Genomic DNA, 144,179 nt, shown 5'->3' with positions numbered 1-144,179 from the left:
TATGAGTATATGAAAAAATGGTTAAAAAATTAATTCTGCGTTTTTGCGCACAACACTCCGTAAGTAGTTGTAGTACTGCCACACCAATCTCGTATAAATATTGATTTTCTTCTCTAACGACACTTTCTTTGCGCTAGAGTATATATACATATTAGGGTGTCCCAAAAAAAAACAAATATATTTTTTTTTAAAGTCTTATGGGCTCAAAAGTTACTTTATATTATAAAAAAAAAAACCCTCACTGAATTTCAGCCAGATATCTTTAAAATTGAGCTATCACAGAGGGGGGTCCCCTTTCCCATTAAAATACACGCGGAAATTTTTCATCTTAGTTTTTCGTTGATAAGACTATAAAAAAAGTTTTAAATGTTTGAATTTTTTTTTTAAATTCCGCCTAGTATAATTTCGTAGGAAATTAAATTCTCTACAAGAAAGTGCTGATGTATTATGTACGTCAAACGAACTGGGAAAAAGTTACGGGGCTTCAAAGATCAACAAAAATTTTGTTTTATTATTTTTCCTTTTTATTCTATCAAAAATTTTTTTTTCAAATTTTGACAAGCACGTTCTTGTAGGAAATTCAATTTTCTACAAAAAGTATCTGATATCTTACATACGTCAAACGAATGAGAAAAACGTTACAGGTCTCTAAATGTCAACGAAAAATGAAGTTCACTTTTCGTTGACATTTAGAGACCTGTAACTTTTTTCTTATTCATTTGACGAACATAAGGTATCAGATAATTTTTACAGAAAATTAAATTTCCTACAAGAACGTGCTTGTCAAAATTTGAAAAACAAATTTTTGGATAGAATAGAAATGAAAAATAATAAAAAAAAATTGAACACTGAAGAAACTAAATTTTTGCTGACCTTTGAAGCTCCGTAAGTTCTTCCCAGTTCGTTTGACGTACATAATGCTTCAGCACTTTTTTCTAGAGAATTTAATTTCCTACGAAATTGTACTAAGTGGAATTTAGAAACAAAAATTTTTTCAGTCTTGATAACGAAAAACTAAAATGAAAAATTTCCGCGTGTATTTTAAATGGGACCCTTTTGTAATAGCTCAATTTTAAAGATATCTGGCTGAAATTTGGTGAGGATTTTTTTTATAATATAAAGTAACTTTTGAGCCCATAGGACGTTGATAAAAAAAATTTTTGTTTTTTTTGGGATACCCTAATACATATATACATATATATATATATATATATATATATATATATATATATATATATATATAAACATGATAATTTTTAAATATTTATTTTAATAAATTTTGCCCGCATTCAATCAATGATTTAGTCCTCTGATTAAAAAAAAGCGATTCAAAATGATTCAAAACGATTTAATTTTAATACTATGTAGATATACATTCATCATTGAGTAAATCGTTTTGTTTAATCAGGGTCTTATTAAAATACTAATACAATCATTCACAACTAAAAATATCATACATTTAAGATTAATACAAAATAAAATTAGTCGGGAAATTACACATTATCTAATTTCAGCTTCATGCTAGAACTAGCAAGTGTTATGATGAGGAAAGAAGCATTGAAGAAGACACTAAGGTCAATGCTACTGATGCTTGCAGATTATCATCACTCTGCGACTGGTCTATCAAACAAAATACATGGATGAATCAGCAAATAGGTTTTTCTGATCAACACAGTATATCTAGAAATCACAATGTAATCAAGTAAAAATAAATTCTCATCAATTAAAAATTATTTTATTAAATAATTAAATTGTCTTTAGGAAATGGCTAGTACAGTAAATTCTTCGAGAAGCGGATGCTCGAAAGATATGCAGGGACACAATCGTCTTGGAGCCAAAGTAGATGTAGTTTATAGTCTTTTAGGAATGCTCGGCAGCACTGAAGGACGTAATGATATGAGTGCAACTCTGTTAGCCATGAGCAACTCTATTGAAAGCTGCCTTGTTATGAGACAATCTGGGTGTTTACCACTTTTAATTCAACTCATTCATACACCTGGACAGGATCAGGAGATCCGTGAACGAGCTTCTCGAGCATTGCATAATGTAATACTCGCACGAAGTGATGAAAAGATTGGAAGGCGTGAAGTACGAGTGTTAAGGCTTCTTGAACAAATTAGAGATTACTGTCAAATGTTAAGAACTTGTTTAGAAACAGAGAGACCTCCAGATGACCTTGAAAGACATCCAGGTCCGACAATAGCAGCGTTAATGAAACTTTCTTTTGATGAAGCTCATCGGCATGCTATGTGTCAACTTGGTGGATTACACGCAGTTGCAGAACTCATCGAAATGGATCATGCGGCGCACGGAAGTGATTCGAATGATCAAAGTTGTATTACTCTTCGTAGATATGCAGGAATGGCTCTAACAAATTTGACATTCGGTGATGGCAACAACAAAGCATTGTTATGTTCTTTTAGAGAATTTATGAAAGCGTTGGTATCTCAGCTTCGTAGTTTAAGTGATGATTTACGCCAAGTAACTGCTAGTGTTCTACGGAATTTATCATGGCGTGCTGACAGCAGTAGTAAACAGATACTCAGAGAAGTGGGCGCAGTAACTGGGCTTATGAAAGCTTCAATGGAAGGAAGAAAAGAGTCAACTCTAAAATCAATTCTTTCAGCTTTATGGAATTTATCCGCTCATTGTAGCACAAACAAAGTAGATATTTGTGCTGTAGAAGGTGCTTTAGCGTTTCTTGTAGATATGCTAAGTTATAAAGCACCATCGAAGACATTATCAATTGTCGAAAATGCTGGTGGTATTTTGCGTAATGTATCGAGCCATATTGCTGTTCGAGAAGATTATCGAGCTATCATAAGAGAGCGAGGTTGTTTGCAAGTTCTTTTGCGACAATTACGATCACCTAGTTTGACGGTAGTAAGTAATGCCTGTGGAGCGCTTTGGAACCTTTCAGCAAGATGCCCATATGATCAAAGACTTTTATGGGATCTTGGAGCTGTACCAATGCTACGAAGCCTTGTTCACTCTAAACACAAAATGATATCAATGGGTTCATCTGCTGCTCTGAAAAATCTTCTTAGTGCTAGACCATGTAGTAGTAATCTTGTACACTTTGATTCTACTGCAAGAGGTCTCGGCTTACCGTCTCTTCCTTCACTTGTTGCAAGAAGACAACGAGCATTAGAACAAGAAATTGATCAAAGCCTTTCAGAAACGTGCGATAATATTGAACCTAGTAGTTCACCTACGAATAAAGATGAAAAATTTTCTTTCAAAGTTGAACCTAATTTTATTGACGTTACCTTTCTAACAAGGACTTATCACAACAATCAGCCTGAAGCTTCAAAAAATTATAACCAAGTGTCACGTAGTGAAAGTAGAGAATCTGTACGTTCAATTACAAGTACACACTCAGATACTGTTTTTGAAAAAGTTCACAGACATGTATCTAATGGATTCGCGTTATCTGATTTGCAACAGAAACATCAGTCATCATCTTTACATTCTACAATCAATTCGAACTCTCCAGATACTATCGAGCTTCATAATAAAACAACTCAATTGGAAAAAAAATATACTCTATGTTATAAAAATCCAATTACTGAAAGACTTGGAGTTTCTGAAGCTGATATTAATCATGGTAATTTAAAAACAACAACCTCCACTATATCATGGGCTACGGCAGCAAGTCATGAATCCACATTTTCTCTTTTACAATCAACAATTGAAAGCAAAGTGTCACCAACTGATTCTGTAAAATCAACAACTAGTAAAACTTCTAATGATTATAATTTTCCTAAAAAGCTAGAAGTTTCGGAATCTTGTTCACAAATCAACTATAAACATCCAACAGTAACTGCTCCAATAAGTCCTGCAAATTTCAATGAATCTGGAAATTTTATTGAACCATCTATCTCACCTGTGTCAAATGGAAGAGATCCTTTTGGTGATTACGCAGAAACTGATTTAGATGAGCCTACAAATTATAGCTTACGATATGCTGAACGTAATTCTGATGATGAAAAATCAACCGCTGAATTTTTTACAGGAAATGAACAGGACGTTGAAGATACTGTAAAAACTTACTATACTGAAGGTACCCCTCGTGGAACTTCGTTAAGTTCATCTCGAACGGCATCACAGTCGGATTTACAATATGATAGCCGAATAAAATTATTGCCGGAAAAGCTTTTGTTAAGTAAAACTAAAAATGTTGATAATCAAGTTCAATACTTGTTTCGAGCTTCAGTTAACAAAGCCGAGGGCAGTAATGTTCTTTTGACAGAAAGTACTGTTATATCTTCCTGTGAAAATTTTAATAAATCACATTCTGATAATGATAAAAAATCACAAGAAGTTTCAAACCAAAATTATTCATATAATCATACTAAAGAAATAAATAGAGCAGAAAAATCATCAAATATAACCAATATTCTTACACAAAATTATAATCCTAAAATTGGTAATGAATCGAAAATAATCAATGATGTACAGTTGAAAGAACGTGAATTAAAAGCAATAAAAAAACAAAATGTCATCACAGAATCAGAGAGCTTAAACGGCTCTATTGCAAGTGACGGGGATGATGATGACGATGATGATTTACTAGCAGCTTGTATTCATATTGGTATGCAAAATAATAGACATATACAATCAGTCCGAAGAAATAGTTTGGAGAAAACGCTACAGCGCGATAGTACTTTAATTCGTTATCAAACGACTTCTGCATTAGATCAAGTTGAAACTATTGAAGCTACTAATACTAATGAGAAGCCATTGCAATCAGATAAAACTAATTATAATAAAATTAGTTTGTCTAATACGGATGTATCTAAAGAAACATCAAATATATTCACCTCATCAGATGAAAATAGTGGAAACATTGAACAGCATGAAAAAATTTACGTTTTAGAAAAAAAAATAAATCAATCGATTCCTTTTTATAGTATGAGTTCCGATAACATGCAGTCTTATGATTCTATTGAAAGGCCTGAGCAGAGATTAACAGAGCTATGCCCCAAAAATAAAACATCAATCAATGAGCAAGTTTCATGTGATAAAACGAATTTGTCTACTAACGAATTAGCTTCTGCTCTGATCACTGTCAATAAATTGAATGACAGATCATCAGTTTCGCGCGAGGTCAATAGTAAAGAAAATCATAAATCTAGTAAACATTCCAAAGACGAAATTAATACTGAAAACTTATCTAAACATCAGGAAGAAGAAGAATATCGAAGACAACGGGATCCAGATGCAATGATTGCATCTTTGGATCGTCTGACTGCAACTCTTGTTCAACAAACAGAAGCAATGCGAGAAAAAGATTCATTCATTATGAAGCAAAGTATTCAAAGTGATATATGGAATGAAGATTCCCCTAATGATTTATCATTTCCTTCTATAAGCATAAGTATTCCACTAGTTGCATCAAGTAATAGTGACTTTATTCAAGAAGACTGTACTACTTTGCTTCAGACTCTTTCTGAAGATGCAGAAATTGAGCAATCAAGTATGACAACATCACGGATAATTGAACTGGAAGCTTTCAAGTTAGCCGAAGTAGTGAGTAACGAGTTTAATACTAGAAGCCAAGCATCATATGGTCTTGATGATATTAAACCTCCATCTGTAATGAATAGCTTAGTTTCTTTGACTACTAGTTTTGTAGTGCCGGAAAATGTGATTAATCGTTCTAATCAAGACGAATGTAATTCAATGTCGCTTCCACTCACGTTTTTAAAGCCTCGAATATCAGATCTACAGAGCAAAAAAATATCTCTTCCTGTTGGAGTAGTTGCTAAACGAGCCCTGGCTCAGGAATATAATCATACGGAAAGTTTAGAGAGTCTCTTAAATGATAGCAATATTGTGAACGTTTCACAATTGGAAAATGTTAAACCACCTTCAATAATGGACGAGCTTCTAGATAATGGAGACATGGAGAATAGTATTATGAGTGTTGCAAGTATTATATCCGAAATAGCTGACTCAAAAGATCAAGACTCGAACAACTTAATAGTAAATAATTCGAAAATGACGACTTGTAATCAATTAATTTCGGGAACAAAGCATGCTGGAAATAATGCAAATAATAGTCTTAGTGAATTTCTCGACAATATAAATCCACCATCTCTATTGAATGAAATTAACGATATTGATGATACTACTTTGGACGCAAATGCAGACACTTTGTGTAGTGATACTCTCTGTATTGAATATGAATTTAATCCAAATGAATTACATTCACTTTTAGTCAATAAATGTGAAGATATGGATGAAAATGATACTGATGAAGCTGCTACTCCAATTCCAACTGAATATAGCTGTAGCAGTACTGAATCAACACCGAAAAGACAAGTCAAGAAAAATAACTTGACACCAAAGCAAAAAAGACAATTAGCCAAAGAAAGATATAAGACGTATACAATAGCTACAGAGTTAATAAAAAAAGATTATAATCAAGAGCAATCAGATTTGCAAACCAGTAATTCTCGTAGAGTTTCACAGCTGTCTAGACTTACTCCTAAGCAACGTCGACAGGAAGATCCAACAAGATTTCAAACTCAAGTTCTCGATAATCCCTTTTCATCTTCAACCTCTGCAATTCCAACGTTTCAATATGCAGATGGATCGAAAAAATTAAAAAAAAATCAATTAGTTGATAAAAAATATCAAATAAAAACATCAGATAATCATACTTCAACGAATGATACGCAATTTATATTGGAAAAAAATGCAAACATCACTCTTCATTCTTTGAAAAAAACAAATAAATTTGATAAAACTCTGCCAATTTGTGAGGCGAGTTTAGCTAACACTGACTCTGAAACTGAAATAAATTTTCAAGTTCATATAGCTAATGGTATGAGCAATACAAATGTTACTAAAAAATTATTGACTAGCTCACAAGAAAACAATCAGCAAATTTTACCATTAAAGAAAAATGATTCTGATATGGAAGATGATTTAAAAGAACAACGTGACCAAAAAGTCAATAATTTAGATATAAGTGAATCCGATAATAACGAAAATGAATTTTCACCAACAGATGAACTACCTAGAAAGCCACGTATTGTTAAACCTTCTAATAGAGATACCCGTGGGGATTTAGATATAGAAAAATCCGAACCAGTTAGTCCAAAAGGGATTAGAGGAAGAAGAAAGGCATTATATTCAAATCCAAATACTAGAAAAACTACGCCACAGTCGTCCCCGATAAAACAGATTAATATCAGTGGAATCCCCATAGGTCGTAGCAATACATCTCCCATCGTTCGAAATACTAGGGCTACAACACTTCGACAAAATACATATAACTCAGATAGTAATGATCAATTAAAATTGGGCACTTCTCAGAAAATACCATTAACAAAAAATATTACATTGTCCAAAAGAAGTTCAATACCGCAAAGAAAAGTTACTGTTATTACTTCTAAATCAATCAAGCGTCATAGTAATCCACCTGAATCCATATTAAGTGGTCGTAAAGACCAAGATGAAGTGCCAAAACCTCTTGAAAGACAGGTTACATTTACTAAAGATGAACCAGAGATTGAAAATGCGCCTACAGTAGTTATTGCATCTCCTTCTAAATCAAAAATAGCAAAACCTACTCGCAATTTAAAAACTTCTGTAAAAAATACTCAAACATGTCAACAAACTAAACAAACTCAGTGTGTAAGTGCAGAAAAAATTGTAGGTTCAAAACTTTCAACAACAGTTATAAATAAACGGTATTCAGGAACGGAAATTTGTAAAAATCCATTGGAAAATACTAATGCTCTTATACCAAATATTAAAAAACCAACAAACATTGAGCAACGATTGCATGATAATACAAGTATTGCTGTTCCAAACTTGGCAGAAAAGTCGGACAAAAAATTAGCTAGAGAAGCAGCAAGTAAAATTGCAAGTTTGTGGAAGAAAGTAGAAAAAAATAAAAATAAACAGCAGTCACAAAAACCAGACACACGTCAGTGGATTAATGCAGCGTCAAATTCAACTGACACAGAAAAAATTATTAATCACTTGTCGTCTCAACGATTATTTCGGAGCTCAACGTTTGAAGGAGTGCCAAAAGAGGCTGATATTTCCAAAGGTAAAATAAGGAAACCGTCTATACACACTAGTGGCACACCACATAAGCCAATTTATCGTAATTCTCTTGATTTAAGTGGTATAAATGCCACGTCCGAAGTATCTAGTAAAATACCTCTCAAATTTACAGATTCAAAACCTAATGAAAAAATGATTTCAACTATTGTTCTGAGAAAACAAGAAATAAGTAATTTATCAGACAGTGACCCAACAAAACGATTATCTCGACTTGGATCTTTTATAACAGTTGATTCCATAGAAAGTCAAAATACGATTTGTACTGAGCAAACAACCGCTACACTATCTTCTGCAGTTGCATTACCTCTTAACCACACTTCAAATCAAGAAACATTGTCAAAAATAACAAATAAAAGAAGTGAACACATAGATTTAACTTATGTTGTCACCACCTGAACGTGAATTACGACTGTGTAAAGTAAATCTTTAGCTTTTGAATGAAGTGAATTTTATTATTTCATTTTATATTGAACTAGTCGTAATATTTTTTTGCCTAAAATAAGTTTTTTTTACATTATTTTGTTTTAAAAATTAAATTATTATTTTTTTTATAGAATAATTGGTTAAATAAACCTGAAAATATTTTATTATAATTTATATGTTTTTACAAAAGATTTAGTTATTCTCCTATGAATTGAGTATACGATAAAATGTTAATGTTATATTTATTATTTTTCAATGTAAATAATTATCTTGGATAATGAAAATACGAAAAATCAATTTAAATCATTTTATATGTGATATGTGTCTCATATGCATACTTCTGATGCATATTAAAAACTGGATAAATATTTAGTCTGCTCTATTTGTTATAAAAAAAACTATCAGCAAATTATGATTAATTTTTATTACTTTTTTAAGACTGATGCAAGAAAAGTTATCGAAGAATAGTGTCGCCAATTAAATACAATATTATGAGTACATTTATAAATAAGAATTTAGATAAATATTAGACACGTTTTCAAAACTGCTTAGTAGGTAAACATAGAACAAAAAAAACACTATAATCCTTCATTTCTAGTCTACGATTAAATTTAATCAGAATAATCTATTTTGAGTCTATACAGATGATACAAACAAATTACAATATAATATCGAGAAAAAAATTATAATTTACTCTACGGCTATCAGTTTATAATTTTTAACAATACATTTACGCTAACATTACATTCAATATTTATGTAACTCAGGTAATCAAGAAATAATAAACCCAGTTCAATAATTTTTTTAATTTATTTTGTACTTGAATTTTTGTTAAATATTTACTTTTGGTACTATTATTTCTGTGTACTGAAATATATGCAATGTTTATACTTACTTTATTATTCTTGACAATGAGTTCGTTGGAATTCATCTTTCTTATTTGTATAATAATCTTATTTTCTTGGATTTATAAGCTATTTTTATGTAAATTACCCAATAAATTTTTGAATCGATGAATTTTTTTTTCTTAAATATGAAATTATAATTCAGTAGCGTAAACGCTTATACCATTTTAGTTAATTGTATGTGTGTAACTTTTAAAAGAATAAAATTCTCACCAACCATTTTTACAGGCAGCGTAATGAGTTAATGCTAGTGATAATTTTAGATTCATAGTTAAAAAAAAAATAACGAATAAAAAAGTTGAACAATTATTACATCGAATTGAATATAAAAATTAGTTTTTAATGTCACTTTTCTAGTTTTAGTCATTATAATCATTATTTTTTATCACTGAGGATATTCATACAAATTAATTGATTTGTCTTCTGAGACGGAAACAACAAGGTTATTTTTTTCAGGATGATATTTTACTGCCCAAACCTAAAAAGTAATAAATGTTGAAATTAATTAATTTTTAAAATAAGCAAAAAAATTTATACTCACTTGATCACTATGTTCATTAAATGTATGTAAACATTGACGTTGTGCTAATTCCCAAATTTTAACTGTATGATCAGAACTACTTGAAGCAAATTTTTGACCATCAGGACCAAAAGCTACACCAAGAACCCAAGATGCATGTCCTGATAACGTTCCAGCTACATTTGCATCTTTTCTGCTCAACAGACCGCATGTTTCAAATATTTATTACAATAACACTTATAAATAAAAAAAAAATATTACTTACACGTCGTAAAGTTTCATATGTCCATCATCAGAGGCTGTTAAGAGTAATTGTGAATCCGGAGAAAAGCAGAGCGATCGAATAGGCATTGCATGACCTAAATATTACATCAGAAAAACCAATGTAGTTTTCATAAGTGTATAAATAATGAAAAAAATCGTAGTTCCATTTATTTTACCTTCTAAAGTTCTTAAAACTTTTCCATATGCAACATCAAAAATATTGATTATTCCATCAATGGCACCACTAGCGATATATTTTCCATCAGGACTCTAGAACCAAATTTTTATCTTATTTAGTAATATTTTTCGTTACATACTATACCGGATTATAACTTATAGAGATATAGGGCCAGTTATTCAATTTGAGATTTTTTGGTAATCCGGGACTGAATCATTCTTACTAGAATGTGTATTATAATTATATAGATACACTAGTAAAATTGATTTAATCCCGGATTTAAATAATCTCGGATTAAAAAACCGGCCCATAGTGTTAATAATATTTCAAGTAGATAATTGGTCATCAACTCACATAGGCTACACTCAAAGTGAATTTCCCTCCTCTTGTATCTAATGATTGTTCTTGTTTACCACTCTCTGTTCCATACATGTGAATTTTACCAGCATGACTTCCTGATACTATAAACTTATCGTCAGGTGAAAATACAACAGTCCAAATATCAACCGGGCCAACTTCAATACTAGAAATTTTATCTCCTGATTCTAAATCCCACAATCTTAAACTTGAATCTAGGGAACTTGATGCACACTCTGATGATTTGATATTGTAATGGTTATTTATTGTTATTGAATTGTTTTTTAACGCAAAATTATACAAATACTAACTTGTGCCATCGGAACTTATAGCAACGGATACAACTCCAAGTGAATGGCCGGATAATTTATGTTTTAATTTCAAGCTACCATCTTTTTGTTCCCAAACCTTTACTAAATCATCAACTGAACCAGTGACAACATATTCTGTTGTTTCTTCAGCAGTCGACTGAATTGAATCTCTGAAAAATTATCAATGATTATGAAATTCGTTTTTTTTTTTTTAATTTACGGTGAATTAAAAATTTTTCAATGAAATAAGTATCAATATACACTACTTATCGAAACGTCGTGGTGAACTTATTATTTAGTATTGTAAAATAAAAAAAAAATATTAAATATAAAATACCCTTGGCAGATCCAATTTACTGTAATATGCGGTATAGATCTACGGTAATACGGCGAATTCACCATAATATAGATAAACGCTTACCATAAAACTATGGTACACCCATCGTAATATACCGAAAACCCACCGTAATATACCGAAAACCCACCGTACTTTGCGGTAATCCACCATATGTTACTATGATCGCTATAATTTAGAATGGATTACTATAATTTTCCGTACACTTCAGTAACTTGGATTCGTTAGGGTCAAGTCCTTGAGCTTATTTTGATGCACCACAAAAGTTATGGAACGATAGAACGTGAAGGAAATAGCCAAAAATTATAAGGCATTCAAGATAAAATCAATGAAAAGTTATGAAACGTTTGCATACATCCACACACACACGCTCTAACATAATTCTAAAAATAATCACAATAGCTTCACAAGACCTCAGTTGACTTCTGATGAAAATTAGGTTTTCGAAAATCACACTGAAAACAACGTTCTCATTTTTTTTTTAATTTTTAATTTTTCAGCAGAAAGTTAAAAATTCGATTTCCAAATAATTATGAGTTTGTTTGAAAGTGACTCATACTTTTATAATAACAGGTCTGTGGATCCGTTTTTACCGAAGTTACAAAATGCAGAAGTGACGGGATGCATTTTGGAAATTGTATATTTTGTGTCTTATGTTTTTTCTAGCTTCGATTATTAGTACGTGTGAATTTTGCAACTTCAGTAAAAACGGATGCGTAAGTAATATTACTTATGATGAGTTTCTAGTTATTTATGCCCAAACTTTTCTTTCAAAAAAAAATCTAAACGCAATACAAAGCTCGAGCTTCGATGCAATGAACAATAATCTAGCAATCTAACGTTGTTATTTTTTAAAAATTTTCTTTTGTTCAAGAAAATCTGGACAAAATTTATTTTCATTTACTGAGACAATGCAACAAGAATAGTGTTGTCCATCCATTTGAGTTTCAAAGAGAAAAAAGTGAAACTTCTCTTTACGCACGAAGAGATCTGAAGGTTTTGCCTGCAAGCCTAAGAAGGCTAGAAAAGTTTTGATTTTGTAAAATATTAGTGTTTCAATGAAAATAACAATAATAAAGGTTGTTAGAGTAAAAAAAAAAAAAAAAAAATTTACTAATATGTCAAATTAAAAATGAAATGATATCGCGCAATTATGAAAGATGTCGTTCAAGTGTGAAATTGATTTTAAAAATAAATGATTTAATAATTTGTAAGATGCATGTGATGACTGTGACCACTTGCATTATTTGTGTTCAGTTTATAAAAAAACTATTTTTGACTGATGTGCATAGATAATCTAAGGTGTCTAGTTAGCAACAACTACATGCTGAAGTACACAATTACAAGTAAAATTTAAGCTATTTATTATCAATATTGCAATTATACTCAAGGAAGTAAAATGAATAAAATGTTACCGTGAATCTTCGTCTGTGCGGGCATCTTTTTTCTTCTTTGGTCGACCCCAAGCACAAGTCCAAATACTATCTTCATGGGCATTTTCAGTTTTATGTATTAAAGAATACTGCAATAATACAAAATACATAATCCATTAATTAACATTATTTAATATAAAAACATTCAATGAAAAACGTACATAACCCACAATTTGATTTTTAATTCATGCATATTGAATAACACGGTACGTACCATAGTTATGATATTATTTAATGTAAATCAACTTGATGAGTAAACAATATGAATCTTTTTGCATAATCATCAAAGATATTATAAATTAAATCCTCAAATGTTTATATGAAAAAGCCGGTCAAAAAATTTGTTATCATTGAGACGGTATTCGACATGGGCGCTTTCAAAGTTACTAGTCTAGTAACCTTGGGCGCTTTGATCGCTGTAACCATCTTATAGCATTTTATCATATGATATATATATATATATATATATATATATATATATATATATATATATATATATATATATATATCTTTACACATGATGTACCCAAATAGAAACTTTGACTTCGAATTGTCATCAGTTTGAAAATTCTACTTGACCGAAATCTGTGGACCGCAAATTGCCAAGAAAAGTTAAAGAGCAAAATTTGCGGTGAACTTTCCGTCAATTGACATTGTCTGTTGCACTTTCATATTCCCTAATAGCCACTTTGCATTGAAATAGACAGTAATTTGACATTGAAATCGCTTGAAATTTTCTGCCCGAATGTGCAGACAATTTGACAGCAAAAGTTGGAAAGAAAAACTTACGGTTAACTTTTGCTCAATTTAGAGGTACTATCGCCGTCATTAATCTTCACCCTTTTTTGAAAACACTGTGAAATAAACTTCCCTGATAGCCACCTTAACCACAAGTTAACTTCAAGCTACTGCCTTATTCTGAAGCCAATTTAACGGCAAGTGTTGGAGAGCAAACAGTTGCGGTTAAGTTGACAGTAAATTGTCTGTAACTTGAATTCAATTTGACTACTTTTGATTACTGTCAGACAATGACGTTAAGTTAATTGAAAGTTTCTCTTCAAATTGACGGCGAGTTTATCTGTCAAATTACATTCAGATGACGGCAGTAGATTTGCATCAACTTATTTGCAAGTATTATCAAGCCGAGGCTTACCAGAAACTTGTCTTTGAGTTAGCCGAAAATGTTTCACTGCAGAACTTGCTGAGCAATTATTTTTAAAGTGTGGCTATCAGGGTACTTGGGTGCAAGTTGATGCAAATCTACTCCCGTCAAATGAATGTAATTTGACAGATAAACTCGCCGTCAATTTGAAGAGAAACTTTCAATCAACTTAACGTCATTGTCTGACAGTAATCAAAAGTAGTCAAATTGAATTCAAGTTACCGGCAATCTACTGTCAACTTAACCGCAACTGTTTGCTCTCCAACACTTGCCGTTAAATTGGCTTCAGAATACGGCAGTAGATTGAAGTTAACTTGCGATTAAGGTAGCTGTCAGGGTAACTATTTGCAGTTACATGTAAATCGAGTGTATGTATTGTGACATCCGGCCACGTTGAAAACCTTGTAGCTGATAACTTTATGCAAACGTTGACACTTCAGTGACAATTTTTATAGGTGTAGTAAAATTCATTTCGTAATTGAACAAGTAGAATTCTGATCATATATAATTATTAAATTGTCAAATGTATTATCTGTAAAATATTTCCGTAACATTATGCAATAATGAATTTTCTACCAAAGTTGATTTCAATAATTTTATTATTTTCATTAGTTTTATTTGTGGGCAGTGTAGAATTAACTTTTGAACTGCCAGATAATGCCAAAGAATGTTTCTATCAAGAGATAGAAAAAAACACTTCAGCTACTCTTGAATTTCAAGTAGGTAAATTTAACTTGCCCTGATTAAGAAAAATTATTCAATCTATGCTAAGTGTATATCTATGTATCAGTCGATCCGGTTTTTTAAATCTTTCCAAATTGGTTGAGTCATTTCAAATAATTTTTCTCAATCAGAGTGTATTTCATAATTTTATATTAAATGAATAAATCAATCAATTTTGAAATTTATCGTTCAATATTATCAATTACTTAAATAAAACCATGTACCAATGTTCAGTTATCAACTCAAATACTTATTATCTAATTTTGTAGGTAGTGACTGGTGGCCAATATGATATTGATGTTATTTTAGAAGCCCCAAATAAAGAAATTATTTATCGTCAAGTTAAAACACAGTTTGATTCTCACACATTTAATGCTCAAATGACAGGAGAATACAAAGCTTGTTTCAGTAATGAATTTTCTACATTTTCACACAAGTTAGTCTATATGGATTTTCAAGTCGGAGATGAATTTGCTGTTCCCGGGTTGGAAGAGCATGTTACAGCAATGACTCAGGTTTGTTTAAATCCGTTTAAAAAACGTTATTTATGAATAATTCGGACGGAACTACTAGTTTTGGACACAAATTATTTTGATAAGATGATTCATACCATATGTAGACACATCATAAATGGTGGACTGTTCAAAACGCGTATTTTTACCCTACTAACATTTTTTTTTTCACATTGAACTTGTTGGAATTTCAGATGGAGTCTTCGGGTCAAGAAATACATAAGAATTTAGTTCGCATTGTGGACTATCAAACTTCTCATAGATTACGAGAAGCGCAAGGACGTAAACGAGCAGAAGATTTGAATGAAAGAGTTCTTTGGTGGTCAATTATGGAAACAGGTGCGATTCTGATAACTACTATCGGACAAGTTTTAGTGCTAAAAAACTTTTTTACTGATCGTAAACCATACCAGCGATTGTAGTAGAATCTGCCACTTTTATTTTATTAAACTATAAATTGCGATTATAATTGCGTACTATAATTGGTTCAAACAAAACATAAGTTTTTAAATTTTCATATCTTTTTTGTAGTCGTAGCTGTGTTATTAAGTTAAATGTAATTATTATTGAAATATAAATTTCCAATTAAATTTCTTCACAAATATTATTTTCATCGATATTTTTCTTCAGAATTTTATAATATAAAGAATAATGCAGAATTACACTCTTAAAATAATTGTGTAAGAAATGATTCGAATTATGAATAAATTGCATCCGGCGAATAGAAATAATTCTATGTGTGCTATATTCTCACTTTTCAATTTTTCATCAAGGCATTTTATCTTATCTATTATTTTCTCATATAGTATAATTAATTGGTCTAAAAGGACACTATTGTTGAGAGGAAATGATGGCGAATGAGAATTTTACGTTTATTTACTTTGATATTTTAGCTAAACCCAAGTAACACATGCTTGAGCGAAATTCTGGTGCCAGTGCCTCGAGCAAAATCTCTAGTCACTAGTGTCTTTTCCTATGCATGGGTCTTGCGCAAGATCATGTAGCAAGAAATCGTCATCAAGACTTGGGCATGACTTGCTCAAGGCATTGTACATAAGAATATTGAAGACTAGCTGCGAACCCCGCTTTACTGAGTTATTTTTTGTTGGTGCATTTATTTATGTATTAAATTTTTTGGACTGCTCTGAAAATTTCGAAAATGATCTGAAAAATTCTAAAATATTCGAATGTCAAACATCACTTCAAGTTAATTCTGATCGTTCTAAAATATTTTTCGATCAGGTTGTTCCGATTATTTTCGTGTAATTTATGAATTTAAAACATATTTTTTAAATTTTTATAATGTTTTAAAATTTTTTACAACAATCCAGAGCATCCCACACCGATGAAATAATTTTTAAGTAATTTAATGTATTTACATATATATTCGAATTTTCTAGAATGTATCTGATTTCCAGAACCTTGCAAAACATTCATGACTGATTAGAATCATTTTCATGAGATTTGAATCAACTAATTATAATTTGGCCCTGATTAAAAATATTGATTGAAAATAAATGAGAAGCGGTCACTCCATGCAAACTGTATATCTATATATACAAACAAAAAAATTGAAATCAATTGAAATTATCACAGTCCGCTTCGAGCTGTCGTGAGAGACGGACGTGTTAGAATAATTTATAGCTTTACTGTTAAAGTTGTGATAGTTCATAGTGCAATTGAATAAACTAAGGTTTTGACTGTGCAGTGCTAGTGGTCTTAAGTCCCAGATCACAGTGTTTAAGCGATGCCAGAAAACAGTGATGGATCCCCAGAGGACATGGACCTCGAGAATGACCTCGCAAATTCAGCAATCAGTGATAGTATCACGAGTGAACACACCACAGAAACGCAAAACCCAAACGTAAAAAAAATCATGCTAACCCTGAAGCAAACAGCGGGACAGGGAAGCGCACCCGCGTGGCAGGTCGTCGCTCGCGGCACCAAACGTCTACGAAAACACGTTAGCGAGAGTGAGTCTCAAGAATTCGCAAACAGCAACAGATTCAACGTCCTAAACCAAGAAGAAGAAAACAGCAATACACAAAACAAAGAAAAAGAAAAAGAAATAAGCAAGAGAGAGCCAAAACCTCCTCCTATCTTTATCCCTGATGTAAATTCCATAGAGGATTTAATAGCAGTGCTCAACCAAGTAGTTAATACTGAGGATTATCGCTATAAAGCTATTGATAGTAATGGACAACTTAAGATAATGGCCAGCAATGCAGACGCATACAGAAAAATTGTACACTCTTTGGATAATGCAAATGCCTCTTATCACACATATCAACTCAAACAACAAAGATCTTATAGAGTCGTGATTAGGTCACTTCATTCATCCACTCCCACAGACCTAATAAAGGAAGAAATCGAGAAAAAAGGACACATTGTTCGAGGAGTAAGCAATATAAGAAGCAGCAAAACAAAAACCCCACTACCACTATTCTTCCTGGACCTAGAGCCTAGCCACAATAATAAAGATATTTATAATATTGATCTACTCATCAACGCAAAAGTGCAAATTGAGCCACCTCGTAAGAAAAACGAGGTGGTACAATGCACTAGATGCCAAAGATACGGACACACAAAGACATACTGCCGTCGACAACACAGATGTGTCAAATGTGGGCAAGAGCACAACACAAAACAGTGTACAAAAACAAAAGATACCCCAGCAATATGTGTGCTGTGCGAGGGAAACCATACAGCAAACTACAAAGGATGTCCAGTCTATAAGGATATTATTGATAAGAAAGAAGCTAACACCCAAAGATCGCACCGGCATAGAACTAGGTCGGACAACGTACCAAACACAAACGCCCCACGGTACACAACCCCCATCAGCAGAAGCATACAAAATACTGAGGCCGCAGGAGACCTAACAACCAGCTATGCACGTGCACTAAGTCCAAGTGCAATTGCTAACGCAAGACACAGCAACTACAACCAAAACAATAACAACGCAACAGAAAATCCCAACAATAATAACAATGCAGATATTATTCTCATTCTAGAAAAATCATTTAATGAATTCAAAGAAGTTATACGCCAACAGAATGTACTCTTAAATAATATGCTAACCCTACTGACGACAGTAGTACAAAGCCTACCTCCTCGCAATGTTTAATTTCTACCACATAGCACTCTGGAATGCCAACGGGCTAGCGAATCACAGGCAGGAACTAACCACCTACCTATATGCGAATAAAATAGACATTATGCTCGTTTCAGAAACACACTTCACCAGCCACAATTATCTCCAAATACCCAACTTTATCATCTACGACACCAAGCATCCTGACGGTACTGCCCATGGAGGCACAGCAATAATAATCAAAAAGACCATCAGACACCATGAACTCAACAAGTTTGAAGCAGATTACCTACAAGCCACATCTATAGAAATTGAAGACCTCAATCACGGTCCAATAGTAATAGCGGCAGTATACTGCCCACCCAAACACAAAATCAAGCAAAATCAATTCAGCGACTTCCTAAACTCTCTTGGCATTAAATTCATTGCAGGTGGAGATTATAACGCAAAAAACATTCACTGGGGATCGAGACTAGACACCACTAGAGGCAGAGAACTACGTAAAGCTCTTTCGGCTAACAACTACGATACACTGTCTACAGGGGAACCGACCTACTGGCCAACCGATATTAACAAAATACCGGATGTACTTGATATCTTTATCACCAAAGGCATTGCAAAAACCTCCACATGCATAGAATCAAGTCTTGACCTGTCATCAGACCACACACCTGTACTTCTAACAATAAACACAAAAATTACACATAAAGCCACAACAAACTACTTATACAATAAAAACACTGACTGGGAGACTTTTCACGAAAAAGTCCATCATAAAATTAACTTAAATCTTCCGCATAACAGTAACGAAGACATTGACAAAGCCACGGAACATCTCACTTCAATTATACGAGAGGCAGTCGAAGAAGCCACCCCACCCAACAACAATACAACCACAGACAGCTGGAACCAATATCCCAAGGAAATAAAAGAAAAGTTAAAACAAAAGCGTAAACTCCGAAGAACATGGCAATCAACGAGAAACCCCATAGATAAAACGAGGTTCAACAGATCCACTCGTGAGCTCAAAAAGCTTATCTATGACTTCCAAAACGATACTCTCCAATATAGACTTCAAAAACTGACAGCAACTGCTGCCACGGATTACTCTCTATGGAAAGCAACAAAAAGACTAAAACAGCCTCAGCAGCCAAACCCACCACTACAACAACAAAACGGTTGGGCTAGAAGTGATGCCGAAAAAGCCGAAGTATTTGCTAAACACCTAGCTGAAGTTTTCACACCCCTACCCGCCAACGCCGAAGACACAGCCATCAGGGAATTTCTCGGCTGTCCACTACCCATGTCACTACCAAACAAATGCTTCTCACCCACCGAAATACGGTTAACAATCCTAAAAGAAATCAAGTGTAAAAAATCACCAGGCCATGACAAAATAACTGGGAAAATACTCAAAGAACTGCCTGCAAAAGCTTTTGTATTCATTGCCTCCCTATTCAATGCTATCCTGGGGAACAATTACTACCCACCAGAGTGGAAAGTCGCCGAAATTATAATGATTCCAAAGCCAGGCAAACCACCCAATAATGTGTCCTCTTATAGACCCATCAGCCTACTCACGACTATCTCCAAAGTATTCGAAAAACTACTGCTTAAACGAATAAAAGTAACTGCTAGCGAAGAAGAACTCATTCCCAACCACCAATTCGGCTTCAGAAACAAACACTCTACGATAGAGCAAGTTAACAGAGTATTCAACAACATATCCAACGCACTAGAAGAAAAAAAGTACTGCTCTGCAGCATTCCTAGACATACAGCAAGCGTTCGACAAGGTCTGGCACACGGGTCTCCTATACAAAATTAAGAAGGTTCTACCTCAGTACTACTTGCTATTAAAATCATACTTGAGCAATCGCAAGTTCTATGTGAGACATGGACAAGCCAAATCCACATTCCACCTGGTTCAAGCTGGAGTCCCACAAGGCAGCGTCCTTGGACCATTCCTGTACACACTATTCACGGCTGACCTACCTGTGGACGAGCAAACCACTACAGCCACCTTTGCTGATGATACAGCAATTATAGCAGCAGATACTGACCCTACGACGGCTTCAGAACTACTGCAAAGAGGGCTCAGCCAGGTACAGTCATGGATGGAGAACTGGAGACTAAAAGCAAGTCCAACTAAGTCAGTCCAAATCACCTTTACCACCAGAAGAGGTGACTGTCCACCAGTCACACTATATGGTGAACCTCTCCCTACTACCAACGAGGTTAAATATCTTGGCTTACACCTAGACAGACGTCTCACCTGGGCTAAGCACATAAAAACCAAGAGGAAGGAAATGGAACTAAAAACAAGACGACTATACTGGCTACTTGGTAAAAAATCCAAGCTCTCGCTGAATAACAAATTAAACATCTATAAAATTATCCTAAAACCCATCTGGACGTACGGCATACAACTATGGGGAACGGCCAGCAACTCAAATCTAGAAATATTACAAAGATTTCAAAACAAAACAATTAGAAACATTGTTAATGCCCCCTGGTATGTATCCAACGCAATAATAAGCAGAGACCTGAGCATCCCGACCATCAAGGAAGAAATTATGAGACTGAGCGTAAAATACGAAGGCAGACTGGAAAACCATCCAAATCCCATGGCATCAGAACTACTAAACAAAGAGACAACTAGAAGACTAAAACGGTTCAAAACAATTGATCTACAAAATCGTTTTCAATAATAGTGGACATTGTCCTAAATACCCGTCATGTACATAGAATCACAAAAATTATTTATTGTTATCATATAACAGATTGTAATTTAAATATATAATAAAAAAAAAAAAAAAAATTGAAATTATTGAAAAGAATTCGAATTTCATCACTTTTAATTCTTTTCAATCAATATTTTTAAACAGGGGGAGCTTTCCGAATGATTCTCCCAATATTCGGAACAATCTATAACATTCTAGACTCAATAGAATTAATTTCAAGTGATTTAACTCAACTAAGTTCAATTTAGAGCAGTCCAGTTCCGTCTCGAAATTTTTAGAATGATCCATAATATTCTAGACTGATTAGAATTAATGTTAAGTGATTTAAATCGACTTAGTCCAAATTGGAGCATTCTAAATGTATCTGAAATTTTTTAGAACGATACAGAACGTTCTAGATTGAGTAGAATTAATTTTCGAATAATTTGAAGAACACTCAACCAATCAAAGACATATTTTCAAAGTTCACCTTCTTTCAACCCCCATATCTTTTACGCCCTTATAGTTATCAACTCGCAACCACCCCAGTGCACAATGGGAGACTCATGACTATTCCCACAAACAAATACTATTCGTCTGTGATGTGTAGTTTTTGCTGCAAATCGTGACATAGGCACAAACACTTCTTCTTTTATAATATACACTACCCATATAACAATCTTTTTCAATTCTTAAGCAAGTCTGCTCTCAAGATCGATAGGTGCTAGTGTCTTTTTCTACGTATGTGTCTAGCTACAGATTCTTCCCTTGCGGTCTTGAAAATACTCTGGAAATATTCTGGTAACACGATGCAACCATACGGACTCCAGAGTATTTCAAGAACGGTTTTGTGCGCTTTTCTAAGAGCAAACTCAGAGTATTTCCAAAGTGAATACAGAGTAAATCCAGAGTGGATACATACTGACACCGTTATACACCCACAGTGGATACAAACTAATACCAGAGTGTTTCCAGAATGGGATTAAAGTGAATACATACTCAAACCAAAGGGAATTCAGAGTATATGAATACTGAAAAAAAAAAAAAAAAAGAAAATGACCGAAATTTATTATTCTTAGAATATTCAAAAGCATTTATTGAATACAAAAATCCTTTTTTTTTATTACCTGAAACGAATTTTATGTTTCTGGATTGTAAAAACAAATTATTCAAGGAAACAAAAATAATAGACATTGTTGTCTCAACGTAATGTAGCATCTACTATATGATCTCCGAGAAAAATAGTGTTCTGATCGATTTTAAGAACTTGATTTTTTTTTATCAAGGCACAAGATATCAATGCCATCGGGATTCTAAGTGACTGGTGTTCTACCTGATCGGGATTCTGTGAAATCGGGATTATATTCAATTAAATTTCTAGGTTATCAGATTCTGACTCTCAGGATTGTAGGCGATCAAAATTCTATTTTATTGGATTTCTCGGTGATCGGAAATCTACGTTTTCGAAATCATATATTATCTGTTATGTCCTGGGAGGTTACTAGGATCGGAGCTGACGCCACCTCCTGGACAGTGGGCAGTTCGTTGTCACGCGGGACGAATTTTGAATTTGAAAACAGTGATAAATTTATTGTTGACTATGATGATGATGATTATGATTATTATTTAATGAAATAACGAAATTTTGGATAAGGATAGATGTAATTGATAAAATAACTTTTATCTGAAGACTGAGTTTTATTATAAAGGGTAGATAAGATTTGATCAGTAATAACAGTTGTGCTCGTCAATAGTTCTCGGAGAGAAGTAAAGTTACATCAAACGGCAGAAAGATCTCAGACTCTCCATTCTTCGACTTCTCCCACCGTTCTCATACTCATACACATATATTTATACAATATATGTACTTATACATATCAACGTTCTTTCTAATTATATACTTATACATTTATACTTCCTACTAATACAATCTTTTAGTTAATTATTCTATATTTAATTATTTAATACGATTGACATTATTATTTATCATGAAACACCATTATAACTATTCTAATGCTATATTTCTATATTTCTATTAATTTATTTATTATACGAGTCACTCTTTATTTAATATATATATAGTATACTCTTTATTTAGTATATATATTAACAATAATAGTTGAGTTCTTGTCATATGGTTTTCATTTATAAGTAACATTTATTTATCAAATATATCTTTTTCTTATTTGCTTATAGAGTATGCATTTTTTTAGAACCATATTTACTGTTAACTATAGAACAAGGGCCTATTCATGATTTTTATGCGTGTGTTTTGGTTAGGTTTAAGTATCGGGTGACAGGAAACGTTCCAAAACCACTCAAACTGTATTTATATTTCTCTGAATACAAAATAAAGATTTATTTATCAATTTATTTAAAGCTTCGTATAATAAAAATATATAATTTAATAAGTATGTGCCATGACGGTTTATTATTTAAACTATTAACTAAATATTGAAAAGACGCAATAAGTGTTGTAAGATCTTAATATGTAATTTCAAATGAAATTTAAATACGCGCCTATTTATGGATCTCAAGTTCACTAATTAATTAACAGGTGGAGGCACCTGAGGCCACTGAGGACATAACATATCAATAATCAGGGTGATCGGTTTCTGAGCAATAAAAATTTAGGTAATTGGGATCTATGCCATCAGTAATCTGACCAGTTGGTCTATAGGCAATAGACGTCGTCCCGAAAATTTTACATTGATCTATTTTGCAATATAGATATATTTAATATTGATATATTCGCATAGAAATCTATTTAAGAGAGTTGGATGTTGGTAGAGTATGTATAGAGAAGTAAAAACTTTTTACTGAAAAGTACGCTTGTAACCACATGTAAATTGTCTGTAACTTGAATCCAATTTGACTACAAGTGTTACTGTCAGGTTGCGGCAGTAGATTGTCGCCAAGTTTCTGAGCAACTTGTAGTCAACAGTTACACAAGCTGAAAGTTGTCGACAACTTGTCGTCAAGTTGGTCACAACTCAGGTACACCAACTTTCTGATCAGAAACTCTGGCTATCAGGGTAAATATTTCACAACTTTTCAAGTCAAATTAACAATAAATGGACATAAAATTTTCCTTAAAATTGACGACAACTTCTTTCTGCGCATATTTGAAGTGAATTTGCATTCTAATGCAAATAAATTAATAAATAATTGCATATAAATTTTCTTAAAAAACGGAAAAGTCCGAAGTTGACGGAAATTTGGCGAAAAATTCAAGGAAACTTTTGTAAAGTAAACTTTTGCTAAAGCGAACTGTGCTATTAAGGCTGGGCTGCACCAAACGAAATCCCGAATTTAAGAATTCTAATTATTTATTAAAAAATTATCATAACAGCAATTTTATTAACTTCCGACTTAAAGCAGAAGACGAACTTCCTCGGAAGATTTTCATCATCCGAGTCCCATAAATATTCAAAAAGTAATTAGAATTCTTAAATTAAGGATTTCGTTAGGTGCGGCCCAGCCTTAAGTTGGCTTAAGAATACGGCGGTAGCTTGAAGTTAGCGTGTGGATAAGTTGGCTTTCAGGGTAAAATCATCTTTCTGCAGTCAACTTAACGTAGAATTCTGACTGTAGATTTCTGTCAATTTACAGCTAAAGTGGCTATCAGCTCATTGTTGTCATTACAGTTAAACCCGATAGATGGCGCATATGTTTATAGACTATTTCTGTTGTTATCATTGCAGTGACACATAAGATACATCCATAATTTTATTAATCAGATTAGTAAGTTTTCTTTTGTTTTAGTTGTTTATATTACAATTAATTACTCTAATTCAATAATCAGAACTTTCGTCCTAATCAACTCGTTCTTCGATTTATTTACAATTGTTTTGTTCTTAGTTTATTATTATGCGAGAAGTAATTGAGTGTCTGATTATCACCAATTGTTTTTAATAGGTAAGTTTAACCCGTTTAATTGTCTTACTTTCGCTATGATTTTTTTCAGTCTCATTACTCGTTATTTTTTCTTTTCGAAGTATCATGATTAATAATTGAGGACCAGTGTTTTAATCTAAGCTTAGTTCAATTCAACATCGGTACGTACTAAAGTACATCTAGATATTGTATGTATATTCTACACTAACAACGACAAATCAACTTCTGATTCAACAATGTCGCATTAAAATTTATCCGTAATTATAATATTACTCTGAGAACTATGAAACACTGAAAAAAAAACAAACTCCAAGCTTTTTAACCGATTTCAAAACGAATTAATGTTTTATGAAATTTGGATGAACTTTTAGAAACTTAACGCCTTAAAGGCACACGGTCAAAAGTCCAAAACTAAGATTTATATGAAGTTTATAAAATGATTTCTACGGGCGCTGAAAAAAAAAATTTAATTTATTAGATGAATATTGGGAACTGACACAGTGGGTCACGCAGTCTGGTGGTAAAAAATGAAACTAATGATAGCTTACAACAGTCAAGTAAAAAATACATAATAATTGCATCTACTGTTAACATCGTCAATAAATTCATTCAACAAGTTATCAAGAAATAAAAATTAAAATAGAAGTTGGAATATTTAGAGAACGTAAAAAGTTAGAAAAATTGAGTATTTGTGCAGTGAGAGATTGTCAGAGTAAAGAAAATAAAAATGAAAACGCGGTTTTCTCTAAATTTCTGGAGGCTAGTGATCGTTCAGTGTTTTTGCAAAATTTTTTTGATAATTTGGAAAAAGTTGATAAATCGAGGCGTAGAAGAAGTTATTAAAAATGAAGAAAATTACTCGATGACACTTTATACACAAGTTTTGAATTGAATTTGTATTCTAGATCGGGTAGTCCTCAAATCTTTTGTCTTCAAGTTGCTCGCAAACTAATAAATACCAACTTTTTGACGAGCAACTCGTGCTATCAAGATAACGACAAGTTTCTGGCAAGCCTCGGCTGGATAATACTTGCGTGCAAGTTGATGCAAATTTACGTCAAATTGTATAGTAAGTTGTATATAAATTGTCATCAAAAACAGAAAAGTCTGAAGTTGACTAACATTTGACGAAAAATTCAAGGAAGCTTTTGTAAAGTAAACTCTTGCTAAAGCAAACTCTGCTATAAGGGTGGCACCAGGTGTTTTACCCTCCCTAATAGCACAGTTTGCTTTAGTCAAAGTTTACTTACAAAAGTTTTCTTGAATTTTTCCTTGAATCTCCGTCAACTTTGGACTTTTCCGTTTTTTACGACAATTTGCATGCAACTTGCTACTCAATTTGACGTAAATTTACTTCAAAAGTCATCTAGAAAAAAGTTGCCGTCAATTCTCAGGCAAGTTTTATGTCGATTTATTGTTGATTTGACCTGCATAAGTGTAAAGTATTTTTTTACCGTCAAATTGTAGACATTTGTATGTAAAAATTTTCTTACCTTCTGATATGGTAAGAAAGAAAATTACCAACTTTTTTTTATCATAAAAAGTTACCTCTAAATTGAAACAAAATTACCCTCATAGCCAGAGTTTCTGATCAGAAAGTTGGTGTATCTCAGTTGCGACCAAATTGACGACAAGTTGTTGACAACTTATGAAAATGCCAACTTGGTGGCCAACTTCGCGACAGATTGCGGCGGTAGGTTGTCTACAAGTTGCGGCCAACTTGGCTATCAGGGTCAGGGTAGAAAAAAAAATTGCCAATGTTTATTCTTACCATTTCAGAAGGTAAGCAAATTTATACCTCTGATTTAGAAAAATGATTCAACCCATGCCAAGTGTATATATTAGTCGATTCAAATTGTTTTAAATTACTTCAAATTTTTTTGAATCATTTAAAATCATTTTTCTTCATCAGGGACATGAATATGTCTACAATTTGAGGGTAAAAAGATACTTTCCATGATACCAGCATCGAAACTTGGAGTTTCAGTGTCTACAGCCCGTCGAGACAAGCTAATTTCAAGCCGATGCTGCAAATAATTGCTAGCGAATTCGTAATTCAAAAATACCTTCATACTAAGAGCAGAAACACGCGTACTTCTTCCTTTGGGAAGAAACAAATTTGTTTCTGCCCAGTGTCAGTTATATTTAATGTTCATTGTCATCCTTATTACTCTCATTTGTTTACTTGTCACTTCAGTTTACTCATTTCATTTTTTAAGTGACAGTTTTAATTAACCAAATAAAATTACTAAAAAATGAGTGAAAATAATATTTATGTCTTATTTGCTATTTAATAAGTGACTGTAAATCACATATTTCTCATTCTCTAACAGTTCTCCGCATCATAGGCTTGAAATTAATTTGTTTCCTGCTGACTGCTGACACTGAATCTTGAAGTTCCGATGAAAGTTATCATGAAAAATATAGTGTGTGACTCAGAATAAAAAATGATTTTAGACTGCGGGTGATGTCAGCCCTCGCCTGCGGCTCGAGCAGCTAACCTTATCCTAGTCTGAAATCGTCTTGTTTCATCCCTTGTCACACAATATACTATTACAATTTTTTAAGTCAAATTAACAATAAATTGATGTAAAACTTTGCCTGAAAATTGACAAAAAATTTTTTTATTAAACTTTTGAAGTGAATTTGCATTCTAATTCGGGTAGTTAATTCTCGTCAAATTGTATAGCAAGTTGTATATAAATTGTCGTCAAAAACGGAAAAGTCCGAAGTTGACGGAAATTTGACGAAAAATTCAAGGAAACTTTTGCAAGTACACTTATGCTAAAGCAAATTGTGCTATTAGGGCACAGTCAAAATGGTATGCGACAGAAAAAGGGACTAGCAATACAAACTTTCCCTAATCTCCCTATTTCTAGTAACCTTAACACTAAGCAATTCCCAAGTGGCCAAATGTTAACTTGAAGCTGACAAAACGGTAACAATTAAAATGTTGATATTTCATTTTGCATTTTAAATAGTTAGCTTTTTGAAAGCAAAAAGTATACCTAATGTCCAACCAAAAGTTAACATCCCAGGCGGCACAAAAAAAATTGTTGACTTTTTGTTAAGTTTAAGGCAACAATTTGTTAGAGTGTAACTAATTGTTAACATAAAGTTAACAATTTTTTTTTGTGCCGCCTGGGTGATAGGTTTCTAAAACATAACGGCCATGAGACGATAAGAATACCGCATCGGCTCCAGAAAGGTATCGGGCTCATAAATTAAGGAAATGTTGGTACTCATAAGATACTTCGATGCTGCAAGTTTCAGATCTTTATCTATTACCGTTTCTGAATAAATCGAAAAATACTATAAATCAGTAAAAATTGTTATTTTCAGCACCTTGTGAATCGATTGATCTAAATACCGGATATGTTTTAGGGCATGATGGTAGCTTCTTAGAAAAAAAATATAAGCAATATCTGTTTATAAGAACCTTAAAAAAAACGAGGTTATTTTCTTAATTTTAATTTTTAACCATGTTACAATAATGATAAAAATATGAAACTATTTTTTTTGAATTCCTCATTCAATTTTCGATGAAATTACGAGCTTCGGGAATTTTTTTAAAATGGTACTTCATACTGATAAAAATTTTAAACCGATTTATTGCTCAAAAATCGATTTTTTTTATAATTTAACTCTTGAAATGATAAAATACAGAACTTTTGCGATTACTGTACCAGTGAAAACAACTGAATAAATTAGGAACCCTCAACCAGTACTTGTGGTCGAGCGTATAACACTCTTGTCTCCGATCTCAAGTACTGGCCAGGCTCAGGTTCGAATCCCACAGAGTGCAAATGAATTATTTTTCACAAGATGATATAATGCATTGACCTGTGAGATTCGCTCCATATAGCTCCAATTCTGCCCACTTAAAAAACCCCCTCCGTGATTGCAAAAATATGGAAAAAAAGAGATGGGAACAGATAGCTAATAATGAGATATGCAATAGAAAAAGATAAAAGATGGCCAGGAAACATAGTCCGAAAAAGTTTAGAGTATTTTGTTAGAAACATATATATAATATTTACCCTAAGAAAATAGGGACTTTAAATTGCTTGCAACATAACCTAAAGACTATGTAATCCCTCGCGGTTTTGGAAATACCGAAATAATACCGGAATTATACGGTATAAATACTGCATAAATACGGTATTATTCAAGTTATTTTGGCCAGTTTTTTTGCCGCGTTACTACCAAAAATTTACGAAAAAAATTCAGAATATTTACGGTAATAAAACAGAAAAAATACGGTATTTTAACAGCATTAAAACCGTAATGATACAGCATATTTTCGGCATTTTTGCAGCATTAAACCGTTCTACCCGGAACAAAAATTATATATAATTATTTAAAATTTTATTTAATTATATTTAATTATATATAACATTATAAAGTTATATGTACAATAACTGTCATGAAAAAAAAAAAAAAAAAACCCGCCAACTCGTGGGCTCGATCCCGATTCCTAATGATTTAAAGCCTAATCTGTTAACCATTATGCCAAATCGCTTATTCGAAATTTGATACTAATTGTATTTATATCTATACAAACAAACTTAAGAAAATTGAAAACCTCAATTTTCCCTGATTCTTATTTTCACTTGCATTCTTTTGTTTCAATAAGAAATGTGTGAACTAATAGAATAAAATATAAAATTTTACACTTTGCACATTTTCGATGATTTTAACCGCAGAAGCAAATATAAAATAAAACCAAATTTTTTACAATTTTTCATTATATCAGGATAAATCTGGCAAAATCGCAGGATATCTACGGTATAATTACCAAAAAAATACGATTTTATTATTATAAAATTATCGCATTATTGCGGTATTTATACAGCATTTTTTCGGTAAAAGTTCGGCATTTTTATAGTTTTTTTACGGCATTTTTTTGGTAAAAGTTCGGCATTTTTATAGTAATTTTACTATAATAATCTGGTAACTCTACAGTATAAGTACAGCAAAAAAACTGGCCAATATAACCATATTATTACCAAATTATTACGGTAAATTTACGGCATGTGTATAAATGCCGAAAATTTACGGCATTTTTACGGCATTCGCAAAACCGCGAGGGATGTAAAGAATAACAACTGTAGAAAACGGAAGTTATACAGTTAAGATTACAACAATTAAAAAAAAAAAAAAATTAGGAACACTCATAAAAATAATTGTTCCTTATTTAATAACTTCAATATTAATAATTAATCATAAACTATTAAAAAATGTATCAATTATATTAATCTGTTAATGATAAAAATCTTCTTATGGATTTGGGACTAGTCCTAGTCGCTATATTCATCAATTACAGTGGTGATATTGTCATTATTGAATAAAGTATTAAGTATTGCTGCTGGTCTGGGGATTTTAGCCAAATATCGTTCGTGCGCCAGGTAAAAAATTATTGCAGCTACGTGTGAACAACAACCAATTGTCCTCGCAGTCCATTAGCACATTCGCAGCTATATCTTCACATTTAACACATATATTAGCACACCATATTAGCACATTCAACAGCCAAGATTCCCATCATTTTAGTTAACTCTGACGATTTCAAAAAACTCCGACTAGAATAAACTTCCAATAAATTCAAATCTTTAGGAAAAAAGCGTTTTTTTATGAGATGATCGCTGCAACATCAATTTCCATCCGGAATGAAAATTCTTTTCTTAATAAAGCATTGTATACGAGCATCTTGAGGAACAACTAGCAGATTTCGATTTGAAACAGAACATACACAATAGGGTAAGTGTGGGTATTACTGCGGTTTTTTTGTAGGTCTCACTTCAAAAGCAATTTAATGAAGTTTATTCCAAGATATCGATAATTTTTTTTTTTTTATATCCAAGTTGTACTTATTATTAACTTAAAAAAAAAAATAAACAATCAGATAAACTAATATTTTCTTTAAATAATAAGCATTTTAAAGACAAGTCTATATGCATGTATTACTGCGGGCCTAAAGTGGCTTGCCCCTATTACTACGTGGCAATTACTGCGAATGACCCTATTACTGTGTGCCTATTACTGCGGATAGTTCAATAGGATCAAAAGTTAATTAATACGATAAAAATTTGAAGGAAAAAAGTTTGAAAAAACAATTATAGGTGTATTAAAATAACTAAGGATTTTATGGATTAAAAAAATTAATATTACAAGTAAGTCCAACACATTTTAATAATAATACTAAAATTGACCAGCATAGTTTTATAGCTACGATAAAATCTTTTTGTTTATTTTACCAATTATTGATTATTATTTATAACTTTCCGCTAAGAAAATCGACGATTTTCGAAAAATTGGAAAATTCAACTAGAACAATCAGAAAGAATATCTGAAGATTTATCCTTAACAAGAGCTAAGGTGACAGAACTTCAGATTCGTGGTTGGTTCAGTGGCGTTTCTGACTACTACAGTGCATTTTTCACTGATGAAGAGTTTTCGAAAATTCATCCTAAAAGAGTTTTCAATGGAGATGAAATTGGAATTTCAATGAATCCAAAGCTGAGCTTGAAGCTGATGAAATGGAATTACAAAAAAAAAAAAAATCTGAGCGTCAGTTGGCCTTGCGAGCCAGCCCCAAAACTTCCCGCTATTTTCGAGCTCAAGGAGCTTGAAAACATCACTGTGAATATATTTTCGAGCTCGAAAATGCTATTACATGCAATCATTTTTTTATGAGCTTTTCAAGATCTAACAAATAACGTTTTATGCTAGAGTTTAAAAGTTAAGAATCAAAAATCATTAATGAAGAAGCGGCTTTTAAAATATTTATTTTCGAATATGTTCTCTGAAGTATATGTATTGAGGCAGAAATCAATGTCAGTGATCAAAATCAAGATTTGAATGAGTTTTGACTTAGGTCACAGCAATCATGTATGGAATATCCGAGAAAAACATTAAAGACTGGGTTTTTTCAATTTTTTGCTGACAATATATTTAAAACTAAGGAACAAGTTACATGACATTATCTTATGATCGGAAGAGACTATATTGAGAAAGAGTTGGTATGATTTCAGACACATTTTAGCACATTATATTTTGATTTATCTGGAAAAAATAACATAAAATGTTATTTTTTTAACTTTTCAGCGCCGATATCTGTCGAACTAATCAACCGATTTTGACGTTTGAGGTGGCAATCGGCGCGTTTTCTTGAATTCTAGAGCTGATTAAATTTTGAAATTGATCGGATAAGCCACTTCAAAGATAATAGAAAAAAACCGTTTATTATCATTTCTTTCGCCAACGATATCTCTTGAACAAATTAACCGATTGAGATCGTTGAGGTGGCTTATAAAGTTTTAGAGCTGATTAGATTTTGAAGTCGATCGTTTAAGTCGTTTCTGAGAAATCACTAAAAAACTTAAAAAAAAACACATTTATTTCAGAGAACATAATCGATAATAAAAATTTAAAAGCCGCTTCTTCATCAATGATTTTCGATTCTTAACTTTTCAAACTCTAGCATAAAACGTAACTTGTTAGAGCTTGAAAAGCTCATGAAAAAATGATTCCATGTAATAGCATTTTCGAGCTCGAAGAGCTCGAAAATCTATTCAGAGTAATGTTTTCAAGCTCCTTGAGCTCGAAAACAGCGGGAAGTTTTGGGGCTGGCCCGCAAAGGGTCAACCGACGCCCAGAATTTTTTTATGAATTTCGAACAAATGCAACACTGGATTATTTGCTATAGATGTCGACATATTTTCACTTAAATAATAATATAGTTAGATAAAATTAAGTATTAAATACAGACAAAAGTACGACCAATACTTGTTTAGAATGTCAACAGTAAATAATTTTAAGGTTATCTACAGATCTGGTGGGTTTTCATGAAAATAGAAAATAGTTCCGATGAAAAAAGTTTCTGTCTTATAGTGGTCCCAACGAAAGCTTGGGATTTTTTTCCTACCAGTTTCTTCTGCCACCACCATAATATTAGAATGGGCGCATGCGTTATCAAATGTGCGCATGTGCCAAACCAACACTTAAAGGGTGAGGGAAGAAACCGTGGTGGGAAAAAATCCCAAGCCTTCATCGGAACGACTATATCATATATAATTATGCATAATCATCTATATATGATTGGATCCAAAAATTGGCCAGGTCTAATTATATATGATCAGATATGTTTATACATGATCATATATGATTATATATAATCATGCATGAACGAATATAGTCATTTTTAGAATCTCATTTAGAATATCTGTAAATTAATAATTAAGTAATTTAATTTGAATTTATTGTCTTCATCAATATAAATGTCGGTTAAAATTAAATAATAAAAAAAAAAGTTATTATCCGTTGACTACTATTTTACCACGAGGTCACCCGTCCAATTAATGTCCCACGCCGATGCTGTTAAACTTTGGTTATCGATGGATTGTAGTCTGATCCTCTAGTCTGTTCTACATTTATAGTTAAAAAAAGTTTATGGCATTACTTAACTCAAATAATCAAATTGATACTTTATATTTTTAAATTGCTACCAAAACCTTTGAACATTTTTTAAGTATTGGGGATTTAAGTTTGATAGATAGTTGACAGAATAAAAATTTTATAACTTAGATATTAAAAAATTGTCATATTATTTAATATATATATATATATATCTATATATATTAGGGTGGTCCTTATTTGGTTCGAAATAAATAAAAAAAAATATCCTCAAAGTTTCAGGTCTCTATCTCAATTTCAACCCGTGCCGCACAGCGATGTAAGTTTCCCATTTAAATAACACGGGGTTTTTGGCATTGAACGATTAATTTTTTATTCCGGCTAAAGCAATTGTTCGAAAAATTTGAAACTCTGTAGACTTTTTCCTTCTATTAGCAGCTACTCCTCAGAATTTTTACAGATTTTCAGCTGCTATAATTTTGGGGGTACAGCATGATGAAAAAAAAGAAAAAAATTATTTTTCTTATTTTTAGCTAAAATTTTTTTCAAATAACATATCAAACCACTCTGCATCCTTATCAGAAGTTCGTACTTTTTTCACTCTCGCACCCAAGTGGGTGATCGGCATATCTTTGTTGCACTAATACAGTAATCAGGAGCTTTGGACGAGTTTTTCTTATGAACAAATGAATATTTGCAAAAAATTAAAGCGCACTTTGCTAAATAAGACAATAGTGCGTTAATGTGCAGTAGAGTGTATCTTAAAAGGATTTTTCGAATTTATTACGATCACCTCTCAAAATGGTTTCAATTATAACAAAAAAAATTCCCTTAAAGTTAAAGCTCTTAATTTTATCGGGAAGAGTTACCGCTAAATTTTTTTTTGTGATTTTTTCAAGAAAAATTTTTGTTTATGCTATTTGACTTTATGTCATTTTCAAAAATACATAATGCATTCAATGACATCTGAGATCGGTATATCTATGCCACTAATCATATTACGCCTTAGTTTAACATTTAATAAATATTATCAATAAATTAAATTTCTTTCAATATTTGCTTAAATAAGTTGGTCACCGTTAAGCTTATTATTCGTTTTAAGCAATAAATAATAAACAAAAGGTTGATAGTTTTGTGTATTATAACATCGAAATAATTATTTATTTACAATTTCCTAACTATTATAAATTATTAATAAAATCGATCTTTTTAATAAATAAATAAAATAAATTGTAAAAATCACGAAAACGAAATTTGCGGCACGTGGTCCCGTTGGAATTAAGAGCTCAAACTTTAAGGCAATTTTTTTTCTTTCGTAATTGAAACCGTTTGTGAGGTGATCGTAATAAATTCAAAAAATCCTTTTAAGGAACACTTTACTGCACACTAATGCAAAGTTCCTGATTATACTATATCAGTGCAACAAAGATATACCGTTCACCCACTTAGGTGCAAAAATGAAAAAAATTAAGAACTTCTTATAAGGATGCAGAGTGATTTCATATGTTATTTGAAAAAAATTTTAGCTAAAAATAAAAAGAATAATTTTTTTCTTTTTTTTCATCATGCTGTACCCCCAAAATTAGAGTTGCTGAAAATCTGTAAAAATTCTGAGGATCAGCTGCTAATATAAGGATAAAGTCTACAGAGTTTCAAATTTTTCGAACAATTACTTTAGCCGGAATAAAAAATTAATTGTTCAATGCCAAAAACCCCGTGTTATTTAAATGGGAAACTTACATCGCTGTGCGACACGGGTTAAAATTGTGATAGAGACCTGAAACTTTGAGGATATTTTTTTTTATTTATTTCGAACCACATAAGCTTCTGGGAGCATAAAAATTCGAAAATGTCCAAAATAAGGACCACTCTAATATATATATATATATATATATATATATATATATATATATATATATTTATTGGAACTATATACATAATTAAATATTTATAGGTTTCATATCAATGAAGTCTGATCAGATTTAATCATACATAGACATATATAACTACCTATAAGTTTATATCATTCATGTCTGATCAGATCCAATCATATATAAATTTATGCACGACTATACATGAATTTATATCAGCCACGTCTGATCAGATCTAATTATATATAGGCCTATATCGAATTATATATGGGTTTGTATCAGTCATGTCTGATCAGATCTAATCAGGTATAGATGGTTATATATGGTTATATATGGGGTTATAACAGCCAGGTATGATCAGATCTAATTATGTATTGGCTTATATATACTCAGATCTGATCATATATAAACTTATATATGATTATATATTAGACTGTCTCAAATTAAGCAACTGTTTTTTTTTTTTTTAAGAACTTTGAAAAATCGAAAGGGTATCTCAAAATATGGTGACTGTTAAAATTTGAGCTCTTAATATTGATATTTAGTGGTGGCTGTTGATAATTTTCGATTTTCCATTTAGTAACATGGTAAAAAATACATAACTTCCGAAAAAATCAAGATACAAAAAATCTTTACTCACACATTTTGTAGCAAATTTACTGATCTACAAATAAGGTCTTTTATGATTTTTGCATAAATTCAACCATTCACAAGATATCCGACGTCAAAGTTTGATACGATTCGAAGAACTTGTTTTTGCTCGTTCTGAATTTTATACCACGTCAACTAATGAGAATTCAGAAATTCTCAATACCGTTATTTGTAGGAAATTATAAGCTCTACAAAAAAAGTCTCTTATCATTTTTTAATAAATCCATCTGTTCAAAAGTTATTGGAGCTTAAAGTCAAGTTAGAGTAAATATCGAGATCTTCTTACTTTTCCGGTGAAACTATCGGACTTATCATAAAATGTCATAGAATCTTTTTTGTAGACGATAGTTGCTTAGTTTGAGACAGTCTATTATATATACCCTGATTAAATAAAGCCATTTAAAACGATTTGCAATGTTAAATGCCCATAAGAAGAGGGATTCAAAAGTATTCAAGGTATTCAAAAGCATTAAAAAGTATTTAGAATTTCTTATTTCGAATCGTTTTAAATCGCTTTTTTTAATCAGGGTAGGGTTATAACAGCCAGGTATGCTCAGATCTAATTATGTATAGGCTTATATATAATTATATATAATCCCATGTATAGTCATGTATAATTATGTATTATTATATATAATTATATATGATCATCCCTGATTAAAAAAAGCGATTTAAAATGATTCGAAATAAAAAATTTTAAATACTTTTTAATGCTTTTGGATACCTTGAATACTTTTGAATCCCTCCTCTTATGGGCATTTAACATTGCAAATCGTTTTAAATCGCTTTTTTTAATCAGGGATATATAATCATACATAATTAGCCAAAGACTTTTTTCATCGGGACGTGTTACTAGTTTGGAATTACAGTGCTATCGTATGGTTACTGAATTAACTAATAATGGAGCGGGAAAGTTTACATTCCTTAAAACGTAGTTGAATTATATAAACAATAGTATTTTATACTGGTTTAATCATTATAGTTATAGATATATTTTATAATAATGATTTGAGTTCATTATATAAAGGACAATTATACAAAATAAATAAAATAAAAACAAATAATCTCTCTTGGGATGTACATGTGGCTCATACCACACGCAAGGTTTATGGTGCATTAAATAGCCTCAAGTCTAGGAAGAACATTCTGTCTACAGCAAATCGTAAATTACTCATTACAGCCTTAATTATCCCAATAATTGATTATTGCTCTTTGGTGTTGATTGACAATTCCAAAAGACTTGACTATAAACTACAGCGCTTGGTGAACAACGGCATCAGGTTTATCTATACAATTTGAAACGTGATGACCATATCACTCCTCATCGTCGCTCCTTAAAATGGCTTTCAATCAAATCAAAAAGACTTTATCTTTTAGCCTGTTTCTTATACAAATTATTCAGTTCTGGTCAACCAAGTTTTTTGAGATGTCTTTTTGTTGATGAGCCACAAGACATCAGACGCTCGGAAAGGTTGGCTTCAAAGTACAACAATGTCTCTTTCTGCTTTCCAAATTTCTCGACATTAGTATACGAGCACTCCTTTTTAATCTCAACAATACGCCTTTGGCGTGAAATTCCACCAGATGTCATAAACTCACTAAGCATAGAGGCATTTAAATCAAAAGCCTTTGAATTCTTCTATGACCTTGAACTCAGGGATGCCTAGGGATCAAAGTCTGCTAATTTTATTTCTTAAAATAATTTACATTATATATTGATATTTACAATACAAAACTATACTGCTCTGATCTATGATTATTTGTATTTTTTTTTTTCTTTTTTCTTATACTGTTATATTATGTCAAATCTTTAATTTGAAAATGACTATGTTTATGGTTTTACATGTACTTTAAATTATATTTCTTTTTTTGTATTTTGCCATTTGGCTCTTTGCTTTGGCATTGAAATTTAAATAAAATAAAATAAATAAATAAAATAATTTTTATATGAGTGTTCCTAATTTATTCTGTTGTTTTCACTAGTACAGCAATTGCAAAAGTTCTGTATTTTATCATTGCAAGAGTTAAATCATAAACAAAAATCGATTTTTGAGCAATAAATCTGTTTTAAATTTTATTCAATATGAAGTACCGTTTTAAAAAATTCCCGATGCTCGTAATTTCATCGAAAATTGAATGAGGAATTCAAAAAAAATAGTTCCATATTTTTATCATTATTGTAACATGGTTAAAAATTAAAATTAAGAAAATAACCTCGTTTTTTTTTAAGGTTCTTATAAACACATAATGGTCATATTGTTTTTCTTAGAAGCTACCATCATGCCCCAAAACACATCCGGTATTTAGATCAATCGATTCACAAGGTGCTGAAAATAACAATTTTTACTGATTTATAGTATTTTTCGATTTATTCAGAAACGGTAATAGATAAAGATCTGAAACTTGCAGCATCGAAGTATCTTATGAGTACCAACATTTCCTTAATTTTGGAGCCCGATACCTTTCTGGGGCCGATTCGGTATTCTTATCGTCCCATGGCCTTATTATTCTAAATCATATGTTGTAATTTTTATTTTGAGTTTTGTAAGAATTTTGATTTTTTTTTAAACATTTTAAGATGACTTTCTCGGATTGTAATTTTGTGTGCGTGTGTGTCCGTGTGTGTGGATGGTTCTTGCGGCAATCAAAAGAGCTTGTTAGCCATTAACTTTCCTGTGAATTTTAGATGATTCGATCGAATAGACTCTGAAATAATTAAGAAATATGAAAAAATATATTTACATTTATAATACTAATCAGCTCTAGAAATCAATAAAACCCATCACCTGTCTTAAGAACTATCTCAATCGGTTAATTCGTTCAAGAGATAGATATCTATCTAAATTAATTAAATATATAATATATAATATAAATAAATTAAAAATATTTTTAATTTTAATCACCTCAACAACTTAATTAAATACGTCGAATGCCACCTTACTCATCACAATCGGATCATTTCTTTAAGAGATATTGTTGTCGGAAAAATGTCAAAAAAGGGTTTTTCTCTAATAGATCGAAAATTGCTGAACTCATTGATTCGAAATACTTTAGGGCGTTTGAGGGTGAAAAACCGCTCTCAATGCCGCCCTAAACCTCAAAAACCGTTGATTAGTTCATTAGATATTAGCGATGAAAAATAAAAAAAATAACAATTTACTTCATTTTTCCTGGAGGGTATTGTCGAATTAAAGAGCTTGAACATGTATTGACAATTATGTTTCTGAACTCCTCGAGCTGTTCATAGGGACGTAAGAAATAAAAATATCCACGTCTGGTCTTAAAGACCAAACGGCTTAAAACTCGAAATACTTATTATTTACGCTACAAAAAAATCAATGTTGCATTCGTTTTTTTTTTTTTTTTATAAAGGTGACTTTTGTGGGGCTAGCCGAGATATCAAAAATTGACTCTATACCACGTTATTATCACTTACAACTCTCTTTTACATAGAAAGGTGCGGGAGAATAAAAATATTTACGGACGTTCGAACGTTTAATGCTAGGATATTGATTTCAATAATTAAAACAAATATATAGTCGTTTAACATTACCAAATGCCCAGTAAAGCGGGTGGTAGCAGCTAGTTGGATAGAATCATATGTAATTATATGATCAGGTAAAATCATTTTTTCCCGAGATATGAAATTAATTCTCTTAATTTTTCAAATATCTACTGAAAATCAGTTTTAAAAAAATATTTATTGTTTTATGAGCTTATAACTACTATTTTGTATCACTTTGATATTCATTTAAGTTACGATTTACAATAATACAAGCCCCGATTAAACAAAACGTTTTGTGACGATTAAAACTGTTTTAATCGTTTTAAATCATCATAAATCGTCAATTGACGATTAATGAGGATTGAAAACGATTAAATTTTTAATCGTTTTTAATCTTCATGCAGGACCAGAAATTGCTATAATGCTCTATATTATTTAACGATTAAAGACGATTTATGCTGGACCAGAAATCGTTAAATAATATTGCAATGTCTGGTTCCGCATGAAGATTAAAAACGATTTATGACGATTTGAAATTATAATCGGCATTAATCGTAAAATAATAAATCGTCTTTTGACGATTAGAGACGATTAAATGTGAAAAACCATGACGATTAATGATGATTAAATTTTTGTTTAATCAGGGAGTGCAGTAACAAAAAGAAAATCTTATTATGTTAAGAATTGAACAATATTGTAATTTTGAATCCGTCGATTTTTTAAGGACTAATATTATAAAACGGGTAGATATACATGAACCGCCAGTCAAACCTTTTTTGTAGAGCATTCAGTTTTTTTAAAAAATATGTATCGAATATCTATAGATTCTATATATTATGGAAACAGCACTAGTATTTAATTGTATTTTTCCTCAACTAACAATAAGTATTCATAACAACGGTTATAATTATAAAAAAAATTAATTTATATATTATTTTCTGTTGATTAATTATTTTTTCATTTTTTTTAGGATACACCGTCATTAAACAAATGATATGACACTGTGCAACAGAGATACGATTAAAATAAAATGGCTAATATTTGCAGAAAATGGCGAATATGGATATTACCATTGTTGACAAGTGTCTATGCCTTATTAATATGTATTCTAGTGCCAATACTATTAAGGAATTCAATAAAAAATGGCTTTCAAAAACAGGATCAAGGTGCTTTGGTAGGCGGGGGATTTGTGCTGTTGTCATTACCAATCGCATTTTATGAAATCGTTCAACACATGATTCATTATACTCAACCGAGATTACAGAAGTATATTATTCGAATACTATGGATGGTACCAATTTACGCTGTAAATGCTTGGTTAGGATTGATTTATCCCGAGGGCAGTATTTACGTAGACAGCTTACGTGAATGTTATGAAGCTTATGTTATTTATAATTTTATGATGTATTTGCTGGCCTATCTTAATTCTGATCATGAATTAGAACATCGGCTAGAAATGTCTCCCCAGATTAAACATATGATTCCTTTTTGTTGTCTTTCTGATTGGCAAATGGGTACAGAATTTGTGCATATGTGTAAGCATGGAATTCTTCAATATACAGTTGTCAGACCCTTATCAACAGCTATTTCATTGTGAGTCAATAACTTTATATCTATTATTCAGTAGAAAGTAATATTTTTATGAAAAATGGGTACTTATTTTCAGTATTTGCGCATTAAATAATGTTTACGGTGAAGGTGAATTTCGTGGAGATGTCGCATTTCCTTATTTAATTGCACTGAATAATTTATCACAATTTATAGCAATGTACTGTTTAGTATTATTCTATCGTGCTAATTCTGAAAGTCTAAAGCCAATGGAACCAATTGGTAAATTTTTGTGTATCAAAGCTGTAGTATTTTTTTCATTTTTGTAAGTATATTATTATTATTAATTATAGTTTTTATTCGACATCATACATAGAAATATAATCATATAAATTTTAAGAAAAACATATCGCACCATATTGCTTGAATTAGTATTATATATATTTCTTCTATTCTTACAGTCAAGGCGTTCTGATAGCAATGTTGGTATATTTTGGTGTAATATCAAACATTTTTGATACTAAGGATACCGATGATATTCGTCATATATCTTCCAAACTTCAAGACTTTCTTATTTGTATTGAAATGTTTCTAGCAGCCGTTGCTCATCACTTCAGTTTTAGCCATAAACCATACGTCAATCTTGCACAAAGTCAAGCATGGTGGGACGCATTCAGGTATTTGAAAATCTATTTGTACATTTGCACATGTTCAGCTCAAAGTATTGGTCATGCTCTATTCTTGCGTAGAAAGTTTTAACTGAAGCATTCACGTTTACTTCGAAATTATACAACAAGTGCACTTTTCAAAAAAAGCCATGCTTAAAAATAAGACGTGTGTCTGTGGTACTATTGAATGTCGAATTTTATTTAATTGAATGATAATTTGCAATTTCATTATTGCAATATTTTTTTTTACTTAAAACCAGTACTTTTATTATATCATAAGCGTTTGAAGTGTGCAAATTCAAATGTCGTGAATATTATGCATTAATCATCAATATTTTTTTACTTAATAGAGCAATGTGGGACATATCAGATGTACATAACGATATAAAAGAGCATTTAGGAGTGGTGGGATTATCATTAAGTCGAAGAATACGTGGTCGTAATAGTTATCAACAAACTTGGGGAAGTGCTACCGAACGTACTTCACTCTTACCAGATCAAATGCAACTTCTAACAGCCACTAAAAGTGTACCAAGTTGCTCATTAGCTGAATATGATGATGATTCAAATCATTTCAACAACTATCCATATAAACTTACCGAAGATATTCCAGATATTTGTCATGCCGAACAGGGTAGTGCCGTCGATACGTAACAGAATACTTAGTTTTGGACAGTTACTCATTTGTGATTGATTGAACATCTAAATATGCTTTATTATGTATAAGTTCATGTTGAGCTCAACTGGCTGTCTGTATTGTATATTTATGGAGATGTTATATTTATACAAGGAAAATTTTTATCATTAGAATTTATTTTTTGATGGCTACGAATTAAGTTTATTAACTTCTGTGTGTAAATATCTTCTTTATGTTTACGTCTATTATTACTAATTTTCACTAATATTATTTTACCAAAGTATGTATAAATATTAAAATCATGAACGTATGACCTTTTCATATATGAAATAAAAATATAAAATTAATGTTTCATCTTTTTTTATGTTTATATAAGATTAAGAATAGTTATTTATAACGGTGATATAAAAGAACTTAATAAAACGCGCTGATTTTAACATTAAACGTTAAAATCGGTTAATTTGTTCAAAAGATATCAACGACTAATAATTTAAAAAATAACAATTTACGTCATTTTTTCCGGGTAAATTATAATATAATGTGCTAAAATGTGTTCAAAATCATAGCAACTTTTTGTCTTTATGGTCTTTTTCGATCACCACATAATGTAATGCAATTCGTTCGTTAGTTTAAATAATATTATCAACAGAAAAATACCAATTTAGACATTTTTCTCGGATTCTTAATATATATACACTTATCCAAAAAATTAAAGGAACAAAAAAATTTTATAAATTTTTTAGAGATTTTTGGAAGGCTGTATCTTCGTGAAAAACGATCGTATCAAAAAAACAAAGAAAGCAAATTGAAGCTTGAAATCTCTAGTTTAAAGATCTTTCAGCAAAATATTTTTTCGAGCCACGGTTTTTGCGGAATCATAAGAAAAAGGTCGAGATAAAATTTTTCTAAATTTTTTGGTTTTGTTTTTAAGGTCTACGGGGCCGGGAAAATTTTTTTCAAAAAAACGAATTTATGGTTTTCTTAGGAAATTTATTCAGCCACAATTTGCTTTTCTTTTGTTTCTCTGTACGACAATTTGCTGCTGAGATATCAGCCTTCAAATGAAAAAGGATCCTTTTGTCTTTGATTATTGATATCTCAGCAAATAATGGCCGCACAGTAATTTAAAGGGCAGTTCAAGAAACTTGAATAAATTCCCTACAAGCTCCATTTTCGATTTTTTCAAAAAAAAAAATTTCCGGAAAACGAGATAAATAAAGAATTTTTTTACTTTTTTTTTACGTTTTATTCAGTTTTTTTTTTTTTTTTCGTTTTCCAGAAAATTTTTTTTTTTTTCTCTTTACCTTACATTTATTACTGAAGAATTAACGCAAAAATGAAAGAAAATCCGAAAAAAATTGATTTTTTCATTTTGGTAATGATTACACAAATTAAGTAACAAAATTTGTTCCTTTAATTGTTTTGTAAAACTTTGAGCAATCGGCCCGGACAAACGGTTCAATGGATCAATCTGAAAATTTCCAGGGTTTTTGAGGGTACATTAAGCTGTAAAATTACCTGGCAACAGTATTTTTTTTATCAATATTTGCATAGTAGCGATGAGTTGACTAAAAAAACAGAAAATAGTTATTTTTTAAGGGTTTTTCAAATGGATATCAAGGATAAAAAAAAATTTTTTTTTTGAAAAAATTGAAAATGGAGCTTGTAGGGAATTTATTCAAGTTTCTTAAACTGCCCTTTAAATTACTGTGCGGCCATTATTTGCTGAGATATCAATAATCAAAGACAAAAGGATCCTTTTTCATTTGAAGGCTGATATCTCAGCAGCAAATTGTCGTACAGAGAAACAAAAGAAAAGCAAATTGTGGCTGAATAAATTTCCTAAGAAAACCATAAATTCGTTTTTTTGAAAAAAATTTTCCCGGCCCCGTAGACCTTAAAAACAAAACCAAAAAATTTAGAAAAATTTTGTCTCGACCTTTTTCTTATGATTCCGCAAAAACCGTGGCTCGAAAAAATATTTTGCTGAAAGATCTTTAAACTAGAGATTTCAAGCTTCAATTTGCTTTCTTTGTTTTTTTGATACGATCGTTTTTCACGAAGATACAGCCTTCCAAAAATCTCTAAAAAATTTATAAAATTTTTTTGTTCCTTTAATTTTTTGGATAAGTATATTAATGTTCTAATAATCGAAATTCATCAAAATCCTTATTTTAATCACTGATATTGATTTCTGCCTGACTACATTGATTTGTTGACCATAATTAGTATTTTTGTAGCATTTATTCGTGAACAAAAATTTTAAGAACGCTTGTTTATTGAGTATTTTCAATGTCTTGAATTTTCCACGTTCTATATAAAACGTACTTTTTTTCAAGTTTAAAAACACCTATGTAATCAAAGGTATTGTCAAGTTAAAATTATTGAAAATAACGTTTTCGAGCTCTTTGATCTTGAGAATAGCGGGAAGTTTTGGGGCTGACCCGCATCGCAGGGTCGACCGATTCACAGATTTTTAATGATTAATAGGGTTTTTAGTTAATATTAACTAAATAACAAAATTCACAGTAAAAATGCATGCAACGATTTTTTAGAAAATTTGATTCTCTACGAAAAAAGGTCCTTTTAGTTAATTGGCTCAAGTTCTTCGTTCACGAGATATAGGGATTTTCTTAATTTTGTAAATAAAATATTTGTGAAGAATTTATCCGAAGCTTATCAAATTAAATCCTTCGTATTTTCATTAATGGGTTAAATTAATAAAAATAAATTATTTACTTATTTAAAGGCATACTTACTTAAAATTAAAAGGCATTTGGTCAATTTTTTTAAAAATATTTTATTTACAAAATTAATAAAACATGTTCACAATTAACGGAAAAATTATAATTTCATCTATTTTTTTTTAGTTTTTAAATTCAACTAAAATAACTCATTTTAAAAATTTGTAAATTGTTGTAGGAAATAAATAGCAATATTTCAACAACCTTTATTGGTACTTTTAAGAAAAGTTTCGTAAAAAGTATATAATTGAAGGTAACGATCAAAAAAATTCAGATGAAATTTTTCTTAGATATCATATTAATAAAAATATTGAATGATTTTTCGTTCAATTTTTTTGTATTCAATATAATTCAACCATTTTTTCTTCTTGTGATAAATACTATACAGTTTTTTTGGATTTCATTAAAAAAAGTACTTTGGTTTAAAAAAATTCTCCAATAATAGAAATACGTTGTAGAAATGGTTGAGATTGGCATGATAAAAATTGATAATTTTCATTAATTGTTGAATTAATAGGGTACATATTCTTACTTCGGATTCTTTCAAGTAGAGACTGAGCAATGAATTCATTTTTTTTTAAATCTTCATCAACGGTTGCCTTGGAATTTACTACTTGAGTAACGTGTATGCCAGTTTTTGTATTTTCTACATTCTCATTAAAATTTAAAATTTTATCGACCTTAGTAACGATAGGTTTTGTAAGAACAGAAAAACTTTCATTTTCTATTTTTTCGATATTATTTTGAAGTGAATCTTGATCTTTTTGTATGATAATATTACTTTCCATTTGGGTGTGTTCCGAGTTTAATTCTGTACCTGGCAAAATATTTTTTTTTTTGTATTCTTTAATTTTTGCACGATGATCACTTAATTTTTTAAAACTTGATCGAGTTGAGAAAAAACTTTGAACTGGTCTACAACATGCAAGAGCGCCAGGATCAATGGGATGAGCTTCAGTATTAAAGATATAACCTCCACCACCAACTACACATTCAGTCCATTGTGTTTTAATGATTTCTCCACTATTTCCATTACCATGAATAAAATTATCCGGGTCAAAAAGAAGATATAAATACTTCGTAGTTTCAGCAAGAAAAAAAGATTCCATTCTATCCGATTTCCTATGATCCCGTACATCATTAATAGTTGCATATCCACAATTAGTTTTAGCACTGTGTTGTAAGCTTTTTAATATATCCGCGCCGACTTGAATGAGATAAGGATCTTTAGTAGCTCTGTATAGATACATGACAGATTCAATCAGTTCAGGTCGTAAAGGATAGCTTTCTCTGTTAGTTCCAGCTTCAGCTTGAGCAATATTATAAAATTCTGGTGTAAAACCAAACTGCTTCCATACTTGATGGTAGTTATGTAATGATTTCATAGCATCATTTGTCTCTCCAAAGAGACTTAGGACTCCAGGCCAATAAGCATCTAGTGATTGAAAAACAGGAAGAGTGACATGACCTTCAGTCATGGATACCCATAAATGCCAATCTTCTCGACGGATGTATTTCTCAATCGCTGCTTTATAATCATGAAATATTTCAGATAAAAAAGGGTTTTGGAGCAAAAGCGTTCCTTTTGCTAAATATTCAAAATAAGAATCAACTCCTGCACCTATTCCGGAATCTCGAGCTGTCCATTGGCCAGTTAAAATATCTATGTGATTACCTACAAGTCCTATCTTTGATCTGTAATAATGTAATGCTTTAACAGCATTCATAGCTACTTCTTCATATAACGGATCACCGGTCAATCTTGATAACGTACTGAATTCAAGTAAAAACGTTCCAATGCCAGCAGTACATGTTATAGTAGTTTCTCCACTTGGGACACCATATTTTAAGTTAACTGTACCGTAAGGCATTCCTGTAGGTGTGTCGAAGGCTACAATAAGTCTTTTAGCCATGTCCTCAGCAAGTCGTAATAATGGCCCGTTACACGGCCACCCGGGTGGCAAAGTCATCCCGGCTTTTTTTATTAATAAATGGGCACTTAAAAGTCCACCTACTACTCTAATATTTGTTTCAAATACAGAAACATTTATATTTGCTTCAAAATCGTTTCTTGTGCTTATAATCTCAGTAATACGGCGGAATTCACTAAAGTTTCCAATAACAGCCAAAGTGTCCAGTGCATCGATTAAAGTAAGCGAAAAACTTCCCCATGTGTCAAAACCATCACAACTGAGAGATCTTAATTCATCATAAGGATACGCATAGTTCAAATAACTTGAATAAGCATAATCAAACATAGAACGAACCTCTTCTTTCAACGTTACTAAATCCTTTTTGTCATATTTTTTTTTGCCTTCTATCATTGATAGAATTATTAATATTATAACAACTCGATAAAAAAACATTTTCTAAATAATAAAAAAAAATTAATTTATGCAACTAATGTGATATCGTAATTATAAACTACTTACTATTATTTAGTTTAATAAATCTATTATGCCATGAATTGACGTTATATGTAATAATATAATTATTTACAGACTAGAATATGACATGTATTCTAAAATTATTATATCAACCATAACATATTTATTATTGAAAGGTTATGATTTATTGAAGATTCTCTCAACGTCAGCATTGTAATAAAAATCAAACGAATCATACAATAAAAGTATATTAGGACCGGCGAAAAAGTCGTCCTCCCACTACCATTAGTTAGCACGTATTTCCTATACCCCCGCTATCCATTTTAGGACGACTTTTCCGCCGGGACTACTATATGAATATGAAAAATTATAAACTCAAGATAATTGATATTTCAATAATATTTTCATGTGTTTATTGTTAAAAGTTAAGTACGAAAATATAAATTTTAAGTTAAAGTCCTCCCGGAGATTAAGTTGCCGTCGGTTTTTACCCTCACTAATAAAAAACAAGTCTAATCTCACGTCTTTACTACACCTCTAATGGGAACTGACAGGGAGGCGTCGCTTGAAAAACATGTCGGACAGTAGCTTACTCTTTTAAATGAGTAACCCATGTGATAGTAGGGTAAAGAAACAAAATGTTATTAAATTTTATAAACATATCATCTTGAAATCTTGAACGGGTAAAAACCCAAAAAAAAAAAAAAAAACATCCATGATACCGAACGAATTTTATGTCGGCTATTTAATTAAATGTGGAACCATAAAAAATGTGATAAATATAGAATTGTAGTTACCGCGCTCTTTGTGTACAAACGTCTCATATGAAAGAAAACCCCATGAAATAAATGCAAAAATCTAAAAAATTACAGAATAATAAAAACATTATTATAATCAATATTTATTTATTTGAAAAAACAAAAATAATATTATCAGTTTCTAAGTTTTAGGTTAAACCTTACAAATGTATTTGGCAATATATAATTGGGTTTTTTTTTTAAATGTAAGGAGTTATTTTCTCTATTTTTAATAACTTTTTCCACGCATTTAATCTATAAACTTTTTTCAAATTATCGAAAAAATTTTTTTTAATAACACTGAACGATCAGCAGCCTCCGGAAATTTATAAAAAACCGCATTTTAGTTTTCATTTTCTTTACTCTTGACTTTTTACGTTCTCTAAATATTCCAACTTCTATTTTAATTGTTATTTCTTAATAATTTGCGTTGTATAAAATTTATTGATGATAACAGCATGCATTTACGGTGTATCTACTTGAATGATGTAAGTTATCAATAGTTTGACTTTTTACTACCAGACTGCGTGACCCACTTTGTCAGTTCCCAACCCTGATAGTCACACTTTGCTCAGCATCCTGATAGCCACACTCTAAATACAATTGCTTAGCAAGTTCTGCAGTGAAACACTTACAGCTAACTAACGACAAGTTTCTAGCAAGCCTTGGCTGGATAAGACTTGCGTGCAATTTGATGCAAATCTACTGCCGTCATCTGAATGTAATTTGACAGATAAACTCGCCGTCAATTTGAAGAAAAACTTTCAATCAACTTAACGTCATTGTCTGACAGTAATCAAAAGTAGTCAAATTGAATTCAAGTTACAGACAATTTACTGTCAACTTAACCGCAACTGTTTGCTCTCCAACACTTGCCTTTAAATTAGCTTCAGAATGCGGCAGTAGCTTGAAGTTAACTTGCGCTTAAGGTGGCTATTAGGGTATATAAATTGTCGTCAAAAACGGAAAAGTCCGAAATTGACGGAAATTTGACGAAAAATTCAAGGAATCTTTTGTAAATAAACTTTTGCTGAAGCAAACTGTGTTATTAGGGTTTATTCACAATGCATTTTCCTTCCTCTAAATCAGTTATCAACGTTAGATGGCGCATTTATAATGTAAAAAAAAAAAAAAAAAAACTGTAATGTTTACAAATTCAAGACTTTCCGAAGAATCGATGTTTTTATTATTTATTTATTCGGTGTTCGAATTTTAATAACGTTATCTAGATTACTAATTTAACTAGTAGTTAGTAATTAACCATAATGGATTTACATATAATGCCAAACAAGGTATATACTAGCAAAATTGACTTTCGATATAATTTTAATATTATATATTATGATTACTTCATATTTTGTTAAGTTCATAGAAGAACTACATAACCCTAAGAATTGTTGACACATAGTTTGAATGATATACCAGACCATGAAAGATGAAATGATAATTTTATATATTCTTACAGAGTGAAGAGGAAATGTCTCCAGAAGAACGAAAAAGGTAATTAAATAATAAAAAGTTAACTATCATTTATGAAGAAACTGCACAGCTTCTACATTATTTCGGATATGAAAATGAACAATGACAAATAAATTTCCATAATTATTAACGAAAATTTTTGAATGTGTAGAGCTGAGCACATCAAATTACATCAACTACATCAAGGACATGAATCAATGCATGCCGAAATGTTACTTATATTATTCATAACATTGATTGTAGTTCAAGTATTGCTTGTAGAATGGAAAAAAAGATACTTTAAATCTTATCAGGTATTAAAGTTATTGAACGTTTCATCATCGTTATCACTTCATATATTTATTATAAATATGACTTGCAGTTTGTTACACTAATAGCAGTTTGGTTAATACCCTTTGGTATGTGCTTGAGAAATTATTGGTGGAGATTTATATTTTCGTGGTTGCTGTTTTCCTGTATAACAACTTTGATAGTTAGAAAAGCTTTACAAAAGCCGATACAAGGAACGACGCCAAGGTAATATCTATTTTATTTATCAGAATTGCTGCGGTTATGATTGAAGAATTAATATTATATATCGATTTACAAGGATCCATGTTTTCAGTTTAACAAATGTATATGAACACTGGGGTGGTCCTTATAAAGATCACTTTTTGAATTTTAATCATTATCCATATAACAATTTTTTTCAATTCTTGAGCAAGTCTGGTCTCAAGATCGATAGGTGCTAGTGTCTTTTTCTACGTATGTGTCTTGCTGCAGATACTTGTGACCAGATTTAAATTGCAAGCCTAGTGCAAGCCTTACACAAGAAATTAGTGCCAGATTATAACTCAATTCTGGAGGAAGATTATTTCTTGAAAATAGTTGCACATGGCTTGCTCAAGATCTGTTCAAGGCTCAAAATTGACCTTGAGCCTTGAGTAGATCTTGATCAAGCCATGCGTAAGTTACTGGTGCGACAAATGCGTCAGGCACTTTTTATTGCACGTGTTCAAGATATCTTTAATATTTTTGCGTACGATACCATGAGCAAGACATACACAGAAAAAAAGGAAATTTTCAACCAAGAAATAAAATATCTTCGAAATTTAGTTTCGTGTACCAAGCGAAATTTCTTACTTTATTGAAGTGAAAAATTCTTTGGATCAAGAAATTATTTATTTCGCAGAAGATATCATTTTCTTAATCTGAAACAGAAATTCTTTTAACCAAAAGCAAACTGCTAATTTCTTGAGCCAAGAAATTTTTTCGAGGTTCGAGAAACTTTTTTTTTCAATTCAAAAAATTTTTTTCTTGGCTGAAGATTGTTACGTTATCGAGTCAAGACAAAGTGTCTTGAGCTAAAACAAAAAAGTTTCTGAGCTAAGAAAAATAATTTTTTAGAGCACTAACAAACTTTCTTGGGCCAAGAAATTTTTTTTTGTCGCAAACAAAAAAAAAATCTGGGCGTCGGTTGGCCCTGCGGGCCAGCCCCAAAACTTCCCGCTGTTTTCGAGCTCAAGGAGCTTGAAAAAATCACTGTTATAACAGGGCTAAGCTGCTACTCTGGTCGTCCTTTTTAAGGGCGCCACTGGAAGTAATAACGGCCTCCCAGAGCCGGATCTTAGATCATCAGGGTCGTTGTAAATTAATTAATTTGTAAGAGAAGGAAGAGGAAGGATAATTTATAATTATTAACACTTAATTTAAATAATAATTTTAGCCTTTATTTGTATGACTTTATAAACCTTTTTATAACTTGTAACACTTATAAACCTTATTAACCTTTTTGACCTTATTAAACCTTATAACTACCGTCAACTACCTTTGACGTTTTAAAACTTATTTAAGCCAACTACCTTTGGCATCACACACACTCTCACACTGAGTCCCCTGGACTTATTATACACACACACGTGACTCAACTAAACCTTAACTTAATCCTCCACGCGGTCACCAAGACCCTCTACGTGGCTAAAACCTTATATTTATTCCCGCGTGGTCCCCTAGACCCTCTACGCGACTTTTACCTTAACAATTAATTCATTCACGCGGTCCCCTGGACCCTCTACGTGATATAAAACCTTTACAACAATTTCACGCGGTCACCTTGACCCTCAACGTGATTTTAACACTAACAATTTTAATATCACTAACACTATTTTCCCTTTTAACCCACACATTCTTTTAACAATTTTCCTTTTACCAATATTAAAATACTTCGATTCAATTCACCGTTTAAAATTTCAAATCAATTAATATACAACCAATTAACCGTCCTCCACCAACAATAAAATTAATTAATTAAAATTTAGTTTAAAGATATTTACATTAATTAATTAATTTTTAATCAACTGTCTCACTATTACTTTTATTTCCATTTTCATTTTATCTATAACCACAATAAATTTACGTCAGAAATTTTCAATACCACATTTACCCGATCCTCCAAAGTATGCGTCACTGACTACTTTTGACTTTCCTTGATTCTTTTCCGTTCTGTTCAGACACTTAATTTTCTTTTATTGTTATTAACTTTAATTTATTATTTACTATTATTTATTAATTTTAATTATTGATTAATTAAATTTTATCTCAGATTTTTCGCGTCTGTTAACTTTGTCTTAATTAGTTATTTAACGGTCTCTTTATAAATTTCAATTTATTTATTCAATTAATTTTATTTAATTAATTTTATTTATTTATTTTAATTAATTACTTTTATTTAACGCGGACTTGACCACGAAATTTCTGGCTTGTGTTGTCACACAATAGGCCTAGAATTTTCTACGACGCAATAATTCCGGCAATGGCCTGGAATTATGAACGACACCCTGGATCCGGCTGAAGGGCCTGGATCTGGTTAGACAAACGTCTGGCTTAAATTAATTTTAACAAAATTTACACTAATTAATCTATTACGGGCCTAGACGCGGATTTACCCGATGAACGACTAAGTATTTTTATAGAATTAAATTAACATTCTGGCTTGGGCCTAGAACAATTAATTTAATTAATACCTGATGTAATTTCTGATGTTTTCCGGCGGCTTGCTCTCCGTCTGGTGGTTCGTCTCGTCAGGTTCCTTTGGCTCTCCGTCTCGTTCGTCAAAGTTCCAAATTTACTTGCACTCTCCTGCGTTAATTCAGCGTCTCAATCCTCGGTGGTCTGTCCGGTTGTGTGTAGGTCTTGATGGTTACCCGGCCCTGCCGGTTTTGTCTTTGTACGTCTTGATGGCTACCCGGCCCTGCCGGTTCTGCCTTTTTACGTCTTGATAGCTTCCCGGCCCTGCCGGTTCTGTGTCTTCTCTCCTGCTGTCTTGCGTTTTTAATAATTTTACTCGAGTGTCTTCGGTGGCTATCGGAAAACCACTCCTCTACTAATTTATGATTGGGCCTAGCGTAAGAGTATTTTCAATCAGCGCGCCCGGCGACAAGTCGAAAAACTCATTAAATTGCTCGGTTGGGGTTGCGGGTAGGGTAAATGACCATCAGCGAAAAATCGCGATTTCGGTCAATAAAATAACTCATTTTTCCCTGTTACACTGTAAATATATTTTCGAGCTTCTCGAGCTCGAAAATGCCGTTACATGCAATTATTTTTTTATGAGCTTTTCAAGATCTAACAAGTTACGTTCTATGCTAGAGTTTGAAAGGTTGAGAATCGAAAATCATGAATGAAGAAGCGGCTTTTAAATTTTTATTCCCAATTATGTTCTATGAAATGAATGTATTGAGGCAGAAATCAATGTCAGTGATCAAAATCAAGATTTGAATGAGTTTTGACTTAGGTCAGAGCAATAATATATAAAATTCCCGAGAAAAATATTAAAAACTGGTTATCTCAATTTTTTGCTGATAATATGATTTAAACTAAAGAGCAAATTAAATGACATTATATGATGATCGAAAGAGGCTATAAAGAGGAAGAGGGTATGATTTCAGACACACTTGTGTGCATTATATTTTGATTTATCCGGAAAATTAACATTTTATGTCATTTTTTTAACTTTTCAGCGCCGATATCTTTTGAACTAATTAACCGATTTCAACGTTTGAGGTGGCAATCAGCGCGTTTTATTAGGTTCTAAAGCTGATTAGATTTAAAAATTGATCGGATAAGTCACTTCAAAGATAATCGAAAAAAACCGTTTTTTACCATTTCTTTCTCCAACGATATCTCTCGAACAAATTAACCAATTGAGATGGTTGAGGTCGCATTCGATGCGGCTTATTAAGTTCTAGCTGATTAGATATTGAAGTCGATCGTTCCACACACACACCCACACACACACACACACACCCACACACACACACACACGCGCACACACCCACACACACACACACACGCGCACACCCACACACCCACACACACGCACACACACGCGCACACCCGCCCACACACACACACACACACACACACATACACACACACACACACACACACACACACACGCGCACACCCACCCACCCACACACACACACACACACACACACACACACACACTTACGCACACACACACACACACACACACACACACACACACACATACACACGCACACACACGCGCACACCCGCCCCCACACACACACACACACACACATACACACACACACACATACACACACACACACATACACACACACACACTTACGCACACACACACACTTACGCACACACACACACACACACACACACACACACACACACACACACACACACACACGTACACACACGCGCACACCCGCCCACACACACACACACACACACACACACACACACACACACATACACACACACACACACATACACACACACACACACACACGCACACACACGCGCGCGCACACCCACCCACCCACCCACACACACACGCGCGCACACACACACACACACGCACGCACACCCACCCACCCACACACACACACACACACACACACACACACACACACACACACTCGGACATCATTCTCAAAACGTTGACATCTGATGAAAACTCGATTTTTGAAAATCGGCGAGAAAACAATAATTTCCCGAATTTTCGCAAATTTACAATTTTCTTAGCGGGAAATTAAAAAAGATTTTCAAGATTCGTTGTCGCGAAATCTCGAGTCGAGATCTTGCGAAAGGCACATACGTAGACGGAAAGAAAATTCCAGTTAAATTTACGATGCTAACATCGTAATTTGTCCTATTGATTATTTATTGTAGTGGTAGACTATACCTTTAAAATCATAATTTTTACGATGTAGTGTTGGAAATTTCATTTAAGTAATAATACATTAGACAAATAATACGAAGTCTTGAAGCTCTTTAGTATAAATTACGATGTGAACATAATAAAATTTGAAGAGAAATTTTAAATAAAAGAATAAAATAATAATCGTTCGGCAGTTGGATTCGAATCCGAGTTCTTTCGAGTGTGAATTGTCTGACGCTTTGGACCACTTGGCCACCGAAGGGCCTATAAGTCCACGTTGTTTGTAAGATCCATGTGAACGATTTGAATAAACAGTCATAAGTCACGCGAGCGCCTCTTACGGAGGACGTAGTTACTATTTGCAAATTACGATGTAACATCGTAATTTTTATGACTTCCATCCTATTACAACAGAAGCAGTACTGTAATATTTATTTTATTCAAAAGTAAATAGAAAGATAAATACAAGAATAAATATAGTTTTTGAATTAGAATTATTATTTTATTGTTTTTACGATGTTGAAATTTAATTTTTGGAATAATTTATAATCCTAAAAGTCTTTGTTAAAATTACGATGTTAAATAGTAAAAAATGTAACCTGCATAGTAAATTTTAAAATGAGACATTGGAAAATTGATGCTATTGAAAGTATAGTCCACGATTACGATGGTAAGATCGTAAATTTTAGTGGAATTTTCTTTCCCTCTAGAAAAAGACCCTAGTAGCTAGGTAGGGGTCTTGCTCAGGATACTTACTTCAGAATCTTGCTCAAATACGTGTTACTAGGGTATGTACGTACGTTAGAAGTTAAAATAACTAGTCGAGTCTGTGACCACCCACCAGTGAATGACCGGTATGCAGAAGAATAAACATAATAATTTTAAAATTTAATTAAAAGTTATTATTTACTTGTAAATGCCATTTTACATTTCTTTATTATTATTAAATAACGAATCAAAGTGATTGATCAAATTATCATTAAAAACAATTAAAATTAGATATAGGTTTGAAGAGTCTTTGGAGAAATACTGAATTTGAACATAAATTTATGTTAACGTCTGAAAAAAATAGTTCTTAAAAACTATGTTTTTCAATAGTTGTAATTGATTCTTCTATAAAACAGTAAATTTACAATCATTTGTATAAGTGATTTAATGAATAAAATTGACTTTGGATACTTAAAATTAACGAAAAAATTTGTTTTTATTTATTTTATGTTGGTCATTCATTGGTGTACTTTATTACTGTGCTTAGCCAGTGAATGACCGACAAGTCATTTATTGGTAAGTCAGAAATTTATCAAGCTCAGTGAATGACCGTGTATTTGTTTTTATTCGTTTATTGATTTTATAAAATAAAAGCGGCCTCTGAATTCAGGCCAACTTTTTGTTAAGTTGAAATTAATTGAAAATTTCTAATACTGGCCAAATCATTTCATATCATAACCGGTGACGAAAATTCGAGTATAATTTTAGGGTTAAAAATTATTCGGAATGATTAAAAATTTTACATTCTGACTCTTTTACAGTATTAAGAATGATTTGATATGATTGGTCGTGATATTTTAAAAATAATTTGCATGATTCCGAAGGATTAAAAATGATTAACAAATTAATCCTTTTTAATCCTATCGAATGATTTTGTTTGATCATGGTACTTTGAGTGCCGGAAAAAACAAAAAAAAAAAACAGACTGTAGAAGAATAAGATTCAATTTATAGAATCAAAGATTGTATCATTTTATTTATCAAGCGTAGTTTCTTCTTTGTGTTTCAAAGATTGTAAATCTTTAACCAATTCAAAGATTAGTAATAATAATTTAAAAGTGTTGAATAATTAAATTAATAATTTACGTTAATCAAAATTTGTTGACTAATTGAATATGGTTATTAAATAAGTGTACTTTAATAAGCATGATTTTATTTTATACAGGTAAAATGGTTAATATGATTGTTAGCATGGAAATTTTCCTGTTATTTTATTATTGTTTATTTTTTATTTAAATCTGAATTTACCTGTAAATTAAATTGAATTAATGATCTAAATTAAATTAAGTGATTACAAGGATGGATATGATAAGATAGGTATAAGTTAATGAAAGTCGTGGTTTGGGTGTAACAAAATGAAGACTGTATTTTGACCCAAAAAATTAGGGAAAGCACTACGGCATAAAACCCTTTGAAGAAGTTACAATGAGAAAGGTTGAGAAAATTGAGATATGATAATGATAGTAACTCGTTGAACAATTGACACAAGATATTATATGTGTGTGTGTGGATGTGTATGTGTGCTGTATACGTGAGAACGGATAAAGTGAAAGATTACGCGATGCTGGATCGTCGTACTTAGTTCGATCTTGGATCAAGTCGATTTTAAGAGAATATACACGTCTGTATATTAAAGATAGCCTAATTATCCACTGCGGGACAATTAGATAGTACGTGGTACTAGAGAACGAATGATTGATTGAAAGATTTCGATTGTTAACACTTGCGTCGTCAAGTGTCTGTTTGTGACATGTGCTGAGGCGGTGTTACCGATTGATCGGGTCGGTTATATGATTGAATTGTTCAAAATAGTAAGATAGTGGAATGCGTTCAAGAGATATTGAAATTTCAATGAAATTGTCCAGAGACAATATGACGCGACTAGTCGTTGATTTGAATGAAATATATTTTACATCTGATCGATTGATATTGCTAGATTGTTGCTTGCGACAGAGGATATTGTTTGACTGCAGTTAAAAACAAATCTGATCAATTTGTATTGTTAGATGATTGCTAGCGACAAGGCTATGTATGAATGAAGTTAGATTTGAAATCTAATCACTTTGTATTGATAGATTATTGATGGCGACGAGGCTTTTGTTTGAATGTAAGTTAACCTTGATGTACTCGATCCAGTTAAAGCAAGTTAATAGTAATGAAACGCGAGCAAATATTGAATATTAAAGATTATTTATGCGATTGTTATTAAATATTGTAGTAACTGGTATCTTATAAATTAATATCACTTATACACTACAATAATAACACACTTATATCAGAAATAAAAACACCACAATTAACAGCAACAAAAGAAAGGCAATCAAAGAAATAGTTTATTGATACAAGACGTATGCTGTTTAGTTGTCAATATAAGACTGACTGACTTTAGTCGCGCATCTATAAAACAAGAGAAGAAGGCATTTGTTTTCTAGCTATACAAATATTTTAAAGATCAGTTTCACATTCGTTACACTACCCCCTTCTCAATAAACTATCGTCCCGATAAAATTTGTGTTGGAAGAATCGAACTGAATTGAAATTAAATCCATTTACAATTTTGGTTCGATTCCGCTATGGTCCCAACACACCCTATCTATCACCCTACAGAGAAAAAAACACCATAGCCAAAAAAACAACCCTGTAGACTAACGCAAAGATAATAAAAAAAGAAAAAAAAATAGTCTATAGTTTAATTAAGCTAAGAATTGATTATAAAAAAATAAAATATTCTGCTAAGAAGTTAATCGGTATGCGTGACTCTATTTTTCTATTTAACGAATCAAAATAAATAAAATTTAAAATGTAACCCTCCGCTTGATTGAATGGACCTTCAATGGGAACGGGATCAGGTACGGGATGGGAACAGGAACGCCTTCCTCTCCTCCTTGAAAGATTAGGAATGGACTCCTTCTCTCCTTCCCCAATGAAATTGGAAATATTATCTGCACATAATAAATAAACAAAACGAGTATCTCCAACATTTTAATAAGTTTTATAGCTAAACATATTTCATCGTTACATCCTATTATTTATCAGTTGTTAATAATAAACTTTCATTATCGTGATCAATTCAATAATTTCGATCTTATATGCTCATGTTCTGCCGTTCGATTCATCCAGACCATTCTCCGATATGTCATCTATAGCTAACATATCAATGATACTGAATAACACACGTTGCAACGAATTTCATTTTTCTCCCTAAAAGCTCCTCGGAAACTCTCCAGGGCATCCATCTATCTCTCAGAAGTCGTGGCCATCAACAAAAGAGAAATGTCGACTGTCTCAACTCCGGATGGATCCCAAAGCTCCAGTCAGGTTGCTCTTAGCCATTGATAAGTCCTCAGAATCAAACTTTTGATCCTCGTTGAGCTCACTTAGATCAAAAGAAATATCCAGTCTCCGATCAATGACTGAGGATTCTCGGGAACCCCGCAACGATTAATCGTTCAGGGCCCACGGCCAGACTTCCCTTCAGCTAATATACTCAAACCCAGAACATTTCCAGTCCTTATAGAATCTCGGGAATCCCTCGAACACCGTTACCACCGAGATCGTTCAGAGCCCTCAGCCAGACTTCTTTCAGAATCTCGGGAACTCTTCAGCAACGTCTACAGTGTGGCTATTCAGGGTCCACTGCCAGACTTCTCCTAAGGACTATACCAGCCTTTAGCAGTCGTTCAGACATCTTCAATTCTATCAGTTTGCAAGATATCCTAGACTTACTAATTGACTACAGAATCCCGGGAACCCTTTACAACGTCTACACTGAGATCGTTCAGGACCCCAGCCTGACTTCTCTTTTATATCCTTTTATTGATCACAATATGGTACATGACGATTTACATGCATGATTTTATATTTTCATTTGGCATTTTTCTAATTTTATAAACTACGTTATTTAGCCTATTTTTAATTTCATAAGGACCCTCCCAATCGCATTGAAGTAAATAAATTTTTTAATTATTTCCGTTAATATCGACTTTTCTTTTTTTTTTTTTTTAATTTAACTCATGATAGTAATCTCAGCAGTTTCATAAAACTTTCCTATTCATCCGTATAAAACTATATTTATTAACTCGATAAATACTTGAGGTATTACATAGCCCAATTAAAAATTTTCAAAAATTACTATCTATACAACATTTTTTTTATCTAATGTTCTTCAATACAAAATCATTGAATATACCCGGTTTATTAATTACGTCAATCGATTACAAAACAAAAGAGCGGTGAAATGTCACGATATTTTTAGTTAATTTATGTTTGATAAAATGATGTTTCTTTTATTTTTAATTTTACCTAACTACTATTATTATTAAATAATGATACATCACCAAATTTATCCTTTCCCAATTGTAATTTGTCCACAAGTTCAATTTTAACTTCTCAATCAATTCTACGAAAATTTTTATCGTCTTTATTTTTTCCTTTTTTAAAAAAAAAATAAGATTATCCGTCGTTTGATGTTTCGATCACTTTTATTAACTTCCCGCTAAGAAAATTGTAAATTATCAAAAATTCGGAAAGTTATTGGTTTCCGTCCGATTTACAAAAATCGAATTTTCATCAGATCTCGACGTTTTGAGGTCCTAGGAAGCTATTCTGACTAATTTCACGATGATGGCTGAGTGTATGTATGTATGTATGTACGTACGTACGTATGTAAATACCTGTATCTTTTGAACGGATGAACCGATTTTGAACTTTAAAGTGTCATTCGACGCGGCTTGTCAATATCTTGAAGCTGAAAGAAAATTGAGCTTGATCGGTAGGGCTCGTTCAGAGATATTCCAAAAATAATATTTTTTCAAAAGGGTTTTTTTTGGATAATTTTTAATGCGCTCTTTTAAGCCGCGTCGAATGTCACCTCAACCATCAAAATAGGTTCATTCGTTCAAGAGAAGCCGTTATCGAAAGAATTGAAAAAAAATTTATTTTTTATTTTTTTTGAAATATCTCAAGAATGATTCGATAAATCGAATTTTAAATTCGACCAGCTTTAGAACTTGATAAAACGCGTCGATTGCCACTTCAACCGTCTCAATCGGTTTATTCGTTTGAGAGATATCGTTGGAGAAAAAATGAAAAAAAATCGTTTTTTTTCGTTTTTCGTGAATATTTCGGAAACTATCGAATCGATCAATTTAAAAATCTAATCAGCTCTAGAACTCTATCAGAGCTTTTGATTGCCACCTCAACCGTCTCAATCGGTTAATTCGTTCGCGGGATATCGTGGGGAAAGAATTGGTAAAAAACGGTTTATTCGAAAACAATGGAATACAAACGTATTTTCGAGCTCGAAGAGCTGGAAAATGTATTCACAACAATGCTTACGAGCTCAAGGAGCTCGAAAACAGCGGGAAGTTTTAGGGCTGGCCCGCAGGGTCAACTGATAGACAGATTTTTTTATATTTTTATCACACACGTAATTACTCAGACTGGCACTTTAACATAAATTATTATTATTATTATTATTCTATATTAATACGAAATATTAATATAGAATATCCGACATAAATAATTAAATTATCCAATGAGAATTGAATATATTAGTTAAATCGAATGAATATTAAAAAATATGAATAATTATTAACTATTAAATACAATTTATGTTCTTATTATTTAATATTAATATGAAATATTAATATTAAATCTCAAACACAATTAAATTCAATATTTAATGAGAACACGAGTAGATTCCCTGGCGGATCCGTTTCCACCGTGGGTTTCAGTGTTAACTTAGTGTAATCCGAATTAGACTGAAAATACACCGGAATTTCACGTGTATCACACGGTGGGTTTGTGAAAATTTCACTTTTAGTTTACCCTTGTTTCACACTAATCTACTGACACTCATTTTACATTCTATTACCATTGAGTTTCCACTGTATATTCTAGTGGTTCAAGCGCCACCGTACAAACTTGCTAAAAAATCGACGTATTAACGGAGTTTTGACGATGTTTTTCGTTAAAAAACGGTGTTTTGTCTACCATGATGACAAGAGGTTTCTACTGTGTTTCCTCGGAGTTTTTACGACGTATTATCTGCGTTTTCTAGCGTATTTTAAAAATTTAAAAATTTTTGGTGTAATTAGTATGTAAAATAGTTATTTTCACGTTAAAGGAGTTCGTGCACTGAAAAAAACCGTATGACATAGTGTAATTTGAGCGTAAAATCGAAACTCCCACTAAAATCGCCGCCGTGTAAAATAAGTGTAGTTTTGGTGTACTCTTTCTTTCATCGAAGCTCCGGTGGGAATAGCATGTAAAAATCGTGTAATACATTGTAATTGAAGCGCCCGAGTAAAAAAAATTATATGTAATTTTATATAATTATAAATAATTCTACACTTATCCAACAAAATGAAGGGAACAAGAAAATTTTATAAATTTTTTAGTGATTTTTGGAAGGCTGTATTTTCGTGAAAAATGATCGTATCGAATAAAGTAAAAAAGCAAATTGAAGCTTGAAATCTCTAGTTTAAAGATCTTCCAACAAAATAATTTTTTGAGCCACCGTTTTTGCGGAATCATAAGAAATACCTCGAGACAAAATTTTTTTTAACTTTTTGGTTTTGTTTTTTGGGTCTACGGGTCCGGGAAAATTTTTTTCCGAAAAATCAATTACTGGCTCGTTTAGGAAATTTATTCAGCTACAATTCGCTTTTTTTTGTTTCTTTGTACGAGAATTTGCTGCTGAGATATCAGCCTTATAATAAAAAAGGAAAAAAAAAATTTTTGAGAAACGAAAAAAAAAAAGTGTGTGTGTGTCAGCTCCGACGCACGATTGGACTTTACTCCTTCAGATCGACTGTTTAAATAGGCACAGAATTACAAGGCTTACTAGTCTAAAAAAAAGATTAATACCATATCAAGTAGTAAATAAACGAATCAATGAAGATACCTAAATAATGTATTTTTATTCTATTTTAGTCTAGTCGAAAGGTGAGTTCCTGCGAAAAATAGTTACAGGTCTCCTAAAAATATAGTTGATGGCTTAAACGATCCGGAATGGCGTCTAGAAAAAGACGTTTTTTGGATTTTTTTTGGAGAAATAAAATTACAATTGTTATGAACAAAAAACCGTTAAAAAAATTAGCCGTCCAGCTTTTTGGCAAAATCTCAAAAAGTATAAGTGATATCTCAAATATTAAAAAAGTTTCTGAAAGAGCAGAAAATTTGAGTAAAAAAGTTCTTAGCTCCCCGAATCGTAGCTCCAATATTTATAATTTTAATTTAACATTGAAAATCAGCTTTTGCGCGGCAGTTTCAGCATGCGCGCGCCGACACTCTAGTGAGCGTAGTTTTTAAATAATTTTTTTTTGCAATTAAATATCAATTGAAAAATTTGAAAACATTCTGGTGTCATCTAGACACTTCAAAGAATATGATTTCGCTGTAATAAAAGTTGCATCACCATTTTTCAAAAAGTTATTCAATTGTAAATCGACATTTTTTTTTAAGGGGTTTGTGTTGTCATAAAAGGCGGTATAAAAGTTTAAATAATTAATCTATATATTTTTTGTTTCTTGGAGTCCTTTTTGTAAACATACTCAACAAGATGACAGTATGAAAGTTCATACAATATTTTGATTTCATTAATTATTAATTTTTGAACTAACAAAAAAATTAAAAATTAAAATAATGTATGTGAAATAATTTTTTTTTAAATTTTAAGCTATTACTAATTGTTAGGCATTATATGATTACTTTTCAAATTTTTTCTTGCCATTTGTTTATAAATTTTTTATAAACAAACGGATTAATTAAACATTTTTGAAAAATTTTTTTTCACTATATCGTTAGCGTAAGGAAATAATGATTTAAAAAAAAAAAAATTTTCTCAAAAACAATATCTTATCGTTTATAATCGTTTTTTTTTCATATTTTGATTATTTAAATAAATCAATAAGGAATCGTTTTTTTTTTAAATCATAAGTTGCATTTCTAAATATAATGGCAAAAAAATTTTTTTTTGTCACAATTTATTCATTTGTATGTTTAACAATTTTTTTTTTTATTTTAATTTTTTTTAGAACATAAAAAATTACAAAAACAGCAACCTGATGCAACAATATGGCAAAAAAAATTTTTTCAATTTTTTTAAAAACATCTGGATTTTGGAGTACGACAAAGTCCAAACACTGACTCAATTTGTCAACAAACAAATTGCTGTAACTTTGCAACTATTGCAAATACAGTTTTCGACCTTCGAGTCGTTTTTATACAGTATGAGTTAAGCTTACTTATACATTTTAAACCTAACGTTTATCTGTTATAGTTCTCTAGCAACACGCATTTATTTATAAAAATTATAAATGAGTTTTTAAGAAAAAATTTTTATTTTTTTTAATTATTATTTCCTCACGCTAACAATTTGGTGAACAAAAATTTTCCAAAAATATTTAATTAATCCATTTGTTTATAAAAAGATTGTAAAGTTAATAAAATGGCATGGAAAAATTTGAAAAGTAATCATATAATGCCTAACAAGAATATGAAATCAGCAACAGCTTAAAATTTAAAAAAACACTTGAGAATACAAAATAATAATGCTCACTGTACGTATCATTAGAGTACGACTGATACACTATATATATACACTAATGCAAAAAATTAAAGGAGCAGAAAAATTTTATAAATTTTTTAGTGATTTTTGGAAGGCTGTAACTTGGTGAAAAAAAATCGTATCGAAAATTTAAAAAAAGCATTTTATAGCTTGAAATCTCTAGTTAAGGTGTATTTTTTTCAAAATTTTTTAAAAGCTCCGATTATTGCGCAAACATGAGAAATACCGCGAGCCAAAAAATTTCTAAATTTTTTTTTTTTTTCCGAAGAGCCCACGGACCGCGGAAAAATTCTTTCAACTAAACGAATGCATACATCGTTTAGCATATTCATTCAGCTTCAATTTGGTTTTTTTTTTAACCTCGTAGGACGATTTGTCGCAGAAATATCAGTCTTCAAACAGAAAATGATCCTTTTGGCTTTGATCTTCAATATTTCAGGTACCAATGATCGCACAGAAAGTTGAAGGGCAGCGTTGAAAACTTGAATAAATTCCCTACAAGACCCTGTCATCATTTTTTGAAAAAAAAAATTTTTTTTATTTTTTACATCCATTAGAAGAAAGTACAAAAAAATGACTTTTTTTGGTTTTTTAGTAAATCAACCGCTACTCTGCAAATATCGATAAAAAAAATTATGTTGCCAGGGACTTTTTTAGCTTAATGTACCCCTAAGACCCCTGTAAATTTTTAAATTGATCTATCGAACCGTTTTTTGGGAATCATCGATCAAAGTTTAGCTAAACAATTAAAGGAGCAAGTTTTGTTCGTTTAATTGTGTAATCATAATCAAAATGAAAAAATTTTTTTTTTTTCGACTTTTCTCAAATTTTTGCGTTGGTAACTCAGCAAATGCAAGGAAATGACAAAAAAATGAAAAATTTCCAAAAAATGTCAAAAAAAAAATTTAGAACACAAAAAACAAGTTTCAATTTTTTTTTTTTCTTTGATTTTTTTTGACATTTTTTGGAAATTTTTCATTTTTTTGTCATTTCCTTGCATTTGCTGAGTTACCAACGCAAAAATTTGAGAAAAGTCGAAAAAAAAAAAAATTTTTCATTTTGATTATGATTACACAATTAAACGAACAAAACTTGCTCCTTTAATTGTTTAGCTAAACTTTGATCGATGATTCCCAAAAAACGGTTCGATAGATCAATTTAAAAATTTACAGGGGTCTTAGGGGTACATTAAGCTAAAAAAGTCCCTGGCAACATAATTTTTTTTATCGATATTTGCAGAGTAGCGGTTGATTTACTAAAAAACCAAAAAAAGTCATTTTTTTGTACTTTCTTCTAATGGATGTAAAAAATAAAAAAAATTTTTTTTTTCAAAAAATGATGACAGGGTCTTGTAGGGAATTTATTCAAGTTTTCAACGCTGCCCTTCAACTTTCTGTGCGATCATTGGTACCTGAAATATTGAAGATCAAAGCCAAAAGGATCATTTTCTGTTTGAAGACTGATATTTCTGCGACAAATCGTCCTACGAGGTTAAAAAAAAACCAAATTGAAGCTGAATGAATATGCTAAACGATGTATGCATTCGTTTAGTTGAAAGAATTTTTCCGCGGTCCGTGGGCTCTTCGGAAAAAAAAAAAAAATTTAGAAATTTTTTGGCTCGCGGTATTTCTCATGTTTGCGCAATAATCGGAGCTTTTAAAAAATTTTGAAAAAAATACACCTTAACTAGAGATTTCAAGCTATAAAATGCTTTTTTTAAATTTTCGATACGATTTTTTTTCACCAAGTTACAGCCTTCCAAAAATCACTAAAAAATTTATAAAATTTTTCTGCTCCTTTAATTTTTTGCATTAGTGTATTTATCATTTAAAGACGCCGTAGAGTATATATTATATACCTATATATATTGTATATGTCTATTAGGGTGATCCAAAAAATAACAAATTTTTTTTTTTCTTCCAAACAGGTTCAAAAGTTTTATTTAGATAAAAAAAGACGCCTGTAAAAATTAGAGCTCTTAATATTAACATTAAGAGGGTCCTCATCGCATTTTTCTATTTTCCATAAGAATAACATGGGAAAAATTTTTTTTACGTCTTCCGATCTTTATAAGTAGCTAACGATGCGTCATAGGAATAATTGGCAGGCATATTTTTTTACGGAATCGAATGCTCTACCAAAAAAGAATCATCATTTTTTGAGGAATCTATTTGTTCAAAAGTTATTTGAGGTTGAAGTCGAATTCATATTAAATTTTGAGATTTTCTACTTTTCCGGCGAAACTATCAGACTTATTAAAAAATATCATCGGACCTTTTTTGTAGACACTTTTATTCCCTAAAAGTTATTTCTAATAAAGTTTTTTCGAATTCCGCATTGTTTTTTAGTTATTTTTATTTTAATGTCAAGCTCTTAAAATCGATCAGAAGACTATTTTTTTATGAGCATGACATTAAAATAAAAATAACTAGAAAACAATGCGGAATTCGAAAAAACTTTATTGGAAACAACTTTTAGGGATTAAAATTGTCTACAAAAAAGGTCTGACGATATTTTGTAATAAGTCTGATAGTTTCGCCGGAAAAGTAGAAAATCTCAAAATTTAATATGAATTCGACTTCAACCTCAAATAACTTTTGAACAAATAGATTCCTCAAAAAATGATAAGATTCTTTTTTGGTAGAGCATTCGATTCCGTAAAAAAATATGCCTGCCAATTATTCCTATGACGCATCGTTAGCTACTTATAAAGATCAGAAGACATAAAAAAAATTTTTCCCATGTTATTCTTATGGAAAATAGAAAAGTGCGATGAGGAACCTCTTAATGTTAATATTAAGAGCTCTAATTTTTACAGGCGTCTTTTTTTATCTAAATAAAACTTTTGAACCTGTTAGGAAGAAAAAAAAAAGTTTGTTATTTTTTGGATCACCCTAATATATATATATAGGTATATTGTATACATACAATGCATTCGTACGCTGCCCCGTAGGATACCCTATACTCTCACGCCTGAAAAGTGAAAGGTGCGCAGACTAAGCTGCGCACCAAACGCGTGACGGAAAATTCCATCAGTAGATTTTACACCTCATATTTTTTCCATACCGGGCTCCTTATATGAAATTCGATTCTTAAGGAGTAAACTCCAAAAAAATAGCGTCATATGTTATTAATATAATTGGATTACTATTATTATTTGATAAATAAAATTTTAATAACGTCTCAACGTCATAAATATTGATCAATTATCAATCAAAATATTAGCAAAAAAAATGAGTCTCAACAGATCAAAAAAACATTTTTGAAGTTAATATTTTAGCTACATTATTCAGATACTCATACTTCTTGTTAGCATCATAATTCAATACAACATTTTTCAAACGCTCAGTCTAATTACGATAAGCTTTTAAGTGTGTATTGGTAACGTCCAAACCAGATTCAATCTGATCCATCAGAACGTCAGTTTTGACTTGTTTATCCTTGAGGGACTTCACCAATTCTTCCATAACAGGATGAGCTTGACCCGAACGTTTATTGAAACCTAGATTCCATCCCTCGTATGGATTATTAGATCGTAAATAATCATGGATCACTGCTGTTTATCAATTCGACATTTTAATAGGAAACAGAGGTTTGTCCCGCTTATTTTTATTATGTTTGACTCTACCTATCCAGGTCAATTCAAAATATTCACGTAATTTTTCGAAGCAGTCACTATTCTGGTCATAATATTCTGAAGACACAATTTCTTAAAAAGCAGCGATGACATCTTCAGACGGCACAAAAGCGAATGCCATTAGCAGACGTATATTCATCGAAAATTATATATCTTCATTGTACTTTTTTTGGTGACCATACTTTTGTACATGTTTCTACACACATTTAGTGAAATGAAAATTACAACCGTTTATTTGAACACCAGAATACACCTCTTTCAAAGCTTCAATAAACGCTTTTTCAAAATCAACCATTAAACGCTGAGGCTGATAACTAGGAATGCGATCACTCAATATTTTCAAAAAATTAACATAAGTTGCTTTGGTTTTATTAGGCGCAAGTAGATAAAAGAATAGTAAAGTTTTACCATTTTCGAGACCATGTATAACATATATCTGAGTAAATATCGCCGGCGCTGTACGGAAAGTTCCATCACCCAATCACTGTTCACATGTTGTTAAAAAATTTAAGCTCTTCTGTGTAGTAAAAACAATGAAACGCTTCTTATCACCACCACTATCATGGATCAAAAACAGATCGCCATTGTGGGTATACTTCCATTCGTCCTTGCACATAAGCTCAGCACGAGTTGATAGATTAATAATTTTCTCACCGTTTGGATTATTATTACGGGCACGCTGTACAGCACGTGTCAATGACAATACCTTAGGTAGATTAGCAGCAACTGGAAATAATACACCACGCAGTGAACTCCCAACTCATCAACTGGTTTACCATTACTCTTTATAGCTTTTTTTTACATTTTTTCTGTAGCTATTTTAACTTGAACAGCAACAATGCTTCCACTATGATCATGTGTAGGAATAGTACCAATAATATTTCCTAGAACAAAAATAAATAATAATAAATATGCACGTAAAATAATTAACAGAACAAATTATTTATAAACAAAACGTACAGTTTCTCGTATCAGAACCTGTGTGAATAATTACATTACATTGAGTTATAAACACAATGCCATGTTACATTGGTTTTGTTAACCCGTTTCTTACAATATAACATACGGTCATAGAGTAACAAATTTTGACCACGCTGTGATTTGACTAACTTTAACGGCATTATTACGTATTAATATTTAGTATAAATTATTCAGTAATTTAATTAATAATTTAAAGCCAGCATCAAATGAAATTTTATTGCATGTAGACGAAAACCAAAAGCTTTGGAGTATTGTATACTAATGACCGCTTCAACAACATTAACATACAGCTAAGGAAGAGAATTTACCGGTAAAATAAATATTTTACTCATTTTACCAATTTTCAGCAGGTTATTTACCGAATAAATAACCAAAGTAGTTAATTTTGTTCCGTGGATGGTGTTGATGTGCGATTGAAGATGTGTACAATGTACACTAAAAATTATTAGCAATTATCTATTATCTTTCAATATTATTGAGTTAATAAATAAATAGTTAAAAATGATAAAAATGAAACGTTGATCAAGGCTATTCGCGGATCTTGTCAAATGCACCTTTAGTATTGTAATACGACCTTCTGTAGAGTTCTGTTATAACAAAGTTGGTTGAACAGAAGAATTTGAGATTCATCGACCCAGGTTCGAATCTGCGGCATGCAATTTATTATTTTTTTTATTTTACTGAAGTTAGTCGACGTTTTGAATTTTTTAAAATTTGCTTTCAATAATTAAATTAGAACAAAAAACATTTTTTTTAAATTGCACTTAAAGTTTATCAAGTTTCTTAAAAATAAAATTGATTTTTTATTTTTTTGTAATAATTTTTTCAATAAAAAAAAATCAGTACGCCATATTGCTTTTAAAACTTAGTATACTAAACTATATACACATTCGACGCAAGTAGATATTTATCATTTAAATTAATATTGTAGTGACTGGTATCTTAAATTAATATCACTTATACACTACAATGATAACACACTTAAATTATAAATAACAACACCACAATTAACAGCAGTAAAGAAAGCAAGAGAGAGCAATATAGTTTATTTAGATACAATGTTTGCTGTTTAGTTGTCAATATAAGACTGACTGACTTTAATCGCGCATCTATAAAACAAGAGAAGAAGGCATTTGTTTTCTAGCTATTCAAATATTTGAAAGATCAGTTTCACATTCGTTACACTACCCCCTTCTCAATAAATTATCGTCCCGATAAAAATTGTGTTGGAAGAATCGAACTTAATTGAAATTAAAACTATTTACAATCTTCGTTCGATTCCGCTATGGTCCCAACACACCCTATCTATCACCCTACAGGGAAAAAAAACACCATAGCCCAAAAACAACCCTGTAGGCTAACGCAAAGATAATAAAAAAATAAAAAAATAGTCTATAGATTAATTGAGCTAAGAATTGATAATAATAAAAAAATAAAATATTCTGCTAAGAAGTTAATCAGTGTACGTGACTCTATTTATCTATTTAACGAATCAAAATAAATAAAATTAAAAATGTAACCCTCCTCTTGATTGAATGGACCTTCAATGGGAATGGGATCAGGTACGGGATGGGAACAGGAACTCCTCCCTTTCCTCCTTGAAGGACTAGGAATGGACTCCTTCTCTCCTTCCCCAATGAAATTGGAAATATTATCTGCACATAATAAACAAACAAAACGAGTATCTCCAACTTTTTATTAAATTTTATAGCTAAACATATTTCATCGTTACATCCTATTATTTATCAATTTTTAATTATAAACTTTCATTATCGTGATCAATTCAATAATTTCGATCTTATATGCTCAATGTTCTGCCGTTCGATTCATCCAGATCATTCTCCGATATGTTATCTCGAGCTAACATACCAATGATTCTGAATAACACACGTTGCAACGAATTTCTTTTTTCTCCCTAAAAGCTCCTCGGAAACTCTCCAGGGCATCCACCTATCTCTCAGAAGTCGTGGCCATCAACAAAAGAGAAATGTCGACTGTGTCAACTCCGGATGGATCCCAAAGCTCCAGTCAGGTTGCTCTTAGCCATTGATAAGTCCTCAGAATCAAACTTTTGATCCTCGTTGAGCTCACTTAGATCAAAAGAAATATCCAGTCTCTGATCAATGACTGAGGAATCCCGGGAACCCCGCAACGATTAATCGTTCAGGGCCCACAGCCAGACTTCCCTTCAGCTAATATACTCAAACCCAGAACATTTCCAGTCCTTATAGAATCCCGGGAATCCCTCGAATAACGTTACCACCGAGATCGTTCAGAGTCCTCAGCCAGACTTCTTTCAGAATCTCGGGAACTCTTCAGCAACGTCTACAGTGTGGCCATTCAGGGTCCACTGCCAGATTTCTCCTAAGGACTATACCAGTCTTTAGCAGTCGTTCAGACATCTTCAATTCTATCAGTTTGCAAGATATCCTAGACTTACTAACTGACTACAGAATCCCGGGAACCCTTTACAACGTCTACACTGAGATCGTTCAGGGCCCCAGCCGGACTTCTCTTTATTTCTTCTTATTGATCACAGTACGGTGCAAGACGGTTTATATGCACGATTTTATATTTTCCTTTGGGGATTTTTCTGATTCTATAAACTACGTTATTTAGCCTATTTTCAATTTCATAAGGACCCTCCCAATCGCATTGAAGTAAATAAATTTTTAATTATTTTGGTTATATCGAGGTTTCTTATTTTGTTGCGAATTGTGTTGATTATTTATTTGTGGATTTCTACAATCCCTCATGAAATGACCTTGTTTATTACAATTCCAACATTTACGATCACTATTATCAAATTCTAGCTTTCTTTTTAAATTAGTTTTATAATTATCTAATTGTTTCAAATTATTATTTGGGTGAATTTTATTTCTTTCCTCACTGTCAACTAATTTTGAAATTGATTCTAATTCTAAAGCTCTTTCTAAAGCTTTATTTAACGTAAAAATTTTTTCGGATCTTAAAGAATATCGTATTTTTTTGTCTAGTAACCCACTAATAAATTGTTGAGAAGATTGACGTTCAATCATATCATCCGTTAGATCGGGATATGCGAGACGAGAGAGTTTGTCTATTGTTTCAGCAAAGCTGTCAAGAGACTCGTTAAATTTTTGTTTTTTATTTTGTAATTCATTTAAATAAACATAAGAAAATTTTCTTTCTCCGAATCGCGATATTAAAATTTCTTTAATTTTGTCGTAATTTTTTAATTCATCTGACGATAATTTGTCTAAAATTGTTTGAGCTTTTCCTCTCAATGAAGCTCCTAAGTATGACGCTTTAATTTGTTCTGTCCATCCGTTATGATTTGAAACGATTTCAAAATGTTTTAAATATCTATCAGCAGACACAGAAGTATCAAATGTGTTTGGTTTAATTGAGTCAATCGGTTTAAAAACAAATGATGGGTTTGATGTCGCGATTATTTTCGGTTTGTTTTTATCAAATTTTTCGCCCGATTTATTTTCTAAGTTTTTATTTATTTCCGCGTCAACATGAATTTCCGCGTCAACATTAATGTTCCGAGGAGGAACCGCATCAAATGTTGTGTCGCGACTACTATTATTATTATTATTATTAGTAAGGGGTACATCACCGGATTTGTTCCTTTTTGATGTGTCTTCTAATTTATCTGCAATTCTGCTGAGAAATCCTTCCATCCTGGAGAATTTGGATTCCAGGCTGTCGAACCTCTTTTCATCCTCTTCTCTCTCTTTCTCATCTTCTTCACTCTTCTTCTCCAAATAGCATGTAATGTGCTCGCGGAACTCCTCTAGTTTGTTATCAAGCTCGTTTCTCAGTCTATTGTCCCGAGCGTCTTCGATGATGTCCGAAACATCATCGGCAATTGTTTGCCTTGTCCGTCGTGGCATAATTATTTATTTATTATTTTTTTTTTTTTTTAATATGTCACTTCACTCACTTACACGCACTTTAATATTGTAAAAAAAATATTGGCAAAACTTATTTAATTCATCACCGAATTTACTTATATTACTACACGCCCTTTAATATTCACAAAACTTATTTCATTTATCACTAAATTTATTTAAATTCACACACGCACTTTATCATAAATTAAAAAAAATATTTTTTCACTAAACTCGTTTAATTGATCACTGAATTTACGTTTTTTTTTTTTTTTTTTTTTTTAATATCGAAAACACGATCGTTTCAAATCTTTGTCTTTCCCGTCGCGTCGCAATATTTTGACAGCTATTTTTATTTTATATTTGTAAATACACACGAAGGTTACGCGCACTTCTGACACCAAATTGTAGTGACTGGTATCTTAAATTAATATCACTTATACACTACAATGATAACACACTTAAATTATAAATAACAACACCACAATTAACAGCAGTAAAGAAAGCAAGAGAGAGCAATATAGTTTATTTAGATACAATGTTTGCTGTTTAGTTGTCAATATAAGACTGACTGACTTTAATCGCGCATCTATAAAACAAGAGAAGAAGGCATTTGTTTTCTAGCTATTCAAATATTTGAAAGATCAGTTTCACATTCGTTACAATATTTTACCGGTTCAATAGCCAAATAACTTACCGGTTAATAACCGGACATTTGTCCACTCGAATCACTACATACAGCTATAAAAATTATGGAGCACTATAGACTATACATATTGCAGTGCCAAAAATTACCTCTTCTAATCAACAGATGGCGTTACAGGATAATATCCCGATGCCGTGACACTTGAATACGTTTAAATGGTCTTTTAGATAATATCATTATTATTATTGTAATTATTCTTTTTATTTTTATTATTGTTGTTGTTTAAATTAAATTATCGGGTTACTAAACTCAAAGTTACATAATATTCGGTTGATGAAAAAAAGTATAGATAATTTTTTTCATGGATTTGATGTGCTTGATAATAGTACAAATATTGATTAAAATAAAAATTTATTAGAAACAATTATCAATATAACCTAGATTGTCGTGTTAAGATGTCATAAGGTGAACAGTCGTAGGGATGACTTATCTCATAGATATATTGTCGAGGATTAACCCTTCCTTACCCACGCTATGAGCGTGGCGCCGCCTTTTTTAAATTTTATTTTTTTTCTCGTAACTACTTCAATTCGTAGTTTTGAAAAAAATTTAATTCTTTCTTTGATCTATTAAAAAATTTTAATTGCTATTTACATGCATAAAAACCATTGGAAAATATTTTTACATTCTAAAATTCGAGACCGAGTTTGAGAAAGCGGCGCTCTGCCGCCCATCGTGGGTAAGTCTCCCGATCTTTTTCAAACTGCGCTGTTGCCAACTTTCTTTGCCGCCAGTATTTTAGCCTGTTTTACCACACGTTCAACACAACTGGTAAAGAGAAGTGATTTTTCAGGTTAATTTTTATTTTAATAATATTATTTACAAATTAATTGTTATTAAATAATAATTAATACTATTTACATACAATAATTTTGTTTTATAACTTTGTGAGTATTAGAATTTATTAGAGTATTAGAGTATTAGAATATTATTATATAAAATAGAAATATAATGATATAAACTTTAGTACAAATAAGTTCTGAAAAAATTATTATTCATAGAATAATACAATATATATATAATTGAAAATGTTAATTTTTTGAATTTGATAATAAATAATCTGGTTCCATGAAAAAACTGCGAATTTATATTACAATTTTTCTTGGATAATTATTAAATACTGTATAATAGTCGTGGTTGAACGTTTGGCAACAGCGCGTTCAATTTAACACGGCGGCGCGACGCTAACCACGTGGGTAAATTCGGCTGGCAAAAGAACGTGGGTAACGAAGGGTTAATTGTCTGAGGATGATTTTGAGGATGATTAATCGCGCGGATAATTTGTCGGGAATGAGTTGTCGGGGATGAAATGTTTTGGGACCAAAACGCGTCACACCGGCACTCGTCGCAGAATGGTTTTAATTCTATCGGAAAGTTCTCACACTTGCGGGCTGGGTGTCCTACTTGGCCGCAGCGCGCGCATCTTGGACGTCGCCGCTCTGGTGCACGAGCATTTCTGCGCCATTGTTACAGCTTGTCGTGGAACAGTTCGGCTATTCTGATCATCCACGTTGGTGTACCCCATTTCAGCACCAGAATCCAGACCCGTTCGGTTCCGTGAAGGTGGTATGTACTCACTGCCAGGTCTGGGTTTTGAATCCACTCGTGGTAGAGCATCCCTACCCTGGTGAAAATTTTTCGGACTTATGTCCGAAAAAGTCTTTAGAACTCTAAAAAATTCTTTAGAACTCTAGAACTGAGTTTTTCAGACAGAAGTCCGAAAAATTTTCACCAGGGTCTATACATTTAATTTAATTAAGTACGTGTTCCGCCGGGAGATGTTCGGCGTCAGAAGTAAGACAGATCATCGTAAGCATAGCAGTAGACCAGTGACAGACGGCAGAAGATACAAGCATAGAAAAAGTCAAGCAGTAGTTGTAGGGTGGAGAAAGATAAGACGTTTAACCACGTGACTGCATCGTCCTGCCTCTGACGGACATTTTCAGCTCACTTAACTAGTTTTAGGAACTTCACGTGGCTGCGACCAATGTATTTGCCTTCGTGGATCTCCATTTCGACAATAACTGGAGTTACCACCTTCGAGATGACAAATGGGCCCGCATAGCGTGGTGCTAGTTTACCCACGACCTGCTCACTCTTTTTTGGTGAAACGTGAGTAGGTTTATACACCTGATCTCCTATTTCAAATAAGACATTACGGCGTTTCTTATTATAATACACCGCGTATCGTTCGGACGATCGTCGAATACGTTGATTAACAATATCACGTAATTCCACCACGTGATACATGCGTTGAATCCAGATACTGCGGTCCACGTCATTATCCGCAACTACATTATTATCGTCTGTTGATCTATAATTTCGACCACCAGAAAATTACAAAAATATAGAAGAATGCACGTAATGTTGATGGAGCAATATTTAAAAATTCATCCCTATGCAAGAATATGATAATTATAGTATGCAATATTAGATTTAATCATATTTTCTATAAGATTCTTAGTATTCTGAATAAGTTTAAGACTGAATTAATAATACATTGAGAGTGATTTAAATTATTTGTAATCTTTTCAAAAATAAAGTAATAATATTTACTGTAATAATTATTTAACTAAAAAAATATAAAATAATAAATCATAATGTAAAATTAAACGTTAAAATAATTACTATTAGTCGATCAATAACATATTTTTAAAACATTTCATAAATATTCTACATCCAGTCTTCATCCATTGTATTTCGAGGCTTTATCTGAGCACAATTTTTATTTTTCCAAGACTTGGACAAGTTTTCTTTTTTTGTATTTAAAGGTTTTGTTCGAGCCTAAGTTTTTAGTACCCAAAAGATTAGCTCAAGCCTATTTTTTTGGTTTTCTACGGCTCGGTCCAGATCTGATTCTTACGTTTCTGAAGGCTCTACCCAAGTCTGGTTCTTTTTTCTCGAGGCTCGGCTCATGCCTCGATTTTTTGTTTCCCAACCCTTGTGGAAAAATTTCTCTGTAGGAACTGAAAATAATTATTTATAAGTCGACTTATAAATAATTATAAATAATCATCCCCTCGCAGATTTGAATCACGGTGGAAACACCGTGGATCCACCGTGGTTACACGGTGGGTTTGTTCCATTTCACCACCGGGTATACACAGTGTATCCACTGTGATTACGCGGTGTATCCACCGTGATTCTACGGTGGCTTGACCATTGTGTATACACGGTGTTTCCACTGTGATTACGCGGTGTATTCACCGTGATTCCACGGTGGCTTTGTGCTATTTCACCACCGTGGTTCCACGGTGTATTCACCACGTAATTACAGTGAAAACACCGTGTATACACGGTGGTAAAGCCACCGTGGAATCACGGTGGATACACCGCGTAATCGCAGTAGTAAAATGGAACAAACCCACCGTGTTTCCACCGTGATTCAAATTTACGAGGGTCTGAATAACAGTTCTTAACTTTTTACTTTTTCTTAAAAAGTTTGAAAAAGTTTTATAAACTCGGAATAACTTTTAATTTGACGTATAAAGTCAGAGTAATTCCAAGATTTCGGACTCTTCCAAAAGAGTTATTTTGAGTTAATAGAACTTACTTGAAGAGTTACTAAGACTTCTTAATACTTTAAAATTGTTTCCCATAAAAATTTGTGTGACTATAAAAAGAATTTTTTCGAGTTTTTCTGATTTATTAAAACTCTCAGTAGAAAATTTGTGCAGCTGTTAAAAGAGTCATTTAGAGTTTTTTAAAAAAATAATTGATTTCCTTAACACGTATTTTTTTTTGTACTTTGACAAAAATTGTTCAACAAAACATTAATGTCATAGTGTAATACAGGTTACCCCTATATTACTATAAAAAATGGATTACCATCTCTCTGCTAACATTCAGCGGATAACGCGTTCCATGAATACTTCAAGATCATAATTTATAACTTCTGAAATAAGTATCTTACCAGGGACACTACAAAAGGTGGGCGCGATCTAGTGGTGAGCACTGAACTACTCCCGCTGCTGCTGCCTAGCATCATAACTTTTTAAATCAATAATCATTAGGATTAAATATATATTTATTAATCTCGAACAAATTTATATATGGGGCATTCCATACCAAATCACCGAGGTTTCGGCCCGACCCCCTTCCATTTCGCTGAAAATTTTTTATCATTTTCTACCCTACCAAAGACATTTTCCTGAATTTTTTCAGATTTTTTTACCCAACCCAAAAAAAGTTACGAATTTTTGAAAAAAAACGCTCTTTTTTTTTCAAATTGCTGTAACTTTGACACAGATTGACCTTTTGGCACTTTTTTTTTTGAAAAATTTTGTTTTTAATTGTAGTTTTCAGAATAAAATACAAAAAATTTTCCGGAAGTCACGATATATAAAATATTTCAGTTTTTTCAATAAAACCGTAATTTTTTCGAAGTCGGAAACCTTCGATTTTCAATTTTTTTGTCTCAAAAAAAACTTCAACCAAGACAGTATTTAACCCCGCCATTCCCATTTTGTGCCGACTTTGCTTTATATTTTTTTTTTTCGATTAAAATTAAAAAAATTTCTAAATTTGGCTTATTTTTTATGACTTCGCGCTGAAGTTTCTTTGGATTGTTTTTAAAAGCTCAGAAGTTGAATAAAATTGGACAATAACAACCGTAAAGTGTATTCAGGGCAAGAATTGATTTTTTCGGAAGAAAATTCCCAATTTTTAAATACAGTGAAACCTAAACCTACAATTAACTTTCTCACTAAGACAATTCATAGATAAACTCAGTTTTTAAAATTTTTCGCGGATATTTTATATATTGTTGTTTTGATCTGAGTCAAAACTCATTTGAATTTTTATTTTTATTACTGACATTGATTTCTACCTCAATTTGTTTATTCTATTGAACAGAATCAGGCCTACAAATTTAAAAACAGCATGTTCATTAAAGATTTTCGATTCTTAAATTTTAAAACTTTAACATAAAACGTAACTTGTTCGAGCTTAAAAGGCTCATAAAAAACAATTGCATGTAAAAGCATTTCCGAGCTCGAAAAGCTCGAAAATATGTTCACAGTAATGTTTTCAAGTTCCTTGAGCTCGAAAACAGCGGAAAGTTTTGGGGCTGGTCCGCAGGACCAACCGACGCCCAGATTTTTTTGAGTCACTTGAAGTACAGCCACTTTTTCGGTTCTTGAAAATAGATTTTTCAAAATTGCTGCAGTTATAACTCAAAGACAAATCATCCGATCTATTTGAATTGAAGCTTATTTTATAAATGTTTCTACATACCATGAACCTCCAGTTATCCAATCGAATCAAAAATGTAGTTTTGGTAGGCCAATAGTTGTCAAATTTTCGCAAAATTTGAAATTTTTATTAAAAACTCCACCATTTTCTTAAATTTCAACTTTTTTCTTAGCCCGGGGATTATGGTACGAGAAATACCTTTTAGTTTAATGAAATTTTTAATTTCATCCACTGTAAAGATTGCTATCAGTGCAGCAGTGGGGGGATTTTTTTTTGGAGCGTTGAGAGATTGTGAATAACTCGCTGAATTTTGAATTTTTCGGTCCAAAGTTTTTATCTTGTATTCATTATATATCCACAAATATATCCTGCAAACATTGAAACATTTCATGCGGTAGTTTTCTTTAAAATATTCCCAAAAATCATCAGTTTTTCAGGGGGTCACACTAGTGGTCCCCCTTATGAAACAGATCATTTTTGATTTTTTCGTCGCTTTTGAGTAAATTCAAGATTGATTTATCGTTTTTAGTATAGAGAGTATAATAAAAAAGCCTACAATAGAAGATGATATTATTGTTACATACTGAAAATTTTATTTGTTTTTATACTAGCTAATTAATTTTATTTTGAAATCCAGGTTTGGCCTAATTTAGGCATCAACAGACCCTAGGTGAGGCTCGGTCGCAAATTATTAGATTTCGAGGAAGGAATTACCTGAGACACTGAATTTCAGCGTTAAAATATAAATCGGTAATACAATCTTTTATTAACAGTGTTATTTCCGGATTTAATTAATTAATAAATAATAAATAATTAATTATTGGTAATGGTTGCGTCGGCTTCAAGTAGGAGGCATCGGGCAAACAGAGTGATTTTCCTTGAGGGTTAGCTCTTGATTTTATTTTCACTGTGAGAACTCGTACGATAAGCTCCGCAGGGGCCTCTTTGTGTATTCGATGCTGAATTTGGATTCTATACGTTAGATAAATTGGTAATGTCACCTATCTTTCGATGATAATCTGCTTACAATATAAGTTGATCTTGTGGCTTTGGACTGGAACTCTCGTGAACGATTTCTGTGGACCCCTGATCAAAAAATGATTTGGTCCAGGAAGAAGGCAGGCGGTTCTTAATATTAGAAATAATCTAATATACAGTTTTTCCCCAATGATAGATGTTTATTGAATAATTTCCCTATGGGCTCGCCGTACTCAGTTCACAAGATGTTAAATTGTTCTTAACATTGCGTTTTTGTTAACTTAATTCTCTGGGATTTACACTTGACTATTAAACTTAACATATGGATTTTAGACTGAATTTGTTGAGTCTTAACTCACTTAAGTTCGGTTTGAATCTCTGCCTCCAGCAATTCACTCGGACGAGAATCGCTGTTTATACACTTAACAATCATTGTAAAATTACCCACGCCTCCTCGTGTTTTACGCGAACGGTTCTTCCCGTGTGGTGATTTTTGGAAACGGAAATATAATTTAAAACGACCATTTTCGATAGAAACTTAACGGTAACAAGCACTTTGCCACGCCTCCTCGAGTGCAATCACGAGACGATCTTTTCGTGGGATTTTGTAGTATATTTGACTGTTTAGATTATATTAAGGAAAATGAACTGATCGGCTTAAGAGAAATAGAAAATAGAAAAAGAGGGTTATACATTTACTTCTCAAGCGTCATAGGATTGGAGGAAACGTTAACGACGTGCAACGAGGTGTTGGCCGAAATTGCTGTCCTTAAAATTGTTAACGCTGCGCTTTACAACGAGCGCGGCAAAGAGGTCCCTTTAATATACACAGCAAGCCGGATACATCAAAAGGAATCGGAAACAATAACAATCAATCCCGACTCGAGCAGAGTACGTAGCTCCTTCAGGTCTCACCCTGGACCGACTTAAATGAGTGCTAATTTTGTACAACCACAATTGTAAAGATATATACTGTTGCATCTCAGGTTACCATGGTGAACGTCACTGAGGCCCGTGTCTCCCGTTCCGTCATCGATTTAGACTCCGGGGTGGCGATGACTTTCGTGGAAATCGCTTATCTGCCTTAAGTTACTATGTTGACGAATTTTATTCCTCAACATAGCAACCAAAGTCTTTTACATATAAAATAATGTAATAATTTCACGAAATAATTGATATAAATGTATCGGGGACGCCACAACTATATTATTTGTAAAAAAAAAAATTGTAAATAAAAAACTTCGACTTTGATAGAAAGTTGCGGGAAAAAGCGCAAAGTACAAAAAGTTTAATTCGAATTGACCAAAAGTTGGCGTTAAATGATTACACACTAACATTTCACCGTCAGCTTAGCATCAAATAAGTACCGTAGATTCTTGTCAACTTGCAGTTATGGTGGATATTAGGAGATAAACACAAACGACAAACAATCATAGTTTACAGCCGCTCGTTATAAATTACTATGTTTTCCATGCTTATATACGATAATTATCACCTAATGATTGATAATGTTTCATGTAAGTGAGGCGTAATACTGCAAAACTGAGAATCACGTTATCAATTGTTTTCTATTCAGGAACATCAAAAACAATGTGACTTCTTGTTAATATATATCAAGTTGCTTTACCTTACTAAAAAATTTGAAACACTGTTGAGCCTGTAGGCCAGCCTCGAAACTTTCCACTGTTATCGAGGTCCTTGAGCTCGAAAAAATCGTTGTTAATACATACTCGAGCTCAAATAACTCAACAATACCTTCAAATACATTGGCATTTTCGAGCCCTTCGAGCTCGAACAAAGGGACATTTTGTATTAACTTCCGAGAATTCGAGAAATTGAAAATAATCAATAATGATTGTTTTCCATTTTTTGCTCGCGATTATATTTGATAATTTAATGCTTTTAAATAAAAATTTATAGAAATGATCGGTAGGAAGAGTTACGGGAACTTCGAATTAATCCAGCCAGTTAATATATGAAACAACCGAAAGAAAACGTCAAAAATAGTGATTTTTCAACAATTTTGATGATGATATAATTTAAACTAACTCACCGATTGCAATAATTAAGGTGTTATTAAGTTTTAAAAGCGCCTGGTTGACTTGTCATGAATATAACCTTGTCTTAATAAGTTATAAAATTACATATAAAAACTATTGCTTTTATATGTAACTTTATAACTCAATGATATTCATCATGTTGCTTACAACTGATATAATAATTTTGCAAGATAAAATGATCGATTTTATTTTTTAAAAAATATACATATTAAAGTAAAAAAAATATTCTTAAGAATATTATTTCCGTCATCATCATTAAAATAATTTACGTTAATTAAAAAGTGATAAAATGTTATAAATTATCACAATAATTAGATAAAAATAATTTTTAAATATCTTTCTAAAACTTAATTTAAAAATTTATTTTTATTAAAAATTTCCGAAAAATCAAACTTTCATTCTGCCTACCAGGTGACATTTCTAAAATTATTTTTTAGTAACAAATAAGTGATTTATATCATGGCCAAGTAAAAAAATCCAATTTGAGACATAACGGACACCCTAGCTTGTATGTACGTAAGTATGTATGTAAATATTCGAGAACTTTTGAACGAATGAACCGATTTAGATCTTTGAGTTGGCATTCGAAGCGGTTCATTAATTCCTAGATTCTGTAACAAATTGAGCTTGATCGGTACAATATTTTTTAACTATTCCAAATATAAAAGTTTTCGAAAAATGTTTTTTTTTTGATAACTTATGGTATACTCGACAGATTGATTCCAGCTAATTAGCTCTGAAGCTCTTTCAGCCGCGTAGAATGCTGCCTTAACCATAAAAATCAGATTAATTATTCAAGACATATCGTTGGTGATAGAATTTCAAAAAAGTGTTTTCTTTTCTAAGAAACTCAAAAATTACAAAACCGATTGATTGTAATTATGATTGAGCATAAAAAGGCTGAAAAACCGTGTCAAATGCTGCCTTGAACATCAAAATCGGTTAATTAGTTCGAAGGATATCGACGATGAAAAACTAAAAAAATAACAACTTACTTCATTTTTTTCGGATAAGGTATATTTTAATTCCTCATATGTTCTAAAACTAATATCGGCTCTTTGGCTTCATAGTGTTTGATGATCGCTACATAAATTTTTACAATCGGTTTGTTAGTTTAAGGGGGGAAATACGTGTAGATGGCCGTTTTCGAGCAGATTTTAATCAATTATTTTAAGGTATAAAAAATTAATATTATTTATTCAAACTTTTGGGTTATTTTATACATATATTGAAGAGTAAAAATTTACATTTACAAGAATAAAACTCAAAAAGTAGTAAAGATATCAGCTGATACATCTCGTAGGTTGTCGTCCGACTTTGCAACTGGTGTACATCATGGAGGCCATAATTTTTATCCGAAATCAATGCAACAAAATTATTACTTTTTTTAGACATGTATCTTCTATATAAACCTCATTTTAAAGAAAAAAAAAAAATTTCCATTTTTTTGACGGCTGTGAAAGTAAGTCATGTTTTTTTACCTTTTTTTTGTTTATTGTTTAGTATAAAAAAATTAGTTACAATGAAAAAATTGCTTCTGATTGAGGTTCATATTCAGCACAATTATGTAAAGAAATAATATACTAAATTTGAAGATGATTGGTTAAAAATTTTTCAAGCTAGAGTGTACACTAGTTCAAAAAAACTAGTTTCAAGAAAAACGCGTTTAAAAAATAAGTGATTAAAAAAGTTAAGGTGACCGTCTTTTTTTTCTCATACAATAATTTCTCGCGACATAAATTATCAGCAATAATTTCTTGTTCGATATTTTCTCAAAGGCAATATTTCTCATTGTCAAAATTTATTTGGTATTATTAATTATTATTAAAATTAATATTTATTTAATTATGAATTTTTAATGATAAAGTGATAATAAAATATTTGAGAAACTTTTAAATGATAATTTTTTGCTCTGTGAGAATTTTTTGCATGTGAGAAATTTTTGTATGAAAAATTTTTTATGAAAAATTTTTGTTTCGACAAATTGTTACCAGTAAATAAAGCCACGGTGCCAAAAGGTTAATATAAAGTCTATTAAACGAATTGAAACAACTTACGAATTAATCAGCTATTCCAGCACCATGTTGTAAGCCTTATTCAGCTTTATATGCTTTTATATATAAAAATATATACCTGGAAGTATATGAATGACTACCTACTCGATCCTAACCGACCGCTCCGTTCAGGTAATTATGTTCTCGGGCGCTGTACCGAGCGCACTTACTGAACCGTTTGTAACTTTTGAACGAATAATAATTTTGACCTGAAATTTTAACTGTATATTTTTCGATAGTTTTACAAGCGATTTATGAAAAAAAAAAATTTTGAATTTTTTCAAGCCTCTACACGTATTTCCCCCCTTAAGTGATACCATCATCAAAAATTTTAAAAAATCACTGTTTCCAACATTTTTTACGAATATTTCATATATTAACTCGGTAGTTTAATACAAAGTTCCTGTAATTCTTCATTATTATCATTTCTATTAATTTTTGTCCAAAAAAATTGAATTTATCAAGCACGATCATGAGCCAAACTTGAAAAAACGATGGTTATTGATAATTTTCTTTTTTTCAAATTCTTGGAGATCAATACGAAACATGACTTTTTTCGAGCTCGAATACACCAATGTATTTAAAGGTATTATTGAGCTTAAACAGCGGGGACTTTTGGGGCTGGCACGCAGGATTAACCGTTTTCAGATCATTTCTTTTATATTCGAAGTCGATGAACTGATTGATTTCGAAACTTTTTTCAGTGTCATAATCCAAAAAACTGCTTCGAACGCCCCATTAAAAATCGAAATTAGTTGGTTAGTTCAAATAGGTCGGCAACGAAAATAAAAAAAAAAAAACAACTCTTGTTGCAGTTTACTAAACGTTTCATACATTTTACCGGCTCTTCGTTTTTATAGTCTCTTATGATTACTACATAATAAATATTAATCGGTATGTTACTTTGAATAATATACACTTACGCATATAATTAAAGGAACAGAAAAATTTTATAAATTTTTTAGTGATTTTTGGAAGGCTGTAACTTGGTGAAAAAAACTCGTATCAAGATTTAAAAAAAAGCATTTTATAGCTTGAAATTTCTAGTTTCGGTAAATTTTTATGAAAATTTTTTGAGCTCCGGCTATTGCGCGAACATGAGAAATACCGCGAGACAAAAAATTTCTAACTTTTTTTTTTCCCGAAGAGCCCACGGACCGTGGAAAAATTTTTTCAACTAAACCAATGCATAAGTCGTTTAGTAAATTGATTCAGCTTCAATTTGGCTTTTTTGTAACCTCGTAGGACGATTTGCCGCAGAGATGTCAGCCTTCATACAAAAAATGATCCTTTTGGCTTTGGTCATCGACATCCCAGGTACCAATGATCGCACAGTAAATTGAAGGGTGGCGTTGAAAACTTGAATAAATTTCCTACAAGACCCTTTCATCATTTTTTGAAGAACAATTTTTTTTTATTTTTAACATCCATTAGAAGTAAGTACAAAAAAATGACTTTTTTCGGTTTTTCAGTAAATCAACCGCTACTCTGCAAATATCGATAAAAAAAATAATGTTGCCAGGGACTTTTTCAGCTTTATATCCCCCGATAACCCTGTAAATTTTCAAATTGATCTATCGAGCCGTTTTTGGGAATGATCGATCAAAGTTTTGCTAAACAATTAAAGGAACAAGTTTTGTTTCTTTAATTGTGTAATAATAATCAAAATGAAAAAATAAGTTTTTTTCGACTTTTCTCAAATTTTTGCTTTAGTTACTCAGCAAACGCATGGAAATGATAAAAAAAAAAATTTTTAGAAAATGTCAAAAAAAATCGAAGAAAAAAACAATTGAAACTTTTTTTTTTGGGTTCGAAATTTTTTTTTTCAGACATTTTCTAGAAATTTTTTTTTTTTGTCATTTCCTTGCTGATATCTCTGCGACAAATCGTCCTACGAGGTTAAAAAAAAAGCCAAATTGAAGCTGAATAAATTTGCTAAACGACCTACCCCCGCAGATTTGAATCACGGTGGAAACACCGTGGAAGTGTAAACACCGTGGTTACACGGTGGGTTTGTTCCATTTCACCACCGTGGTTCCACGCTGCATCCACCGCGTAATCACAGTGAAAACACCGTGTATACACGGTGGCAAAGCCACCGTGGAATCATGGTGGATACATCGCGTAATCACAGTGGTAAAATGGAACAAACCCACCGTGTTTCCACCGTGATTCAAATCTGCGAGGGTATGCATTGGTTTAGTTGAAAGAATTTTTCCACGGTCTGTGGGCTCTCGGAAAAAAAAAAGTTAGAAATTTTTTGTCTCGCGGTATTTCTCATGTTCGCGCAATAGCCGGAGCTCTTAAAAATTGTGAAAAAATGCACTGAAACTAGAAATTTCAAGCTATAAAATGTTTTTTTTTAAATCTCGATATTAGTTTTTTTTTCACCAAGTTACAGCCTTCCAAAAATCACTAAAAAATACATAAAATTTTTCTGTTCCTTAAATTTTTTGCGAAAGTGTAGTCAGCAAAATAATTAAGAAGTCACGGTTCCTAACCTTTTTCTAATATTTCATATGATAATACTCTAATCTGATTTAAATCTTATTTTACTCTCTACACGGAAAGAAAATTATGGGAAGTTTTCCTATGCATTATGGGAATGGTTCCCATAATGGTATGGGAATAGTACCTATACTACTATAGGAATGGTTCCCATATATTATGGGAACCATCCCCATAATAGTATGAGAATAGTTCCCATACTATTATGGGAATGGTTTCTATATTGGTATAGGAACTATTCCTATAATATTATGAGAACTATTCCCATAATGTTATGGGAACCATCCCTATAATATCATAAAATTTTTTTTTTGCACAATAGTGTAGAAATTTCCCAAAATTTGAATTTTCTTGAATGTTTTGTGCTGACAAAAAATTCTTGTTAAAAATTTTAATGTTTTTTTGTCAAATACGATTTTTTTTTAATGTTTGAATTTTTGTTTTTATGTTTAATAATATTTCTGTGCATTGTAGAAGTGATTACCACACTTCTTTAAATTAATTTTTTCATGATAATATGGGAACCATTCCCATAATATTATGGGAATGGTTCCTATAATAGTATGGGAATTATTCCCATAAATTATAGGAACCATTCCTATAAATTATAGGAATGATTCCCATAATATTATAGAAAGTATTCCTATAAATTATAGGAACCATTCCTATAATTATAGGAACCATTCCTATAGTGTTATGGGTATCATTCCCATAATTATAGGAACTATTCCTATAATTATGGGAAACATTCCTATAATTATAGGAACCGCTCCCATAATTTATGGTCGTAATTCCTATGATGGTATAGGAAAAAATTTCACAGAATTATGGGAACCGCTGCCATAATTTTCTTTCCGTGTACCGTTAACACTTCTATTAATTTTTGTCCGAACAGATTGATTTCATCAATCATAATTGTGAAAAAAAATTTAAGAAACGCTTATTTACTAATGATTTTCGATTTTTCAAAGCGTATTATAAAACGTAAATAATTCAGTTACATTTAGTTAGTAGTTGGTAACAAAAGACGTAAAGTCTTTTGAGTTCAAAGAGCTCGAAAATGTATTCATAACTCTGTTTTAGAGCTTAAGGAAGGAGAGTTACAGGGCTGGCCTGCACGGTCAACCGTTTTCCAGATTTTTTTGTTTTTATCGTCATAATCGAAACTCAAATTATTGTATTGAAAATTAAATAACAGAACTTTTGGGCACATTCATGTATGTCTAATGAAGATTTTATCTTTTTTTTACAGGCTAGTCTACAAATGGTTCTATTTTATATATAGATTGAGTTATTTTCTTGGAATTATAGGATACATGATTGCATTAGCAACATTCTTTGGATTGAATCTAGTTTTTGATGTCAAACCATCAGTTTGGATGGATTGTGGATTATTGTTTTTATTTTACGGACTTTATTTTGGTGTGTTGGGTCGTGATATTGCTGAAATTTGTACTGATAAAATGGCATCACATATAGGGGTAAGTTTTTTTTATTAAATCATTATCATTAATGACTATATATAAATATTAGGGTGATCCAAAAAATAAATTTTTTTTTTTTCTCGGAAACAGGTTTAAAAGTTTCATCTAGATAAAAAGAGACGCCTGTGAAAATTAGAGCTCTTAATATTAACATTAAGAGGTTCCTCATGGCACTTTTCTATTTTCCATAAGAATAACATGGAAAAAATTTTTTTACGTCTTCTGATTTTTACAAAATATCATGAGACCTTTTTTGTAGACAATTTTATTCGCTAGGAGTAATTTCCAATAAAGTTTTTTCGAATTCCGCAATGTTTTCTAGTTATTTTTATTTTAATGTCAATCCCTTAAAATCGATCAGAAGACTATTTTTTGTATGAGCATGACATTAAAATAAAAATAACTAGACAACAATGCGGAATTTGAAAAAACTTTATTGACCATAACTTCTAGGGAATAAAATTGTCTAAAAAAAGGTCTCATGATATTTTGTAATAGGTCTGATAGTTTCGCCGTAAAAGTAAAAAGATCACAAAATTTAATATGAATTCGACTTCAACCTCAAATAACTTTAGAACAAATAGATTTATCAAAAAATGATAAGAAACTTTTTTTGTAGAGGATTCAATTACCTACCAAATTATGCCTGTCAATTATTCCTATGACGCATTGTTAGCTACTTATAAAAATCAGAAGACGTAAAAAAAATTTTTTCCATGTTATTCTTACGGAAAATAGAAAAGTGCGATGAGGAACCTCTTAGTATTAATATTAAGAGCTCTAATTTTCACAGGCGTCTTTTTTTATCTAAATGAAACTTTTGAACCTGTTTGGAAGAAAAAAAAAAGTTTTTTATTTTTTGGATCACCCTAATATATATATATAAATATATGTATATATATTAGGGTAATCCAAAAAAAACAACCTATCGAATTAATGGCTTAAAAAGGACGTATATACCGAGAAAAAAATTCTCTCATTGGGCAAAATTTTTAGCTCAATTTTAAAAGGTGTCGGTAGCCATTTGAAATTTCTCATTTAAATAACATGCAAAAAATTTTTTTTTCATTAAAAATATTATAACTTTTGAATTGTGTGAGATAAAAATTGGGCTCTAGAATATTCTTGTAGGGCATTAAATTTCCTAAAAAGTAAGTCCTAGGAGTCGAATTTATAAACTTAATATTTCGTATACTTACAGGCCATTAAAGTCTCGAGTAAACAGAATTATACAAATTTAAGGCTCTGTTATTGAAAATATCAATACTACGAGAAAATTCGTTTACTAAAATTCAATGAAGCAAGTAAAAAATGCAATTTATATGTACTACCAATCCGTTTTATATAAAACAACTAAAGATTCAACTTTTCTATTTGCATTGTATTCCTGTTTTTGGCCTGTATTTTTTTTTATTTTAATCGATAATAAAATATTATTTGTTACAATGTGAATATTGCTGGTGATTTAATTACACTACATGTAGAATAAATTTATTGATTACTTCATTAAATTTTAGTCCAAGAATTTTCTCGTAGTATTGATATTTTTCATAAATAAAGCCTTAAATTTGTATGATACTGATTACTCTAGACTTTGATGGCCTGTTAATATACGAAATATCAAGTTCACAAATTCGACTCTCAAGAAATTTTTTTAAAGGAATTTAATGTCCTATAAGAAAATTCTAGTGCTAAATTTTTATCTCACGCGGTTCAAAAGTTATAATATTTTTAGTGAAAAATAAATTTTTTGCATGTTATTTAAATGGGAAATTTCAAATGGCTACCGACACCTTTTAAAATTGAGCTAAAAATTTTGCCCAATGGGAGAATTTTTTTCTCGGTATATAGGTTCTTTCTAAGCCATAAATTCGATAGGTTCGTTTTTTTGGATCACCCTAATATATATATATATATATATTAGGGTGCTTCATTTCGGAGCCAGATTTTTGTTTATCAAGTGCTCGTGGAAAAAACCATAGTTCAACACAAAAAAAAATTTTCGCGCATGAAAAAAAATTCTATGTCGATGACAGACCTAGCTCATTGAAAAATTCGATTTTCCCATTTAAATAACATGGGAAAAATTTTTTTTTTAGCTTTAAGTATTTTTAACCTCATTAACCAATCAATGGAACAAATGGACTAATACATATTTTTGTAGGAAATTGAACGCTCTACAAAAAAATGTTTCTTATCATTTTTCGATAAACCCATCTGTTTCAAAGTTATTAGAGCTCGAAGTAAAGTTGGAGATCGTTTTACTTTTCTAGTGAAACTATTAGACTTATCACAAAATGTTATAGTGTCTTTTTTGTTGCCAATTTTATTCTCTACAAATTATTATCAGGAAAATTTTTTCAAACTCCTCATTGTTTTCTAGTTATTTTCATTTTAATTTCAAGCTCTTAAAAAAGTGGTTCTGATTGATTTCAAGAGCTCGACATTAAATTGAAAATAACTAGAAAACAATGCGGAGTTTGAAAAAATTTTGCTGATAATAATTTGTAGAGAATGAAATTGGCAACAAAAAAGATCCTATAACATTTTGTGATAAGTCTGATAGTTTCACCAGAAAAGTAACACGATCTCCAACTTTACTTCGAGCTCTAATAACTTTGAAACAGATGGGTTTATCGAAAAATGATAAGATTCCTTTTTTGTAGAGCGTTCAATTTCCTACAAAAATATGTATTAGTCCATTTGATCTACTGATTGGTTAATGAGGTTCAAAATACTTAAAGCTAAAAAAAAAATTTTTTCCATGTTATTTAAATGGGAAAATCGAATTTTTCAATGAGCTCGGTCTGTAATCGACATAGCATTTTTTTTCTTGCGCGAAAATTTTTTTTTGTGTTGAACTATGGTTTTTTCCACATGCACTTGAAAAAAAAAAAAATGTGGCTTCGAAATGAAGCACCCTAATATATATATATATGTATACATCAGGATGATTCATTTGGAACGACTATTTTTTTTCACTCCCATTTGAAAATATTGTTATAGACATTGAAAAAAAAATTCTCTGCAAGTTTTAGCCCTTGATTTTAATTTTAAGTACTTTATATTTTGATTTTTAAGTTTTCCCACTTAAGATACATAGGAAAATTAGGATTTTTTTTTTCAATTCTCTATAACTCAGCCCATTTCAAGTTATCAGTTCGCCGTTTGCGACATTTGGTAAGTAATTTGATACTCTACAAAAGTCTCTATAGTAATTTTACTCGGACTCTAATTTTCAACTTTCCCTCAAGTTTTTTGTTCACGTGATATAGGGATTTTAGTAATTTTGTAAATAACATATTTGTCAAAATATTCGACCAAATGCTATTTACTTTCAATTTTAAATCAGTAAATAATTTCATTTCTATTAATTCATTTCATTCATGAAAATCAGAAGGATTAAAATTGACAAACTTCGGACGATATTTTGACAAATATTTTGTTTACAAAATTACTAAAATCCATACATCACGTGAACGAAGAACTTGAGCCACTTAACTAAAAGGACCTTTTTTGTAGAGAATAAAATTTCCTAAAAAATCGTTATCTGCATTTTTCCTGTAAATTTTGTTATTTAGTTAATATCAACTGACAACACAAATTATTATTCAAAAAATTATTTTCAGAACCAATACAGAAAAATCAAGTAGATTCCGACTAAAATTACTAGATACTTTTGAAGAGTATTAAATTACCTACAAAATGCCGCAAACGGCGACCCGATAACTTGAAATGCGGCTGAATTATAGAGAATTGAAATAAAAATCCCAACTTTCCTCCCAGGTAGGAAAGAACAACTGGGCAAGGCTTGGACCAAGCTTGAGCCAAGCGTCACCAGCCTTGGGTAAGGCTTGGCACAAACCTTGGCTAACCATTGGGCCAATGATCGGTCCAGGCCTAGGATGATAACAATGTCCCCAAGCCTTGGCAAACAAAAAAAAATAGGCTTGGGCCAAGTCTTAGGAAACAAAAAAATCAAGGTTGTTCCAAGCCTCTGGGAACAAAAAATCTGAGGTTCACCCAATGCTCGATCTAAAATATTATTATTGAAATTAATAAATATAATTGAAAAAAAGTTTGATCACACTTTTATCGACATTACATTGGAGTGTAATTAACTAATTACTGAATTAATGGGAAATAGAGAATAAAATTATTTGGGGGCTACCGGGGTTCGAACTGAGATCCTTCTGATTACTAGGCCGGGACGCTATCCACTGTGCTAAATCTAATGTTCAGATAATCATGATTTTTTTGCTTGTTAATTATTTAAATACAATTTAATTCAGAAATATTAGATCGTAAAGATGAGGTGAAATGTAGTTTTATTTAATGAACTTAAAATTGTTTGATGAGTAATGACGTATATTTATTAATTTGTAATTTTATGATTTGATATAAATGCATAAATTAAGAGTAAGATCAAGTAGCACTACTATATTGTTTATTGAACTTTAACATTTATGTTAACTAAAGTTTTGTACATAGCAATAACTAATTAAATGAAAATTATTGTATATCAAATAATTTTACTTATTAGAAAATTTCAACTCTTGATATTAATCGTATACTCGGTGTACCGTTATGCCCTGGTCTTCTCTATATACATATATATAGATACATGTAAAGTTGCTAATTTTAATATTAAATGAAAATTTAACCCAAGCTGAGGCATTGGCCAATGGTCAGCTGCCAAGGGTCAGCTTGAAAAAAATTAAACTATCGGGCCCAGCCTCGGTCGATCCTTGGGCCAATACACAGCGGTCAAGGCTCGATTTAAGAAAAATCAAAACATAGAGCCTGGCCCTGGCTGAGGCTCGGGTCAATGGCTACTACCCAAGGCTCGACTTGATTTAATGAAACCATTGGACCAAGCCCTGGCCGAGGCTTGGGCCAATGGTCAGCTGCCGAAGCTTGGCAAGTGACAACATGGCTATGTATTTTAAATGGGGAAACTTCAAAATCAAATAAAAAATACTTACAATTAAAATTACGGGCTGAAACTTGCAGGGAATTTTTTTTTCAATGTCCATAATAATATTTTCAAATGGAAGTGAGAAAAAAAAATAGTCGTTTCAAGCGAACCACCCTAGTATACATTAGGGTGATTCAAAAAACAAAAAAAATTTTTTTTTTTTTTTCCAAACAGGTTCAAAAGTTTCGTTTAGATAAAAAAAAGACGTCTGTGAAAATTAGAGCTCTTAATATTAATATTAACATTGTCCGCATTGCACTTTTCTATTTCTCATAAGAATAACATGGAAAAAATTTTTTTTACGTCTTCTGATTTTTATAAGTAGCTAACGATGTGTCATAGGAATAATTGGCAGGCGCACTTTTGTAGGGAATTGAATGCTTTACAAAAAAAGATTCGTATCATTTTTTGATAAATCTATTTGTTCAAAAGTTATTTGAGGTTAAAGTCGAATTCATGTTAAATTTTGAAATTTTCTTACTTTTCCGGCGAAACTATCAGACCTATTACAAAATATCATCGGACCTTTTTTGTAGACAATTTTATTCCCTAGAAGTTATTTTGAATAAAGTTTTTTCGAATTCCACATTGTTTTCTAGTTATTTTTATTTTAATGTCATGCTCATAAAAAAAAATAGTCTTCTGATCGATTTTAAGATATTCACAATAATCGATTAAATATAAGACTTTTAAAAAATTACTCCATAATAGAGTAAAATAAAGTCTAGCAATGTTAATATTTAAACAAAAAATATTAAATTTAAAACAAAAAAACAAAATTTTTTGCAACGGCCCAGGATTACTCGAAATTACAAAGTAATTTTTATCAAAAAATTCTTTCCGTGTCCCAATTATTCCTATGACGCATCGTTAGCTACTTATAAAAATCAGAAGACGTAAAAAAAATTTTTTTCATGTTATTCTTATGGGAAATAGAAAAGTGCAATGCGGACAATGTTAATATTAATATTAAGAGCTCTAATTTTCACAGGCGTCTTTTTTATCTAAACGAAACTTTTGAACCTGTTTGGAAAAAAAAAAAAAATTTTTTTTTGTTTTTTGAATCACCCTAGTATACATACACATATTAGGCCGGCCGAAAAGCCTGATGATTTTTTATTTGAGTCTCATATAAAAGTTTGCTGGTTTAACATGTTTTAAAACTTCTCTCCGAAAATCAATCAATAACAAATTTTTAAGGGGGTGCTCGAGAATTTCAAAAATTTTCAAAAATGTAGAAATTCTGATTCAATTTTGAATTTTTCCTTTCTTGTGGTAGCAATTTTTTCCTTTATGAAATCCATAACATGTCGGAAATTTGAGATCAAAGTACAGATTTTTAATTGCTGCTCAAGAATTTTGAATATTAACTCATAATATAGAACTAATATAATAATTAATATCTTAAATTAATTTTTCAATTTTTTGATAACTCTATTATTTCCTATAGTATATTGCAGGAATGTATAGAGTATCATTAAAATACTAGTTCATTGATTCAGTAGCGGTTCGATTCTTTTATTGAATCTTCATCAGGCATCTATAAACATTGAGACAATGTGAATTGTCATCTTCTCCCTCAGCCTTGCGGTTCCCATTTTTCCCCGTCTCGTTGCCGTCTGAAACCACCTAAAGCTAGAGTCATAGTGCCATGGTCACATGACTAATTATCACCTCAACGCATCACCGTGAGGGGAAGTGGGGAGCAAGCCCAAAAACGCAGCCCTAAGACCCTACGGTGATTGAACTTTACTTCGATCCTGGATCAATTAGCATTAAGACGTATAATTTAGTTTTACTGTCATATACGAGCAATTTATTTGCGACCTTGTTAATACGGATAACTACCTTGTAAATCGGGAAATTAACTTGCGTTATAGTTGTGTTAATAGCAATTCTCTTGCGATATACTTTACTGTCCAAGTTTACTGATTATTATATATAGAGTTAGTTCAATTAAATATTACTGTACGTTACCGGCGATATACTCGCGATATAAAATTATACTGTGCCACGAATCTGTCTACATTATATCCAGCGCTTGCATTTTCTTGTAAGTAATTTTGATTATTATAATTGGCAATAAACTTGCAAAGTATTCTGATTAATTCCTTTTATTCCATCTATCACTGTTCATCCTACTTATTTCCTATTTTACTGGTAAGATTATTAAATAGTCTGATAAAATAAATATTAATTAAGTTACTAATAGTAATTTGACCATCAATAAGAATATTCTATAATTTTATAAGCCGTGAGGTAAGTTGATAAGTTTCTCATACGTTGCCGAGTTTGAATAAGTGCGGGTCTTTGCTTTGCAAGAACCCCAGTCCACTGCTTTGTCCAAGTAAAATAAAATTTGTTAGAGGCCAGCCTAAGCCAGGGCTCAACCCGCGAATTCTGGTGGCTGCTGGTAAAAATCGCGAAGACGAAAAGCGATTTGTCTCAACATAGACACGCATAAAAATAATATGATTCAACAATTTTATCAAGTCCATATATTACAAATTTACCTCAATAACTAGTTCACAACAATATATATTCTTGCACATATTATTCAGATCACATCTTGTAAATAATTAACGAAGTTCAAAAATTTTATTAGTTAATTCTCATAAAAAATTAAAATAACAATGTATTTCATTATTATGATGTGACAGTAAAGGCTTACACAGTTATATACACCAATGTCATAAATTAAAGGAACACAAATATTTTAGAAATTTTTTAATGATTTTTGCAAGGCTGTTACTTCGTAAAAACTAATCGTATCGAGATTTTTAAAAAAGCATTTTGTAGCTTGAAATCTTTAGTTTTGACGCATTTTGATTAAATTTTTTTATAGCCACGGCTGTTGCGCAAACATGAGAAATACCGCGAGACAAAAATGTTCAAAATTTTTTCTTTTCTTTGAAGAAGTTTAAGTAGCAAATTTATTCAGGTTTAATTTGCATTTTTTTGGAGATTCGGTATAGGCGCACTGCCGCTAAAGACAGTGTACCCCATGAAATAATTTTTTTATAACAACAAATATTAATTTAAAATTTAAGCAGCTGAGGCAGCCGTTCGGCACGCGAGTGGCTCGGGTGATCACCAAAGTTAAGTAGCATCGCGCATGATTGCTACTTGGTTGGTTGACTGTTTAGCCACGCATCGGGTTCGAACGAAGGTCTCTGACCGTCAAGCGTAGGATAAAGATCCAGTGATCGGTAAAATGGAAATTTTATTGATCACTGGAACCTCACCCAAATCGAACTGTACTGGCTAGGTTTTTTTCTCTGTGGTTTTCTTACGACACTGCACCTCCACCGCAAGATGAGGTAGTGGGGCATCACCGTAATCGATGTGGTACAGTATAAAAGCACAAGTCGGGCCACAGCCGCAAAATATAGAGAGAACGAGCTTAGTGAGTATAAAAAAGGGGAGGAGTTCCGGGCGTTAGAAGGTAAAACATTGTAAAAAACTGCGGAAGTTGTAAATTAAAGCACTCTAATAATATTAATTTAAAAATTTGAATAAATTACGGTGTCATCTAGACACTTGAAAGAATAAATCCCTGTCAAAAAAAAAAATTTTTAAGTTCATTTTTCAAAAAAGTTATACTATTGTTAATTAGCTAATTTTTCTTCAATCTCCGTTTTCATAAATGACGGCATAAAAGTTTGAATAATATACTGAGATAAATCACTTTTTGTCTTTGCAATTTTTACCAGAAGCTTAACAAAGTTTACTATTTTCTTTGTAATCATTTTTTTAAGTTAACAAAAAATGACAAAAGTTCAAGAAATGTTGTTAAAAAAATTTTTTTCAACAAATGCAATTTTATTGCTATTTTTGCATCTAACAATAGCATTAAATAACGTTTGAAAAAAATCCTTTACATCATTTGTTTAGATATTGTTTATAAACAAACAGGCAAGTTTAATGTATCAAAAAATTTTTTCTTACCACTTTATTGTCTTATCAAAATAATGATTCAAAAAAAAATTTTTTTTCTTTCTAGAATTTTTTTATTGATCGATAACCATTTTTTTTTTCAAATTTCGATTGTTTAAATCATTAGTTAAGAAATAATTTTCTCTTGAAAAATCATACTTGGCATTTCTTCAGAGATCACAAAAACATTTTTTTTTTATGTATAATTTCATTGTTTGTTAACTTAACAATGTGTTATAAACAAGTTCTATAAACCGTTATATTTTTTTCTAGATCTGCATGTTCCTCATACCAATCTTGATAAGCTTGAATATCAGATTTCTTCTTACCTTTCCACATGTTACAACCTTGGCAAAAACTACATTTTACGACCGTAACGCCTTTTTTATCGTATTTACCAATAACGGTCGTAATGCCAAAAAGTGAAGTAAACCCTCCCTTCTTCCAAGTACCATCTCCAGAAACCGTCAAGTGTTCTGGATTTTCATGAGGCTCAGATTCAGATAGTAATTCTTGCTCTTCTTTTACTGCTCTTGTTATTAGCTAATCGTAAATTGTACTTGCGGCTGAATGTAAATGTTCAAGGCAACTGCATAGTAAATACTGATACATAAACCTTGGCAAATATCCATGACACTACAAAAAATATTAATTCCTTCTCTTCCTATTCCTAAAAGTCTCATAGCTGTTACGATCCGGCGATTAATTTCGTAAGCTTTGTTCACCAACGGACATGATTGAATATATTGAATATTTTCACAACTGCACTGCAAGGCAATTTTAAATCCTAAACCACGTGGTGCCGTTTGGGAAAATTTAATTTCTTTTTTGCAGGTAGCACATATAATTAAAGTTGAGAGAGTTTGAAAAACTGAGAAAAATTCCAGAAAACAGTACCCGAAATTTTTATTAATAATTATTTCCTCATCTCCAAACTTTTTCAACTTTGCTGCAGAAGCACTTGTATAACTAGTATTGCTTCCAGCGGTAAATTGATTTCACGAAAATCGTCTCTTCTTTTTCTTATCTGGACGATGACAGCTTCCCCGCGAACTTTTTCTATCCATTTTTAGGCTAATACAAAAACACTCCAAAATTTATTCACACAACTATCCACAGAGCACGTGTCCACTTCGCTTCAAGATTGAAACTAAAATGAACAGAATAATAAATGTCAAACATTTAGGTACAATTATAATCAGGTATAATTAGTGTGTACACTTCCGAAATAATTAGTGTATTCACTTCTGAAATAATTAGTGTGTACAGTTCCAGGTATATATAGGAGTATAAAGGTATATATGTATATATTGTAACGGGTTTTTCACCACCGGGGATCTACCGGAGTGAAGTCCGAATACACTTACGATTTTTTTTTGGCAACCTTGTTCAAAATTTATAGTTGGGCGCCAGGTGATTTTATAATCACCAAAAAAACAATTATCAAAATATAACTCGGCTCAGGGTGGCGGATCGGGGAAAGGTCAGGCACTTAAGATTACGATAAATAATTGATCAGAATTAACACAAAATAATTAGTCGTATATTAAACATAAAATAATTGATCGGTATCACAAAAATAATCGGTTACAACAAAATATAAATTTGCCGGTGTCGGCTTGACTCGATATAAACAAACAAAATTTCTCGTAGTTGATCGGAAAACAAATCAGTTCATTGCTCAAAAAAACATAGTCGGTTGACGAAATTAAAATAAAATAATTTTATTGTCCGGAGACACACATACAGCGTTCGTATTAACGAAATACTTGACGAGTGACGTCAGAGTATTCTTACACAGCGAGGCGACAAGACTGCTGTTGCGAATGAGACACAGATAATCCGTAGTTCTCAGAATTGCTCGAACGGAATAAAATAAAATATAAAATAATATTTTATTTCGGTAACGCGTTAAATTACACGATCAAAGAATTATTACGCGTAATTAATTACTTAATTTTTAATTATTACACGAACGCGGTTCACTTGTTCAATATTAAATTCACTAGTACACTTTGTTCAAATCGCGCCGATGCTTCGGCTTGTTCACTTGTTCACAAAAACTCGAAGATTTGTTCACAAAATTATCGTATTATTATTCACGTAATAATTATTACTCGGGATATAATTGTTCTTTCCGTAATCGAAATTGTTCTTTTTAGTCGCGAATCGAATTTACCAAAACGTGGCCGTTCAGTTCGAAGTCTCCAACGAATCTCTCGTCAATCCATGCGTTGGATCGATTGGTCGGTCGTAGTCGAAATTTTTCATCATAGGTGTCACCAGAATTGGCTCACCGGATAACGATTCATTATATTCAAATCATTTTTAAACAATAGTGAACTACGGGTCGATGTCGAATTTCCTCATAGTACAATATATTAGGGTGATTCATTTTCGCAAAAGTTTTTTCTTTTTTTTTTAAGTGCTCAAGCAAAATCTCAATCTACATCGAAAAAAAAAATTCTCACCAAATATGAGCTCTTAATTCCGATGCTAAGTACTTACTATTTCAATTTGATTTTTTCGAACTTTTCTAAATATACTAACACATTCAAATCGCGGATTAAGATCCCGGATTGAAAAACTGACCTTCAAAAATTGGCTTCCACCTTAGTAAAAATGAACAAGGGCCACCTTCATTTTCAACTAAGTTCGAGCTAGCGAAAAGTCAGGGAGGGGCTGAAAATTTTCGAAAAATCTACCTTCCACTCTGGCTGCCAGATGGCATTTTTCTTTATGACGCCGTTCGGTAGGGGTTATGCTTTTTTTTCTTTTTGTTGAGAATGGAGATTCATATTCCTTATCATTGCTGTCATCAAAAGATTCATGGTCTGTCTTATAAGAACAATTGGCTCCATCGTCTGAAGTTGAATTAGTATTCTTATTGATAATTAGGCCTCATTTATTGCTACATATTGCAACTAGGTCAATTTCAGGTTTCATAAACATAATTACATTAACTTTATCATATAAATCCCATTTTTTTCGACTTTGCCCGGATATAGAATTGATCCGTTTAATCTCTTTGTATTTTCTTACAACACTTTTCCATTTAGTTTCACATTGCTGTGCAGTTATTTTACTCTGACATTGATCATTAATCTTGCCAAAAATTTTTTTCCAAATGTGCTTCTTTTTGTAAGACTCTAAATCTTTTTGGTATCAACAAGTTCAACAAAAGTTTCTGTGATATTTGGTGGCCAAAGCTTACGTTCATGTTTTGGTTCATCACTATATATCATTTTTTTTTCTACATGTGTAATTTTATCAGCATTCGAATCACTATTACTGTCAACTAAATCTTGTGAAACATCTTCAATAGCCACCTCTGTATCTATATCTTCATCGTTATATTCAAGAACCATGGAGTCTCGACTATTTACAGGGTCATTAATAGGTTCAATAATATCATCAATAACGTAAGTTGTTGTTTTTCAAAGCAGAAGATGCATCTATAAGAGTAAAAGTTTTTAAATAAATTATTAGTTTTAAAAACATTTTATATTAATCATAGAAAATCTTTTAATGACAATTTAGGTTATGTCAACTTACTTTCTTCACAATTATCTTCTTTTGGCAAGTATTGCAGACAAAAAAAATTCATCTCCGTTTTTCATTATTAAAATTATTATTCAAGAAATTATTAATTAAAAAAATATTAGTAAATAACTATTTCAATCAAGTGATTTTCGCTTTAAAATACGGAAACGCAGAATAAAGAGGAACTGCTCAAATTTTTTCTTTATTCAAATTTTGCTTGCACTGCGCTCTATTCACCGAACGGCTTCGAGTAGAACTATCTGAACTAGCCACTCCGATTGCAATTCCTAACGCACCAGTTGTATCATATGGAATTGCACCATTTTTCAAATTAGAACTATTACAAAGAGTACAAAAGTCTGATTTTTATGCAGTTGGGTTTGACGAGTCTTTAAACAAAGTTGTACAATGTGGACAGATGGACACTAATGTCCACTTTTGGGATACAACAAAAAATGTGTAACGGGTAAAATTAGTTTAAATTTAAATATACAAAAAATCGGAAATTAGACGAACCACTACCCCTTTTTGCTTGGAATTAGCTTGCCGGAGTCCAGGGTTGAAAAGGGGTTACCCAAAATAGACACAGGTTTAAAAAAGTAATAAACGAAACTTTATTTAAACAATCTTTTTATATGGGGGTTTGGCTTAGAGCTCCGTTCTACTACTTTTAAAAATAACCTTAACTTGGTTACGCGGTCACTCAGCGACTTCTCCGTCGTTCACACACACATACACACCCATACCAAAAATCTCGCGGGCTAATTTCGCGGTTCTACCCTCCCCCGGGTGCCTTGGGGTGTCTGGTCGACTTTCCCTCGGCCCTACACGAGTTTCCCCTCCCCTACCTTGGTCCTGATCGGACTCTGGGTAGACGAGTTTTCTTAAGTTGTCCGGGAATGGTCTTCCATTAGAAAACCTCTCAGGAGACTAACTTGCCTCCCCGGGCTTTTCTGAGCGACTTTATTACCTGACCTTTTCGACGTAAGTGTGGAAAGAATAATTTTCGTCGCCCTCTTTCGCCACCCGCGAAAGTATATTGAAAGAAAAATTAATCTAAGTCCATAATCGCTCATTCTCTCATTATCCTTTTATTCACTCGTTCGCCGTCGCGAGTAGTTAGCTCGGCCGGCCAAATTCCACGTATTTAGTATTAACTTGAAATCATGAACGCATTCTTTTTCTTTTGTTTCACATTTACATTCGATCAAATTATTTTTTTCCAATTTCCTTTGATTTTATCGCTCGGGACTTATTAAAATTATTTTACTCGGTCGCGCATTCATATTTCCACCTCAAACACTCACATAAATGTAATATCACAATAATCATAATAGTAATAAGCATAGTAATAATAATAATAATAATAATAATAATAATAATAAATCACCATAGTAGTAATAATAGTAATAGTATTAATAGCATAAAGAAAAATCACAATAATCGTAGTAATAATGACAATAGTAATACATAGTTAAAATAGTAACAATAACAGTAAGAAGTAGTAATGATCACACTAGTCATAGTAATAGTAATAGTAATAAGTAAATCACAATAGCAATTAATCATAGTAATAATAATAGTAATAACAATAGTATAGCCATAAGTCTAGGAATAAGCACAATAGTAATAATTACCTAAGTAATAGTCATAGAAGTAAGAAAACAACAATAGTATTAGTCATAAGAAATGGTTATAAGAATCGTAATAAGAAATCATCTCAAATAGCATTAGTATCACAATGATATTAGTAGTAGTAGTCATAGTAATAGTAAAAATAATAATAATAGTCATAATAATAATAATCATAAACAAAAATACTGGTCCGCTCTGTCACACCTTCATCACAAAAGAAATCAGTTCTCATTATTTTAATTCTGTATTTATCGGACATTCACGTGCAAATAATATTTTGAAAGCGTTTCTTACTGATTTAGAAGGATTAGATATCAAAAAAATTCTGCAAGTATCTTTGGATGGTCCTAATGTTAATAAAAAATTTTTTAATAATTTAAAGTCTTAGCTCAAAGACGATGGGGATCCTAATACTTCTATAATTTTGGATCTAGGTAGTTGTGGACTTCATACAGTGCATAATGCTATAACATTACATAATGCCAATAAACTATTACATTCAGTGGCAAGTTCAACATCAAAAGAACTAGGGCTTTTGAGGCTTATAATACTTTTCTAATTTTGACTCGGGATACGCAAAATCAGGAGACATTAAAAATACAACTAAACTCGGACGTCAAATAAATAAAATTTATTTTGGATATCCACAATAGAGCGGGTCGAAAATCCCCTTTTTTTGAATTTTCATTATTAATACCAAAAATATTTTTCTTTGTACAAAAAAAAAATTTTTTCGGAAAACAAAAAAAATTTTAGGTCAATATCTTAGGCTTGCCAAATCCCGCTAAAGTTACAAGTTGTTAAAAATTTTTTTTCCAATTTACTTTGATCGGAAATTTAATTCTCTACAAAAAAGTCCTATAATAAAATTACGGGAAGTTGATAGTTACTGAGATAATTGCAATTTTGTTCTAAAAAATTTAATTTTTCAAGATATTATCACTTTTTCAGGGTAAAATATGAATTTTATCACATAAATTTCATGGGAAATTAAATTTCTAACGAAATTAGCCTTTTCGTAAAAATTTGAAATTTATAGGCATTCAGAAACTGGCAGTTTTATGTTTAGATAGTCACATTTCTCGTTATTTGGTGGCTTTCACCAAGAATCGCTATTATCTTTATAACTATTAACTTTAAATAAATTTTTATCAGGTCTGTTTTTTAGAATATTGAATTTCCTATGAAATTTTGATGATAAAATTCATAATTTACCCTGAAAAAGTGATAATATCTTGAAAAATTTCATTTTTTAGAGCGAAATTGCAATTATCTCGGTAACTATCAACTTTACATAATTTTATTATAGGACGTTTTTTGTAGAAAATTAAATTTCCAATCAAAATAAGTTGGAAAAAAATTTTAAACGACTTGTAACTTTAGCGGGATTTGGCGAGCCTACGAAATCGACCTAAATTTTTTTTGTTTTCCGAAAAATTTTTTTTTTGTACAAAGAAAAGTATTTTTGGTACTAATAATGAAAATTCAAATAAAGCGGATTTTTGGCCCACCCTAATCCACAAGCATTTATGATATCATTGAAATCTTTGAGGTTTTCGCAGTCGATCGGTTAGTCGTATCCTGATATCGATAATTTAACCATCGATAGTTTTAATTGTTATAGTAACTTAAGGACGTTCTAACGGAAATTGCTTTTTTTACAATCTCCTGTAATTTTGCTAAGTAGCCTTTGAGTTGCTAAATTTGTAATTATTGTCTATTAAAATTTGCAGATTTAACATGTGAACCTTCCCCCCATCAGTATTGTAGCACACGTTTTCTTGAATAACAATAGTAATTTTCTTACGATTGTTTTAATAAACTGAAAATCATTAATTGAAGATATAACGAATATGTTTTTGTAAAAATAATAAAAACAAGTGGTATTTATTTTGTTGTAAAAAATGTTCAAAGTTTGCTACTTTTAACAGTTTCTGCGTTTTCTGTTGTTACTTGAATCGTGAGAGATAGCGACTTGGCAACGTTGCACTGGATGGATAGTTTGGAATCTGGAATTTCACGTTAAGCTGTTCCATGCATTTCTTTTTGATTTTTTTGTTTTTCAGCCTCAGACATTCTTGCTAAGGCTTTGGTTATTTTAGCACCAATCTTTCTTTAATAAATCTTCCGTTCTATAAACACGATGTCATTATTAAATATTTATTTACTATCACCAATATAAAAGTAACCTCTAAAACTTTTTCAAAACATTTAAATTGTACACTCGCGTCTCCAGCATAAGAATATACAGAAAAAAGAAAGCCACGTTGCCGGATCGGAGAAACGACGTAATGAGAATATTTTCGGACCTGCGCATGTGAGAGCCAGCAAGAAAGTGCACTGTACTTCAACTAATTTTCACTTTACTAATAAGACTGAACATAAACATCTGCCAGTGGAATATTAGGAGCCTCTGGCAGAGGTGGGACGCGATCCCTAATTTTCTATCAGAACACCGGATAGACATCCTATTATTGACAGAAACATGGTTGAACCCTAAACACCAAGTACAATTGAAAGGGTATAATGTGGTCAGAACTGACAGAACAACTGAAACCACTGGAGGAGGAGTCGCTTGTTTCATCCGTAAAGACATCCACTACAGTAAGTTAAATAACTTAGCAATACACCGCAACCTGGAACACATAATAATTAGAATTGAAACCGGTGAAGAGGAGTACCATATAGCCAATTGCTATAGACCACCGGATGCTGCATCATCGCTGAGTGGAATGCAGTGGAAGAAGCTGACCGAGGAACTTCAGCAATTCAAAAATATTCTTGTGTGTGGGGACTTCAATGCACAGAGCCCTGACTGGGGAAGCTCTGTCGCGAACTACCAAGGCAAGCTGATGGAAGAGGCTCTGGAGGAATTTAACCTCATTATTTTAAACGATGGGAGTCCAACACGTATCACCAATACAATGGACAGAATCAGTGTACCGGACATTACGTGCATAGACGGGCAACTAGTGGGCAAGGTCAGTTGGCAGGTATTTCAGGACAACATGGGAAGCGACCACCTCCCGATATTGATACAGGTCAGGAAGGCTAGGTTCCACAAAGATCAGAGAACCTGCAGAATCAATCTGAACAGAATGGACGAGACCAGCTTTGGAAAGTGCGTAGTGGATAAGATAGGGGAGATCACGGAAATAAACACAGCCAATTACGATAAATTTATTGGAATAATTAAAGAAGGAGTAGCAACAGCAAAGGAAAACAAGGAAGAAGCCAGATAACCAGCAATGAGAAACAAGGAAACAGCAGGAAGGCACCACCTCCAGCTAGATGGTGGAACGACGAGTGCAGTAGTAAGATCAAAAATAGAAGGAGTGCTGTACGCCGCTTTTTTCAGCACCCAGGACACAGAACATACGAAGAAGCAATTAATGCGCACAAGGAATTTAAAAAAACCGCTAGGAAAGCTAAAAGACTAGCGTGGAAGACATTTTGTGACACAATTAACCCGTCTATGGATATCAACAAGATATGGGGAGTAGTTAAGGGGTTTAAAAGGAGGTTCGCACAAAGGCAGACCACGGAGACCTTTTCACCGGAGGACCCAGAAATCCAGGAGGTAATCGACAAACTCACCAGCACATCCCAAGTTTACTCAGAGGACAGGGAAAGTGATCAGCAGGAGTCGTATCCAGAGACCAGGATTGGCCCCTACTTTTTGGACCAGGATATCACAGAAGTTGAAGTTAAAACAGCAATAGACATGATAAAGAAAAAAAATCGGCACCAGGTACGGATAACGTCAGTTATGAAATGATTGGCAAGTTACCGATGACAGCAATCACTATGCTGACAAAATTCTTTAACAAATTTGTACAGGAAGCTCTAATCCCAAACAGCTGGAAGGAATACAGGGTATGTCTTATCCCGAAGCCATCTAAGGGATATAGACCAATAGCGATGTCCAATTGTACGATGAAAATCTTAGAAAGAATTATCAATGACAGAATCACATGGTGGGTTGAGGCTAACAACATCTTGCCCAATGAATTTTATGGATTTAGGAGGGAGAGATCGTGCATGGACAACTCAGCTACATTGATAACCGAAGCCAACTTAGCACTATTAAAAGAACAACACCTGGGTGCGTTATACATAGATATCAAAGGTGCATATGACAATGTGGGCATCGATACATTGATCAAGGACTTAAGAGTACTGGGACTTACAGATCGCATAGTGACAGTCATAAAGAAACTACTCCATGAGAGAATCTTGCATGTGGAATTCAACGGAAGCAGAATCAAGACGGCAAAGACCAGAAAGGGCCTTCCCCAAGGAAGTATACTGAGCCCGCTATTATTCAACCTATATATGATCATGGTGAAGAAACAGCTGCATCCCTGGTGCAGCATGCTCTCATTTGCAGACGATTATGTATTGTACATCACGCTAGAAGACCTACAGCTGATTAAAAGGATACTGCAGGATTCGTTAAATAAATTGGACTCATGGCTAAGAAGAAGAGGGTTGGAAATATCCCAGGAAAAGACGGTGCTCATGGTGTTTACCAACAAGAGGAAGCGAGAGAAAATCAAGCTAACACTACGGGGGAAAAACATAGAAGAAGTAGAGGAAACCAAGTTTATGGGAATAACCATCAACAATAAGCTCAGATGGAACAGCCACGTTCAGAATATCAAGGACAGAGCCAAACAAAGTAATAATATTATCAAGGCCGTGACAGGATGGAGGTGGGGGGCACACCCAACGACGGTCTTGCAGATATACAAGAGGTTAGTAAGGGCCACCACGGATTGGGGCTTAGTGTTCTACCAGGACACCACAGAAACAAACCTCATGAAGATTAAGAGAACCCAGTATGCGGCACTTAAAAAGGCTACGGGGAATTTAATAACCACCCCAATCAACACTCTGCTACATATAGCTGTGGAGCCAGATCTGGAAAGCAGAGCCAAGTATCTCACAAGGAGATTCTTGACGAGGACATTAGCAAGGAAGAACAACCAGATGGAAACTGCCCTGAAATATGCACATAATATTAGAAGAAACCTAATAATAAGGGGGAGAACTAAGAGGGGAAGGAGATACTACGCCACAATTAGCAAAATTTGGGAGGCAGAACAGAATCTACTTGACAAAATCAAGAAACACTAATTACCAGCTATGGCTCAGGTGGACTATCACTCAAGATTCCATGAAGTAGAAGTTGACCTTGACACTGGAAAAACAGCTGAAAAACACCATAACCCTGGAATGAAGTGGGAACAGCTGCTGGCGGAAAAATACTCGGGATTTTCTGAGTTTTACACAGATGGCTCCGAAACACCGAACGGAGTAGCGGCTGTGGCAGTGTGTCCTGGAAACAACTGGTCAGGAAGTACAGTGATGGACCAACTCAACCGAATCGGAGCTGCTGAAATGCAAGCCATCAGAATGACCATGAGAAAAATAGTTCAGGACAACATCCGAAGCGCACTAATATGTACCGATTCACAAATAACAATTAGGAAACTAATGGGAGTAATTGATACGAAGAAAGAATTGACTGTAATGGAAGTCAAAGCAGAACTGTACAAGATCAAGGAGATGGGAATCAGAATAATACTGGTTTGGACCCCGGCACACAGAGGAATAGAGGGAAATGAGCAAGCGGACAGTCTGGCAAAAGCAGCGGTTAATAACGGGGAAGTAGAGGACAGAACATGGGAAGCTGGAGGCTATACATCTTAACGCAACATTCAGGGAGAAAATGGAGCGGGAAGCATATAAGGGTATGACTAAATACCCCAAGGGTGAGGCATATTTTGAATATGTGGACAAATTCCAGCCCAAACCTTGGTTTCATGGCTTGGGTATTGGCAGGGAACAGATTGCGATAATCAACAGGCTTAGAAGCGGCCACACGCAAGCGAGGACATCTCCTGAGAATGAATATTGTAGCGGATGCTGCATGTGAATGTGGGGAACCTGATTAAACTATCGAACACCTAATTTGGAATTGCATGCTAGTTGATAAAAAAGAGCGGAATGATTTAATAAATAAAATAAGCAAAATTATCTGTTTTGTTTCAGATTGTGCGGTCCAGCCACTTATCCTATCATCACCATACACAGTGGCTTACCTCATTTACCAGTTCATTAAAAAGACGAATCTAAGCATTTAAACCTAGCTCCGTATTTGTAGTAACATTCGTACCAAACTAACAACCTACATAACACATCCACATAATCATTCAAATCTCTACCTATACTTATACACACATACACAGAACGAAATATAGCAAGTACCAACAGATAAACACTGAAACACACCAAACCAAGCAAGAAAAGTGAGAATCTACAGAAGCAGGAAATATACCTAAATACAATAGTAACTGGCACGTGGCCCAATTGGGACGATAGCCAGAAGGAAAAAAAAAAAAAAAAAAATAAGACTGAACATATGGAGAATCGTCTTTAAAATTGAGCACGACTGCTCCGTTGGAACGTCTTTAATACAGCTCAATGAATCTATAGTAAAAAATACAGGCTGGAGCACTGCTAGTGGCGGAAAAATTAAACATTCCCGATGAAAAAAGTTTCTGTCTAATCATATATAATTGTGCATAATCATCTCTATATGATTGGATCCGAAAATTGGCCACGTCTAATTATATATTAGACTGGGCCAAAAAAATTGACCATTTTTTTTTCTTAGCTATATCGAGAATATTATTCAGAATGACAAAAAAAAAAATTTCATGAAAGTTTGAGCCCTTAATATTAATTTTAAGAGGTCTATCATCGCTATTTTTAATTTTAATTCATAATTTGATGTTTTACGTCAGAACTGCTAAAACATTGGAGTAAAAAAAATTCATTTCCACTTATTCTTATACAGAATTAAATTCCCTACAAAAAAGGTCTGATTGAAAATTTTCGTCAAACAAGCCGTTCCCGATTAATTAAGCTTAATAAAGTGATATATTTTTTCGATTTAACATTTTTACTTTTGAATTTTGTAACTCATGAATCAAGAAATATCCAAAAAAGATCATGAAAGATTTTTGAAGGAAATTTAATGCTCTATAAAAAAGTTATTCAAGGTTGAATTTGAGTCAAAACGATTTCAATAGCGTGAATAACTTTCAAAGGAGTGAATTTAGCAAAAAATGTTGAGAGGCCTTTTTTGTAGAACATTAAATTTCCTTCAAAAATCTGTCATGATCTTTTTTAGATATTTCTTGATGTGTCAGTTAAAAATTCAAAAGTAAAAATGTTAAATCGAAAAAATATATCACTTTATTAAGCTTAATTAACCGGGAACGGCTTGTTTGACGAAAATTTTCAATCAGACCTTTTTTGTAGGGAATTTAATTTTGCATAAGAATAAGAGGAAATGAATTTTTTTTACTCCAATGTTTTAGTTAGCAGTTCTGACGTAAAACATCAAATTATGAATTAAAATTAAAAATAGCGATGATAGACCTCTTAAAATTAATATTCAGGGCTCAAACTTTCATGAAATTTTTTTTTTGTCATTCTGAATAATATTCTCGATATAGCTAAGAAAAAAAAATAGTCAATTTTTTTGGCCCAGTCTATTATATATAATCAGATATGTTTATACATGATCATAAATGATTATATAATCATGCATGAACGAATATAGTCATTTTTAGAATCTCATTTAGAATATCTGTAAATTATTAATTAAGTAATTTAATTAGGATTTATGGTCTTCATCAATATAAATGTAGGTTAAAATTAAATAATTAAAAAAAAAAATTATTATCCGTTGACTACTATTTTACTACGAGGTCACCCGTCTAATTAATGTCCCACGCCGATGCTGCTTAACTTTGGTTATCGATGGATTGTAGTCTGATCCTCTAGTCTGTTCTACACTTATAATTAAAAAAAGTGTATGGCATTACTTAACTCAAATAATTAAATTGATACTTTATACTTTTAAATTGCTGCCGAAACCTTTGAACATTTTTTAAGTATTGGGGATTTGAGTTTGATTGATAGTTGACAGACTAAAAATTTAATAACTTAAATATTAAAAAATTGTCATATTATTTAACATATATATATTTATTGGAACTATATACATAATTAAATATTTATAGGTTTCAAATCAATGAAGTCTAATCAGATATAATCATACATAGACAGATATAACTACCTATAAGTTTATATCATTCATGTCTGATCAGATCCAATCATATATAAACTTATGCACGACTATACATGAATTTATATTAGCCATGTCTGATCAGAGCTAATTACATATAGGCCTATATCTAATTATATATGGGTTTGTATCAGTCATGTTTGATCAGATCTAATCATGTATAGACTTATATATGATTATATATGGGGTTATAACAGCCAGGTATGATTATATCTAATTATATATAGACTCATATATGATCAGACCTGATCATATAAAGACTTATATATGGTTATATATGGAGTTATAACAGCCAGGTATGATCAGATCTAATTATGTATAGGCTTATATATACTCAGATCTGATCATATATAGACTTATATATGATTATACATAGGGTTATAACAGCCAGGTATGATCAGATCTAATTATGTATATAGGTTTATATATAATTATATATAATCCCATGTATAACTATTAGGGTGCTTCATTTCGAAGCCAGACTTTTTTTTTCAATTGCATGTGGAAAAAACCATAGTTCAACACAAAAGAAAAATTTTCGCGCAAGAAAAAAAATTCTATGTCGATTACAGACCTAGCTCATTGAAAGATTCGATTTTCCCATTTAAATAACATGGGAAAAATTTTTTTTTTAGCTTTAAGTATTTTGAACCTCATTAACCAATCAATAGAACAAATGGACTAATACATATTTTTGTAGGAAATTGAACGCTCTACAAAAAAGGTCTCTTATCATTTTTCGATAAATCCATCTATTTCGAAGTTATTAGAGCTCGAAGTGAATTTGGAGACGTTTTTATTTTTCCGTTGAAACTATCAGACTTATCACCAAATTTTGTAAGGTCTTTTTTGTTGACAATTTTATTCTCTACAAATTATTATCAGTAAAGTTTTTTCAAATTCCGCGTTGTTTCCTAGATATTTTTATTTTAATTTCAAGCTTTGAAAAAATTGGTTCTGATCGATTTCAAGAGCTCGACATTGAAGTGAAAATAACTAGAAAACAATGCGGAATTTGAAAAAACTTTACTGATAATAATTTGTAGAAAATAAAATTGTCAACAAAAAAGACCTTACAAAATTATGTGATAAGTCTGATAGTTTCACCAGAAAAGTAAAACGATCTCCTACTTTACTTCGAGCTCTAATAACTTTTAAATAGATGGATTTATCGAAAAATGATAAGAGACCTTTTTTGTAGAGCGTTCAATTTCCTACAAAAATATGTATTAGTCTATTTGATCTATTGATTTGTTAACGTGGTTAAAAATACTTAAAGCTAAGAAAAAAATTTTTCCCATGTTATTTAAATGGGAAAATTGAATTTTTCAATGAGCTAAGTCTGTAATCGACATAGAATTTTTTTTTGCGCGAAAATTTTTTTTGTGTTGAACTATGGTTTTTTCCACATGCACTTAAAAAAATATAATCTGGCTCCGAAATAAAGCACCCTAATAATCATGTATAATTATGTATAATTTCATGTATTATTATATATAATTATGTATGATCATATATAATCACATATAATTAGGCAAAATCTTTTTTCATCGGATTTTTATAAAAAATTTCAATACTTACTCAATCGTGGAAATTTTACAACTTTTTATTTTATGTGAGTGCCCCCAACACATGAAAAAATTTGTAGAAATATTAAAAAGGGGGGCGCTGTAGTATATGCTGGCTAAATTTAGTTATATAAATTGATTCTTATAACTAAAATCGGTTGAATTTTGAAATTTTAAGATAAACAATCAATTATCTTTCGACTAAAACATGAATTTTCTAAAAAAAATTTTTTTTTTTAAATTTCAAAATATGAGAGCCAAATACCTATCGGTCTATGGTAAAGAGACACGGTAGGCTCGCGCTATACACACTCACACATATACATGTGTTTTAACGTGTACTTGGCGCGAGATACTACTGCGTCTCCTGATACGATTGTTGCATTTTATTATTTTTATACGTGTCTATGTTTATAGATACTTGATGAATATTCAATAAAAGAATCGAACCGCTACTGAATCAATGAACTAGTGTTTTAATGATATTGTATACATTTCTGCTTTAGACATTCAAAATCCTTGAGCAACTTTCAATTATTTAAATTTTGGGTTTACATTTTCAGTATATTCACGATTTTACGGATTTAAACTATTGTTGTCAAGAGAAAGAAAAAATTTAGAAAAATATATCCAAATTTTAATTATTTTTCAATTTCCAAAATTTAGAAAGGGTTCTTAAAATATGTTAAACCAACGAATTTTTATACGAGACTCGAAAAAAAATAGTCGATGATTTGAGCCACCCTAATACATACGGGGCATTCCACGCAAAATCCACCACTTTTGACCCTGATCCCTTTCGATTCGGCCGAAAAATTTTTTTCCTTTTCTACTCCATTAAAATCATTTTTCAGGAAGTTTTCAAATTTTTTTACCCAATCCAAAAAAAGTTATGTTTTTCAAAAAAAAGGCTTTTATTCTTTCAAATAGCTACAACTTCTTCAAAAATTGACGAATTGGGACGTTTTTTTTTTTTTTTCAAATTTTTGTCTTTGGATGTACTTTTCAGAAAAAACACAAAAAAATTTTAAGATGATAAATTTCATGAAATTTTTGCCTTTTTTTAGAAAAACCGTTGTTATCTCAAAATTCGCCATTTTTGATTTTTATTTTCTGAAAAAAAACTTCAATTAATTTTATGATTATATGAAGTTTTTATTTTTAGTATTATGCGCCAGGTAGTATGCCTACCAAAACTTTAGATCCTGGTGTTTGTGCTGTTTGTGGGAACAAAATGTTGGTTTCTGAATTTGAGGAAGGCGTGATCGAGAATAGTTACAAGTTAAGTTGTGAACATGTTTTTCATGAATTTTGTATCAGAGGATGGTGCATTATTGGAAAAAAACAAACTTGTCCTTATTGCAAGGAGAAAGTTGATCTCAAGAAGATGTTTTGTAATCCGTATCCTTAATTAGTACATTTTCTTCTCTTCTACTAATAACACTTAAATGAATAGTCGTTATTTAATCAAATGTACTACGACGCCCTATGGCAAATCATTTAGGAATTGTACTCGCTACATTTTAATTTCGATCGTTTTTGCATGCGGTCCACTATAGATAGATTAAAATTCATATTAAAAATCATGTTTTTATTTCTGAAAGTTTCGAAGAAATCGAGATAAAACGGGTATTATACAAAATGTATACCCGGGGATTGATTTAAAAAATTAAGTTTTATTGAAAAGCACTTTCAGCGAGAACGCCTGTCTGAAAAATAATCGTCATGTAAAATTTATAGTTTTTAGTTTTAGTGATTTCAGAAAAACTGGAATGAAACAGTGCTATTTGGGTAGATGTAGATGTTGTAATGGCCATGTTTTGTGTTTTGAATTATTCCAATTTAGATCATCTAGCAATTGAATGGTGTTAAATTAATTACGAATCGTGATCAAAAGATGTAACGAGTTTTTCAATACCGGAGACTTACCGAAAGTGAGGTCCACGTACACTTAGAATTGGCAACCTTATTAAAATAATTTATAAGTTTGGCGCCAGGTGATTTAATAACAACCTATCAACTAATCTCTTGTAACACGGCTCGAGGTGGTGGATAGGGTACAGGTCAGATACTCGAGATTACGATCGGAATGATAGATCAAAATTGAAAACTAAAAAAAAATCATCGTATATTGAACAAAAAAACTAAATTGATCGATATTACAAATAATAAAATAAGCTTACTAAAAAACACAGGTTGTCGGAACTCGGCTAAAGATTCGATGTAAACGAAAGTAAACAAACTAAATAGAAATCCTCAGTTGATCATTCGGTTCACGTTTCAATTGTCATACAGATTGATCAAACACATCGGCAACATTTGATCATACTTGTCGTTCTTCGTTAATATTTAACAGTAATGCCCGATAAAATAATAATTATGCTTAATCTAATTTACAAAATCGGTTGCGTGCACTCGATACGAATTTTTCAACTTCCCGCAAATAAAATCGACGATTTACGAAAAAATTAGGGAAGTTATTGTTTTCACTCCAATTTGCGAAAATCGAAATTTCATCAAATGTCGACGTTATGAGATCCTAGGAAGCTATTCTGACTATTTTCAGAATGATGTTCGAATGTCGGGACGTGTGTGTCTGTTTGCGCGCGCGTGCGTGCGTGTGTGTGAAGTTTTTATAACTTGGTAATGAATTAACCGATTTAAATGGTTCTTACGGCAATCAAAAGAGCTTACTAGACCTCATCGTCCCTGAGAACTTTAGGTCATTCGATCAAATAGACACTGAAAAAATTAGAAAATGCAATAAAAATAAAAAAAAATTTTTCTTCTAATGAAACATTCCCAGGTGTCTCCCTCCGATTTCGATATAACTGAGATATGTTATTCTTCGTCGAAATCTAAAAAGAAAGTATTTTTTTATCAGCGGAAAAACATATTTGAGGAGTGAAATCACCTGTCAAAGTTTAGGCTCCAAGGAGGTGTTTTGCAAATTTTGCATACTTGCAGTTTGAATAATGAAATGGGATCAATGGCATGATTTTTTTGGTGAAAAATGATGAAAAGTGCCATGGGTGTTATAATAAAAAAATAATAGAACAAAAGTTATAAGGGTTAAAATTCACAAAACATTTATTTTAAAAAAACTATCTAATGAATTCTAACGAAACCAACGGCGATCGAAAGACAAAAAAAAAAGTAGAGAGTACGTCTTCTTGAGTTTTTCCGACAAATCAAGTTTAAGGGGTAAACAACCCCTAAGTCCATCAACATTGACTAACAAGAAAACGTCAATATTTTTAGTAGCTTTGGTTTTAATTCAGCGAAACTGTTGTTAAAAGTGTCAGTAAGTAGCTATTTGGACTACTGCAAAAAAAGTAAATTTACCTTAAAATTAAGATATGTTAATATTGACAATACTTGACACTTTATTGCGAACAATCAACTCTAGAATTAAAAATGAAAATGTAAGTAAAATTGTTGAGGGGCAAGGTTCATAGTGCTAGTATGTTCCATAATATACCAGAATGTATTAGCTATACTAATGACCATTGCCAATCTATATATAGTGGTTAGTTCTTACCAGTACATCATCCTTAACGGACGTGTATCTCGTATATATATACATTGAAATATACTCAACGTAATAACCACGAATACTTATATCTTATTTATTAATAACCTGCCCGTCCTTATCATCAGGTTATGGGCCCAGGTAACGCGGGTATTCCATTGTAAAAGTTAAAGCGGTTATTAATTAAATAAAGAAGTTAATTAGAAGCACGTGAAAAACGCGCGGGAAGCATCGAGAAGTTCCGATAGAGTGCAGTGGCGTGGAGTTCGCCATTGTGAGACACTAGGCGTAAGAGCTCGAACAATTTTGGCGGGAAAACCGTTGTGTGCTGTGAGTAGTGTAAAATTTGATAGTGTCGATTTTTTGTCGTTGTTAAGTTATCAGTAAAGATGGCTTTTTCGATAAAAATAGATCCTCTTACCAGGGAAAATTACCGGTCGGGAAAACACAGATGAAGGGTATTCTCATGAGTCATGAAACGTAGGAGTTTGTGATTGGCAAAAAAACCAAACCCAGATCAGGAACAGAAGACATTGCAGCGTGGGTCAAAAAGGACAGAAAGGCGAAAACAGGTCTTCTGATAGCGTTGGGATCAGATTAAGGCGACATATGAATCAGGGGGACCGGCGCGAAAAGCGTACCTGTTGAAAAAGCTGACTTTGTCCAAGATGACAGAGGGGGATGATGTGAGGAAACACATCACCGAGTTTATAGAGACAGTGAAAAGACTGCGAGAGGTCAAGCTGGAGATAGCCAATGAGATGTTGGTGATCTTGTTGTTAAACAGCTTACCAGAAAGTTACACAGTATTCCAGACATCGATAGAAACACAGAAGGAGTTACCATCACTGGACAAACTTAAGGTAAAAATCCTGGAATACCAGGAAGGACATGCAGAGCAACATGTCGAATCAGCACAAGGAGCAATGTATTTGAGAAATAATCAGAGGAAACAACGTGGACAAAGTCGCGGAAAGCCAAAGGCGTCGAGTTCTCGAGACGAGAATGTTCGGCGGGAAGTCGAATGTTTCAAGTGCCATAAGAGAGGGCACATCGCAAAAAATTGCCCGGAGCGAAACAAAAGAGAATACAATAGTGCTAGAAACATAAATGAGTCATCGTTAAGTACCAGTGAGCAGGCTATGTACAGTAGTAGTGGTAACGCGTGTTGGTGTATAGACAGTAGTGTGACCAGTCATTTGTGTAACAGTAGAAATAAGTTTAGTGAGTTTAAGCCTAAACATGCAGAGTTAAGCCTGGCAACTGATAAAAACACTAAAATATTGGGAACGGGAAACGTTTCGGTGAAAGTGTCGACAGGTAAAAGACAGTGGGACATCGGGTTTAAGAACGTGTCATACGTACCAGATTTGAGGACAAATTTATTCTCGGTGGCACGAGCCACAGACTTTGGGCATACAGTGCCTTCAGGAAAACTGAAGCGGTAGTGATAAATAAAAATAATGATGTAATTATGCGTGCGCAGAGACGCGGTAATTTGTACTTTATAAAAGACATCAAAGACAGTGTTCACAATGCCGTAACTAGTGAAAAACTAGGGATAGATAAGTGGCATGAAAAGTTGGGGCATGAAAATGAGCGAGACCTGAAGCTCATGGCCAAAAATAAATTGGTCTATGGCTTGGAAATAAGCGATAGTGACAAGTTATCAGAGTGTGAGGTGTGTATACAAGAAAAACAGACCAGACTACCTTTTCCCAAAACCAGTGAACAGAGAACTCAGAAACTACTAGAAATAGTGCATTCAGATGTATCCGGACCAATGCGACATGCATCTGGCTCAGGGAAGAGATATTTCGTTACTTTCATTGATGACAAGTCAAGATAGTGTCAAATATACTTGATGAAAAATAAATCTGAAGTCCTGGAGAAGTTCAAGGAATACAAAAACGAGGTGGAAAACCAGACTGGGGAAAGGATAAAGGCGTTACAATCAGACAACGGAACGGAGTATTGTATCAGGGAATTCAATGAATATCTACGGAGAAATGGAATTCAGAGAAGACTGACTGCACCTCACACTCCCCAACAGAACGGCATTGCAGAGAGAAAAAACAGAACACTGATAGAGATGGTACGATGTATGATGCGGCAGGCAGGGGCATCCCCTCACCTGTGGTGATTTTGCACTAAATTTGATGGCAAAAGAAAGGTCAGATTAGTAGCAAAAGGGTGTTCTCAGAGGCCAGGAGAAGATTTCACCGAGACATTTTCACCAATAGTGAGGTCAACGTCGGTGAGGATCATGGCAGCGATAACAGCGGAATACGATTTAAAGATTCACCAGATGGACATAGTGACCGCGTATTTAAATGGTGAATTGCGCGAACGCGTATACATGAGATTATCGAAAAGATAATTGCGGGTGAGCCCATCGGTTTAGGCGGGAAGGTAATACGCGACGGGAAAATAATAGAAACCGTAAAGCGCTGGAAAGAGGGCTTGAAAGCGGGGAGTAACAGTGTGTGTGCCCTAAAAAAGTCGTCGTATGAGTTGCGCCAAGCCGGGGTTGAGTGGCATAGAAAATTAGTAGATAGACTAAATGTATTAGGTTTTAATGCAGTGCCACAAGACAAATGTTTTTTTGTGAACCGGAAAGGTGACAGAATGATGTATATAGCAATATACGTAGATGATATCTTATTAGCTAGTGACGACGAGGCCTGAATAAGTGAAATAAAGAAAGCGTTGTCAAAGTCATTCGAGACTAAAGATCTCGGACTAGTTACAAGTTGTTAAGGTATCGAGTTTGAGCGGGACGAATAGTCACGTGTGTTCTTGAGACAGAGACAGTATACCAGGGCCGTACTTGAACGTTTTGGGATTGATGAGTGTAAACCGATAGACACACCCATTGAGGCTAAATGTAACTTAGTAAAACCAGAACGTGCAAGTGAATCAGAAATGAATAAGTATCCGTACCAGAGTTTAATCGGAGCGTTGTTGTATCTTGCGATAACTACTAAGCCAGAGATAATTTACGCGGTTAATTATTTAAGTCAGTTCAATACCAATTACAATGTCGATCATTGGAAAGCCGCGAAAAGGGTTTTGAGGTATTTGAAGAGTACGATAGATTACGGGTTGAGATTTGAACAAACCGGGCTAGCTCTATTTGCTGTTGTAGATGCTAACTGGGGAGGGGACTCAACGGATCGTAAGTCGTATACGGGGTATGGATTCATTCTGGCGGGATCTGTAATTAGTTGGGAGGCGCGTAAACAAAAAACGGTGGCGCTCTCAAGTACAGAAGCAGAGTATATGGCGGTAGCGGAGGCTACTAAAGAGGCCCTATACTTGAAAGGCTTATTAGTTAGTTTAGATATACAGGAAGAATTAGAAACTGTCACGATACTGAATGATAATCAGAGCGCAATCAGTATGATCAAGAACGATGTACATCATCAGCGTACTGAGCATATAGATGTAAGACGTCATTTTGTAAGGAATGAGTATGCGTGTGGTGCGATAGATGTAAAATATCTGTGTACAGAAAGAATGCCAGCAGATATGTATACAAAAAGTTTAAGTAGTATTAAATACAGAAAATGTGTGAGCAATATAGGTATTATAAATTAGTGGGTGTGAGCTTGGATTAGTATGCACGCACTATATACGTTGAGAGAGGGTGTTGAGGGGCAAGGTTCATAGTGCTAGTATGTTCCAGAATATACCAGAATGTATTAGCTATACTAATGACCATTGCCAATCCATATATATTGGTTAGTTTTTACCAGTACACCATCCTAGACGGTATATCTTGTATCTATATACATTGTACTATACTTGTAATATACTTAACGTAATAACCACGAATACTTATATCTTATTTATTAATAACCTGCCCGCCTTTATCATCAAAAATATTAAAAAATAATATTATTATGATTCCACCACTGCAAAAATGTATGAAAAAATAATTTTTGACGAATTAAAACCAAAGCTACTAAAAATATTGACGTTTTTTTGTTGGTCAATGTTGATGGACTTAGGGGTTGTTTACCCCTTAAACTTGATTTGTCGGAAAAACTCAAGAAGACGTACTCTCTACTTTTTTTTTTGTCTTTCGATCGCCGTTGGTTTCGTTAGAATTCATTAGATAGTTTTTTTAAAATAAATGTTTTGTGAATTTTAACCCTTATAACTTTTGTTCTATTATTTTTTTATTATAACACCCATGGCACTTTTCATCATTTTTCACCAAAAAAATCATGCCATTGATCCCATTTCATTATTCAAACTGCAAGTATGCAAAATTTGCAAAACACCTCCTTGGAGCCTAAACTTTGACAGGTGATTTCACTCCCCAAATATGTTTTTCCGCTGATAAAAAAATACTTTCTTTTTAGATTTCGACGAAGAATAACATATCTCAGTTATATCGAAATCGGAGGGGGACACCTAGGAATGTTTCCTCGTTAGATTTGTTAAAATTTTTGTGAATGGCTTACTGAATCGATTTCAAAATCTTTTCAGCTCTAGAATTTGATAACACGTGTCGATTGCCGCAAAAATCATCGTAGTCGGTTAATTCGTTCGAAAGAAATGGTAGAAAACATTTTTTTCCGAATATTTCTGAAATGACTCGATCAATCAATTCCAAAATTTATCTAGCTCTAGAAATCAATAAAACGCACCGATTACTGCATTGAACATTAAAATTAGTTAATTAGTTAACAAGCTATTGACGAAGAAAAGTTTCAAAAATAACATTTTATATCATTTTCCCCGGATACTCATAATGTAATGTACTAAAATGTTGTCAATATCATAAAAACTCTTTGTCTTTATGGTGTCTTTCGATCATCACATAACGTAAGGGTATTCGTTGTTTTGTTTAAATAATATTATCAGCAAAAAAATCGAAAAAGAACCGTTTTTAGCGATTTTCTCGGATATTTTATCCATTAGTGATCTGATTTGAGGTTAAGACTCATGTAAATCCTTATTTTAATCATTTTCGATTCTAAAATTTTCAATTTTTAACATAAAACTATAACAGAGGTACTGCTACTATGGTCGTCCTTTTTCAGGGCGCCACCGGAAGTATTAACGGTCTTCCAGAACCGGTTCCTAATCGTTCAGGGTCGTAGTAAATTTAATTTGTAAGAGAAGGATGAGGAAGAATAATTCATAATTAATTAATATTTGATTTAAAATAACAATTTGAGCCATTATTATTTATGAAGTCTATTACCTTTTACAACATATTTTAAACCTTATAAATTATTAACCTGTAACCTTTACTAGTCAACTATATCACACACACACACACACACACACACACACACACACACACACACACACACACACACACACACACACACACACACACACACACACACACACGCACACACACACACACACACACACACACACACACACACACACACACACACACACACACACACACACATACACACACACACACACACACACACACACACACACACACACACACACACACACACACACACACACACAACTGAGTCCTCTGGACTTTCTTTCACACACACGAGACTTTCTTTAACCTATTTTACGCGGTTAACGAGACCCTCTACGTGGCTAGAACCTAATACTTCGGTTACGTGGTTCCCTGGACCCTCTACGAGATTTTAACAGCTAATTCACGCGGTCCTCTGGACCCTCTACGTGATTACAACTTATTTAATTATCACCAAATTCAATAGTTACACTTTTTACACTCGCACACCCTTTTAACAATATAAAATTCCTGATTTAAAATTAATATCCTTATAATTATTTACCAAATTTTAAAATCACTAGTCAATATATTTTATCATTTATGAACGCTAACGTTTTCTGTATACCAATTATTTCCTAAATTTGTTTAAGCCTCTTTTACGATTTATTGCACGCCTCGGACGTGATAGCGGGAGAGGTTGTGCTCTATAATCGACTCGTCGTGAAAACTGGACTTTCCTACCTTTAATAATTTCTACTGAATTTATAAATCACGTCTATGGAAAAAAAGTACACCAATGTCTAGAGAAAATCCTAAAGAACCATTTGGATCTAATTAAAAATTTTATTTAGCTATCCCTCGCAGATTTGAATTACGGTGGAAACACCGTGGAAGTGTAAACACTGTGGATCCACCGTGGTTACACGGTGGGTTTGTTCCATTTCACCACCAGGTATACACAGTGTATCCACTGTGATTACACAGTGTATCCACCGTGATTCCACGGTGGCTTTGTGCTATTTCACTACCGTGGTTCCACGGTGGATACACCGCGTAATCACAGTGGTAAAATGGAACGAACCCACCGTGTTTCCACCGTGATTGAAATCTGCGAGGGTACACTATAATAAGAAAAAAATGATTTAATATGAGACTCGGTGGACATCAATTGGGATGTCCGTGTGTGAGCAACATATCTCTCGAAAATTTCAATTAATCAGTCCAATTTTTTTTTCAATAGCTTCAGATTTTAGAAGAATAGAAGCCTTTTAAATATCACTACCGTAGCCCTTCTCCTTTATTTATTATCAATTACAAACTGAAAACTGATTATGATTACTGGTGCTTAATCCCTTATTAAGAAAAACGATTTACTCCATGCTAAGTGTATATCTATATATTAGTTGATTCAAATTATTTTAAATCATTTCAAATTGTTTTGAATCATTTTAAATCATTTTTCTTAGTCAGGGATCTGCCATTTTTTCCTCCACAAATATAAATAGGCACAAAGATTTATTACTAATGTCATTATGAGATATGATTATCATTAAACTTTGCTAATAATATAAGGCTTCACTTTATGTCGCGACAAATCGACTTGTCGACTGTCATCCAATTAACTAAATGAAAATAATAACAACAACGAATGTCTACATGTTTATTAAAAAATTTTGCAATTAAAAAAGAAAATTCATTATTTATTTTATTGTAATATGAGCGTTCGAGGCGTGCACATTTGGATTTTCCAACTTTTTTTATTCAATTCTTAAGCATTAACATTTCGTCAAGGACTCTATAACCCAATACTAAAAACTCCTAGACTAGATGGGAAACTAGGTTCGAATGAATATTTCCGGCGTGTGTTTTTCACTAACTGCCTTGAAAGTTCTGGAAGAATTTTTCCACCGCGTGGTTTACATGAACTGCCTGGAAATATCCATTGCGTAGTAAATCCAGCCTCCCTGCCTGGATATAACGAAATTTACTATGCTTACTTCCGGTTTTTGATTATTTTATTACATGTTAATTGACACGACAATACTCTGCGGTCACGACGTATATTTACGTATCTTAATTAATAAATATTCCGGCCTTCCTGTCTGGAATATTTTACGAAATTTAGCCTGCTGTACTTGCTAACCATTTTGTTGATGGAGCATCGCAGCAGTCAGGGAAGGTGCTCAGGTTCAGCCTTCGGTAGAGCCGGACTTCTGGTGATGACCTCCTGCTATTTCAACATAGAAATAATAATAATAATAATAATAATAATAATAATCTCGGGTCCCTCCGTTTACTTAGGCAACGAAACTTGGCCTGCTGCGCATGCTGACTATCTTGTTGATAGAGCATTGCAGCAGTAACGATTTGGCGCTCAGGTGAGGCCCTCGGTAGAGTCGGACTACCGGGGATAACCCCCTGAGCAATTAACTCAAAAAGAAATAATAATAATAATAATAATAATAATAATAATAATAATAATAATAATAATAATAATAATAATAATAATAATAATAATAATAATAATAATAATAATAATAATAATAATAATAATAATAATAATAATAATAATAATAATAATAATAATAATAATAATAATAATAAAGCACATCAGGTTGACGAAATTCGTAAATATTCGTAATAAACTTTGAATTATAGCTTATATATCTAGGTCTATTAACCAATATTTTCTAAACTACTAAAAAAAACCAGTAATTAATTGAATCATATCGAAAGTAATACATATTTTTATGACGCGCATGCGCATCACATCCTTTTTAGCCGGCGGTTACCCAAGTGGTCAGGTTCGCGTTTTGTTATCTTTGAGCTGCCCGTTCCCAGTCAACTTTCTGCTATTCCTAAATTTAAATAATATGATCGCACTTTCAAACCTGGCGATTTATTAATAACTAATATTGACAAAGCTTTGGATCGATTCACTTTATGCTTTACACAATACGTGATGTTATGTTTGCATTTTATAATCAAGTTTTGTTGACCTTAATAATATACATTAATATTGCAGATGGGAAAGACCACATGTCCTCTATGGTCAATTACTAGATTGGATTAGATGGTTAATAGCTTGGCAACCATTAATTTTATTTCTTGTTCAAGGTATTAATTGGATATTTGGTCTAGAATAAGTTATGTAAAAAAAGAATGTAAAAAAATTTAATCTAATAAATTAAAACAGAGAAACAGACTCACAATTTTTTTTCACTTGAGTTAAATATTGTTTGTAAAGATCCTCACACATAATAAAATTTGATGGTTGAAATTATTTATAAATAATAAAAATTACTTATAAGTAATAAAATTCACTGATTGGTATCTTAATATTTATAATATCTTATATATTTCTATCGATATACGTTTAGCCATCAGCATGCTCGCTTTAAATTAACTTCAGGTATTTTCACTATGTTTGGGAGGTCCGGGAGCAGCCAAACATTTAACTGACTTTAAAGTCAGAATAATTTCAGGTCACTTGCAATTTGGACCCAGCACGTACTTTCTCTTTTTCATAGCCGTGCCGAGCCGACACAAGAGCCCTGCTACTAGCCGACCAATCAGAAAAATTAGCGGCTAACTACAACGAGTTAACGCGCTTTTGAGCCAATGGCAAAATTCGCTCCGGCAGCCACGTCACCATCGCGCGGCAACTGCGGGAGAAGACGCTGCTATTTTTCTCGATCGTTATTGTGCAGTCTACGCTTTCGCCTCATTCTTCTTCTTAAGCTACACGGTGAAAATTTTACAGTACTTTTTACTTTCTCTGCACATTACGTTTTACTATGGAACATATTATCAGTGAACTATATTTACTCACTATACCGAATTTTACAACATTCCGTAGTAAATTAAGTTGGGAGTGATGTCAATTATTGAACACTATAAAAAATGAAATGCACCTTAGGTTTCTCTGTGCATCTTCGTTGCACTCACGCCTTCAGCGTATCTCTGTCACTCGGGTGTTTAACGTTTCCGTTCCGTCGAAACCACAACCCGGCGTCACCCCGTCTTTTTCGTCAGTTGACCACAAGTCTTCATATCGTACGCACTTGCTGTGAACATTCTGTCTAAAATTGCCAAGCCAATAATTAAATCAGTAATCATTGCTTAATTAATTGATTACCAGATTCAATTTAAATCCATCGGTGAAGGATAAGTATTTTGCCATAATATTTATTTATTATTTGGATTTATTTCGTCACATTAAAACCTTCTTTTGCAAACAATAAGATCGCTGTTTTATTGCGTCGCAATGCGAACAAGTCGGGACTTGTTGCGCGTGGGTCTCACCCATTAAAATCTCGGATATTTAGTCGTGTTTTCGTTGATTATTCAATTGAACTGAGTTTGAGATTTAGTATTAATATTCGTATTAATATTAAATAATAATAACTTCAATAATATTAAATATTAAATAGTTATTCATTTATATTAATTCCAGTCAAGTTACCGGGTTTATTCGTTTCTGTCTTGAATATTAGCTACTTGTGCAGTGATTGAATATTAATAATTATCATTCATATTTCATAATCATAATCTAAATAAAACTAAAATTTTTATATTTATCCGCGCCTTATTACTATCAACGCGCCTTGCCGTTGTCGTATATATCAAATCTAACCTCACTCATGCAATAGCCACGTCGCTAACATCATCTACCAATTGATTAGATTCATATTTAACTGCAGTCAAATAATAGCCTCTGTCGCAAGTAACAATCTAGTAAAAATAATCGATCAGATTAAAGCAAATCTCTTTCAAATTAACGACTAGTCGCGTCATATTGTCTCTAGACAATTTATTGAAATTACAACATCTCGAGCGCAATTTGCGATCTCATTACTTGAATAATTCAAGTCACATAACCGATCCGATCAATCGGTAACATCGCCTCAGCGCACCGGAAGCTTTCATCCAATCATTCGCTCTCTAGTACCAAGTACTATCCAATTGTCCCGCACCGGACTCTCTTTTACTTCATATACAGACGTGTATATTCTAGTAAAATCTTATAATCGAATAACGACGATCCAGTATCGCGTAAACTTCAACTGTATACAAATTCTCGTGCATATCATCACAGCACACCTCTTAACACACACACACATATCTCTACATGTCATTTTTGTGTCAATCGTTCAACGAGTTACTATCATTATCAATTCTCAATCTTCTTAATCTTTCTCATTGTAACTTCTTCAAAGGGTTTTATGCCGTAGTGCTTTCCCTAACATTTTTTGGGTCAAAATATACTCTTCATTTTTGATATACCCAAACCATGACTTTCATTGAATAATACCTATTTCTCTCATCCATCCTTATAATCACTACATTTAAATTAGATCATTAACTTAATTTAATTTACAGGTAAATTTAGATTTTTAGATACGAAATAAAATATAAAAATGCATTAATTTTGAAAAAACATAAAATATTTATAGAAACTTTTAAAAATTTTACATCGAAGAATTGGATGGTAGCGCCACGTGATTGCTGGTGGTAAGATACAAAATCATTCATAAAACTTAGTTTTTTTTATGATGAGATAAATGTTGAAACTGACTTTGGTCAACATAGAAAAATTTTTGTATAGAAAAATTTTTTCATAGAATTGTTGTGTCATAGAGATATGCGGAATAGAGAAATATTAAGGAGAGTTGTATAGTTATGGAAAAATTCCATGATATAAATATGTTAACACCTAATTCTGTCATATTATAGTAAATTTTGTAGTGACTTTATTTTTATAGAGATATATAATATAGAGATATTTCGGACATGAATTATCTTCGCATATATTTATACTTAATAGAATAAGTTTACATAGAGATAATTTTACATAGAATTATTTTGCAACATAAATATATTTAGTATTGATATTTTCGCATAGAAATCTATTTAAGAGAGTTGTATGTTGGTAGAGTACTAAAAGTAGAAAAGTAAAAGGCACGCTTGTAACCAGGTACGGTATGAATACACGCCGCTGATTGTAACTCCGATTTCACAAAAAAATGGCATATATATGCCAAAATATCTTATGATTAATTAATTAATTAATTTGACCGGTTTATGGTGAGAGAAATTTAATTGTCCGGTAAAAGTGAGTTATATATGGTCATATATTAAAATTTCCAATACATACATAGCCATGTATAGAAATTTCAAATAAATTAAAAAAAAGACTTCCTTAATGTCTGTATTTTTTATTTTTTTTGTTCCATCATTTTTGTGATGCGGGAGTTATCAGATTTGTGGTCAATTTAATTTCTAACCGAGTAGAAATTTTTAATTTAGGGAAAAAACGCTAGAATTATTAACCGACCGCACATGCTTTAGTTGGATTTGAACCCGGGACCTTACGAACGAAAGACCGACGCTTTGACGACTAGGCTACGCTACCGACAGTGACTACTAAGTTTACTTGTCCCTGACGGTTTTGAATCACCCTGGAAACACCCTGGAATCACGGTGAATCCACGGTGGTTACACGGTGTACCCATCCTAATTCCACGGTGGTTACACGGTGTACCCACCGTGATTCCACCTACACCGCGTAATCACCATGGAATCTCGGTGAATATACCGTGGGATCACGGTGGGCACACCGTGTAACCACCGTGTATACACGGTGATTAAATGGCACAAACCCACCATGTAACCACTCTGGATCCACCGTGATTCCACCGTGTTTCCACTCCCAGGGTGTTTCTAGGCTGTTTCCAGGGTGATTCAAAACCGCCAGGGTACCCGGTTTATTAATCACGTCAATCGATTACAAAACAAAAGAGTGGTTAGATGTTACGATATTTTAAATTAATTTGTACTTTTTTTTTTTCAATTTTATCTAACTATTATTATTATTGAAGAATGATACATCACCAAATTTATCCTTTCCGAATCTCAAGTTTTCCATAAGTTCAACTTCAACTCCTGTATTGATGCTGACAGCTTCACTGTTTTTTTTTAAATAATAAGATTATCCGGTGTTTAATGTTTCGATCACTATTATTTTATATTTTTATCACACACGTAATTACTCATATTTGCACTTCAACACAGATTAATAGAAATATTTTCACAACACTAATTTATTAATTACAAAAATTTTTTTTTTTATATGACACCGATTAAGAAAAATATTTCCACAAAACTGATTAAATTAATCACTGAATTCATTTAAATTATTTCACGCACTTTAAACCTATAATATAAAACATATTCACAAAACATAATTAATTCATCAAGGTATTTATTTATATTACTAGCTAAACTTTAACACTATAGCACATATCCACAGATCTTTTTTGATTCATCACTGAATTTATATAAATACACACACGCACTTAAGCACAAATTAAGAAAAATGTTGTCACTAAGCTCGTTTATTTGATTACTGAATTTATTTATTTATTTTTTAAATTTATTATCATTTGCGTATTTTTTAATATCAAAAACATGATCGTTTCAAACCTTTGGCGCTAAATGAGTTTTATGCAAATATCGTCAGGAGGCATCCATCTTGTGGAAATGATTTTTTGGCGTCTCTTCATTTGGAATATACCCGTCTAGTTGAATGCTCGTTTAACTGGTCCAAAATCGTCATTGTTGATGTTACAAAGGCGGTACAATTGACGCTAGCAAAATCTAAAGGAAAAAGTCCTGATGGGCTCGATCTGAGATGGCTGAGAGATCATCTGCCATAAGTAACACTTTTCGTTACTGCCTTATTCAAGATCTCTTGACACTGCTGTATTTCCAGACATTTGGGAAGTTATTTATATAATACCATTGAATAAAGTTACACCGCCTAGATCTCTGTCAGACACTCGGCTAATAGCTAACTTATCTCATTTGGCAAAAGTATTCGAAAGAATTATTGCAAATCAAGTGACAACTTATTTAGAATAAAATGAGCTTCTGGATCCCTTTCAATCCGGCTTTCGAAAGCACTATAGCACTCAGTCAGCCCTGCGAAGGCTTACTGATGACATTAGATAAGCTATGGACAATAATAAATTAACCCTGTTAGTCTTATTTGACTTGAGTAAGGCATTTGACTATCTTGATCCGAAAACTATACTAGCTGCTCTTTTTGAGCTTGGTTTCTCATTGGAATTGATCACGTGGTTTCTTTCATATCTATCAAACCGATCTCAGTCCATTCTTAATGACCATAGAAAACCGATTCAGCTTCTCACAACATCATCGGGGGTTCCCCAAGATTCAGTACTCGGTCCGATTTTGTTCTTAATTGTAATGAATTCAGTAGTGAGGTGGCTAATTTACTGCAAGCATGGGCTATTTGCTGATGACAATTACATCTATCAACATTTCTTTATATACCAGATGGAAGAAGCAGTTAGACAAGTGAATGTAGATGCTCAATCGATCGCAAACTGGGCAAATGCTCATGGATTGGAGTTAAATTTGTCAAAAACAAAGGCAATGATCCTTGGATCAAATAGTAAGCTAAGACAACGGCAAGAATCTGATGTTCCACCAGTTATAATAAATGGCGTTGTCATACCATACACAGACTCTGCTAAGTGCTTCGGAGTCCATATAGACAGAAGCTTGTCTTGGAATAATCATGTCTCTCAAGTTGTTCGCAAAGTAAACTCAGCTCTTCACTGTCTGAAAGTGCGTAAAAACATTTTCACAACGGAACTTGGAAAGATATTGGTTACCGCTACTATTCTACCAGTTGTGGATTATTGCTCTACAGTTTTAGTGGATGCGACAGCCGAGAATGACTTGAAGCTGCAACGTGCATTGAATGTTGCAATACGTTTTATTTATGATCTCAGACGAGATGTACATATCAGACCATATCGTAAAGACTTGGGCTGGTTATCAGTCAAATACCGTAGAATGTACTTCATCACCTGTTTTTTGTATAAGTTGTTGAGTGTTGGCAAGTCAGACTATCTGCGGAACTTATTTGTTGAAGAAGTAGACGGCAGACGTTCGGATAGGCTAGCAGCGAAGAAAGATACTTCTTTCGAATTACCGCGCTTTACGACGACTTATTTGGAATGCTTATTTTTGGTGACTGTGATAAAAGTATGGGAATAATTACCTAGTGATAAAGTAAATTATAATAGTTTCGAAGTAATTAAAAACAAAATTTATGATTAATTTTTAGAGCTAGACTTTTAAACTGATTTTAAGATGTATAATCATTTTCAGTGAAGTAGAGTTAATTGTTGAATATCTTCTGAATATTGTTTCTCTTTTTATTTTTTGTCCTTACAGATGCTGCCTTGTGCAGATTGCTTTGTATTATGTATAATTATGTAATATTTGTAAAGTTGCCATTTGGCCTGTGCCTTGGCATTAACCCTTTCCCGGTTGACCTTGAGTCCCTACTCTCAATTTGAATTGTACGTCTTCGTCTTAAAGCGAGAGAGTGCTAGCCTGTTGAGAAGAGAAAGGGCAGAAAAAATAGTAGAAGGGGGCGCATGCATGCACTACTACGACTAAACTGTTACTCACACATCCTTAACAACGAACTTTGATTGGCGCTACCCCCGTAGAGCTCACACCGATTCATTTCGACACACACTTTCGGGAAAGGGTTAATAAACCTAAATCTAAATTTTGATTGATGTTTTCTTCAATTTTTGTGATAGTTCTAAATTCAATGAATACAGATATTTATGAAAAAGTTGTTAAATTTTTTTTCAAAATCCTGAAAAATGCCACTGTTTGAACTGTTTATAAAAGTAATTAAATTAGAAAGACAGATAGAATTTTACTTGGAGATTTTTAAAATTGCCGAATTCATAATAAATAAAATGCATATATGCCCAAATTTTAATAATAATAATAATTTATTACGTTAAACAAGATACATAAATCTTTAATACAATTAACAGTGAGAGTCTCCTGAGTTGGGCGAAGAAAAAATATAACGGTGGGCCCTGGCTACGTCGTGTCCAGTAGCCACGGACCACAGTTAATTAATTTTCCCGAATAAATATTAATAAATAAATTTTAGTATAAATTATAAGTATTGAAGTTCTCTGCTGCTGGTCCTGCAATCGGGAAAAGATCTCGGGTGTAGGTTGACTCGCTCTGAGCCGGACACGTGGCTGAAATGAACTTAACTAAAGGACGCTGGTGATAATTAAAGTTAGATAAGAGATCAGATTCATATTCTTATCAAATTTTATTTAACCAAGATTCCCAATCATACACAAAATTCCCCTCTTTTATTATTCTAAATTTATATATATAATCAACTATAGAAATTTATATATTAAGAAACGCGTAAATATATAGAGCACGGAATGCGATAAATTTGTTTAATAACCCTCGCAGATTTGAATCACGGTGGAAACACCGTGGAAGTGTAAACAGTGTGGATCCACCGTAGTTACACGGTGGGTTTGTTCCGTTTCACCACCGGGTATACACAGTGTATCCACTGTGATTACGCGGTGTATCCACCGTGATTCCACGGGGGCTTGACCACTGTGTATACACGGTGTTTCCACTGTGATTACGCGGTGTATCCACTGTGATTTCCCGGTGGCTTTGTGCTATTTCACCACCGTGGTTTCACGCTGTATCCACCGCGTAATCACAGTGGAAACACCGTGTATACACAGTGGTCAAGCCACCGTGTAATCACGGTGGATACACCGCGTAATCACAGTGGTAAAATGGAACAAACCCACCGTGTTTCCACCGTGATTCAAATCTGCGAGGGAATTTAATATTGCGTTACGTTGAAGAGAGAGAGAATAATCAGGTAACGATATCTACGTGAAAATATAGATTGATCAAAGTTGTAGCCGACTTACAGGTGGGATCGGCCGACGCTGCATCTCAAGCTGGGTGAAACTGCAAAGTCCTGTTAAGTCCTTCGGTACTGGATCGGATATTCACCTCACTCACTTCACTAATGGTTATTATAACCAAGCTCTGAGACCACAGGCTCTGAGAAACTTATAGCTTAGCTTACACTTCTAAATGAATTTGTTGCTTAGATTTACTCAAGAGAGTTTGGATAATTATTCGCTTAAGAAAAATTTTTTTGCGTCATCGCGGGTACAATTCTTAGACTCGAGTGTCGTCTTGGGTCAAATCATCTCTTACTGCAACCTGCCTTGACCCCTACCTACTTATGCGTAGTGACCGATTTACGGTCACCTGCTGCGCAAAAATCAGCACTGAACTGGACGCCAAGATCCAACTTACACTTGACACCCCGGAAATCCGTGAGAAAGAGAGAGAGAGCTAGGTCCAAATGATGGAGACCGTATCAGCGAGAGCCACACTCTCATGTCGTACTTTGCTGCCCGATTATAGAAAAAAAAAATAAAGTTTTTACGGGACTGGAATAAAGTTGAAATCATTCGGAGAGTGACCGCTTTTCTTTGCATCTTTTTAAAAATATCTGTAGTTTCTGGAGTTTGGGTGGATCTTAGACGCCAATCAGTGAGCCTAGTAGCTCTTAGTCAGGCACACCATGTGGATTCCAAAATTCCTTACGGATATCAGACAGATAGGGACATCAAGCGATGACATGTAATATAGTTTCATGCTCCAGCAGCTGACAGTATGGGCAGACTCGAGATGGCGACAACTTAAGTGTAGCTCTGCCAGTCGATATGTTGCAGGACAAGACATTAGCCAGTCTTTGCTGTATCAGCGGCTTGATTAGATGTTGTGGAGCGGACTCGAGATCCGGAAGTGTACTGTGTACCGGGTGTGACATGGTATATTGACAAACAGAGGAATTGGCGTATCTGGATTCATCTGCTTCTCGCAGGTGACTGGAGTATTTACGGATCACTCTGGCTTGGGCCTTCCACTGCTGGGCGTCCAGGTTGCCCAGTAAATGGCCCTCGTTGATGGTACTGTGAATATCTTTTAACTGTTGGACCGAGTTATGTTTGCTGGAGCTGAAGGGTATGGACATGAGTGAGTGGAGGCGCTGAAAGCACAGTTTAGGGAGTCTATTGTTGTCCATTTCTAGGACATTTATGACCAAGTTAAAGGCTTGCTTAAGAATTGTGACCACTACGTGCTCTATGTTTAATTCATTGCGGATCGCGTAGCCGGGGGTGCAAGTCGGGAGACTAAAGAGTCTTTCATAGAAATCATTTTAGGACGATTTCAGCTTGTCGATGTTCTTTTGGGTCAGACACCAGATATGAGCACGTTAGAGTAATATACTCCTGGACATACTGTTGTAAACTCTGGTTTTACCCTTCCATGAGTTTGCTTTGAGCTTAATGAAGATGTTTAGAACCGTACCAGAGGCTAGTTTACTTTTCTTGATGGCAGCAGACGTAGCTGTATCTCCCTATAGCGAGTTAGTTAAGTATACACCGAGGTATTCATACGACTTGACCACTTTAACTGGATCTCCCTTATATGCAAAGGTATTGATCTTGCCTGACCTGCTACTTGAGCTCAATTTAAGAATTTTCGTCTTGGACGTTTTGACAGTCATTTTGATCACAGTAGAGTTCTAGCAGCTTAAGAAATTTTCTGAGTTTGACTTGAGTGCGGGCAAATATAGCAAGATCATCAGCGTATTTTAAGCAGAGTAGGGAGTTGTGAAGACCAAGGTTGAGACCCTCAGTGCCGTGATCATAGAAGAAGGAGATCAGATCAGAGATGTACAGCGCGAATAGTAGTAGACTGAGTGTTTCGCCTTGTAGAACGCCAGTGGTGATATCAATTGGCTTAGAGAGGTCTCCACCAATCCTGACTTGCAAGAATGTGGTGACGTAGAGAGCTTTGATGACATTTAAGAGCTTCGGGCTGAGGTCAAGGTAAGCAAGCTTCGACCAGAGCTTATCATGGAATCGAGTCAAAGGCGTGTTTCAAGTCCAAAAATAAGGTGAATGCAGCAGAGCCCGGGAGCCTGATGGCAATTTGAAGTATTGCTAGTAAGTTGAAGACGTTATATCCACAGTCTTGACCTAGACGGAAGCTTGCTTGCTCTCAGGAATGATACTTAGGCTCTCTGCCCACTTCTGGATTCGGTCGCATAAAATTTGAGTGAGTATCTTAACTACGCAGTTCACCAGGGTGATACCTCGGTAATTGCTGGGGTTATTAGTGTCACCTTTTTTGTGCAACATGCACATTACTATTTTAGAGCAGTCGTCAGGTATGTTCCCAGTTGACAGTATTTTGTTGTACAGCGCCAGAAGATATCAACGCCAGTTTTGTCGAAGCTCTTTTAAAAATTCGTAGCTTATACCATCTGATCCGGCGGTTTTACAAGGCTTACATTTCTTGAGGCTAATTGCAAGGTCCTCCCAGGATATCTCGTTGTCAAGTTCTGGATAGCTTAGTCCTACAAACTTGTAGTCTGTAGGTGGCCTAGGCGGGTAAACTGCGTTGTAGAACTGTTCTCAGAGAACAAGCGAGATAGGATGGCGGTGCTGTTTGAAACTACGAGCTGTATTGATGGCTCGCTGAAAACCAGAGGAGTTTCTGACGTTGACGAATTTGGACTGTATGTCAGGTTGACGTAGGTGTTGGTCGCCGCGGTAGGAAATGTACGTGTTATAATTATTGTACTGAGTGATGCATAATTATTATACTGCATGATACATAATTGTTGTACTGAATGATACATATAATAATAACGGTGTAAATAGTTAATGATTTATTCTGGCTTTCTTCTTGCAATTGAAAATTGAGGATAGGTATATCTATATACATTGTAACATGAGAAAAAATTCGACATCGACCCGAGGTTTGAAATTATTTAAATAAAATAAATAGTTATCCGATGAGCCAATTCTGGTGACACCTATAAGCAAAGATAGTATTGAATACAGACAAAAGTACGACCAATACTTGTTTAGAATGTCAACAGTAAATAATTTTAAGGTTATCTACAGATCTGGTGGGTTTTCATGAAAATAGAAAATAGTTCCGATGAAAAAAGTTTCTGTCTTATAGTGGTCCCAACGAAAGCTTGGGATTTTTTTCCCACCAGTTTCTTCCGCCACCACCATAATATTAGAATGGGCGCATGCGTTATCAAATGTGCGCATGTGCCAAACCAACATTTAAAGGGTGAGGGAAGAAACCGTGGTGGGAAAAAATCCCAAGCCTTCATCGGAACGACTATATCATATATAATTATGCATAATCATCTATATATGATTGGATCCAAAAATTGGCCAGGTCTTATTATATATAATCAGATATGTTTATACATGATCATATATGATTATATATAATCATGCATGAACGGATATAGTTATTTTTAGAATCTCATTTAGAATATCTGTAAATTAATAATTAAGTAATTTAATTTGGATTTATTGTCTTCATCAATATAAATGTCGGTTAAAATTAAATAATTAAAAAAAAAAAGTTATTATCCGTTGACTACTATTTTACCACGAGGTCACCCGTCCAATTAATGTCCCACGCCGATGCTGTTTAACTTTGGTTATCGATGGATTGTAGTCTGATCCTCTAGTCTGTTCTACACTTTGACCAAGCAATCGACTCGACGCATTGATTGTCAAGAGAGATCCGGGATAGACGCCGAACGGAACGGCCACGTTTTTTTATCTGAACAATTCGACCCGACCAAATGAACAATTTCGATTCCGACGTATGATCGAGTTGCATTACGACATGTAAGATCAATCCGAGTTTGATCAACGAACAATTAATCGCGACCAATAATTTTGACCGACAATAACCGATTAAGTGAACGAGTGAACAAGCCGAAGCCTCGGCCCGAAACTGAACAAAGTGTACAACCGATTTGTTAATAAACGAGTGAAGTGCAATAATAATTAATTAAGGAAATAATTAATTTCGCGTAATAACTGTGTGCAAGTGAAATTGAACGCGTTACCAAAATAAAATATTATTTTATATTTTATTTTATTTCATCGAGCAATTCTGAGAATTACGGATTATCCGTGTCTCATTCGTACCGCAGTCGAGTCTTGCGTTAACAATACTCTGACGTCATTCGTCAAGTATTTTGTGTGAAAAATAAAATAAGTTTATTTTATGTCGACAACCGAACTGACGTCGTGTTTTGATCAAATATTATTCTTCGAGCAATTTTAATTTTGTTTATATCGAGTCAAGCCGACAACGGCATTTATATTTTGTTGTAACTGATTATTTTTGTGATACCGATCAATTACTTTCTGTTTAATATACGACTAATTATTTTGTGTTAATTCTGATTATTTATTTATTGTAATCTTAAGTGCCTGACCTTTCCTCGATCCGCGACCCTGAGCCGAGTTATATTTTGATAATTGTTTTTTTTGGTGATTATAAAATCACCTGGCGCCCAATTAATAATTTTGAACAAGGTTGCCAAAAATCGTAAGTGTATTCGGACTTCACTCCGGTAGATCCCCGGTGGTGAAAAACCCGTTACAACATATATACATACAGCGTTTGTTAGTCGTTGCCTATGGGGTATATATATATATGTCGGAAAGTCATTACAAGCTTGGGCGTTATCCCGAGTATTGGTCTCAATATTAATATCTCTCAATTTTATTAAAAATGTAAACGAATTATAATTATGCAACACAGTGATTTAATATTAAAAGTATTGTTCACGAATAATGATACTTAGACAAGTAATATAATGAAGATAGTGGCGCACAAATATCAAAATACACTAAATACTAATTAATGCAATAATTGATTACAAAGGAAATTATAATAATTGTAATACACGACAGTCTCATAATATTCAAATAAAACCCGATCGAATAATTTACAAATACTACGGCAAACTAGGCTCGAGAACGAATCCACGGTCGACAGGACAACTTGAACTCGCACGACGAATGTTCAATCAGAACTGACCGACTCAACTAGTCCAAAAACTCTGTACTCTCCATTAGAAACCTTTTAGTCAAAAATGTTTAAAGAAGGATAACAATCTTATTATCTTACTATCTTGTCCTCTGTGTCTTACTATATCCATCCTGTGACCGTGGCTAGGTTTGGTGAACAGATGTCACAGCGAGCCTAAGCTTCCCGTAATAAACATAATCTACTTAAGTTGTAAACAACGAGAGCTTAAATTCTATTGAATTGTTACTGTAAAAACTAGTCTCGACTGTTAGGAATTTCCCGTCCCATTGGAAAACCCCATTTTATTCTTTCATCTCCGACATATACATATATATCTATGGTAAATTGGCCGGCGACAGTTAGACGCGGTCATTATTTTGAGTTTGTTGTACTCGAAGGAAAATTCCTCGAGTACTGTCGTCATCGTTCGGGTAGAAATTCCCGAACTATTAAATATTCATTTACATTATTTTCTTATATAAAATATCCATAAGATATTATTTTTATTATTTATTTCCTGTAAACGAGCCGATTTGCTATATATATATATATAATTGGTACTCTTTACCCCAGTGGTCAATTAACATTAATTAATTAATTATTAATTACTATTTTATAAATTCCCTCGCAGATTTGAATCACGGTGGAAACACCGTGGAAGTGTAAACACCGTGGATCCACCGTGGTTACACGGTGGGTTTGTTCCATTTCACCACCGGGTAAACACAGTGTATACACCGTGATTCCACGGTGGCTTGACCACTGTGTATACACGGTGTTTCCACTGTGATTACGCGGTGTATCCACCGTGATTCCACGGTGGCTTTGTGCTATTTCACCACCGTGGTTCCACGGTGTATCCACCGCGTAATCACAGTGGAAACACCGTGTATACACAGTGGTCAAGCCACCGTGGAATCACGGTGGATACACCGCGTAATCACAGTGGTAGAATGGAACAAACCCACCGTGTTTCCACCGTGATTCAAATCTGCGAGGGTTATTATTTGAGTGTGTATGAGAATAGGTATCTTTCTTTCTCTCAACCGTGCTGAGGGATAAAATAATAAAGGTATTGTTATTATTTATTATTTAAAACAATGCCGATGAAATAATTTGTTTATCTTATTTAATATTAAAATTTACATTATTTATTAATTAAATTATATTTTCTTTTTTTTTGTATCTGGAGTTTATATATGACTTTTTTTTACTGAAATTATTGGGTTCGAATTCAACCCCCAGGGGAAAGATTTATAATAATTTTGAATTGTATACGGCCGAATAACCAGGTGTTATTGTTTATCAATTGAAGCAAACTAAATATTGTGATAAATATTATTCTTTATTATTGCTTATATAATTAAATAGTCGGAAACCAACAGCTACTGGGAGAATTTGTTATTTATTTTCCTTGGATCTTCATTTATTATAAATTTCATTTATTATTTGTTTATAATTATTTATCATTTATTATTTTATTTAATTTCTATTATTTCACTCGATTGTTTTGTCTGCCTCGTTGCGAACTGCTTGCTTGGGACCTTCCCTCGTAAATTTTCCCCTGAACAATTATTTTGTCCGTTTCGAAATAAACGGTCTGGCGCCTGCGTGCACTAACCCAGCCTAAGGAGATGGTCCAGGCACAACAACTATTTATTTATAATTCAACGATTATTTACTTCTGGTTTATTATAAAATTCTGCATTATTAGAATATCGGTAATTTTATTTATTATTATTTATATTGTAATTATTATCACGCGTGGGCGACCGCATACGGCTTACCGGATTGATTCGCGTCTCCGTGCGAATTTCAAAAACGGTATACGTTATACACGTTTCTGGACATGAGAACATCGTTGCAGATACGCTGTCGCGCGTTGAAGCCATTTCAATGCCCATTACCACGCACGAGCTAGTAAACGCTCAGAAGAACGATCCTGAACTATGACATCTTCTTGACAGCACAGCAACGTCACTTCAGTGGCATCGAATTGTCTTCAACGACCATCCGGGCGCGGTTTATTGTGATGTTTCATCAGGTAAACCACGTCTATACGTTCCTGGTCAACTTCGAAAGAAAGTTTTCGACACATTGCACTCTCAGTCACACCCTGGTACCAGAGCATCTCAGAAACTGGTGAGCAAACGCTACGTTTGGCCATCAATCCAGAAAGATTGTCAAGAATGGACAAAAGATTGCATAAATTGTCAGCGAAACAAGATTCATCGTCACGTGTCATCGCCTCTCGCACGCTTTGAATTACCGACTCAACGTTTTGAGCATATCCACATTGATTTAGTCTCTTTACCAGTATCTCGCGGCTACAACAAATGTCTGACGACCGTCGACAGATTTACCCGATTTCAGAAGTCGTGGCACTTAAAAATGGAGACGCAGATACTGTCGCACTCGCACTGTTTAGAGAATGGATCTCAAAATACGGTGTACCAACTAGAATAACGTCCGACCAAGGAGGACAATTCAGATCATCGTTATTCCAATCTCTGAATAAATTATTTGGCATAACACATTTATTAACGACGCCGTATCATCCTCAACCCAATGGACTGGTGGAACGCTTATACCGGCAACTCAAGGCTGCACTGTTGTTTCATGACGACACTTGGTATGACGCGCTACCAGTTGTCTTACTTGGTCTACGAGCAGCCTAGAAAGAGGACACACAAGCTACTCCAGCCGAGCTTGTATACGGTGAGCCGATTCGTCTCCCAGGTGAACTAGTAGTTCCGTCAAATAAACACGCAAATGCTGAAAGTGTTTTACGTGATTTAAAATCATATTTCAATAACTTGGCACCGGCTGAAACCTCGCGTCATGGAGAGCGTTCTGTTTTCTGTTTCAGAGACCTCAACACTTGTTCCCACATACTGGTGCGAGTCGGACAAATTGGACCATCATTCTTAGCTGCGTATGAGGGTCCGTAGGAAGTCGTCGCGCGACACGATAAATATTTTATCGTGAACTACAAACGTACCAATACTGCGATTTCTATTAACAGACTGAAACCTGTCTATTTCGTGGCCGACGACACATAAAATTATTTTTTTTTAATCATTTAAACCATCGTTAAAATCCATTGTTTTTTTTTGTTTATTATTTATTGTATTCTCTCTAGCTAGTACTTTCCTCACAACGTAGCACACATGCTCAAATTTTGTTATTAATTTAATAATTGATTTATTTTTTATTATTTTCGTTTTGCATTGTAAATATCTTTTATTATTTTTCATTTGTACATAAGCATCATATTTTTTTTTTTAAGAGGGGAAGTACTGTAGCGACTACGTCACTACATATATTATTGATATTCATAATTTCGAATAAGTCCGTCAATCATCGATCACCGAATATTTTCCCCCACGCGGATACGATATTCGGTAGCAACAGTGCACGTAGTACACAGTACAGTACATACACGTACAACAGAGAGATACACGGCAACTAGCTAACACATATCTAATGCGACCAGCATTACCTTGTATTATATAATTCATTGAATAAAACTAATTATTTATTATTTTCTTAACACTAATAATTGGAGTCAGATAAATTAATTATCGTAGTGATTAAAATCCTATAAACCTTATCCCAGTCACTACATATATATATCCCTCGTTTATTTATTTGGTAAGATTTTTGAGTATTTCTTGAAATTGAAAGAAAAGTCAGTAAGTGTATGAATTAATATGATGATTAATTTTGTCACAAGATGGCTTATTGAGTTACTTCGATATTTTTTTGTCGTTTGCTATCGCACATGTAACCAAAAAATTTTTTTTGATCCGTTGATGACGTCTCTATTAGAACGATTCGGTATCTTTTTTACCAGCTGTATCTTATCTAATATTTTTAGCTGCCAGCTATAGGCGTCAAATGTCGTACATTTAAAATGTCTGTCACAAAAATTTAATTATAGCAATAATATATTCAACCGATTAAAAAATAAAGTATTTTCATTTTAAATATATCAACATACTGCTTCAAAATGTTAAGGGGATTCATTAACGTCCAAGCTTAAATAATTAACATCAATATTGAGAAGCTCATTATCACGGTTTTCCATTTTCCATTTCAGTAACATGAGAAAACACTTGTCCGAACTTTTGAATTTCATTACTTGTCTACAGGTTCCCTCGCAGATTTGAATCACGGTGGAAACACGGTGGGTTTGTTCCATTTTACCACTGTGATTACGCGATGTATCCACCGTGATTCCACGGTGGCTTGACCACTGTGTATACACTAGACTGTTTCAAATTAAGCGACTATTTGTTTTTTTTTTGAAGAACTTTGAAAAATCGAAAGGGTATGTTAAAATATGTTGACAGTTAAGATATGAGCTCTTAATATTGATATTTAGAGGTGGCTGTTTATAATTTTCGGTTTTTCATTAAGTAACATGGTAAAAAATACATAACTTCCGAAAAAATCAAGATACAGAAAATTTCTTCCCAAACGTTTTGTAGCAAATTTACCGATCTACAAAAAAGATCTTTTATGATTTTTGCATAAATTCAACCATTCACAAGATAGCTGACGTCAAAGTTTGATACAATTCGAAGAACTTGTTTTTGCTCGTTCTGAATTTTATACCATGTCAACTAATGGGAATTCAGGAATTCTTAATACAGTTTTTTGTAGGAAATTGAATGCTCTGCAAAAAAAGTATCTTATCATTTTTTGATAAATCCATCTGTTCGAAAGTTATTGGAGCATGAAGTCAAGTTAGAGTAAATTTTGAGATCTTTTTACTTTTCCGGCGAAACTATCGGACTTATCATAAAATGTCATAGAATCCTTTTTGTAGACAATTTTATTTTCTAGAAATTATCATTGATAAAGTTTTTTGAAATTCTGCATTGTTTTCTAGTTATTTCCATTTTATTGCCAAGCACCGAAAAAAATAGTTCTTATCGATTTTAAGAGCTTGGCATTAAGATGGAAATAATTAGAAAACAATGCAGAATTTCAAAAAACTTTGTCGATGATAATTTCTAGAAAATAAAATTGCCTACAAAAAATATGCTTTGACATTTTATGATAAGTCCGATAGTTTCGCCGGAAAAGTAAAAAGATCTCAAAATTTACTCTAACTTGACTTCATGCTCCAATAACTTTCGAACAGATGGATTTATCAAAAAATGATAAGATACTTTTTTTGCAGAGCATTCAATTTCCTACAAAAAACTGTATTAAGAATTCCTGAATTCCCATTAGTCGACATGGTATAAAATTCAGAATGAGCAAAAACAAGTTCTTCGAATTGTATCAAACTTTGACGTCAGCTATCTTGTGAATGGTTGAATTTATGCAAAAATCATAGAAGATCTTCTTTGTAGATCGGTAAATTTGCTACAAAATGTTTGGGAAGAAATTTTCTGTATCTTGATTTTTTCGGAAGTTATGTATTTTTTACCATGTTACTAAATGAAAAACCGAAAATTATAAACAGCCACCTCTAAATATCAATATTAAGAGCTCATATCTTAACTGTCAACATATTTTAACATACCCTTTCGATTTTTCAAAGTTCTTCAAAAAAAAAAAAACAAATAGTCGCTTAATTTACCTCGCAGATTTGAATCACGGTGGAAACACGGTGGGTTTGTTCCATTTTACCACTGTGATTACGCGGTGGATACACCGTGGAAACACGGTGGTGAAATAGCACAAAGCCACCGTGGAATCACGGTGGATACACCGCGTAATCACAGTGGGAACACCGTGTATATACAGTGGTCAAGCCACCGTGGAATCACGGTGGATACACCACGTAATCACAGTGGATACACTGTGTGTACTCGGTGGTGAAATGGAACAAACCCACCGTGTAACCATGGTGGATCCACGGTGTTTACACTTCTACGGTGTTTCCACCGTGATTCAAATTTGCGAGGGTTAGTATACCGAAACGAGCAAAATATATTCTTCTTGAAAATAGAGCGCTGTACGAAAGTCATCTCTTACAATTTTATAATAAATTTAAGTCTTATATTAATAACTATCCAAGAGCGTTGTTGAATTTATAGTTAATTTCGATACTGGTTGATTTCTCTAGCAAAGTCATAAGATATCACAAAATGTCATAAAACTTTCTTTTCTCCCCTCCGGGCGAAAAGCGTCAACTTTTATCCCGCTGTGCCAAACAAAGTATCCGTTTTCCGCCTTCGTCGAGAAGAAAAATTGCATTAACACCGTGGGCAGTAAATAAGAAAGCCTCAGATCACATGTTTGTTAACCTCCGCTCCGCCTTGGCCAACAATTACATGAGATCTGCGACATTTCTTACTTTACTGCCCTCGGTGTAAAATATACTATTTTATAGATTACCAATGTACTTATTTCGCGCGCAAGCGCGTGCATGTTACTTTTCGTATATTTATTTTAATATATTTCGCTGTGTCATTCATGTATACTATTATGCTGTTTTGAGCTCTTAGCCAACCACGTTAAGAATAGGATGGCTTCATATATTTATTATATTTTTTATATTATAGAGTAGATATTGTTTTCCTTGAATTATCTTCTACTAAGTTTTTGAAACTTCTAAAGGTTATTTGATTGTTTCAATTTTAGGGATAATTTGATTCGGGAAGTCGTTTTCTTACCATTTTTTGTAGATTGCAAAATTTAAAATAGTGACTTTGTCAAATAAAAGTTGATTATCTACGATTTTTCAACCATAGATAGATAATCATATGCCAATACTCTCTTAGATTTGAAGTAGTGAAAATAGTGACTCTTTATTGTTTATTAGTGAAAAGTATGTCACAAATTCAAATAGTGGTGTACTTTTCACTTGCAATAAGTCGACTGCCCAATTTCAAAACACAGTAACTGAAAAAAATAAAATTTTTGAAATGTGAATTGAATCATGTTCACAAGACTTCACTGTTACTAAAAATACTAAAAAATCGGTTTAGAAAAATTTGTTCCTTACTGTTGTAACATTCCGACTAACTTTTAATTCATATTATGTATTATTTAATTAAATAAGAATTAAATATTTCCCAGGTAGACATCATTGGAAAATCTATAGACCTCCTGTGATGTTACTGGTCGACTCTCATAGTTTTTAAATTTTAGTTGAAGGGTTTAAATTTAAATAATACAAAATTTAAAATGAATTTAAGTATATTCTTCAATAAAACATTAAATTTCAAGTCAGTCGGTCACCGGACAGAGATCCGGAGCCTTAGATGTTCGTCGGTTGACTGCCTGTTCTGTCTCCGCAGATCCAGTACAAAAAATTACAAAATTATAAATCGTCCAACGTCGCATCTCAGGTTACCCTAGAAAACGTCGTAGAGGTCCGGGTCTCATGCCTCGTCATAAGTTTAGACTACGGGCCACGACGGTGTTCGCAGAAATTCCTTATCTGCTTTAGTTACTCTGTTGAAGAATTTTTCTCCATCAGAGTGACCAAAGGTTTATTATATATTGCCGAAAAAAAGTTTGAAAATTTATATTTAAATATTATTGAAGCCAGAACGTAACACTGTGTATTGAAATTGGACAGCCAAAGTGACTACCCGGTCGGCAAAAAGTTATCATCAAGATTTCATAAAGATAACATTTTTTGGATCTGATAACTTTAAGACTCATCTTAAAGATAACATAAAGACATCAGAAAGATATCTAATGCGCCACCTACTGAGATCTTTTAGATCTCTTCGAAAAGGTATCAGAAAGATAACATTTTTCTGATGTCTAAAAGATATTGGATCAATGATATAATAAAGTTATCTCTAATTAGATATGATTTTGAGGTTACTTAATAATAATTAATATTTAAAAATCTTTTGGTTTCCATTGTTTATTATTTATAAGAAAGTAATTCATTCGAAATTGTATAATAATATAAATATAATTAATAATAATAATTTAGTGTTGATAATCATACTCACAATAATAATGATAATAGTAATAATCTTCAAATTCACTTCAACTTGTTTATCATTATGATCATTATTGTCATTACTATTATCGCTATTATTATTTATACTATCATTTTTAGTATAATCCGATTGACATTTGCCATTAACTTCAAAGTTTGGTACCCTAATTAAAAAGAATTATTTGAAAT

General features: G+C 32.7%; 6 protein-coding genes and 1 long non-coding RNA gene across 10 annotated transcripts in view; 4 read left to right on the top strand and 3 right to left on the bottom strand.

Moving 5' to 3' along the window:
- Nucleotides 1-9,704, top strand: part of LOC130674959 (uncharacterized) — a 10,210-nt gene extending 506 nt beyond the window's left edge. The window contains exons 2-4 of one of the 3 annotated variants that reach the window (XM_057480406.1): nucleotides 1,515-1,694; nucleotides 1,762-8,068; nucleotides 8,198-9,704. In XM_057480406.1, the coding sequence (XP_057336389.1) occupies nucleotides 1,515-1,694; nucleotides 1,762-8,068; nucleotides 8,198-8,481 (6,771 nt within the window). In that variant the 3' untranslated portion in view covers nucleotides 8,482-9,704. Of the gene's footprint in view, nucleotides 1-1,514; nucleotides 1,703-1,761 lie in introns of those variants that run through there. The other 2 variants (XM_057480405.1, XM_057480408.1) reach the window with 2 other exon arrangements.
- Nucleotides 9,705-9,732: 28 nt separating this feature from the next.
- Nucleotides 9,733-13,217, bottom strand: LOC130674960 (SKI8 subunit of superkiller complex protein). The gene is made up of 8 exons (XM_057480409.1): nucleotides 13,046-13,217; nucleotides 12,814-12,920; nucleotides 11,044-11,213; nucleotides 10,730-10,968; nucleotides 10,374-10,467; nucleotides 10,199-10,292; nucleotides 9,955-10,126; nucleotides 9,733-9,891 (listed from the first exon to the last, which is right to left on the bottom strand). Exons 1-8 carry the CDS (start codon nucleotides 13,046-13,048, stop codon nucleotides 9,799-9,801), a joined length of 972 nt encoding a protein of 323 aa, XP_057336392.1. The 5' UTR covers nucleotides 13,049-13,217; the 3' UTR covers nucleotides 9,733-9,798.
- Nucleotides 13,218-14,390: 1,173 nt separating this feature from the next.
- On the top strand, nucleotides 14,391-15,818 carry LOC130674119 (transmembrane emp24 domain-containing protein 7). The gene is made up of 3 exons (XM_057479375.1): nucleotides 14,391-14,716; nucleotides 14,990-15,231; nucleotides 15,423-15,818. The coding sequence occupies exons 1-3, from the start codon at nucleotides 14,557-14,559 to the stop codon at nucleotides 15,648-15,650; spliced, it is 630 nt and encodes a 209-aa protein (XP_057335358.1). The 5' UTR covers nucleotides 14,391-14,556; the 3' UTR covers nucleotides 15,651-15,818.
- Nucleotides 15,819-24,708: 8,890 nt separating this feature from the next.
- Nucleotides 24,709-42,572, top strand: LOC130674118 (transmembrane protein 184C). Of its 2 annotated transcripts, XM_057479373.1 has the most exons (7): nucleotides 24,772-24,788; nucleotides 24,906-24,962; nucleotides 25,043-25,102; nucleotides 40,354-40,976; nucleotides 41,050-41,256; nucleotides 41,393-41,608; nucleotides 41,950-42,572. In XM_057479373.1, exons 4-7 carry the CDS (start codon nucleotides 40,414-40,416, stop codon nucleotides 42,251-42,253), a joined length of 1,290 nt encoding a protein of 429 aa, XP_057335356.1. In that variant the 5' UTR covers nucleotides 24,772-24,788; nucleotides 24,906-24,962; nucleotides 25,043-25,102; nucleotides 40,354-40,413; the 3' UTR covers nucleotides 42,254-42,572. The 2 variants fall into 2 exon arrangements, with proteins under 2 accessions (XP_057335357.1, XP_057335356.1); XM_057479374.1 differs by lacking the exon at nucleotides 25,043-25,102 and having other exon boundaries at nucleotides 24,709-24,788.
- LOC130674120 (uncharacterized) lies at nucleotides 36,625-48,630 on the bottom strand. Its single transcript, XR_008991000.1, has 3 exons — nucleotides 48,330-48,630; nucleotides 48,165-48,225; nucleotides 36,625-38,584 (listed from the first exon to the last, which is right to left on the bottom strand). It is a non-coding gene; the product is annotated as an uncharacterized LOC130674120 (long non-coding RNA).
- Nucleotides 45,219-47,903, bottom strand: LOC130674117 (ER degradation-enhancing alpha-mannosidase-like protein 2). Its single transcript, XM_057479371.1, has 2 exons — nucleotides 47,413-47,903; nucleotides 45,219-47,349 (listed from the first exon to the last, which is right to left on the bottom strand). Exon 2 carries the CDS (start codon nucleotides 47,344-47,346, stop codon nucleotides 45,403-45,405), a length of 1,944 nt encoding a protein of 647 aa, XP_057335354.1. The 5' UTR covers nucleotides 47,347-47,349; nucleotides 47,413-47,903; the 3' UTR covers nucleotides 45,219-45,402.
- Nucleotides 48,631-49,299: 669 nt separating the features above from the next.
- LOC130674566 (E3 ubiquitin ligase Rnf121) lies at nucleotides 49,300-123,427 on the top strand. Its single transcript, XM_057479927.1, has 7 exons — nucleotides 49,300-49,456; nucleotides 49,630-49,664; nucleotides 49,795-49,936; nucleotides 50,005-50,159; nucleotides 87,412-87,640; nucleotides 112,633-112,868; nucleotides 123,252-123,427. The coding sequence occupies exons 1-7, from the start codon at nucleotides 49,430-49,432 to the stop codon at nucleotides 123,370-123,372; spliced, it is 945 nt and encodes a 314-aa protein (XP_057335910.1). The 5' UTR covers nucleotides 49,300-49,429; the 3' UTR covers nucleotides 123,373-123,427.
- The last annotated feature ends 20,752 nt before the right edge of the window (nucleotides 123,428-144,179 follow it).

Source organism: Microplitis mediator, chromosome 9 (assembly GCF_029852145.1).
Source record: "Microplitis mediator isolate UGA2020A chromosome 9, iyMicMedi2.1, whole genome shotgun sequence".
NCBI classification, from domain to species: Eukaryota; Metazoa; Arthropoda; class Insecta; order Hymenoptera; family Braconidae; genus Microplitis; species Microplitis mediator.
The sequence above is the reverse complement of the archived record's forward strand: the minus strand, read 5'-3'. Positions and strand labels throughout refer to the sequence as shown.

Bases quoted from the DNA above. Each gene is read 5' to 3' on its own strand.
- LOC130674960 (XM_057480409.1), bottom strand. The intron at 10,468-10,729 runs GTGAGTTGATGA...ATTTGGTTCTAG, and splicing joins TCACTTTGAGTGTAGCCTAT to AGTCCTGATGGAAAATATAT. The intron at 10,293-10,373 runs GTAAAATAAATG...TGTAATATTTAG, and splicing joins AGTTTTAAGAACTTTAGAAG to GTCATGCAATGCCTATTCGA.
- LOC130674118 (XM_057479374.1), top strand. From the start codon at position 40,414: ATGGCTAATATTTGCAGAAAATGGCGAATATGGATATTACCATTGTTG. The intron at 40,977-41,049 runs GTGAGTCAATAA...ACTTATTTTCAG, and splicing joins TTATCAACAGCTATTTCATT to TATTTGCGCATTAAATAATG. The intron at 41,609-41,949 runs GTATTTGAAAAT...TTTACTTAATAG, and splicing joins GCATGGTGGGACGCATTCAG to AGCAATGTGGGACATATCAG.
- LOC130674117 (XM_057479371.1), bottom strand. From the start codon at position 47,346: ATGTTTTTTTATCGAGTTGTTATAATATTAATAATTCTATCAATGATA.
- LOC130674566 (XM_057479927.1), top strand. From the start codon at position 49,430: ATGGATTTACATATAATGCCAAACAAG. The intron at 49,937-50,004 runs GTATTAAAGTTA...TATGACTTGCAG, and splicing joins GATACTTTAAATCTTATCAG to TTTGTTACACTAATAGCAGT. The intron at 112,869-123,251 runs GTATCCTTAATT...TTAATATTGCAG, and splicing joins AAGAAGATGTTTTGTAATCC to ATGGGAAAGACCACATGTCC.
- LOC130674119 (XM_057479375.1), top strand. From the start codon at position 14,557: ATGAATTTTCTACCAAAGTTGATTTCAATAATTTTATTATTTTCATTA. The intron at 14,717-14,989 runs GTAAATTTAACT...TTTTGTAGGTAG, and splicing joins TACTCTTGAATTTCAAGTAG to TGACTGGTGGCCAATATGAT. The intron at 15,232-15,422 runs GTTTGTTTAAAT...TTGGAATTTCAG, and splicing joins ATGTTACAGCAATGACTCAG to ATGGAGTCTTCGGGTCAAGA.